The 144,179-nt window shown below is 40.8% G+C and overlaps 6 protein-coding genes across 11 annotated transcripts in view; 2 read left to right on the top strand and 4 right to left on the bottom strand.

The window, feature by feature from the left end:
- LOC5572018 (protein stoned-A) overlaps positions 1 to 4,686 on the bottom strand; it is an 8,625-nt gene extending 3,939 nt beyond the window's left edge. The window contains exon 1 of the mRNA XM_001660077.2: positions 4,548 to 4,686. The gene's annotated coding sequence lies outside the window, so the exon portion shown is untranslated. The remainder of the gene's footprint in view (positions 1 to 4,547) is intronic.
- A 22,647-nt stretch (positions 4,687 to 27,333) lies between these two features.
- LOC5572017 (alpha-(1,3)-fucosyltransferase C) lies at positions 27,334 to 46,579 on the top strand. The gene is made up of 2 exons (XM_001660078.2): positions 27,334 to 28,524; positions 46,089 to 46,579. The coding sequence occupies exons 1-2, from the start codon at positions 27,761 to 27,763 to the stop codon at positions 46,528 to 46,530; spliced, it is 1,206 nt and encodes a 401-aa protein (XP_001660128.1). The 5' UTR covers positions 27,334 to 27,760; the 3' UTR covers positions 46,531 to 46,579.
- On the bottom strand, positions 46,541 to 48,168 carry LOC5572023 (glyoxalase domain-containing protein 4). The gene is made up of 3 exons (XM_001660079.2): positions 47,616 to 48,168; positions 47,399 to 47,448; positions 46,541 to 47,335 (listed from the first exon to the last, which is right to left on the bottom strand). The coding sequence occupies exons 1-3, from the start codon at positions 47,712 to 47,714 to the stop codon at positions 46,618 to 46,620; spliced, it is 867 nt and encodes a 288-aa protein (XP_001660129.1). The 5' UTR covers positions 47,715 to 48,168; the 3' UTR covers positions 46,541 to 46,617.
- A 15,754-nt stretch (positions 48,169 to 63,922) lies between these two features.
- LOC5572024 (probable cytosolic oligopeptidase A) lies at positions 63,923 to 79,496 on the top strand. Its single transcript, XM_001660080.2, has 3 exons — positions 63,923 to 64,238; positions 64,305 to 64,727; positions 77,703 to 79,496. The coding sequence occupies exons 1-3, from the start codon at positions 64,153 to 64,155 to the stop codon at positions 79,402 to 79,404; spliced, it is 2,211 nt and encodes a 736-aa protein (XP_001660130.1). The 5' UTR covers positions 63,923 to 64,152; the 3' UTR covers positions 79,405 to 79,496.
- LOC5572025 (dynein assembly factor 4, axonemal) lies at positions 79,452 to 93,414 on the bottom strand. Of its 2 annotated transcripts, XM_021838833.1 has the most exons (3): positions 92,433 to 93,414; positions 91,837 to 91,882; positions 79,503 to 79,740 (listed from the first exon to the last, which is right to left on the bottom strand). In XM_021838833.1, the coding sequence occupies exons 1-3, from the start codon at positions 93,345 to 93,347 to the stop codon at positions 79,637 to 79,639; spliced, it is 1,065 nt and encodes a 354-aa protein (XP_021694525.1). In that variant the 5' UTR covers positions 93,348 to 93,414; the 3' UTR covers positions 79,503 to 79,636. The 2 variants fall into 2 exon arrangements, with proteins under 2 accessions (XP_001660131.1, XP_021694525.1); XM_001660081.2 differs by lacking the exon at positions 91,837 to 91,882 and having other exon boundaries at positions 79,452 to 79,740; positions 92,433 to 93,412.
- Positions 93,415 to 93,548: 134 nt separating this feature from the next.
- LOC5572026 (solute carrier family 25 member 35) lies at positions 93,549 to 127,893 on the bottom strand. 5 transcript variants are annotated; one of them, XM_021838830.1, is made up of 3 exons: positions 127,779 to 127,893; positions 102,048 to 102,804; positions 93,549 to 93,928 (listed from the first exon to the last, which is right to left on the bottom strand). In XM_021838830.1, exons 2-3 carry the CDS (start codon positions 102,760 to 102,762, stop codon positions 93,738 to 93,740), a joined length of 906 nt encoding a protein of 301 aa, XP_021694522.1. In that variant the 5' UTR covers positions 102,763 to 102,804; positions 127,779 to 127,893; the 3' UTR covers positions 93,549 to 93,737. The 5 variants fall into 5 exon arrangements, with proteins under 5 accessions (XP_021694522.1, XP_001660132.1, XP_021694520.1 ...); XM_001660082.2 differs by lacking the exon at positions 127,779 to 127,893 and adding an exon at positions 103,328 to 103,517; XM_021838828.1 differs by lacking the exon at positions 127,779 to 127,893 and adding an exon at positions 102,960 to 103,189.
- Positions 127,894 to 144,179: the final 16,286 nt, after the last annotated feature.

Raw genomic sequence — 144,179 nt, 5'->3', positions numbered from 1 at the left:
TCGAGAGGATGCAGGGTCCAGCAATAGCGGCTGCAAACGTGCACAGAGGCCAGGCCTTGATACCTATTCACCACCAGCAATTCCCCATGGTGCAACAACCAGTAGCTGTACGGCTGCCTACATTGGAATTGCCAACGTTCAGCGGTGATTATCTCGGTTGGCCAGCGTTTCGTGATGCTTTTGAGGCGCTTATCGACAGAAACACGCAGCTGTCTGACGTTCAGAAGTTGTTATACTTAAAGTCGAGCCTCAAAGAGGAAGCAGCGTGCATGTTGGATGCGATGGACATCACCGATGCCAATTACCGAGTGGCCTGGGATTTGCTGATTGAGAGGTTCGAGAATCGCCGGGTAATCAAGCAGAAACATCTGAAGGCATTGTTCACCACGAAGCAAGTGTCACAAGATTCGCCGAAGGAGTTGCGTCGCTTGTTGACTGAGTGCCAGCGAAACATCAATGCACTGAAGCAACTAGGTGAGCCAACTGATCAATGGAGCACGATTTTGGTGTACCTGATCTCCAGCAAACTCGATGGAACATCACGTCGTGATTGGGAAACCCAAACCCAACAAGAGGAGTCACCAAAATACGAAGACATCGTCAAATTCATCAACGGTAGATGTCACACACTAGAGGCGTTGGCAACGGACAAAGAAGAGCTTCGCAAATCCAGTCGTTTCAAGCCACAGCTATCTCATGCTTCTACGAGTTCTACTGGCTGTAAAATCTGTGAGAGTGGTCAAAACCATCCACTGTGGAATTGCAAGAAGTTCATAGCCATGAGTCCAGAAGCTAGATTCGACGAGGTGAGAAAGTGGAAGCTGTGCTACAACTGTTTCTCGTCCAAGCATGTAGTAAGTAAATGCGAATCCAGAGGTTGTAAGTCCTGCAGCGAAAAGCACAACACCTTACTACATGGACAGCAACATCATCAGCAGGAACATCGGCCATCTAGCCGCGTGTCATCGTCGTCAGAATCTGTCCCTCAGGATCAGCGCATCGTTAATGCGAGTATGGCGAGTCAAGCAAATCACACCATGCAATCATCGAGTGATATTTTGGCTACTGCTATGGTCTGCATCTACGATCGAGCTGGGAGCAAATTACCGTGTCGCGTGCTGTTGGATTCCGGATCACAACCGAATTTCATAACGCAAGCTTTTGCTCGGAAACTTCGGTTGAAGGAATGCAATACATCGATCACCGTCCACGGAGTAAGTGGAGTAGAAGCTCAAGTTGGAAGGCAGGTGACGGCTACTATCGAGTCTCGTGTGAACGGAAAGCAGTTTAACGTTCCACTGCTGGTGATGAACAAGATCACGAATGCGTTACCATCTGACAACATTCAATGCGATAGTTTTTCCACTAGAAGAGAAGAGTTGGCAGATCCGACATTCAGCAGACCAGGAAAAATCGATGTTCTACTGGGAGCCAAGCTTTTCTTCAAGCTTTTACTTCCGGAAAAGATTGAAGTTGGTGACTTCATTCTGTGGAACACTGAGCTAGGCTGGGTAGTTTCCGGAAGCTGCAAGCAGTATTCGCGGGATCACGTGCAATCGAATGTGGTTACTTCGATGACTGATGCTGAGCTGCTGCAACAATTGGAAAAGTCCTGGAAAGTAGAGGAGCTGCAAGTTGAAGTAAATGGTGAGGCCAAATTGGATCCAGCGGAAAAACACTATCTCGAACACGTCAGACGCTTATCAGACGGAAGGTACGAGGTGAAGATCCCATTGTCTCAGCCTTCTTCATTGCTTGGTGATTCTAAGGAACAAGCCCTACGAAGATTCCATGCTTTAGAGCGCAGGCTACATGGAAACGACCAACTTCGAGAAATGTATACAGATTTCATGAGAGAGTACGAATCTTCTGGACACATGAGTGTTGTTCCTGACGGCTTGGAAGAGGTGGGTTTGTTAATAAATTACCTCCCTCATCATGCAATCCTTAAGCCAACGAGTACTACAACTAAGCTAAGGACTGTTTTCGACGCATCCAGCAAAACATCATCAGGTTTTTCACTCAACGATATTATGATGACTGGGCCGAACATCCAAGCAGATCAGTTCTCGCTTTTGTTGGGATTCAGATGTTGGAGATATGTTGTCACAGATGACATTGCCAAGATGTATCGGCAGATTCGAGTAGACCAGCAATCATCGAATTTACAGCGAATACTGTGGAGAGAAACACCATCACAACCACTGAAGGTGTATCAGCTGAACACAGTGACATACGGTACACGCGCTGCTCCATTTCTTGCTGTTCGTACGCTGCATCAGCTAGCCGCAGACGAGAAGGACACCTATCCGAATGCCTGTCGTTCTCATTGCAAACGATTCTACGTGGACGACTTGTTACATGGATCAAACAGCAAACAGGCTTTACTGAAAACGAGAGATGAGTTGCTCGCAGTGCTGCATAAGGGCAGTTTCGAGCTGAGGAAGTGGAGTAGTAATGATCCAGAATTGCTGAAGGATTTACCGGAAGGCTTGGTGGAGAAAGGCACAATGTGTGAGATTGACGACGACGAAATCGTCAAGTCTCTGGGATTGAGCTGGGACACCAGGAATGATCAGTTGACATACCGTATCCATCTAAAACAGTTCCAGGTTTACTCTCAACGTACCATTCTTTCTGCGATTGCATCTCTGTATGATCCCGTGGGATTGATAGCACCGATCATCGTATCAGCTAAAACTTTGATGCAGCAACTTTGGCTCTTAAATGTCTCCTGGGATGACCCACTCCCAGACCATATCGTGCAGAAGTGGCAGCAATTCTATGATAGTCTGCGGCATCTTCAAAATCTTCGAATCGACCGATGGACGTTTGGATGTCTACAGCCAATCGCCGTAGAAATACATGGGTTCTCAGACGCTTCCATGGTCGCATATGGAGCCTGCATTTATGTCAAAACCGTCGACGTTTCTGGAAATGCATACGTTCGTCTGCTGTGTGCCAAATCACGCGTAGCACCATTGAAGAAGGTTACACTGCCACGGTTGGAATTATGCGCAGCAGTTTTATTGTCTGAACTCTTGACAAAGGTTCCAGATTCTGTGGAATTGAGCGTCGACAGCTGTTTTTTGTGGACGGACTCCATGCTAACGCTTCAATGGATTACCGCACCTTCAAACCGCTGGAAACAGTTTGAGGCGAATAGAGTCAAGGGAATTCAGAACTCCACTATTGGATGTCACTGGAGATACATCAGTGGAAAAGACAACCCAGCCGACATAGTATCACGCGGACTTGCAGCAGAAGAACTTATGGAATCAACGCTCTGGTGGAATGGCCCAGCATGGCTTGTGAACCGATCACTTTGGCCTGAACAGCCCGAGCTTCGAAATGAGGATATTCCAGAGGCGCGTAAGGTATGTGGTGTTGTCATAACAGAACCGATATTCTTCGAGAAGTACTCTTCCATGACGAAAATGAAGAATATACACGATCAGTTTCGAAGATATGCCTCCTGCTCGATCCAGACTCACATTGTTGAAGGCGAGCCTTCAAGGCCGGCGGTATGTTTAGAAAGCAGAAGCAATTTGAACGGCATTTCCCTACAAATCACCATCACCCCACATAACACACGGATAGACTGCGCAAAGGGTATAAAGTCCCCCTCACACACGGTTGGCAGCAATAACAACAACAGCAGCAGCATCGCACGTCTGTCAAGCTCTACACTCACTGAGCGCCTTCCAGTGAGTGACCAAGCGCATCGCAGTGAGTGACCGTCGCCAGTCCAGCATACACATGCATCATCAATCATCATCGCCGTCATCGTCGTCATCATTTGCGCCTGGAAACAGCGGAAATGTTCTACGCGTTTCTAGAACATGTGGTGCGGGATATAAATACGCGTGATGTGCGCGGCTGAAAGTCAGTTATATTTTCAAATTCGAAAAGTGAAGTACAAGTGATATAAGTAAAGTGAAAAGTGTAAAGTGTAAGTTTAAAGTAGTGCAATAAAGTGAAGTGTTTTTGAAAGTAACCTTGCCTAGTGTCTTCTTCGCGTGCGGAAAGTGTCGTTTTCGTACAGGGGTAATTGTATTTCCGTTTTATCTCTTCTCTGGAGGGCATCCGATCATTTCGGACTGCTCTTGCAGCATCTATTATTTATCCAATTATAGAAAGCACTATTTTTATACCACAAAAACCACATCCGCTGACAGATTACCCTTTTCACAAGAAAAAAAAAAAGCGATGCGATGACCATTGCGACTGCCAAGATGTAATGAGTAAGCACTTGGAGAATTATCGATTTTTATCGATGGCAAAGCGATTGCAAATTTCTCCGAACGAATAAGCTAGAACTACCCATCAAAGTAGGCAATCAAAAGTTGCGACATCGTCTGCTGTCCATAACCAGCAGGCGATTCTTTCGTGAAAAGGAATCTCCCAAAATCGATTTCCTCCGAAAGGTAGGCAATCATCGCCTATGTGGGATGCTTCGTGGAAATTTTGAAAAACACAATTTTCCCGACGGTGGGCCTCCGTTGGGGTTGGAAATTGTTCGCGTTCGCTGCCCGGTCGCTACTTACGTCTCTTTGCAAAGTCATCAAGGGGTTTCGATGATTTTTGCGGCTGAATTTTCACGGATTTTCACGGAGAGCTAAATCTGCAAGCACCTTACACCCACCGAAAATTTTTCACTTTTGAAGTCGCTCGGCTATGTCGATTGGGGGTGCGAAAATGGGTCCACACGGAAGTTAGGTCGATTTTCGGGATGTCGACTACTGCTGCTTTGTTTTTGGTGGAAAACTCAACTTTTCTGAATGAAACCTAGGAAAAGTTGAAATAAAACTGTGATAAAACGAAGAATTTTACGCCTGTGATTGAATGAAAATGTTGGAATCCTTCGAAAAATGCACGAAACTTGGCCTAGTGTCACCCAAGTGTGACCTAACGGCGAGCACCCTCGATTTGACTATTGATTCGCGTTAGGGCGCATGTGCGACCGCCATGCTTATTGTTGTACGCTCCTGTGAAAGTGCCGAAATATTGCATAACGTGCAAGCACTACCACCAGCAACGTCATCGTGTCCCCTTTCACAGCTGCTTCCTCCGCATTCCTGGTCAAGGCTTGTGTCAGTTGATGTCAGTCAGTGAATGTGCGGAAGAGGAAGCATTCCGGCACGCGACTGCACGATATCGGTGACGTCACAACCACGTAGTAGGCGGTGGGTGGTGCAACAACAGGGCCAACAGATGACACCTGTGCCGAGTAGGGATGCCAATCAGGGAAGTAATTAAAAAGATCCGTTGTGCAAAGGTCATTCATGAATTTTGTAATTTCAATTTTCTTAGACTCAATAATTAACACTTCAGTCGTCGCGCTGTTGTATTTTGTACAACACTGGTGAAAAAATCTCGCTTTTCGATCACAACAGCAGCGTGGAGGTTCTGATGGTGGACAACCACGCGACGACTGGAAGGTTAATGTTTTTTTTCTTATATTTGAAGTCCGAGCTTGGATTTGTTTTACATAGTTGCACTGTTTTTGATTTTTATTTTCATTAACACACAGAGGAATTGCTGTTGATACCAAAATAATTATAGAAAGATTCTGTCCCAGTCCACAGCGGTTTAAAACGTTTTTTTACACTCTTAATTGATAGCTCCCTGGATTGAAGAGATAAAGCCATGACGCACAGTGCTGCGAACGTACGGCACTTGGGGGTAAAAGTCATAACTGGATGTTTTATGCGGTTTTGCCCTACGATGTGTAAGGAAGTAATGAGGTGCAATCAAATCATCTATTAATGCAACATCGAAAGGTAAGCAGGCTTTGAGAAAATGTGAACATGGAAAGAGTCAAACAAACAACCTTTCAGTTATTGCTCTAATTTTGGATCGCACGGACGCCTCTCAATTTACTACAATACACAGTGACGGCCTTTCATACAAAGGTCGGACAAAACCTCAAATACGTCCCAAATCGCTTGATAATGGTAATCTATATACTATCTTGGATGCTCGATATCATCTCGTTGGAAATAACTGTAAAATTAAAAATTCGATTTTATACTGAAATTTGTCAAAATTAAGATCTTTGATCCATTCGAATAAAAAGGCTTTTATTACAAAAAAAATGTTATTATGCAGAAACTTGTGTATAAACCTAAACTAGAGATGCATATTTAAGTTCCTTGTTGTAACTTCAATCAAGTTTTAAACGAGTTACGACACATTATACAGATTTGAATGATAAAGTAGATAAATTATAATCAAAAATGAAAATGGAATTTTCACCTCTAGGGGCAAAGAGGGGCAAGAAAAACTATTGCATGTTAGAAAGTATGGATAATTTGCTACTTCATAGTGAGTGACTCATTTTTTCGAAACACTTCACATAAATCGGACGAAGTTTTGAAAATTTATCAAAATTTTGAAGAAAGATCGCAAAAAACACTTTTTGCTACAAATAACAACTTAATGTGTTAAAATTTGTGTTGTTGTAACCAAGTTTAAGACCTAAGACTACGCTTTCAAATGAAGCCTAATGAGCTTAAATCGGTTGTGATTTCGTTGAGATACAGCTGTTTCAAGTTTGTTATGTGAGCCATAGTTGATAAATTTGAAGCAGTCCAATTTCGCTGACTTTCCCGCACTTACGATGCTGCCAAAAATCGAAAACAAAACAGATCAAGCTCAAATTTTGAAAAATCATCACTAAGTGGTATAGAAGTCTATAGAAAATATTAATAAGTGCTTTTGAGATCATGAATTTTAGAGGTTTTGTCCGGCCATACGCCACTGTGCAATGGCGTAGTTGGTAGATCAAAGGTAAAACAATTGAAATTTTTTATCAAAAATGGGGTTTCTGGTAGACAAAGACAGAAATCCCATGAAATAACTAAAAACAGTAGTCTCCGACGGACATGGGCGGAGATGAAATGACGATTTCTGATGAAAAAGGCAGAAATTCGTAGAAATGAAGGGCTCTGATGGACAAAGATAGAGTACCCAAAACTGGATTCTGACGGAAAACTGGTCTTTTATTAGACAGAATGCGATTACAAGTAAAAATCAATATAAAGATCCTATAATCTTTTTGAGCGGTTGAAAAGAATTTAACCAAGAAATGATTGAAATTACTGTAATCCTGAGATAAAATAGTAGTAGTTTGAGTTTCATGGCCAGCAAGCTAAAGTATATAAAATTATATTAGTATGAAACTAACTAAATAACTGAAAGCATACGCTTCTAGCAGTGAAATAGAAAATATAGAAGCAATCAGTGTTATTTTGATTTTTTCATATCGAATAATCGTCTAGTGCTGACATACTAGGGCTACGTAGTGTGTGAAATCTAGTCACTTTTGGGTGTCAATACAACTAATTTGAACCACGGGTCAAATCGCAGAAACGATTTTGTGTGGTGGGCCATGTTTTAAATGTATTCGTATGAAATCTGACAAAAGTCAGTAAATGAAGCAAATTTATTTTGGAGAAATTGATAAGCAGACTATCCAGAGAAAGTTCTTTTTGAAATCATACAATAATTTTGCAAAGGATATTGTGAACTATCTATCCAATTTTTAGATCCTGTGAGAATAATGCCCAGATGTTTTTGAAAATCATAGTCATAATTCTGCCACCTAGTATAATTCGAAATCCTGCATAGGGTATTATGAGAATAATGACCTGGAATGTCAGTATTTTCAGATAAAGCTTTTTTGCAGAACTCTTGGCCAAAATTAGAAAATAATTCTGTTCAGGCTTTTACAAGAACTGTGCCTAAGATTACTTCAAAATTTCAGCCAAAATCCTACATTGAAATGTTTGGAACGCTGTCCCCGATTTAAATAGAAACCTGCTCATAATTCTCTCAAAATCTTACCTAGGGTTATATTGTAACCTTGTCCAGGATTTTTAAAATTTGCGCATTGAATTTGATGAAAATCCTGACTAGAATCCTACTGAAGGTTCTGTGAGAATCCTGACAATATTATCCCTGAATGTCGTGTCCACAATTCTTTGAAAATCCTGCCCAAGATTTTGTGATGAACAGTCTATTTTCTATAATCCTACCAAAAATTCTGCACAAACCACTCTCAAAAGTGTAAAATATTTATTTTCAGAAGTTTATGAGAATATTAGCATATGTTTCAGTAAAATAATGTTAGTAAATTTTGGAAATTTTTGGAGCCTTTTGGAAATTACTTTTGTTCAAACAGAGTTTATCGAGTAATCTATAGAAAACTGGTTTTCTAGCTCCAGCATTTTCAATTCAAATATCTCATAAAAGTAATCTATGAAATACTTTTCGAGCTTTCGAAACGCACTATTTGACGTAGTGGTGCCGTGTTCTTTATGTGACCATGAAAACCAGTGAATAGAGTTCTAAAGCCCTGTCTCAATTTTAGTACCAAACGCTTAAGTTTAGGGCAGAAACACACGTTTACTCAATTTTTAAATGATTTTCATTGGTTTAAGTACAAAAAACATTTTTTTATGATTTTTGAGATTTTGTCACACCTTTTGGTTTAAACTCAAATGTTGGGTATATTTTGTTTTCCGTGTCCCTTCCGAAATGTCAGATAGGAACAACCCCAGTGTTAAAACTATATGCCCTGTGGCATTTTTGTCGAAAAAGTGAATGTCAAACAAGATCACAAGTGTCAAGGTTATTTATTTATTTTATATTTGGAACCATTTTTAAAATCGAAGTTTAAAAATGTTATAGCCGTTATTTGAGCTGGAAAACTTGCTAAAGTAGTTTGCAATAACATGCTCTTTCGTATTATTAAATAAAAACAAGAATTCATTAAACATTTTAGGACCCAATTCGGAACCGTTAAAACGTCAAATTAGTGAACTCGTACATCGGTTCATTATGGTGAGTTATTGTAGTTTTTCTTGCAAAGCAAACCTGCCTCGATCGTGAATATCCCTTTCGGGACGGACCAGATTTGAGTGATTATTTCAAAATTGACCTTATAAGCTCATCATCTCGTAGAACAAAACTTTATTTATTTTGGCTATTCTATCAATCCATGAACTTCTTAGGGTCAAATTCAGACCAGCACAATTGTGCTGGTCCGCCCCAAAGCGGTCGATGTTCTAAAAAATAAATATATTTTTTTATATTATTAGAAAATTGTTCCAGTCATGCTTTTTGAAAAAATGTTGAACCCGTATTTTTTATTAGGGTGCTCTTTTCGTGGGATAGAGTGACCCAGAAATTCATAAATAATTTGGTTTTTTGTTTTTTTTATGTAATCGTCAAAATATTTATTCAGCGTAAGTGGTTTCCCTAAAAAATGATTGTTTAAAGTGCAAATAATTACCATCAAATTTCTTCTTCTTCTTTCTAATGTTACAGGAGCCTGCTCCTCATAAAGAATTGCACAGTTATCAACTGACAGCTCTCTTTGTCAATCGACAAATTTTACATGTGTATATCGTGTGACAGGTACGATCATACTGTACGCTGAGGGAAGTCGAGAAAATTTCCTTTACGAAAAGATCCTCGACTGACTGGACTCTAACCTACGACTCTCAGCATGGTCTTTCTGAGTATCTGCGCGGTAATCCAGTTTTAGTTTAATAACCATTTTTTTAGCAAAATAAAAGGTGTCCACGATTAAATTGCCACACACAAAATTGATTCGCAAAATTCGAGTTTTCATCCGATTGCCAAATTTTCAGGGATTAAAAAATAACTATTAAACTTCATTTTATCATTTTACTCGTATTTTATTTACAGTCCATACGCAAATGAACGCACCTTGACCTTAACCCCGGCCATAAGATTCTGCACACAGTTTGTACATCAACCGTTTTTTGCATGTAAACCCATACGTTCTTCAGTTCCTCGACTGTCTTCACTACCTTAAGTCGTTTAAGAAGGTGCTGCTTCATAATCACCCAGTACTTCTCGATGGGGCGGAGCTCCGGAGTTTTGGGAGGGTTGAACATTTTCGGCACGAAATTGACCTTATTGTCCGCAAACACGTCCTTGGAGTAGTGGCATGAGGCCAAATCCAGTCAGAAGATTGTTGGGACGTTGTAGGCCTTCAGGAGAGGAAGCAGCCTCTTCTGGAGGCACTCTTTCATGTACACCTGTCCGTTCATCGTGTCCTGGGTCACGAAAGGTGCACTCCGCTTCCCTCACGTGCAGATGGCTTGCCAAACCAGGAATTTCTTCGCAAATTTGGACATCTTCTGAGTGCGGACATGCTCCGGAACGCTGAACTTATCCTTGGTCGTAAAAAACAGGTTGCCGGAGATCTGTTTGAAGTCGGTCTTCACATATGTTTCGTCGTCCATGATGCAGCATTCAACTTTCGTCAGCATGTTGAGGTACAACTTCCTTGCACGGGTTTTGCCGGACTTGTTCTGCTTCTCGTCGCGATTAATGGCCTTTTGTACCTTGAACGTTCGAAGCCCAGCCTTAGTTTTGGCCTTCTGGGCAAAACTTCGGTTTAGGTACATGTTCTTAGTCACATCCCGAACGGAGGCGTTCGGGTTTCGGTTGAAGGCCCCAACTACGCGGTTGTGATTTTTGGTATTGCACGGAATACTTTTTCCTTCACTTCTGGGCTTCCGATCGGTGGTCAATCGTTTCTCGAACCGCTTAATCACTCGCAACACCGTGGAATTCGCGATTCCCAACGTTTTAGCGATGGAACGTTGCGAGAGATCCTTGTTCTCGTGATGAATGCGCAAGATTTTATCACGCACAAGTTGTTCTTTCGACTCCATTTCCGCAAGTGTTGATCACAGGACTTTAAAACTTGCAGGATGTAAATAATGCACTAAATCCACCCAAATTTTCTACCCAACGTTTAAAAAGTTAGAGCAATTTCATAGTGTGGCAATTTCATCGTGGACACCCTTCATGCTAATAATTTGTACAATTAAATGCAAGCAGTTGCCAATGGTCGTCTTTTCTTGAGCTTGTAATGTTGTTGCGGTTTGGATGAGACGCTGAATATACTTGATCCAGTTGAAAGCATATACTGCACTCAGTGTTCCGGTTTCATCGGTATGGTGAAAGTCATCGGCGTATGATCTTTTTCCAATTTTAATCCTCGTCGCCATTTTGTAGAGACGAGACTTGTTTGGTTGGTGGTTTAATAAACAATGATATATTTATTAGAGTTCCTTGTCAAGCTACTAATCATGGACTACTAAGATCCTACAGGTTACCTCTACCTCGCACCATTGATCCCTTCCATCACACTTCTTGCAACGCTACGATGCCGAATCCGCGATCCTTCAGCACGTCGGCGAGTATGCGTGTGCTCCCGATGAAGTTGAGAGATTTACAGTTCCACGTACCGAGCTTCCAATCGCTAGTCCCTTTACGTCGCTGTGGTCTTCGCCGATTGTTCCGGTCCGTATTCTCTCGTTGACGTTCGTGTGCTGAGGTGTTTTTACGGTTGGCTTGCAGGGCCTGACACCAACCCCCTAGATTTCCGGAGAACCATTCCCCCTAAATGTTCGGAGGACCATAGTGCGCAGTTTAGCTTAGAGTCCTTCTCTGGCACTCGGACAATGATCAGCCGCCCCTGACATGGGGAACAGACGCTGTTGTGAGCTACTCCTAACATGGAGCACAGACGCTCCAGGTTTGCAGAAGCAAAAGCAAAAGCCCCCTCCTTCCCTATCAAAGCGGTCTATGAACGACTTTAAGAACTTAACAAAACGCAAATTTTCATAAGACGGGGTTGGTGGTCTAATGGCTATCGCTTCTGCTTTGCAAGCAGAAGGTCGTGGGTTCAATCCCAGGCCCGTCCCTTTCACATATCTTTAACACTCTTCCTAATAACTGTCTTTCTCTATCTCTCTGCGTCAATATGGCACAAACATCATCAGTTCTAGCTATCGCTAGAATTGAAATATATCGACTTAACCGCTTACCACAGTGGTATCCATATGGTCGAATACCTCATCCATTACTAACAAAACACTCCTACTTCCAAGGTAGCTGTGGGAAATGCAGGAGATTCTCCGGTTTTCTAGTAACAACGGCTAACTAATTAACATTCCTTCCTCTCCCCGATGGACATAAGGACGTGGCCAGCGCCGTTATCAGTCGTGAAATATTAAGGGTAGTGTGATTGTACATTGAAGATTGAGAAAAAAAAAGAAGCTAAAACCCAAGCTTCATCTGAGTGGTTCTCTGTGCAACATCACTATCCTGATTGATCACGGAGTAGCAACTACGAAGTGTATGTTCCATTAGTTGATCGTTGATCGTTTTTTTAACAAAACGCAAATTTTCATGCAAAAATATTGATGATATCTATTTTATTTCAAAAGTAATTGAAGTTTTTCTGCTTAAAATCCTTTGTTTTTCAAGGCATTTTATTAGAGTTACAAAAATAACACATCCGTAATATTTTGATATAATATACAATTTTATTTTGTCTTTTGAATGCCGTTAAAAGATATTTTTTATGTTCGCCCCAATCAGAGATATTCACAATCAAAGTAGGCATGTTTTTGAGAGAAAAACAACAATAACTCCTAAACGGAAGGAAATAGCGAGTTTCATAGACTACTTTGATGAGAAATTTGAATTGAAAACTCTAGAGCCAGAAAACCAGTTTTGTTCGGACCACCCTATGTCACCGTAGGAAAAAAGCTCTAAAACGATCAATTTAAGAGATACAAAAAAACTTTTTTTAGCAAAGTTGCTTGAAATTGAATGGTCTACAACTTTGCTGAAGCATGCAATATAATTTCTACAAATAAGAAAGTTAGTTACACAATTTATATTCGCATTTTTTAAAGCTCTAAAAGTGTTTCATAGACTACTTTGATGAGAATTTTATTTTTTTTATTTTAGTATTTTTTAACTTAAAGCTAGTTCAACACTCGTCAGAAGAGGTCATCGAAATGGTGCCTCAAAAAAAGAAGAAGAGGACCCTTAAGGGGTGCCTCTTTCGAGCCCAACCAAGGGGTCTCGCCAAACACAGAGTAACGCTATTGTAGATGACTCACTGGACAGTCGACCTGTCGTTGTTTTACATGTAACACCCACAGACAGTATTGATTTGAAATATCCTAATTGTAAATGCGCACCGCATAATGCGAAACTTCCTTATTTTGAAAAATTTGATAACCTAATTGCTTATAGCCGCCGACTTTGTCGGTGGACATCTACTTAGTCGGACTAAGATGGCTTGTAGTGTTGGGTCATATTTGTCCGTGCAGGTTGATAGCTTTTAGGAACCCTATTTAAGTTGACACGGCGGCCGCATCGTTTCCTAGGGCGCTGCGGATACTTCCCGAAATTCCGAAGGATCTCCGGGCTGATTCGTATTGCGGACATGTACATTAAAGTGCTCGACGGAGTTCTGAACGCCGCAGATTAAACGGGAGATGACTCGTTGATCGTGGAGAAGAGGACAATCGATCCAGTTTTCGGTTGAGAGTTTGATTTTTCGCAGGTGCGGGGAGTAAGACTGAGCCCATTCAGTACCCCATACGTTCTTGAAGGTTTTCGAAATCCATCTTTTCACATCATCGAAAGGAACCGTTTCTTCGAAACGAGGAGAAAAATGGCCGGTCCCGGCTAGGTTATCGGCAGCTACATTTCCGGGTATCCCACAATGTCCGGGAATCCATGCGTAGGTTGTGTTCGGCAGAGCATTCTCCAGCGTCCCCTGAATCCATGGATGTGTGGGCCTTTCAGATTGCATGCAGAAACCACGCTTGCTGAATCTGTAAGGATTAATACTGGTCGGTCGGATGGTATGGTGGCTGCTATGAAAATAGCAGCGGCTTCCGCGAAAAAAACGGAGCATGTAGGAGGAAGACTAAGGCTTAGTGAAATGTTGGAGGCCGAAACTCCCAAACCGACGCCAAGGTTCGATAGTGACCCATCGGTGTAGCGTTTTTCGTGACTGGGATACTTGTTATGTAGCCAATCGAGGACGGTAGCTCTAAGAAACGATGAATAGTCACCTGCGCGAAACTGATTTGCAATTGTGTTGTCTATGTTTGGTTTCCGATGAGTGCCATCAAATGTCTCCATACCAATGAACCTTGGACACTGGGGGGGGGGTCCACGTTGGCGGCCGACTGGAGGATTCTGCACCCTTCAGATAGGATAAAAATCCTGTCGTCTCCGGATGTTTTTTCGGTAATAGCGGCAGCTTTTCTGCAGACAGCCGTGTGAATGAAAAAACGGAAGGGTAGAAGACCTGCTTGACGCAGCTTGAGTCCGCCGGACTTGAGCAACCCTGATATTATGGAACGGAAAAATCAGCCACAGAACTGAGAGTTGGTTGAATACGGCGTTTAAAGAAATCGCTGTAGCTGTCGATAGCTGCTAGCTTTGCGAAATATTCGCCTAGAGCCATTGCTACTGCTGGAGGATCCGAAATACCAGAGCCTTGAATTTGAAGTGTAAGTGGTGTTGCTTTACGCTTTCCACTGAGAGCATTTATCTTGCTCCAGAGGTCAAAGGAAGTTTGTGTTGGATTGATGCTGTCCAAGAAATTCTCCCAGCTGGCACGCTTGGCGTCCGCGATTATCCTTTTGCATTCCATATGTCGCCGTCGATATAGGTTCAGTGCATTCTCCTTGTATGAGTGGCCAAAGGGAATACGCTTGACCGTGCATAGTGCTTTCCTCCTAGATTTGACTGCTTTTCTGGTGTCATCCGTCCACCAGTGTATAGCCTTCCTGCCCGGTCGATTGCTAGTACGAGGTATGGATGATGCCGCGGCATTGTGGATCATTTTGGCCAAATCGGTTAAATTGGTGGGTGCATGATTTCGGGAAAGATAGCGAAAGCTTTGAGTGTATTCGTTCCAGTCGGCCTTCTCGTACATCCATCTAGGCCGACGGGCCAAAGCCGGCGGGGAGGCAAATGAGCCTATTCGAATAGGATGGTGATCACTGCCGTACATATCGGAGTCCACACTCCACTGAAAACGGTTAACGAAGGAGCGACTTACTGCAGCTACGTCGATGGCTGAGGAGGTATGCCCGTTAAAGAAGGTATTTGCACCGTTGTTAAGGACAATAAGGTCATGTTCCTCGAAAATATTTTGTAGGGCGATTCCTCTGGCATCAGAGCGTTCATGTCGCCAACGAAAAGGGTAGGTCCGGGTATCACTTCAAAGATTCGATCAATCCGCACACGCAGGTTGGGTAAGGTTCCGCAGGGGAGATAAACGTTTAAAACGGAAATTCTGATAGGCCCGTTAAGGCGTATTCCGACAACGGGTAGGGCTGAGTCGAGTCTGAGGATCTCAAAAGGGATCGATGTTAATACACCCAGGGCCACTGAGTGTCTCAAGTTACTGCCACGGAGCATAGTCCAACGATATTGGCCACGAAGCGAGCGGTTGAGCGGCTCAACCGATACCCTGCTCACTTCCTGCAGAGCTAAGCACCACGGTGCAGTGTGTCCTTTCCGTAGAAAGGATCTGTCGCCCAGGTTGATGTGCTGAGAATGAGCTGCCGCTGCAACATTGGTGGCCCAGCTGACAGTTTCGGAAGGCCTGGTTGTCAAACCGCTAATGACGGAGGGGGACTTATCACACGGGTTGAAGTGCCCGTGGAGCCCAGAGCGGGAGTCTATCCGCTGGGGCCGGTTGTCCGAGAGGGATGTTTCGGAAAACCCTGACGATGGTATTGAAGAAGCATTCGCTGACAGTGAAGTTTCGACGGGATTTGGGTAGCGTTGCATGTGATGTCTAACAGGGACTCCAGGTACCATGAAGTTGGGCGAGCTGAGAGTACCGGAAAAGCTATTGACGGAGTGGGACTTACCACTCGGGTTGGGGTGCCCGGGGTGAGAAATTGGAATTGAATACTCTAGAGCCAGAAAACCAGTTTTGTTCGGACCACCCTATGTCACTGCAGGAAAAAAGCTAAAAATCGGTCAATTTAAGAGATACAAAAAAACTTTTTTGGCAAAGTTGCTTGAAATTGAATGGTCTATAACTTTGCTGAAGCATGTATAATATAATTTCTACAAATAAGAAAGTTAGTTAGGGATGGTACACAAATTATGTCACGCTAAATTTCAACTTTTTTGACCCCCTCCCCCCCCCCCTTTGTCACGTTTTTTGTATGAGTCCTCCGAAATTTTTGTAAGGCTTGTCACGTTTGGCTTGACCCCCTCCCCCCTCGGTGCGTGACGTAATTTGTGCATGACCCCTTACACAATATCTATGAAAATGTATACACCCTAATTTTAATAACACCAAACAAAGGGCTTAACTAATACAAACAACTTTGTAGAGACCGTTTTAGTCTAATGTTTCATTCTATAGCTCAAAATGCATCTTTCCGCATAAAACTGATTACTGGACCACTGTGCATTGGGAAATATCCGACAGAAATCCGATGGACAATGGCTACTACGGCTTTTTTATGAGTCTGTCCCGCAAATGACATAGAATAGCAATGCCTACTATAGATATGCTTTTAACGACTACTCATTTCAAGCTTTGTGGTGGTTTCGGATGTTTATTTTGTCTCACATGTTAGTAGAGTTATCCATCAAACAGAACAAAGTCAAAGCATGGGTTCTGGGTCCAATAATGATTCTTATTTGTTGTCTCCGCGTCTGGAGGTGTACCAACAAATGACGATATGGGCACGTTTGTGAAGCGCAGTCAACGTGCGTTTGCTTATCGCTGAAAGCTTATCAATTTGAAGCGTTCAGTATGGACGAATGGGTTTATGGTTACCGGCTGGATACCGTAGAGGAGGATGATTGCGCCTTGCTTTGGTTTCAACTCCGTGTGATTTTCATTCAAATGATTTGATGTTCTTCGCTAGGAGGTGTGACAATCGATAAGGTACACCGAGGAATAGTGTAACAAGTTGGTTTTCATGGCTAACTCAATGGTCCCTAGAATCGCTATTGCATTGGTTTTATGTTCTGTAACTTGAACCTCCCTAACTCGATGGTTCCTTCAATATCGAGTTATGAAGAGTTGACTGTGCAATCTCTTTATACCCTCGTTTGCATTCCCTGTAACTTTGGTGATAACATCATTAGGAATTATGCAAGTTTTCAATTTCAGGGATGGAACACAAATTATGTCACGCGAAATTGGGGCTTTTTCGACCCCCTATCCCCTTCGTCGCGCTTTTTTGTATAAGACCTGCGAAAATATAGTAAGACTTGTCCCGGTATACCAGTCCTTTGGGAATGCATTTTCATTTAAAATTTACAAGCTCTTATTTTATCAGATGAGCACAACTGCTGAATTGACCGATTTACATCATCAGCTTAGTCGATTAACATCACCCTGAGACACACCTACTGCCTTAATTGTCACTTTGAAATCTGACATCATCCCCCATTACAAGATGAATCACACATTTGCTTCCAGTACGGTACTCAACAAACCTGGAGTAAAAGCGCTCAATCCGTCCTCCTCTGTAACTTATGTGTGGGAAATTATTGGTTTCATTGTCGCACCAAACCACGCCCCGTTCCCAGTACATACATACAGTCAACTTTCGTTAGCTCGATATTGAAAGGAGCATCGAGTTGTGGAGGTATCGATGTACCTCGAAAACATCATAGGACGACAAGTTTTTGAGATATGGCGGCATCCACCAATTACGTAACGCTCTAGGGGGAGAGGGAGAGTAGGCTCAAGCGTTACGGCTCGTACAAAAATTTAAAAATTTTCATACAAAAAGCGTTACAAAGTGGGGTCCAAAATTTCCAGTTTTAGCGTTACGATTTATTACGTAACGCTAAAACTGGAAATTTAAACATCCTATTGGCTGTTGAAATCTCGCTTAACAATTCTGAAGGGCCTATGATCAATTTGTAAACAAATCGGGTTTTGATACCATTCGATAGCATCTCCCAACACACACAAACTATGCAAACATTGTCAACATTATCATAAAACTTACTGTTATTAACTCGATTTTCAAAACGGCCAATAATCGTTTTTTTTTCCAAATCATTAATTGGCCCTCTGCTTGAAACGGCCAATGATCGGTTCTCGCTCTACCAAGAGGGCCTACAATCGGAATATTTCGCAAACTGTCATTGGCCTTTGCATGGCGAGAGGCCAATGACTCTCTCTTGGTCATTCATTGAAAACTGAAAAGGCCTAGCATAGAGCTTAGTGACATTTGAACACACGTACACGGGGACGGAATTCAACTCAATTTTGGGTTGTTTCATCGCAATTCCCTAGTTGAGCCCAATAACTCAATTTTGACTAAATTTCCAAGGTCCCCACTAGGTAGTTTGGCCTTAATCCCATTAGAAAAATATACTAAATTTTGGGTTGATTTAACGCAAAATTGAGTTCTTTCGACTCAAACATAAGAAAAGTTGCATTTACCCAAATTTGGCTTATTGGGCCAAAGTACCCCCATTGGGTAGATGCAGCTCTCTCTATTTTTGACAACATTCGTGTGGGAGAAAGAGAAAACCGAGAGATTTTGGGTTGAAACTATAATCGATATACTTAATATTGGGTAAAGTAAACTCAAAAATTAGGTAAAAATATTTCTCCGTGTACACTCTGAGAAAAATCTAAACTAAGTAGTTTAAATGTCACACTAAATCCACAGACAAACAGACGTCACACTCTCATCATAGTCCTTTTTAACGATCGATTCAAAAATATGGTAGGTGGCCAATCCACCACCCGCAGCTCTCGCATCGTTTTTGTCCGTGTTTGACGTTTACACACCACCGCCATCTGTTGGCCTGTCGGCCAAACACACCAATTTTAGTATTGGGCGTACATGTCCTCGTGATTATGATTTTGATCGAGATTTGTTCTAAGTGTTACGTCTGTTTGTCTGTGCTAAATCGCTATTTGGCTGGTTGGGCCTAGTATTCGTATACCTGCCGGTAAAACTTACTTAGTATGACTCAAATTTATTAGGGGCAATGTATAGCGTGTTAGTAATGCATTTGGATTATTGTTTTTCGGTAGAATAATATTGATATTGCTTCAGATTGGATTTTACTACTAAAATTACAAACGTATAAGCTTTGCGTTTATTAAATATCAATCATATTTATATTAACACAGATCACATTTTTTTACAATAGGGGTAGGCGGGACAATATACAGGGCAGCCGGTAGGACGGTCGTAGATTTTTGAACATTCGATGATTCGTTATCGATGTGCTTGGTTGCAGGGCTGGTAGCGAATAAAGGTATTAAAAATAGGATTTTTTTCTTGAATTAAGAGATCGATCTGATATCAAAAGAAAAACCAGGGGACCTAAATCGAGACCATAAAAGTATTACAAGATGTTTTTAAAATTTTGGCCAGACATATTTCTATGGATATTTTTTCTTGAATTACGACAAGTATTACTCATGACATTTCGACAAGTATTTTATGGATCAGAACTGATAGCGACTGAATACCTTTAAAATATGAACTTTAGGGACCTTATGCTTAAAAAATAGACCGAACGAGAACCAAAAAAATAACATCCAAGATCTTAGAAAACAAAAACTGTTCAAAAAAGAATCAGCAGATTCAAGTTTTAATAAGTTTTTTGTTAGAAAATCTATCCAGACATGAGATGAAACGGCCTAGGGCTGAAAATCTTCCAAACGTAATTCCACAAATTTTTCACGAAAATCCCTTACAGGAGTTTATGAAGTGATTTTTCAAATAATTTTGCCAGTATTAAGTCCAAGATTTCCGTTCAGGATATATTACTGATAAATCGAAGGTATGGTTATTTTGGAAAATTTTACTGGATTTTCAGTCTAGTTTGGCAATTTAAAAAAAATGTATGTCTTGTTTTTCCAACGTTACGGTTCTTATTGGACCTTTTTTGAGGACTTGAAATTGTATGGTGTTTTTCATCTATATGTTTAAACAATTAATTGTCATTGATGTTATTGAGTTTTCACGGTTATATTACTATCCGGAAAACATTTTCATGTTTTAAGAATCAGAATTCGGTCTACCGTTCCATGCATCAGTGCGAAATTCCGAAGAAAATTACAGAATAAATTCTAAAGAAAATTCAGAAGGAAACTCCGAAAGAACTTGCACAGAAAATTTCGAAGAAGAGGAAATTCCGAAGGAAATTCCAAAGGATATTCAGAAGAAAATTATAAAGGAAACTCCGAAGAAAATTCTGAAGGAAATTTCGATGAACATCACAAAGTAAATTCCGAAGCATATTCCAAATGAAACTACAAAGGAAAATTCGAACGAAATTTCAAAGCAAATTGCGAAGAGAATTACAAGACTTCCAAAGAAAATTCCACAGGGAATGCCAGAAAAAAATTCATAGTTTAATTCCAAATTATATTCTTAACGAAATTCCAAAAGAAGCTCCAAAGATAATTCCTAAGGAAATTTCGAAGGCAACTCCAAACCAACATCCAAAGGAAATTCCGACAGAACTTCAAATAAAAAATAAATCCAAAGGAATTTCCAAAGAATCTTCTCGAAGGAATTTTCCGGAGAAACTCACCGAAAAAAAAATCTCGCACGAACTTCCCAAAAGGAACTTTCTGAAACAACTTCCCGAAGAAAATTCCGGGAGAAATTCCAAAGAAAATTACAATGGAAATTCCGAAGGGAATTCCAGAGAAAATTCCAGATGAAATTCAGAAGGAAGCTCCAAACGAAATTCCGAAAAAAAATTCAAGCTCCAAAACAAATTCTCGAGAAAATTCCGTAGAAAATTCCACAAAAAAATTAAATTTTATATGCAATTTCAAAGGAAGCTTCAAAACTAATTCCAAAGAAAATTCCGAAAAAAAAACTCCAAAGGGAATCTTAAAGAAAATAAAAAAAAAATCCGAAGAAAATTCCAAATAAAATTCCGAAGAAAACTCCACATGGAATTCCGGAAGAAATTTCAAAGAAAATTACAGAGGAAATTCCAAACAAATTCTGAAAAAGATTACAAGCTCCAAAAGAAATTCCCAAGAAAAATCCGAAGGAAATTCCAATGAAAATTCTGAGTAAAATTCCGAAGGAAGCTCCATAGATAATTCCAAAGGAAATTCCGAAAAAAAAGTCCAAAGTGAATTCCGGAAGAAACTCCAAAGGAACTCCAAAGGAATTTCCGAAGAATTCCGAAAATTCCAGATAAAATTCCGATGGAAGCTCCAAACGAAATTCCGAAGAAAATTCCAAAAAAAAATTTCAAGCTCCAGAAGAAATTCCAAAGAAAATTCCGAACTCCACATGAAATTCCGGAAGAAATTCCAAAAGAAAATTCTGAAGGAAATTCCAAGTAAAATTCCGAAGGAAGCTCCAAAGGAAATTCCGAAATAAAGTCCAAAGTGAATCCCGAAGGAAAATATTAAGGAGCTCCAAAAGGAACTCCAAAGAAACTTCTCAAAGTAATTTTCCGAAGAAATTTGCGGAAAGAATTTCTCGTAGGAACTTTCCAAAGGAACTTCTTGATAAGAATTCTCGAAGGAAATTCCGATGAAAATTACAAAGAAAATCCTGAAGGATGTTCCAAAGAAAATTCCAAATGAAATTCCGAAGAAGAAATTTCAAAGGAAACTGCAAAAGTAATCCCAAAGGAAATTCCAAATGAAATTCCGAAGGAAATTCTAATAACAATTCCGAAGACAATTTTAAATATTCCAAATAATTCCGAAGGGAACAAATTCCAAAGAAAAATTCAGATTGAATTCCGAAGAAAATTTCAAAGGAAATTTTGAAACAAATTTCAAGCTCCAACAGATAATTCCTCAAGAAATTTTAAATGTAATACCAAATAAGATTCTAAATGCAAAGAAGAAACTTTTCAAAGGAAGTATCCGAGGGAAATTATCGAAAGAATTTCCCGAAGGAACTTCCGGAAACAATTTCCCGAAGGAAATTCTTGGATAAATTCCAAGGGAAATTCCGAAGAAAATTATAAAAGAAGTCTAGAAGTAAATTCCAAAGAAAATTCAGAAGAAAATTCCAAATGAAATTCCGAAGGAAGCCTCAAAAGAACTTCCAAGGGAAATTCCAAAGAAAATTCCAAAGAAAATTCGAAATGAAGTTCCGAAGGAAGCTTCCGAAGAAACTTCGAACGAAACTCCAAAGGAAATTTAGAAGGAAATACCACAGAAATTCCAAAAGTTCAAAATAAAATTCCGAAGGAAATTTCGGAATAAATTCCGAAGAAAATTCTAAATAATATTAAAAAAAGGTACCTAGCTCCAAAAGAAATTCCACAATAAATTCCGAATGTAATTCTATATGAAGCTTCAAAGATAAGGAAATTCCGAATGAAACTTCCGAAGAAAACTCCAAAGGGAATTCCGAAAGAAACTCTAAATGAAATATTAAAAAAAAATCCGAAGTAGATTCCAAAGGAATTCCAAAAGAATTTCCAAATAAACTTCTCGAAAGAACTTACTGAAAGCATTCCCCGGAAGAACTTTTCATAGGAACTTCCTGAAACAATTTCCCGAAGGAAATTCCACAGGAAATTTCGGGAGAAATTAAAAAAAAGCTCCAAACGAAATTCCAAAGGTAATTAATAAGGAAAGTCCGCAGAAATTACAAAAAATCCAAACGTAATTCCGAAGGAAATGCCACAGGAAATTCCGAAGAAAACTACAAATGTAATTCCGAAAAAAAAAAATCCGAGGAAAATTCTTAAAAAAAATTCCAACCTCCAGATGAAATTCCACAAGAAATTCCAAAGGAAGCTTCAAAGGTAATAATAAGAAAATCTAAAAGAAATTCCGAAAAAAATATCCAAAGGAATTACCAAAAAAAACATCATAAGGAGATTCCTAAGCATTGCGGGGGGGCTTATTTTTCAAAAGTTTTCAAAACCAAAAATTCGTATGCTCTACTGAATTTAAATCACATGGAAAGAGAATCCTCAAAATCTAAGCCAAAAATATTAACATTTAGGGGTGGCGCAGGCGTCTTGAAGGTGAATTTTCAAGTTATAAAAAGTGACCTTCAGTGTAGTAATCATAACTTTGTTGTTTTTCAAGCGATTTTAAAACTTTTAGCATCAATACTTTCAAAATTAAATTTACGAAAACTTTGTAGAACATCAAATTTGTCTAAAGTCAAAAAAAGTTTTAGTTAAAAGTAATTTATTCCAAACTTTTCCTCATTTTACTAAAAAAATCAACTTTGTCCGACCATAACTTCATGATTACTCAACCGATTTCAAATCTTTTTACATGCTTTTGGAGCTATTTTAGTTGGTTTTAAACTGTTCACACAACACGTTTCACTAAAAATATGTCTTGACCAATTTATTCAGCAAAAACTGCACAAAAACATGATTTTTTAACGAAAAATGCCAGATTTTTCAAATTGTTGCCAGTTAAATATTATCTCTAAAGCTGAAACTGGTTTTTCTCATTTGTTAAACCTTTGAGAAGGAGTTTGCAACAATTTTTAAATAATTTTGAAACCAAACTATGTTTGCATATGTTGAAAAATATATGCGCTATTCAACTCGTAATAAAGGATAGATGCTTTCTAAATTTAAGTTTTATAGAAAAAATGCAATTTCTGGCGAAAAAGCTTAAATAATCAAAAGAAATTTGATTTTTTTCATTAAAAATTCATGCTTTTGGATAGTTTTTGGTAAAAAACTTAAGCAAAACCATTTTTTGGAGAAATGTGTTGTATGAACAGTTTGAAAACAACTAAATTTGCTTCAAAAACATGTAAAAAGATTCGGAATCGATTGAGTATTCAAGAAGTTATGGCCCAACTAAGTTGAAATTTTCAGTAAAATGAGTAAAAATTTGTATAAAAGTATTTTAAACTATGACTAGTTTTGATTTTAGACAAATTTGATGTTCTACAGAGTTTTCATAAATTTAATTTTGTAGATAATGATGCTAAAAGATTTGAAATTAGTTGGAAAATAACAAAGTTATGTTTGCTTCACTGAAGGTCATTTTTTATAACTTGAAAATTCACCTTCAAGGCGCTTGCGCCACCTCTAAATGTTAATATTCTTGGCTCAGATTTTGAGGTTTCTCTTTTAATGTGATTTGAATTCAGTAGAGCACACGAATTTTTGGTTTTGGGAACTTTTGAAAAATAAGCCGCACCCTACTAAGCAACTTCTCTAAGGAATTTCCTAAAACAATTTCCCGAAGGAAATTCCGGGAAAAATTCAAAAGGAAATTCCAAACAAAATTACAAAGAAAATTCTGAAGAAAATTCCAAATAAAATTCCGAAGGAAGCTCCGAAAAAAATCCGAATGAAACTCTATAGGAAATTCTGAAGGAAATTCCAAAGAAAATTACAAAAATTCTAATCGAAATTCCGAAGAAAACTCCACAGGAAATTCCAAAGGAAATTTCAAAGAAAATTTTGAAGAAAATTTCAAGGTCCAAAAGAAATTCCCAAGAATATTTCGAATGTAATTCCAAATGAAATTCTAAAGGAAATTCCGAAGGAAGCTCCAGGGGTAAATCCAAAGAAAGGATTGGGGAACATAAAAATGAGTTGAAAAATCTAATTTGTGGAAAAATCGACGGAAAATTTCTAAAGGCAATCCAAATTTTCTTGCTGGTGAGTAATGGAAGAAAATTTCTTCTCTTCGAAGAAATTGTTGGCCGGAATTCACCTACAGGAATAGGATTTTTTTTTTTCATTAATAGGAGAGATTTTTTTCGAGTGATCCCTGTGAAAATTCCTAGTTCGGTATTTCGAATCAGAACTTACTGCAAGGAGAAGGTAAATAGTGACTTTAGAGATCATTTTGGCTAAAAAAGAGATTTTAGAAACCGTCCATTCAAAATGGGGAGTTTTTAGCGATTTGCATCAAAAAAGAGACCAAGTCTTTAAAACGAGATGTGCTACCAGCCCTGCTTTCTGGAGAAGTCCCAAAGGTTGTCCACGGATCTAGCTGGTTCTGTCCCCGGATAGATCTGTCACCATCAAAATGACCGCTTCAAATCCAAGCCGTATTTCCACCTCACGAGAACTGGGAATCTGGTCGATTGAAGCATCCTCACCGAAATTATTCCCGTTGCTACCGTCACTGTCTCTGCGTCTCTATTTCGATGACCTTACTATCGCCAGATCTCGTCAAAGTTGCCATGAGTCCAATCCTCGCCTTTCCCATCATATTCACCTCGACTTCCACCGCCATCAGGTTTAGGGTTACCATATTTGCTCTCACTGCAAAGAGTACATTTTTTAAACTTGGAAAAAGAGTACTAAAGAGTACACCTTGGAGTTCACCTAAAAACTAAAAACGTACTTTTTACTTGTGTGACTGTCTCAATTTCGTTATGTTGATTTTTTTTTGTTTTTTTTTAAGTCGTTGATCGTTTTGAAAACCAAAAGTTGGATTTCGAAAAAAAAATTCTAATTGCGACTTTTTTTCGCCTAAATAATGCAAACGTTTGTCAAATTCATAGTCATAGCCAGTTTTGCCACATTTTAATCACAGTTCAATTTTTCAACGAATCGAGAGCTTTTCTAAATCACTGTCCTATCTGATCCACGATCTGAGAGGATCGATACCCCTTAATATTAGTTTTTTAGATTTAACTCGTATTTAACAAAAAAAAAGTTTGATGGACTGGTTGCTTTAAAAGGTTATTTAATTTGTTCGGCAATTCTTAGTAATATCTGGAAAAGAGTACACTTGAGCCCATTTAGGAAAACGAATAGTACACAATTTTTTAAGGCAAAAAAGAGTACATGTACTCTAAAAAGAGTACGTCTGGTAACCCTAATCAGGTTCTTGCCCCCGGATTCTTGCCTACAATCTCGCTGAAGATTGTATTACCAACCTGGCATCTTGGTGCTTGAAATAATTCCGGTAGCGCCTAAAACAGAAAAAAAACAAACAGCTGAAGTCCATATCTCTTGAAAAGTCAATGATGCGGGTGGAAATAATGAAGAATGACTTACCTTTTCGTTACGCAAATCACTCAGGATCCAAGGATATGGTTTTATCGGATTTTCAGCAGAAATCACAAAGATTTCCGGTCACAAATAAAATATAATTTCATCGCGACAAAACCGACAGCGCGAAATAAACTGTTATGGCGGAATCACGGGTGAAGATACACACTGGTCAAATTAGTCGTGCATCAAACATGCCTAGTTTAAATAGTTATGTTGAGAATGTATAACTTCAAAACAAGGCATAGTGTAAACGTAACGAATGCCAAAATATATTAGCATTTAAACTATCGATGTTTTCATTATATTTTGAGTGTAGACTAGCACACGCTCGTCATACACAGTTTTTTATGTTTTCCTCAAAGAAACTTGCACACGCTTTCCAGACTCATCAAAATGCATATGGAAATATAACCCAATTTGAAAAATTTACACCCGGTTTCTGGGTGTTTTTCGAGACTGAGTGCATATTGTTTTCCTCTAAGGTTCACAACTACATCTACACTAGGGCACCCATACCATTGGGCGTGATAACCACTATTGGGCCAAGCACGCTAATAAAATTCTATTTTCTCCAATAAAAATGCCCATGCCTTGTTGAAAATCAAAATGGGCCAAGCATTTAAACTCATAATTTTTCCACATTTTTGTCAGTTTCCAGAATAAAATCGATTATTAGCGTGTAGTAATAGTAAATTGTCACTCAACTAGCAAGAAATCACATTGATTGATTTGAATACTGAGAAATAAGAATTGAAAATGTGGTGAATAATATTCAAATCGAATTTTCTCAGAGTCAACGATCTGAGGATTGGCCCTTTTGAATTGTTACGCGAGAAATGCTGAATTTGTAGATTTCAACCATCTTGCATGCAAGTTCACCAACTTGTATGGCAATTGATTTGCCAGATCAAGCACACAGTATTCAAACTTTATGTGTTTGGGAATATTTATCAATAAACTTAATTATATTTTCGATGCAAAAAATCATTTTTGATTAATTGTAAAAGTCTCGCAGAACTTATGATCTCGACCTAAAAGCCATTGGTAACCATGTGTGTAGCTCGTTGTTTCTGAGAATTTGATTGAAGTTACACGTTATTTAACAACGCTATGGTGAAGAAAGGATCATTCTCTGCCTGCCTGTGGTGTTGGTTATGATGCTTATTCATTCAAATGCTCATAAACAACGAGCTACACACATGGTTACCAATGGCTTTTAGGAAGAGATCAGAAGTTATGCGAGAAGTATTGTATTTTGCCATATACAGTCAACTATCCATAACCATCCTTTAAGGTAGCAGTGGAAACCTACTTTTGCTATAGTTCTCTAACTCGATGTCGAGATACAAAATATCGAGTAAGGGAAAGTTGACTGTAAAAGAAACGAGCATTCCATCGAGTTTGGTTTCCCCTAACAGATACAGAATATCGAGTAAGGGAGACTTGACTGTATCTCAAGTATGGGCATTACTATCGACACCTCGCACAACCGATTCGGCATGGATAAAGAGGCACCTGACGATGGCGATTTATGCGCTTGCGGCTCAGTACCGAGCTGGGTTCTTCTAGTATCAGCAGCACAAACACCTTCCATCGCATCGTGTCGCCGAGTCGGGAAAAGGAAGCGTGATTCATTGGATTTATCAGTTTGCTGCCAGTTGGTGCCTTCAGGTGATGGGTTCTCCTACGTCCAATCTGGACTCGGTAGTGAAATTGTGTAACTAAGATAAGGCGCACTTCAAATCGAGCCGGGATGTGATTGACGCGAAAACTGTTTCAAACGCCTCACATGTGATTCAAATATGCACCGCATTCAGCGACTTCTAGTAGGCGATGTGCAATCTCGTTAACATCAATGTGATACGGTCAAGTGTCTCCTTATCGGAGAAATAGCATATCAAAGAGTGCCTTGTTTTTGTAAACCGACGATTCGTGCCTCGCAAAGCCAACCATGATTAGGAAAATGAAACGCCACCGCCTGCTGCTCTATCTATCGTTCGTCGCGTTTTGTTTGCTAATTGCTGGCAGCTTTTTGATTCACACCCAGTGTCTTAAGCCTTCGGTTAGCTACTACAAAATCTTGGAAGATCATATTCGCGATCGCCGGGTGGAAGACCGTTCTAAATACATTCTATTATACACAAATTTCTTCGACGTGAAAAACTGGAAACTGTCGGCGGAAACCGTTGGGCCGGACTACTTTCGATCGCTTCAGTGTCCCGTAACGGATTGTGTTCTGACCAACAACCGAGAACTTCTGTCCACCATAACTGACTATGACGCGCTAGTGTTCCACATTGCCGAGCCCTGGGCCTACTCATTGTTCGAAAAGGTCCCAAAGCTGCGATCGCCGCATCAAATCTACGTTGCCGCAAACATGGAATCTCCTGCCCATACAAAACATCTGCTAGGAGGCGATCGGGACTTTTTCAACTGGACCATGACCTACCGGCTGGACTCGGATGTGGTTTGGAACTACAACAACTTCGTTGATGCAGAAACCGAAGTCGTGGTGGGTCCAAGCGAGCGACCTCAGTGGCGAAACGACCACGAGGAGTATTACAACGAAACGGTCCTCGAATTGGTGTTGGAAAAAACTAAAATGGGAGTTCAGTTCGTATCGCACTGTGGAACCATTTCCAAACGGGACGACTTGGTCCGGGAGATTCAGAAGCTGACGGACGTGGACATATACGGCAAATGCGGAAACATGGAGTGAGTACAAAACAGCCAAATTCCTATTCCATCAAAGTTAATCGATAGGATCAACACTGTGATTCCGTCGTAGCGTGAGGGCTTTATTCATTATTCATTCATCACCCGCGGAGCCTTAATTTAACTAATGATTGTAAGGCACATTTCCGTGCCATTCGGTTCGATTACCGTTCCGTGGCATGTTCGTGATTCAGGGGGCACTCATTGGTGCAGACAGGAGGTTATCCAAACGCGATAAAGATCAATTGCGCTGCACGAAGTTGCACTTTCACCGTTTGGGGTGGGACATTTCGAGAAATGGACATTGTGGTGAAAATAGGAAATTACCGACAGATCTTTGGCGCCAAATGAAATTACAACGTGTACAGTATCGCACATATAAAATGCACCAAAGCCGTTTTTCCATACAAAATGATCAACTTCAGAGAGCTATATCTCCGCCGCTTCTCAACCGATTCTTTGCATTTTTCTGTGACAAACTACAAATTATCTCAATTTTCGAAAACTATTGAAAAAGCTGTGTGAAAATTATTGATTCAAAAGTTACAGATAGGTTGAATTTTGACATAAAAAATGCACCAAGTCACAAACAGATGTAGCAGAAAAACTAAGCGTCGAACCAAGACACCAACTTAAGCGCATTTGTTCATTGAGTGATAAGGACCAAATGCGCTGAAGACACCAAAAGGATACGACGCATAGCTTGTCTGATGTCTTGGTGCATTTTTTATGTCAAAATTCAACCTATCTGTAACTTTTGAACCAATATTTTTTACACAAATTTTGCAATATTTATCGAAAATTGAGGTAATTTGTAGTTCGTCACAGAAAAAATGAAAAGAATCGGATGAGAAACGGCGGAGATATAGCTCTCTGAAGTTGACCATTTTGTAGAGGAAAACGGCTTTGGTGCTTTTTATATGTCCGATACTGTAGATAGACGTTTGGTGCGTTCCACGTTGCTAATTGTAATTCTTACTCCTTCTTAAAAACATCAGCTGCAGGGAAGAAAAGATGGAGAAAATATCCAATAATTTCCTAATCACAGTTGTGATAGCTCCCCGAATTGATTAGCAGTATTATCCTACATCCATTATCCAGTTCTTACCCTTAGTCTGGCAAAAACCTTCTTATAAATAAAAGACGATTTGTATGAAGTAGACGAATTTAGATTCATTTCTAAGGTGTACGAAGTTTGATAGACACGGTACTGTCCTTGGAACCACCCACAATTTTTGTAAAACTGATGAAAATTTATTTTTTCCTTGCCTCTATCGGGAGATACCCCTATCGGACTCTTAATCAGGTTGGAAAAAATCTTGAAATTCACTCTACAATAGCCATGTACCTACAACAAATCACAGTCAGCGAAGCCAGTGCACTATGGTCCAGACAGCAGTTTTACGCGGAAAGATGCATTTTGATCTTTAGAATGAAACATTAGACGAAAACGGTCTTCTACAAAGTTGTTTGTATTAGTTAAACCCTTTGTTTGGTGTTATTGAAAATTAGGGTGGACCACATTTTCATAGAAATTGTGTAACTAACTTTCTTATTTGTATAGATTATACCCAGACAACCAGAAGTCGCATAGCAGTATTCAAACAAAGTCGTTTATTTGTACAAACTGCATCACTCCCGCACTACATGGTGGATGAAATCGTTCGATCGATGAGTTTCCTCGCATAAAACGCTATTTTATGAGTTCATATGTACATTCCGTTTCGTCCCGTATACTTTTACAAAGTAAGTCGGGTCAATCCGTAGCAGCTGTGAAATAAACTTTGTTATCATAAATTAAGTCGCATAAGAGTACATACTAATTCGCAAGAAAATCTGCATACTCTCATTGCATGTTGTGTTTCATCATATAAAATATGAACGTATATCGCCTCCACTTTTGCACATATAAGGCACTTTCGCGACATCTTATGCGTGAAACTTTGCACATATAAGCGTCGCATAACGCAAAAGGTGATTAGGTTATACGTACATTCTGGTTGTCTGGTAAATTGTACATGCAAAGTTGTGGACCATTCAATTTCAAGCAACTTTGCCAAAAAGTTTTTTGTAGGCATGTTTTTGTGAGAAAAACAACAATAACTCCCAATCGGAACGAGATAGCGGGTTTCTTTACTCACCAAATTACGCATTTTTCAAAGCTCTAAAAGTGTTTCATAGACTACTTTGATGAGATATTTGAATTGAAAACGCTAGAACCAGAAAACCAGTTTTGTTCGGACCACCCTATGTCACCGTAGGAAAAAAGCTCTAAATCGATCAATTTAAGATATAAAAAAAATTTTTTTTTTGGCGAAGTTGCTTGAAATTGAATGGTCTACAACTTTGCTGAAGCTTGTATAATATAATTTCTACAAATGAGAAATTTAGTTACACAATTTCTATGAAAATGTGGTCCACCTTAATTTTCAATAACACCAAACAAAGGGCTTAACTAATACAAACAACTTTGTAGAAGACCGTTTTGGTCTAATGTTTAATTATAAAGCTCAAAATGCATCTTTGCGCATAAAACTAATTCCTGGACCATAGTGCACTGTGCAGTGAAACCCACGCCCATCGCTGCTGTAGGCAAAAAGCCTTGAATATAGCGAAATACCCGTTGCTAAGGGCAACCCAAAATTACTGTAGAATTTCTATTTCCCGCTTCATTTCCTGCATTCAGTGCCTTCAGTGATACTAATGATTTAGAAAGTTCATGCACCCAACATAGGCTACTTGATAAAATCCACGTTTTTAAACTACTGTACTAGGAAGAGGCACGTGATTTTCGCGAAACTCAAGCCTACTACATTCACTGACACATTACCATTCCCAGCACTGCTCTTAAAGCAAAGTAGGCCGTCTTTGAAATTTATACTGGACATCGATGATTGTGGCTAATTCGTCTAACGATTGCTAATTAAAGAAAATCACTTGGTTTTGCTCTGACATAGTTGAAAAAGTATCAGCATACATTCTGCAAGTAATCGCAAGTAGTGATACTTTTCTGAATCAATATCACTTATGATGACTGAGTTTTATCAGTTGCCAAATCAACATGGCTTTCAAAACGAATGATGGGCTACTTAGCCTTAATCCTTCAATATGATTGCTTCTATGCGAACCATGTTATCGTTTTCGTAAGACATCTTCAAATTATTAGGATTTTTTATGCATGTTTTGTGCATTCCCTGAAAGATTGAAGATGAGATAATTGATGGCTTCCATAAAAGTGTTTTGACCTGGTGATACTGATTGTGGATTACAAGCAACATTTTTATTGCATTTCGGATGTAATATAATATACATGACAAGATTCATGGTGAATTGTTGAGCAATCTTCCCTCTAAATCCTCGTTTTCTAAACTTGTTTTTCGTGATCCTCCACGTCTCATCAGCTCGCTTCTCATAGTACAGAGGGAGCGACGTGCTGACAGACCGGGAGGTCGCGAATGATAGGTTTGGAAAAAGATTTTTCTAGTTCTTGTTCTAGTTCTAGTTTCATTGCGACTGTCTTATTTGGTGGTTGTAACAGAACTGGGTAATTTTATGCCATGAGCACGTGCCATGAATGCTTTTGATCTGTTGTTACTGTGCGCCGTGTGTTGGTGCTGTCTCGCTCTCTCTCTCTCTCACGGACAACTTGAAAACAGGGCGCACAGTAAAAGTCAAACGTTTTATAGCATGCATAGGCTCATGCCAGGTTCATGGCTTAGTAGGATTCAAATATTCTGTCGTACCTTCTCCGATGTTACAACATCTCCCTTTTTAAGGGCGTACGGCGCAAGCCAAGCTGGGAGCCGGTTCTGTTGGTTCTTGAGAATTTTCTCAAGAATCTCCGAATCGTCCGTCAATTCTGTCGTAGTTGTTGTTTGAGAGGGACTTTAACCCGAAGGTCATTCATCCCTAGGGTCCGTCATTTCATCTTTGTGTCCTCTCTCTGGAATAGCTGGACTCGGTTCGGTGTCTGCAATCAACGCGGGAGTTGGAAACGGCTCACGTGCTTCTTCCGATTGATTCACCGCAACTTGAAGCTATCCGGGAATCCATTCGGTTGCCTTACGGCTATGGACCTGAGCGTAGACCAGAAGTCTTCGGGATCTGCTTCTCGTTGACCCGGATTGGACTCGGAGAGCATGGCTTCAACAGATCCAGAGTTGTTCGCAGCGATCACTCTAGAAATAGATTTGCAAGTGTCTTACCATCAGGAGCGCTTCTTTTTGGTGTTGATGTCGCAATCGTACAGCAGCATCGTTAGCGCCAAGCGCTGGATACGATTTGCTGTGTAGGCGGGTGTGCTATGCTGAGTTTGAATTATAAATAGTAGGCTTTGACTCTCAATGAAACGAAAGGGCAGAATAAATTGTGACTCTGGAAGTGTAAGACGTGTTTGGTGAAATTGTATGTTAATGTGAATAATCCGAAACATAAATTAGTACAGAATCATTACTTTTCATTAATTCTGTATTTGGAATACCACATCTGGCGACGAGCTTGTGAAACGTACCCTCTGCATTTAGTAGGTAAGAAAAAATAAATAAAAATAAAATACTTACAACAAACATCCACGTGTGTCTTTTGCAAGGTGAGCGCACGTGGGGCAGGCAAAAGCCGTTGCAAAACGCAAAAAAAAGTGACCATTTCCGCTGCCGTAGAGCAGGGACAGGCAACAGCCGCTGTATTGAGCAGAAACCGATCATTTCCGCTGCCATAGAGCAGGGTCAGGCACCGAGCCGCTTCGAGAAAACAAGGCGTGTAGCCGCTGCGTTTGGGCAGAAAAAAGGCGAGAAGCCGCTACCGGGAGTAGAAATAGGCATTGGCCGCTACAAATTTGCAGAAATTATAAAAAGCTAAAAAAAAACGAACCCTAGGGCTTGTTGTACAGTCGCTATGGTAACGAGGTCAAATTGAAAATTTCAAATATTTTTAGCTAACGTTCCAGCGCCTACTGTTCGCGTAAGATGGAAAATTGGAACATCAATCCATTTAAATTCAATCACCTTCCAGACACGCAAATTCGAAAGGAATGGTTGCGTTGGAAGAGAAATTTCGAAGTAATCATTGCAGCAAGTGAAGAGAAAAATGCAACCAAATTAAAGAATATAGTATTAGCGAAGGGTGGGCTGGAACTACAGGACTTGTTTTACTCGATTGATGGCGCGGACGTGGAAGAAGATGCTGAAAAGGAGATTGACCCATTCAAAACGGCTATTGGTAAATTGGATGAACATTTTAACCAAAACAACACGATTCGTATGAAAGGAGCGAATTTTGTAAAATGGTTCCAGCAATAACATCTGATGGAACACGTGAGCATTTGACGAAGTTTTTAATGAGGTGCAACGAACAAGCGAATAAATGTGACTTCGGTAAAACAGAAGCGGAAAGTCGGGAGTTGCGCGTAATCGATAAAATCATCTACCACGCTCCGGTAGAATTGAGGGAAAAACTACTGCATGAGGAAACACTCACACTCGCACAAGTATCCCGAATGGTGAATTCTTTCGAATCAATTAAACAGCAAGTTCAAGCAATTGCTGGCAACGGTATTGGCGAGGCACCGGTATCCCAACCATCAGATCAGGACAAGGTTAACCGCATATTTGGAAGTGGTAAACCAACAAGTGGTGCTTGTTACCGATGTGAACAAAAAACCCATTACGGAAACGACCAGCAATGCCCAGCTCGGAATAAGCAATGCGAACAATGTCGTAAGTTTGGTCATTTTGCTCGAGTATGCCGCTCGATGCCGAAACGTAAGTATGATGATCATATTCCATACTCCGCTCGTAAGAAGGCAAAAACCGATAATGTGCGAGCGATAAAGTGTTCAGAAAACGAAAACAGCTCAAGCTTCATTTGCAACATTGGAGACGGCGTCGAATTTCTATGGGTTGACGTCGGGGGTGTTCTGATCAAAATGTTGATTGATTCTGGCATCAATCAGAATATTATCGATGATTGTACCTGGCGAAACATGTGCCGAACGTGGTTCTACGAACATACGGCCGACGAACGTGGTTCTACGAACATGCGACGCCTTTGAATGTAGTACATGTTCTTGAGACGACATTTACGATTGGGAATGGAAATAACCAGCGACAGGAAACAGCTATTTTCTATGTCATCGATGGAGGTTCCCAGCCATTACTGGGAAAAGATACAGCAAAGCGTCTTGGGGTATTAAAAATTGGTTTCCAGGAGCCGAACATGTCAGTGAACGCCATTGTCCCGGCTGGAAAAATACCTTTTCCAAAGATGAGGAACGTACAGCTGAGTATTCCGATCAATAAAAATGTTACTCCAATAGCCCAACGAGTCAGACGTCCGCCAATGGCGCTTCTCAGCCGGATTGAAGAGAAGCTGAATCAATTACTGATGGCGGATATCATCGAACCTGTATCGGGAGCAGCACCATGGGTTTCGCCATTGGTAACCATTGTCAAGGACAACGGAGATCTTCGTCTGTGTGTGGATATGCGACGTGCGAATCAGGCTATCTTAAGAGAACCTCATATGATGCCGACATTTGAAAGCTTCCTCCCACGTTTGAAGTCCGCCAAATACTTCAGTCGTCTGAACATCAAAGATGCATTTCATCAGGTAAGACAGTAGCCTGAAAATATATTTTTTTATTAAATTGTCTATTTTTTCTAAACATGCATTATCGAAATATAGATTGAATTAGATGAATCAAGTCGGTATATTTCGACCTTTATTTGCCATAAAGGTCTGTATAGATACAAAAGGCTGATGTTTGGCCTTTCTTGTGCACCAGAAATGTTTCAAAAAACAATGGAACAAATCTTAGCTGGATGTGAAAACGTTATTAATTATATCGACGACATTTTCATCTTCGGAGAAACCGAAGAAGAACATAATACTGCTTTGGCTAAAGTTCTCTCTGTGCTGAAAGAAAACAATATCATGTTGAATCAGGATAAATGCATCTTCAAGGCACAACAGCTTGATTTCCTTGGACATGTTATCTCAGCTAATGGAGTACGACCAACTGAACAGAAAATTCAAGCGTTACAAAAATTCCGTGAACCTCGCACTTCGGACGAAGTAAGAAGTTTTCTTGGATTAGTAACTTACGTTGGGAAATTTATTCCTGATATGGCAACAATTACCGCGCCGTTACGAGAATTAATCTGTGGTGCTAACCCATTCAAATGGACAGATGAACATCAAAGAAGTTTTGAAAAATTGAAACAATTGATTTCGAATGCAAACACTCTTGCCTTTTTCAATAATTCTCTCCGCACCAGGGTTGTAGCCGATGCCTCCCCAGTCGCATTGGGTGCGGTTCTGCTACAATTTTCAGATAGTACTGACAATTGCCCCCGTATAATCAGTTATGCTAGCAAGAGTTTAACTACTACTGAAAAACGTTATTGCCAAACTGAGAAAGAGGCACTAGCATTGGTATGGGCAGTCGAAAAATTCTCTGAATATTTGATTGGTAGAGAGTTTGAATTGGAAACTGACCATAAACCACTTGAAGTGATTTTCAGCCCATCATCAACACCCTGTGCCAGAATCGAACGCTGGGTCTTGCGATTACAATCGTTTAGATTTACAGTAAAATATCGTAAAGGAAGCGGAAACATAGCAGATTCTTTGTCCAGATTAGTTTGTTCGGACAACGCAAATGATTTCGAGAAGGATAGTCATTTCATGGTTTTGGCGATACAAGAATCTGTGGCAGTAGACATTTGTGAAATCGAGGAAGCATCGCGTGATGATCCAGAAATTGCTACCGTGAAAGAGTGCCTTCGAGGAGGGCAATGGAAAAATCCTCTGACCAAACCGTATGAACCTTTTCAAAATGAATTAGGATTTATCGGTGACACCATGATCCGGGGCAACAAATTAGTGGTTCCAAAGAAACTACGCGAACGAATGCTGCAACTTGCACACGAAGGTCATCCAGGAGAATCCGTGATGAAGCGAAGACTGCGAGATAGGGCGTGGTGGCCTTCTATGGATCGAGAAACGAAGGAGCATTGTACATCATGCGAAGGTTGTCAATTGGTAAGTTTTCCAAGTCGACCAGAGCCAATGAATAGAAGAGAGCTGCCTACCAAGCCGTGGATTGATGTTGCCATTGATTTTATGGGTCCTCTTCCTTCTGGTGAGTACCTACTAGTAGTTATAGATTACTTTAGTAGATACAAAGAAGTTGAAATAATGAATCGCATAACTGCCTCTGAAACTGTTGAGCGACTTGGCAAGATTTTTACACGTCTCGGTTATCCTAGAACCATTACACTTGACAATGCCAAGCAGTTTATTGGCAAAGAATTCGAGAATTATTGTAAGATCCATGGAATTACTCTTAACCATACTGCCCCGTACTGGCCGCAGGAAAATGGTTTAGTTGAACGACAAAACCGGTCGCTATTGAAACGATTGCAAATCAGTCACGGCCTTGGCAGAGATTGGAAAAGGGATCTGAAAGATTATCTAATAATGTACTACACAACACCACACTCCACAACGGGGAAAACACCAACAGAATTGTGTTACGGAAGAACAATCAGATCCAAATTACCAGCAATCCAGGACATAGAATCAATTCCACCTGCATCCGACTTCCGTGACCAAGATTTTTTGAGCATGACGTCATGCGAAACATTCCGATATTGACGAAGGGGATACGGTACTGATGAAGCACCTTATGCCTAAAAATAAACTTTCAACAGTTTTCAACAAAACAAAGTATACAGTAGTTGATCGTTCAGGTCCCAGAGCAACCGTTGAAGATACAGATACCGGAGCGATGTATGAAAGAAACGTCGCGCATCTTAAAAAGATCAATGATGATACTAGAGTTGCGACAGAACAGCGTTGCGATGAAACTGTGGTCGATGATAGATCTATCAATGAAGAGGACAACTTTGCTGGATTTCCTATTGAGGATGAAGAAGTGCCAAACCATGGTTTCATTGATGATGGCGAACGTCAACGCAGAGGACGGAAAGTTCCTGAGAAATACAAAGATTTTGTAATGTAAATAGTTTAATAATTCGTATAAAAAGGGAGATGTGCTATGCTGAGTTTGAATTATAAATAGTAGGCTTTGACTCTCAATGAAACGAAAGAGCAGAATAAATTGTGACTCTGGAAGTGTAAGACGTGTTTGGTGAATTTGTATGTTAATGTGAATAATCCGAAACATAAGTTAGTACAGAATCATTACTTTTCATTAATTCTGTATTTGGAATACCACAGGCGGGCATTCCTTTCTTGCCGCTGAAAATCTTGAGAAGAGGCTTATGGTCGGTCTGCAGCACGAATTTGCGATCGAAAAACATCTTGTGGAAACGGGTAACTGCAAACACCGCGCTTCCTTCTCAATTCGACCATAATTTTGTTCCTCAGGTGTGAGTGGCCTCGAAGTGTGAACGATAGCTTTAACAGAGCCATCGGAGCAGCGATGCAGGATGACGGCGCCCAAACTGTTTTTGGAAGCGTTTCCTGCACCGATGATTTCCTTGCTGGAGTCGAAGTGTATCACCAAGAGGTTGGAGACCAGGATGGACTTAAACCAATTGAACGACCTTTGACAATCGGGAGACGATTTCCAAACAGCATCCTTCTTCAGTAGACGGTCGAGTGGCGCACGGAACTCTATCATATGGCCAACGAACCGACCGTAGTAGTCGGTGGCACCTAGATACGAACGGGGCTGCGACACATTCTCAACATCTCGAAGATAGCGCTAGTTCTGGATCTGGATCTGGGTGGAGGCCATCTTTGTCGACGATATGGCTCACAAACTTTATTTGGGGAAGAGAGAAATGGTGGAAACCATACTCACAAATCCGCTGGACAACACCGTTCAGTCTGCAGTCGTGCTCCTCTTGAGTCTTTCTAGCGATTAGAATGTCGTCCAGATACAGCTCGACACCTGTAATGCCAGCAATCATGCTGTCGATGATCCGCTGGAATGCTCCAGATGCAGATTTGATGCCGGGCGGCAGTCGATCGCACTGGAACAGACCCTTGTGAGTATTGATGGTGACTAGTTTCCGAGATGTTTCTGCAACTTCGACCAGAAGGTAGCCATCGGATAGATCTATGAAGGAAAAGAAGCGGCAGTCGGCTAGTTCGATGAAGATGTCGATCGGGTGTGGCACTGGAACACTTCTGGAAACTTGGCTTGAAGTTTCTGTCTCGTTAAATATTTCCTTCATGTAAGACGGTGCATTTTCTCAGTTGTATTTGTGGGTGGTACCTGGGAGGGAGAAACCGATACGAAATTTATGTACGTCAAGATGAGCCGAGATTCTGCTGTCACGAACTGTCACTGTGAGCCCAGATCTAAAACAATGGACAAACATGATAAAAGCGCGTAATCGATCAAAACATATGTTTGCATTATATCAAATGTGACAAAAAATCGATTGAAAAGCTAGTCATGCTTATTCAAAAGTAATGTCACAATAGCACCTTTTATTCTGATTGAATATAAAGAACGATCGAAGGAACACAATAAAAGAAAACTAGCGATTTTCATCAAGTCTGCCTTGATTGTCGTTGGCAAGCTGGAGTTTTCTTGCAGTTCGAAATAACTTTGTGTCATATTTCGTGTGTAGTATCGGTGCCTCCCTCCCAGGGTGGTACCATTCTACATGAAGGATTGCTACTTATAGGCGAAGATCACCAAATTTCGAACAAGCACTAGTTTTCTAGCCGTTCATAAGATGTTTGTATACTTTGTATGAAAATTCGCGATCGAAAATGGATCATTAAAATAATCAAAACGACCGCTATGAAAAGGGTAGATAGCGCCACCGTAGCCTTGTGTGTTTGACAGAACAGCAATGCTGTCACAATGTTAAATCCCATATACAGTGGCGCCTTTGTTTTGATGCGGTGAGCACTGGCAAAAACTATCTTCAATGATCCATTAGTCCTTTTCCCCTTCTTCTTCTTCTTGGCATTAACGTCCTCACTGGGACAGAACCTGCTTCTTAGCTTAGTGTTCTTATGAGCACTTCCACAATTATTAACTGAGTGATTTCTTTGCCAAAGTTGCCATTTTCGCATTTGTATATCGTGTGGCAGGTACGATGATACTCTATGCCCAGGGAAGTCAAGGAAATTTCTATTACGAAAAAATCCTGGACCGACCGGGAATCGAACCCAGACACCTTCAGCATGGCTTTGCTTTGTAGCCGCGAACTCTAACCACACGGCTAAGGAAGGCCCCATATCAGCGCCATGTTAGCTGTAGGGTAACCAATATATTTTGGACCTCTATATATTTTGGAACCCCTGGGCCATTTTCCTGCAAATTTTCCAGTTTAAATCAAAAGACCAATGCAATCCGCATGCCATTTGGAAAGATAGGACCATTCCTCACTTGTATCAAGCATTTGTGCATGGAAAATGTGTTTATTTTATCTGAAATTAATTTAATTTAATCGGTTCATCCATGCAACCGTCACAACACGTTACACACAGAAATTGAAGACGTCAGAAATTTTTCAAATGTAAACAAAAACATTTTTCTAATTTCTCAACTAAAAGCGTAGAATTTCTTCACTTTTCCATTGTCAATCGATTGATTAGACTATGGGCAAGCACATTATACAACCAGTGCCCTGGACTTTGTCGCCAAACGATAAAAAAATGCCGGGGGTCCAAAATATATACTTTGAGGGTCCAAAATGTATTGGTGTGTCCAAAATAATGAAAAACAGTGCTTCACAATTCAGTTATTTTTGACGTGTTTTGGATCCTACATGATCGTATGGGCATTTTTATCTCGTAGAGGTAGTTTTTCTCTACATTTTGGTATGTTCTTTGACTTGGTTACGCTGTGCAATTAATATACCATTTCCGTCAGATCTAACCCCCAGTTTTTGTATTTTCCTTCGAAAGACAATCATTTTTAATGAATATAAACGCTTTCAGATTTTGTTTATATGCACTCTTGATTTTCTTACAAATTTTTGAAAACATGGATACTCACCACATTTTGAAAAATAATTCGAGATGCGGCACAGTTTGTTCAACCCTATGGGTATCAGCGTGGTGATTTTGCAACAGCTTTCGATTCCACCCCTGCATTGGGATGCTTGTTTACATTCGGAAACGTCAAATCAGGTGCGCGCTCAAACTGACCGTGATCCCGGTCAGGGCGCCCCAAACAGGAGTGCCAACGAAACTAATTTGAAATTACTCAAACAAACGTTTTTGAACCAGGTTTGGAACTTGCGCATCCCGTTCTGAATCACGGTTTCAACCCCAACCTAATTCTGGTCTTCCTTTAGGAAACTATATTTTCCTCCACAGATTCAAAATTCAAAACCACCCCCTCACAACAAATCTCTCATCCACCCAACAGTTACGGTACCTCTAGTTCTATTAAAGGCTATTTTTTACTATTCATGCCGACAAATGCCTAAATCTATCTGTTGGCTGTTGATCCGGAGGATTTCCGCCTTGAGACAGCAACAGCCGCGCAAGGAAATTTTGAGCGGATGTTGCTGCCTCTAGGCGGGAATCTTCCGGCTTATTCAATCCTCGTCGGTACAAAACATAGAGATCAGGCATCTGTCGACTATAATCCTTGCGTTACAGAACCGTGTAGTGTTCGCCGGGTGCGGTCATAGTGGAGAAGGTGATTTCCGCGGTGATTACGGAGACTTCAGGAACCGTGAAGGAAGGAGGGAGCGAAGCCAGCGGAGCCCATTATGATGAATGGAAACATAAACAAAAATCATCTGATCATACCAGCTGATTTTAAATTCACCACAACGTGGTGGCAAAACCATAGGGGAAAAAGGGGTCTGCATTTTTTCGAGGTGAAACAAATTGTAGGGGACCGAGGGGTGAACTAACGTGCCGCAAGTTTTTCATTGTTTTCTAATAGTTAAAGGCTCCAAAACATATCGGTTCCTTAGGAAAGTTTGTTCAGTAAATTGACAGAAAGCATATAAGCCAATAAAAAAATTCACGGAAATGGTCTATTAAATTGGACAAAAATGTAAAATCACTTCCTTAGAGGGTCCAAAATACGACCGTTACCCTATTTCCTATTCACATGGGGCAGCATGCTTATTGTTGAAGTACAATCGATCATAGCAACCTTCTGATATTGAATGTAAGAGATCCTGAAAATAAATTTATTCATTCCTTTGTCAACCACCAACCAGTAAAGGTGTCTTTCATTTTCACTCTGCTAAAAGGTTTTGGGCCCAGAACAACCCAAACCAATAAGATTCTCGAAGCCAGTTAAAATCCGGTAAGATGGGAGACGACGAAAAGTTCCTCAAGATCAAGCCTTTCGACGGTACGGGTTTCAACAATTGGAGGTTCCGAATGTTGGCATTCCTGGAGCAGTTGGAAATCGCGCACTGTGTCGAGAAGGCAGCGGAGGAGGAAGACTTCTGGAAAATCCCGGAAACGGATACGGCGGCTGTCAAGAAGGGGAAGGAGGAAATCTGGAACGGGCTGCATGAGGTTTTCGAGCGGAAGAGCTTGACGAATCGTTTCATGTTGAAGCGCAAACTGTTGGAGATGAAGCACGATGAGCGTTCGAGTCTGGAATCCCACTTTCTTCGCTTCGATCAGTTGATTCGGGAGCTGAAGTCAACCGGTGCGAAAATGGACGAGGAAGACATTGTGTGCCACCTGATGCCCACTATGCCGGTTTCGTACGAGTTGGTGAACACGGCAATGGAGGCGGTTTCAGAGAAGCTAACCCAGAAATTCGTGAAAGGGAAGTATTTGGACGTTGAATCGAAGCGAAAGGGAAGAAACTCGTCGGCCAATCAAGAATCGGACAACGTTGCGTTTGCTGGTTAGTCCGGAGGAAAGTGCCGTCTGAAATGCTTCGGCTGTGGCAAATTCGGCCACAAGCGAGCCGATTGTCCTGAATCTGAACTGCGTCAAGAGCAGGGTCGGAACCACGAGAAGAAGAAATCTACGAAGGTCAGTGCTGCTGCAAAAACTGTACCGTTTGTTGCCGGGTCCGGGTCAGCTTCGGATGAGAATTCGCGGAGCTGGTAGCTGGATAGCGGTGCTTCAGACCACATGGCGAATCAACGAGAACTGTTCCAAAATCTGGAGGTGCTTGAAGAGCCCGTCTGGATCGCGACAGCGAAGAAAGGTGTCAACCTGGTCGCTAGGCAACGTGGAGAAATCAACGTGTACTCAACTGTCGATGGTAAGCACATCCATGTGCGTATGGAAAACGTTCTTTTCGTTCCAGAGCTGACGCTGAATCTGATATCCCTGCGTCGGCTGGAAAGTTCGGGAAAGAAAGTGATTTTCCACAAAGGCAAGGTAGTCGTTGAAGATGCAGATCAAGATGTCGTAGCAACCGGCAAGCAAGTTGGTGTGCTATATGCGATGGACTTCCAGTACCTAGCAACGCCAAACAGTGCTATGGTAACAGGAAAGGTAACCAAGGAACTGGACTTGTGGCATCAACGCTATGGTCACCTTGGCAACGGAAACCTGATGAAGCTTATCAACCGAAAAATGGTGGATGGACTCGATCTGGGAAGCAGCGTGAATCCTGGATGTTCGGAGTCGATGGTTTGCGAACCATGTCTTGCTGGCAAACAAACTCGAGAATCGTTCGTCAGCCGTGAGGGAAAGCTGACAACCCGTCCGTTGGAGCTGGTGCATAGCGACGTCTGTGGTCCCATCTCGCCTGTGTTGTGGATGGCATGCAATATTTCATCACCTTCACGGACGACTTCATCCACTTAACGGTCGTCTTCCTGATGAAGTCGAAGGATGAAGCGCTGGAGTGTCTGAAGACGTACGAGGCTATGGCAACGGCACATTTCCAAACTAGGATGTCTCGTCTTCGCTGCGACAACGGTGGCGAATACAGTAGCAAGCAAATGAAGATGTTCTGTCGGCAACGAGGTATCCAGTTGGAGATGACGGTTCCGTACACATCGGAACAGAATGGGCTGAGCGAACGGATGAATCGAACCATCGTCGAGAAGGTATGGGCAATGCTGGCTGGAAGCAATGTTACGAAGCGCCTGTGGGGCGAAGCAGTATATTCAGCGGCGTACCTAATCAACCGCAGTCCGACTGTTGCTGTGGATGGTCATCGCACTCCCTATGAAGTCTGGAATGGAAGAAAGGCAAACGTGAGTAACCTTCGAATTTTTGGTGCAAAATGTTTCGTCCATGTCCCGAAGCAGAAGCGGAAGAAGTTGGATATGAAATCCGAAAAGGCGACCTTCGTGGGCTACGCACCGAATGGATACCGTGTTTGGAACGGAAAGAAGGTATTTGTGGCTCGAGACATCGTGTTCAACGAAGGCAAGACTAGCAACAGTCAATCGGACGACAGCAAGAATGGCGAAGATGAAGAGCTGATTGTGAACCAAGATCCAATCGACGGTGAGGAAGGAAATCAAGATTTGCCTGAGATCAACGATGAGCACGAAGCTACCGACAATGAAGAACTGAATGAAGCGTTGCTTGATGAAGCTGCTGGCGGTAATCCTGATGAAAACAAGGTACGTAGAAGCGGTAGAATTCGTGCATCTCCTATCTGGCACAAAGACTACAATATTTCGGCGTTCGCTTTGAGTGCCGAGGAGTACGTGGACAACATTCCAAGCGACATAGCGGAGTTGAAGAAGCGTGACGAATGGCCGCTGTGGAAGGAGGCAATCGCAGCTGAACTAGCATCCCTGGAGAAGAACCGTACGTGGAGCTTGACGGAGCTGCCTGCTGGGCGTCGACCTGTAGGCAATAAATGGGTATTCACTATTAAGCAAGACGGTGAAGGCAAGATCGACAGATACAAAGCCCGACTTGTTGCGAAGGGCTTCACGCAGACGAAGGGCTTCGACTATTCGGAAACGTATTCCCCTGTGGCGAAGATGACGACGTTGAGTATTCTGTTGGCACTGGTGAACCAGCGAGACCTGCACGTGCATCAAATGGACGTGAAGACCGCGTTCCTGAACGGCGAACTGACTGAGGAAATTTATATGCGGCAACCATCAGACTTTGAGGCGGGAAACGATCTGGTCTGCAAGCTCAACAAGGCGATTTATGGACTGAAGCAGGCATCCCGGAGCTGGAATATGAGGTTCCACACGTTCATTACGAGCATCGGATTCCAACGAAGTCAGCATGATCAGTGTCTTTACCATTGGTCGAAGGGAGAGGCAGTCGTTTACCTCGTTATATACGTAGACGACATCCTGATTGCTGGGAATTCGATTCTAGCGATCAAACATTTGAAGCAAAAGCTGTCAAGAAAGTTCGAGATGAAGGACCTGAACGAGGTGCGGTGCTTTCTTGGACTGAATATCAACCGAAACAGAGCCGACGGCGTTATGACGATCGACCAGAAGCTGTACGTGATGAAGATTCTGCAGCGTTTTGGGATGGAGGATTGTAGGCCGTCTGCTATTCCCATGGACCCTCATCTGAAGCTGCTCAAGTGTGAAGATCCGACGCGGTTCACGACGAAGCCTTACAAGGAGTTAATTGGGTGCTTGATGTACCTGATGATCACATCGAGGCTTGATATCTGCGCGGCGGTAAGCTATTTTGCGAGTTTCCAATGTTGTGCCACTGAAGAACACTGGGCTCACCTAAAGTGGATTTTGAAGTACCTGCGAGCTACAGTAGACTACAACTTGGTTTTCCGGAGGTCGATGGAGTCGGAAACACTTTCCGTATATGCCGATGCGGACTGGGGTAATAATCTGGACGACCGGCGCTCCGTCTCGGGGTACGTGGTGAAGCTGCATGGAGCAACGATCTCGTGGGCAACCAGAAAGCAGACATCGGTGGCGTTGTCGACGACTGAGGCGGAGTTCATGGCTCTTTGCCAAGCCAGCTACGAAGCGATGTGGGTGGTGAACCTCTTGAAGATGCTTGATGTGGAAGTTGCCTTACCGGTGACTATCTATGAGGACAACCAGCCATGCATTTCCATCTGTAAAGAACCGAGAAAGCATAGAAGGATGAAGCATATCGATATCCAGTACTTTTTCCTGCGAGACCTGATCCAAGAGAAGAAGATCAAATTACAGTATCAGCCAACCGAGCACCAACTAGCGGATCTGATGACGAAAGGCCTTCCTGCCCCGAGATTCAGTAAACTGCGAACGATGCTGGCAGGTCCGTCACACTCGGGCTCAGATTGTGTACCACTTCTAGTACTGCATTTCGTCCCTCGGTAGTACAAAAGGTACCCAAGTTTGACAGATCGCAGTACACTTTTCACGGCATTCTAGATTACCTTATGAGCCATAAAATTTTGGGAAACTGCAAGGGATATGGAGGTCTTTAATGAGGCGGGATGTTGAAGTACAATGGATCATAGCAACCTTCTGATATTGAATGTAAGAGATCCTGAAAATAAATTTATTCATTCCTTTGTCAACCACCAACCAGTAAAGGTGTCTTTTATTTTCACTCTGCTAAAACTTATTACGAGAATTGACATCGTTTAAGCATATGGCAGCCAAATCTACAAAAATTTCATTAGCATAGGTTCATATCCTCCAAATAATGCAACAACCATTGACGTCCCTTCATTCTACTTTCAGATGCCCACGAGGATCGCCCCGTTGCACGCAGATGCTAACAATCGACTATCGGTTTTACTTTGCGTTCGAAAACTCACTCTGCCGCGATTACATCACCGAAAAGGTGTACGGCGTAATGGACGCAAGCTGGATCGTCCCGGTCGTTTTCGGTGGAGCGGACTATACCCGCTTCCTTCCTCCACATTCGTATATCGATGCGCAACAGTTTAACACTGTGGGCAAGTTGGTAGAGTACTTGAGTTTCTTGGCACAGAACCCGAAGGAATATGTGAAGTACTTTTGGTGGAAGGAACACTACCGAATCACGGGGAGTCAACCATTTTGCGACTTGTGCCGCAAGTTGCACGACATTGGCACTCGGGAGAGGATGCAGTACTACAAGGACATCAAAGCGTGGTGGTTCGACGGAGCCTGTCATGTGGATGCTAAAATAAAGTTCTAAGAAGCTGAACTATTTATATGAATAATAAAATACTTTTAATATCAGCTTATAAGTTCGTATAACAAATGTAAGTAAGGTTTAAGTCACTCATTGGTCCTGGAATGGATCTTTCTTGATGTACTTGTCCAACTGCCCGTTGCTCGCTGGGTCCACTTGGGACAACTGGGAGAAGCCTTCCTCATCGACGAAGCAAATCTCATGTCCGTCCGGATCCGCCAGAATGATAACGCGGACCGTAGCTTTTCCAGGTGTGTCCAACGAAATCAATGGCGTCAGGATGGTGTTGTTGCTGGCCTTGATGACCTCATCGATCTTCGGTTGGACGTCGAATGGAACAGCAAAAGCGATTCTTCCGTAAGCTTTGGCACGATCCAGCGGACCATCGATCTTGTTCAGTTCTAGTACGAAGCCATTCTCTTTGTAGGTCAACTGGGCTGACTTATCACTTTTGGCGAGTTGTTTCATTTCCAGCGTTCCGTGCCAGTACTTAATCGATCGCTCCAGATCGGTGACATTCAAAGAGACTTTCTTCACCGGATCTTCGGTCGGGTCTTGCTTCTCGTTAACTACAAAGAACTTATACCCATCCGGGGACACCAGAACGAAGTGGTCATTCTCCTTGACCATGGGATAGTTGCTTTTGGTAGCTCGATCAACCACATCCGAAGATTTGATAGTAATGCCACCGAAATCGTTCCCAAGGGTGTACTCCTTGACCCCGTAATTGTAGGTCAACTCGATGACAAAGTGGGTCGCCTCCGGTCCATAACCGATCATGGTTTTACTCCAGCGATTATCATAAGGGCTGAAATGATGAAATGATTGAAAAATGATGAACCTTGGCGAATTACAGAGCAGTATTCATTACCCATTACATGCAGCGTCACAGCCCTGAGTGAATTCCTCATGACGAAGCACCTGAAGTGTAGGAGAAAAAACTGTTAATTACTTTGAGCTACTTCTCACCGGCGTTCCGCAACGATTCCAACAGGTGGATGACCTTGAACATTGCTAGAAATTGTTCAGCACAGCCAGCGAAACGCATTTAGAATGAAGCAAAAATGTGATTAGTCATCCGATCTCACCTGCATGCCGAGAATGTCCCGGAAAAAGTGGGCATTTTTGGCACGATTGCCGATTTTGAAGACGTAGTGAAGAGCTCGGGCGGAAATCATCTTGGCCATCAAGTTTTCTATTGCACACTATTTATTTTTCAATCGGACGGAAAATGTCGCTCAGGAGATAGCGATAAAATTAAAACTATGAGGAAAGATAACGATTCACTTCAGACACTATCTACAGAATATCGTTGTGTTATCGACAGACAACGAAACACTGAGCGATAATAAACTCCCAGACGAGATAACAGGACCGATGCACACAAAATGACACAATGCACCGGTTTCGATGCACAAAAATGCATCCTCTGTCTTGTCGACGGAAGAAAATGAAAACAAACCACAAGGGATCCGCACATTCACACTCTAAAATTTTAATTACTAAAACAACAATTTAATTTTCAAATATATTGCTGGGAATGATGATCATGATTTCTCTATTGTATGTAACAATTCAATAATAATTATTAATTAATTATTAATCAAATTCTATTGCTTTCCTCTGACTATCAAATCTTTTAAACACCTTATCAAAATCTTTTTTGCTTGATGAACGGTCAGTGCCATTCAAACGCCCCTCGAAGAAATAAATATCACAGTTGATCAGCACAATGGGTTGAAACTCTCGAAAGATGGAAATAATCTGAGACGAGACTCGCGAAGACCACGGTGTACTAAAATTAAGAAGGTGATATATTCCGAAAACTGACAGCTACTTGACGACGTCATTCCTATCCACCTCGAACAAATTTTCGAAAAAAATGATCTAGTGGTCCGGAAGGTATATGGTACGATAGGAGTGACGTCACATGTTTACAATGAAACTTGATATTTACATCAGTAAAGAGACTGCCTTGTTAATTTTTATGCCGTGGCGAAGACGGTCTTCTTTTTCTAGGATTGCTGAGTTTTTTCTTATTCCACTTTGTGTTTATACCAATTATGCGCATGCTGTTCAAATCCTCACATGAACCTCTCAGCAAAATATGATTGAGTTTGCAACACATCGAATCATAAATAGCCGTTTGAGTGAAATTTCATGCCAGCAAACGTAGCAGACATTTGAAATAATTAATCTTCTGCTTAGATTTATCATCAACTTTGGAAAAAACTGCTCCGCCGACTGAGGGTTTTAATAACAGTTTACTTTGAACACAATACTTTCCACTTTTTCAGCCATAAAAACGGTGGGCTGCATTTGACGTTTCGTGAGAGGGGAATCTGGGCTGCATATGACGTTGATATTTTTCCTCTTCGCGAGTCTCTCTCAGGAAATAATAAAACAACATTTTTCAGTGCACTGTATCACTGTAAACTTGACATTACCCTATAAGGTGTAAAAAATACCCACTTTTTTCTGATATATGAAGCTGTCAAAAATAGGGGCATTTCAAAATTTTGCATAATGGGTAAATTTTGCCCATTCGTAACTTCCAATGGTTTACTCTTTAATGAGTGAAGAAAATCTTATGTCTTTATCTTTCAGTGCGACCGAAGTTGTATCCTGATCGCAGGTTATTGAGCAGTATCTTGCAGGTTAGTGATAAATCGATATTTATTACCCATCTCGTTCTTAATTAAAGAAATATTGATATTCTTACAGAATGAGTCGGCTAAACAAAAAATCCGGTGTGATATGGCATCATGATTCGTCATTGCGGCCTGAAGCGAGACGCCACACAGAAACAGCGACCATGTCCGAGAGCTAATTATGTGAAAGGGAGCATGCTCTCAAGATATAGAACATTAATTTAACAAAATTTCAATAAACTGCTAAACAAAACGCCCATTTATTTGTCTGCACATTATTCATTACTATTTATTAATTTCATATAATATTCAAATCATAAAAAAGAGTAAAATTTACTCTAATTCCAAACAAAATTCATTTAAAATAGAGGGTAAAAATCACTCGTTGACTTGACGTACAAGCGGTTTACTCTTTAATGAGTAAAGGCCCTTTACTCTTTTTATGAGTTAAACTAGTTTCTCTCAAAGAGGGCTTTTTTACCCTTTAAAGGGTACTTTGGTCTTACAGTGTAAACTCTTCTTCCTTAAGGGCCCATTCACAAATTTCCAGGCTATCGACATGCATGGAGACACCATCTTCTATGGTGACAGAGGGCTCGATTGGCTTGTCAGATAGATCGGGCCCGGGACATCCTGTCTACTGCAAATCGCTACAGTTGATATAGGGCATGTCCATTGTCTGCAAATTTCATAACGCTAGAGGGGGTGGGTGGGAGTCCTAGCGATGTTACGGCTCATACAAATTTGAATAACATTCATACAAAAAGCGTTACAAGGGGGTGGGTGGGTGCCCAAAATGGTCAATTTCAGCGTTATGAAATAAATGAATGAACCCTAATTTGCTGCTAAAAAGGAATCGCCAAAGAAATCTCTCGCCGATTCCTTGCACAAATTTTCTACAGCGACTCCCGTTTGAACTGACATTTCTTTTCAGCTGAGTACTACATGGTACTACGATCGGAAAAAACACTTCCTTGATCGGTACCTTGCAGGAATTTCCTATGCATAAAGAGAGGCCTATTATTATTATTTATCTTTATTAGAGTGGCTTTTCGCCCTTGGCAAGTTCACCACTTAGCCAAGAAAGGCCTAGAAATTGTTGGGCAAAATCGGACAATAATCAGGTATAAAACGAGATTTACAACGGAACGTTTTTATTTGTAGCGATTCGATTTGCACAAGAGTCAATTGAATGAACGAGAATGAAAAAAAGGAAACGGAAATACAAAAGAATGTCAAAAGCAAAGTACATGGGTCGTTCTCTCTTGATGTTGTCGTCGTGTGACACTCTAGCGGCAGGTGGTGGAAATTCTAACACTCCTCCTCACCAAGTGCCGCTACCTTCCCTGTAGATAATCCAAGCAATCGGGATAGCTGCTTTACCTTCGTCGTTCCTAGTGGCTTCGTCAGTAGGTCTGCCGCCATTGTTTCGGTGGAGCAGTACTCAAGCCTGATTAGTTTCTGGTCACACTGCTCACGAACGTATCTTCGTCTCTATATGTTTTGACCTGCGACTGACTCGGTCCGACTGCACAAACTGTATGCATCCCTGATTATCCTATTTGATGCATGTTGGCCCAACGACAGTTTCACCCATATCCTTAAGCAATCTTCTCAACCATACCGCTTCTTGGGTGGCTTCTCCGAGAGCCACGTATTCAGATTCCATTGAACTGAGGGTAACACAATGTTGAAGCCTGCTACCCCAAGAAATTGCTCCTCCAGCGTATAGAAAGGCGAACCCGGTAGTCGATCGACGAGTCATGACGTCGCCCGCCCAGTCGGCGTCCGAAAACCCGATCAAGCCTGCATCGCTGTTGTACTCTAAACGAGCGCCTTTGGTTGAGATCAAATAGCGAAGAACCCTTTTGGCAGCGTTCCAATCATTTTCCGTAGGTGCACAGACTTTTCGACCGAGGATAGAAGCGCTCACGGCAACGTCCGGTCGAGCACACACTGCTACGTATAATAAGGCACCCACGAGACTCCGATACGCTGAATTGTTGCAAAATGGAGCACTGTTATCAACCGTAGAAACAAATCCAGTATCCATGGGGCTCTTAGCGGCCTTGGCAGCTTGTAGTCCGTACCTTCTAGCGATTTTGTCAATGTAGCCCTCCAAACAAACACTGTACTTCCCATCATGTCGTTGGATTTCCAGTCCCAAAAAGTAGCTCGGCTCTCCCAAGTCTGTGATGTCGAACTCTTTCTTCAGTGCTCTGGTCACCTTGTCGATTTCAGATGCACTCCGGCATGCAACGAGGATGTCGTCAACATAAATCAACAAATAGATTGGCGATCCATCGACGACCTTGGAATAGAGGCATTGATCTGTCTCGCTTTGCTTGAAGCCCAGTTGCTGCAACACGGTGTGCAGACGCTGGTTCCAGCATCTGGCCGATTGTTTAAGACCATAAATACTACGGCGCAGTCTGCAGACGAGTCGTTCTTTACCCTTCACGATGAAACCGGGCGGCTGTTTCATGAACAGCTCCTCGTTCAGGTTACCATAAAGGTAAGCAGTCTTCACATCTAAGTGGCGCAAAGTAAGATTGCGTTGAGACGCCACAGCTAGTAATGTGCGAAGCGTTGTCTGTTTGATGACAGGGGCAAAGGTTTCCTCAAAATCTTCCCCGTACCTTTGAGTATACCCTTTTATATCCTGCAAATAAAGAATAAAATAATATGTTAATCAGTCCACAGTTCGGGAAGTCTCTCTTCTGCGCCTACGGTAGCCAGTATTTATAGCTCAGAAATTCTGTAGGTACGAACAAGTAAAAGGTACCAGAGTCATAAGAAATATCACTTGAGATAGGTAGACATGACAGTCCTTTCCCCTTTAGAAACTTTCTATCAACTCTTTAAAATGCCGCCTTCACGTTACAACAACGAACAATCGAAAATATACCCAACAAATTCCACAGCTGTAACTTCAAAGTATTTATTTCATGACTACAACAAGACATTAAAATCATTGGATTCATACTGCTTTGCTCAACATTACATTTGACAACTTCGTCAACACTAAAGAACAATTTCGTTCATCTCAATATAGCAATCGCTTCACAAAAGAACAACTATGTTCACAATATTCGACAATTTCGTCAGCTCTGAAGAACAATTTAGTTCAACTCAAATTGGTAATTTCACCACACTCAAATGAATAAAATTGGCAAACTCGCCACCTCAAAGAAAAACGATAATCGCCAACACACATTTCCATGATCCTCGTCGCCACTTTTATATCCTGCAAATAAAGAATAAAATAATATGTTAATCAGTCCACAGTTCGGGAAGTCTCTCTTCTGCGCCTACGGTAGCCAGTATTTATAGCTCAGAAATTCTGTAGGTACGAACAAGTAAAAGGTACCAGAGTCATAAGAAATATCACTTGAGATAGGTAGACATGACATACCCCTGAGCTACTAAACGCGCTTTATGTTTGACAATCTCATTCGAGGCGCCACGCTTGATTTTATAAATCCATCGACAACCTAACGCTTTACGGCCTGCTGGCAGTTCAGTCAATTCCCATGTGCCATTCCTGTTGTGGGATTCAATCTCCTCCTTCATGGCAGCGCGCCATTCAGCCTCGTCGGGTCCAGATAAGGCTTCCTGCAAGCTCTGTGGTTCTTCCTCGGATTCGGTCTGAGCACTAAATATCTCTTCCAGCAGCCGTTGTGCAGGAACGCCTTTGTTGATACGCGACGAACGACGAAGTGTTCCAATCTGTTCCAACTCAACAACACGACGATCTTCTGAAACCTGGGAAGCATTGCTGTCATCTGATTCTTCTTCGGCTTCTTCCATCCGTACTTCCTCTTCAGCATCTTCGTCTTCATACACTGGCAGCTGCAGCAGATGGCTTGCTCTCGTGGTCGTAACTCCACTCGTACTCGCTTCGACATCCCCACGAACTCCAGACTGCTGAAGGAATTTAGCATCCCTACTCACAGTAATGCGATTCGTCGTAAGGTCAAGGAAACGGTAAGCCTTACGCCCTTCAGCATAACCCACAAACACCATTTTCGTCGCTTTGGGATCCAGCTTACGCCTTTTCACATCCGGTACGTGAACTTACGCTTCGGTTCCAAACACACGTAGAAAGGAGTAGTTTGGTTTCTTCCCCCACCATCGTTCGTACGGTGTAACGTCAATCGCAGTAGTCGGCAGTATATTCAAAAGCAAGTTGGCAGTTGTCACAGCTTCTCCCCAATATTGTTTTACCAAACCGGCCTCCGACAAAAGACACCGCATCATTTCCTGCAAAGTGCGATTCTTTCGTTCCGCTGTGCCGTTTTGTTGGGGACTATACGGTGCCGTTTGTTCCAATAAGATTCCGTTATCAGCCAGAAATTTCCTCAATGGAGCACTGGAGTATTCTCCTCCTCCATCCGAACGGATAACCTTCGGCAGCCGGCCGAACTGATTCTGCAGCATCCTCGAGTACTCAACGATTTTCTCAGCGGCCTCCGATTTGTTCATCAACAAGTAAATGACACAATACCGGCTGTAATCATCCACCATCGTCATCAGGTAGCGGTTTCCACGAGGCGTTGCCACTTCCAAAGGTCCACATAAGTCGGTATGGACCAGATCACCAACCGCACTCGAAATAGACGCAGACTTCTTGGGAAACGGCGCACGGGCCATTTTGCTTTCGCAGCACACCCCACATTCGGATTTCACAGTGCACTTTTCTAATTTCAGCCCGGTTCCCAAGTCATCACGGACGATCTTCTCAATCGCTTGTACATCTCGATGACCGAGGCGACGATGCCATACATGGATACAATCCTGTTTATGGCCCACAGTCGCCGAAAATGCTTTCTGGACTGACGACTTCAAGCGATACAAATTGCCACACCTTTCAGCACGAAGCAGAATCTTGCCATCTTTCTGGATGTCACAGCCCGTCTTGGTAAACGACACGGAACAACCCTCATCGGTTAGTTTACTTACCGATAGTAGGTTTCCAGTCAACGCCGGTACATGGTAGACCTGCTTGACTGACACAGGCACATCCTTACCATTTCCACCCAACGAACGGAATCTGCTAGAGCCAACACCCACTGCAGCGATCTTGTTACCATCAGCCAGGCCAACAGTCGTATTCACTTTGATGACGTTTTCCAGCAGCGTTGCATCGCTGGTCATATGCGATGTGGCGCCTGAATCAAGACACCGTACCACATCACCAGATTCGCCACCGAGTTTCCCCGTGGCCAGACACACTTCATCCGCTTCGTCTTCTTCAACAACAATATTTGCCTTCTGATTGCTCACACTGCCTTTTTCTTTATTCTTCCGGTCATACTCTAGCTTTCTGCACTCCCTTCGAAAGTGGCCTTCTTTGCCACAATAGTGGCACACTTTTTCCTTCTTCTTCTTTTCATTTTTCTTCACACTCACTTCCGTCTTCAGTGCTTTTTCACTTCCAACACCAGCACTTTCACCGGATTTTTTAAGCCGCTTCCTCCACTCATCGAGTAATTTCCCCTTCACGAATTCCAGCTGCAAGTCAGCCTCCGGCCGACTTTCCAAAGCCGTGATGAGGCCATCGTAGGATTCGTTCAGGCTTGACAGGATGATAGCAACTAGCCAGTAGTCCTTCAACGGATCCCCCATGTTCGACAACCTGTTTGCCAGCTGCGTGATTTGCGACAGGTGATCCGCCATGTTTCCGTCGTCCGGCAAATGCATTCGGAAAAGCTTCCGCAAAACATGTATTTTTGTGGCTAGTGAAGACCGAGCATGATAATTTTTCAGCGAGAGCCACATCTCGCGAGCCGACGCGGCATGCAGGACATGACACGTTTGGCTATCGTCGATTGATAGGCCAATCAAAGCACGGGCCTTCCCGTCCTTGTGTATCCAACTAGCAGTTGGAACTTGCGGCATTTGCTCATCGATCACATTTTTCACTCCTTCTCTGATAAGCAAGAGCTCCATGCGGAACTTCCAGAGCTCGTAGTTAAAATCGTTCAATTTTTCTACGCCCAAGCTCATGTTCGCCGCCATTTTGCTCTACAAGCGAAAAAACGCAATGTTCACACGCCGAAAACTTTTTCCACCGCGAAACCTACTTTTAATTCGTTTTTCATACCACACTGTCTGCGATCCACATTATTCGCGCACTCGCGTCACGGGGCCCATGACCTGTTGGGCAAAATCGGACAATAATCAGGTATAAAACGAGATTTACAACGGAACGTTTTTATTTGTAGCGATTCGATTTGCACAAGAGTCAAGTGAATGAACGAGAATGAAAAAAAGGAAACGGAAATACAAAAGAATGTCAAAAGCAAAGTACATGGGTCGTTCTCTCTTGATGTTGTCGTCGTGTGACACTCTAGCGGCAGGTGGTGGAAATTCTAACAGAAATTACTTGTCAGCAGTGGCGCGGGAAGTGGGTAGGACAGGTAGGACATGTACTACGCACAAAATCATCTGGGTAGGACAGTTAAATGATTGTCCAACCCCCGATTTAACAAAAAAAAAACACAAGATCAGCAGAAAGCTTGGAGAATAAATTAAACTATTTATCATCTGCTCAATATACATACAAATTCGATCAATGTTGTTATGAAGCCTAAAAAACACAATAAGGTTTTTCATGGTATTCATATTCATAGTAAAGCGGGAAATGGTTTGTGCATCACCCCACAATTTCTGGCTCGTTAGTAGAACGATTGAGATAATCTATAGTGAAAACTCTGGAAACTAACTGTGATAATTGCTACAAGCAACTTCTTTGACCATTAGAAAAAAAAAACAAATTGAGCCATCCTCAATGACATTTCTGAATGAATCAATGGATGGTTTCTCAAAATCTCGAAAACTTATTCTAACAGACTCAAGTCAAAAAAGTATACAAACTTACTTTACCGATTCTACGTGTTTAGCAGACGAAATTCTACAAGTTGCGCTCTGAACCAACTTGATTTTTCATTTTTAAAACGTTTAATTTCCGGATTTACAAAACGACGAAAGTAAGATTCTCAACTTTCGCAACCTAACCACTACTTTCGCCGCCCCGCTGTATGGAGAGACAAAGTGACTTAACCACGAATCAAAACAAAACACTACTTGAGCCGATTTTACACTGGTAGAAAAACGTCGAAAGTAACTGAATAAATCGGCTTATCATTTTGTAATATTTTTTTTTGTGGGAAATAACAGGAACTCCCTAGTTTTTGAACGCGAGCTTAATGTATGCAAAATTTAAGCGATGTACACGGCGAAAAAAATTTAAAAAGTTGATTAATTTTAAAACAGTTTTCAAAGACAGGTTGTGATTCTTCTGAATTAATTTTCTCAAAACCATATGAAAGTTACTTACGTCGATTTGAAAAAGTAATCGAGAAATATCTACGGCTCACTCTTGGACAAATTGCCGTGAGCATCATCAATAAGTTAATTCTTGAAAAATGATTTGGAAAAAATTCCCAGTGATTTATTGTGGCATCATTTATTAAAATATTCAGAGCAAATTATGACGTTTTTCTGAGAGGTTTTGTGTTGCAGATTTGTTTAAGAAATTCTAACAAAATATTTGATGGAGTTTCTACGCGATGAATCATTTTTCAAGCATCTTCAGTTTCCCAGGATTTTTATTTATTATTAGCCAGGCACTTTGATGCAATGGAATAAAAACTACACAAATTCACAGAATTTTGTTTTCCACCCTATTGTTGTCTAGAAATAGTTGAGAAAATTAAAACATTGGTGTATTTTTGTCAAATTTGTTTAATATTGCTGTGTGCGTTTGAAATGCAAATATCAAATGCGGGAACACCAAATGCGGTAAGATTTTCAACAAGGAAGGCGAAGTCAAAATTTGATTTTCTTTGCTAGGTTGGCGGTGATATGCATCATGGTTGCTAAGTATCCTTTGGTTACTTTGTGTTACCGCATTTGAAACTCAGTTTGCCTGGATTTGCGCAAACGCAAACAGCAATAAAATTGATTTGAAAAGGATAAAAATATGAAGGATATTCATATTTTCAATATGAATGATTTAAAAAGTTGATCCAATTGATGATCCCAAAGGCAGAACTGGTAATAGGTTTCTTTTAATAGACATGGTTTTAATGCGTCTCTAAAAAGTCTCTATTTTTATTGGAAGGTCTATTAATTATCTATTTTAACCAAAATAGTCACTAAAGTCTCCCTTTTTCCCTTATTCTGCTTGCATTGAATCCTGATGCAAAGATATACAGACTATAAAGAAATCTTCAGAAAATTTAACGGGTTCAACAGACTCATCAAGAATTTCATCTCAGAATCCCCAAGGAAAAGCTTCATTTTGGTTTTATTTAGAATACGTTCAGAGTCTCCTGCAGGGATCTCTCTCCAGAAATTTATCTAGAGTTTTTTCTTCCAATTCTTCCAGAAATTCTGTCAGCATTTTTTCAAAGGATGCTTAAATGATTTTTTCCAGAATTTGCCCCCGGAAATCCTTGGAAACTCCAAAGCTACTCCCTCCAGCAACTTTCTCAGGTATAAGGGCAAGTCGCCTAATGTTGAACGGCTAAAAACGTCGCCTATTGTTGAACAGCCCGTGTATTCCTTATGGCGTGTTCAACAATGGGTTACATACATGCCCTGATTCGCTACTCGCCACACCGTAACGCACATGCAATAGTGTCTATGCACGAAAAATCGCTAAAAGGTAACGCGAAAAATATGTGTATGGCGAAATGCATCTAACGATCTATTTCTCAAAATTGAGAACTTTTTCCGAAAAAATATTTGGTACCGGTTACACGTAATGATAATGACTATTACGCCTACCAAATATTTTTTTGATTGATGCTTTCATTTACGAGAAATTTGAAGTTAGATGCCTTTCCCAATACAAAATTAAACGAGAAAACTTCTGCTGATCAACTGTGGACAAGAGCGAAGTAGGTAATCCATTAGCGAGCATTTGAACCGTTCAACAATTGGCGATTTACCCTATTGGAAAAAAAAAAATTGCCTGAGTGTGTGAGCCGATACGTATACGTGTTGGCCGTTGGATGTGTGCGGATTGCTGAAAACGGGACTCTCAGTCATCATCCGCGCGGCTGCAAACAGTTGACTTTGTAAGTTGACCGTTGGTAAAATGCGGAGTTTTCCAGGATTTTTTCCATCGAAATGCTGAAAGATGGTTGCAAATACGAAATTTGACTCCGCTTTTCTATTCGAATGGTAAAATATATAAAAAAACTTACAAATAATGTTTTTTTTTTATATTTTAATAATCAAAAGAAAAATGAAAGTGAATTCCGCATTCCGAGCGTTCCGTCGATGAGCGATATGCACTCATTTATTTTTTACCAGCTCTTGCTCAAAAATGAATATAGCCTATTTGCACAGAAACTTTTCCTCAAATTTGGTGAATTCCCCAATTTCAAAAATTTGTAAGAAGTACGTATAAAAAATATCTGAAAGCGTCAATAATCATTAAAAATAATAGCCTATCGAAGAAAAATATAAAAAATGGGGGTAAGGTCTGACGGAAATGATCTATTCACTGTATGGTATATGAGGTTTTTACAATATAATGTATCGTAACAATACAAATTTTGGTATTTTCTCATACATTACTTTGAGAACAACAATAAGATATATTGTTTTTTATTGGTAGCAGATTACCGTAAAATATATTGTTTTTCTATTGTTTTGAATGGCAATTTGTGTATTGTTCTTCAATACACAAACAATTCAAGAAAATGCATTTTTATTGGTGGTGAAAAGAATAAAATTTGTATATTTTATGGATTATTTCCAACTTACCGGATATTTTTGCCCGCAGTAGCAAACGAGTTTCATTTCCTATAAAACGGTATAGTTCCTCAACTTTGTAGCATTCTTCCTTAGCAAAATCACAATTTAAATCATTTTTTTACAAAACCTATTATTTTTACTTTTTTACTATTTTTCACTCACTGTTTTTACTCTGGTGGGCAGTGCGTCAAGAAAGCCCGAGCAGTCGTCAGTTATTCTCCCTCTCGGATCGCGCGCCTATTTTCTCTGAGTGCTTTTATATAGCCGAGCAAACGAGTGAAACTGAATGTCAAGGATGACGGATCAATTGGTGAGCTGGTTCCATGCTGCTATTTCTAATCTATAAAATATGTATGACTGCACATTTAATCGTTACAACGGTGGGATTTAAATAAGATTTATCAACAAACTATGAATGGCTCGTCACTGTGAGTGTCGCCATAAACTCTGATTCATAAATTGTTTATGTTTAACATTTTTTTTTTCAAAACTCCCCTTTCTTTTTACCTTTATTTTTGTAATTAAAAAAAAAACTATGAATGGTTCGACACTACCCCGCATACTCGTGAACCATGTCTGTACTGTTTCCCGTATTATTCACAACCGTTTGCGACAATACCGTAACAATTTCATATAACATGGAAATTAACAATAAGCTCACCCTACCTGAAACGGGTTTGACCGTTTTGCAAATAGTAATTGGGTAAATTACAATGTGGGGAATGGGCGGTTAAGTTATGTAACCATAAAAAATCGCCGATTTTCTCGAACAAAATTTGTCGTTTACAGTCTGCCAAATGATTGTTATACTATCCATGGTTTCGTTCAATAAACTGTAAAGGAAACAATTTAGGTACAGTATAACAATAAACAAAAATAAAATTAAATAGTGTATTGGAAATTGTTGATTTATGGTGTTTTATGTTTGATTTAACCTGCCTATACCGAACAGTGCTGTTGTATTTATACCATAACTCATGAAAACAATAATTTAAGAAGAAATTGAATAAGGAACAGCGCGACAAGAAAGTACGTATTAAAAAACATATTTTGGAAAAGATAAACGAACCTCTTGTCTCACTGTTTTCCTTCCAGAATAAATCCACAAAAGCAGTGTTTGAGTCTATGTTTTAATTGTATTTATTTATTTTTTTCACATAAGAATACTTACTTTGATTAGTAAATCAATCGAACTTGGTCAAGTTTATACTTAAGTTGTGTATCTATGCATATTTTCATTATTTGATCGAAGAAAATGACTGCATTTATTCCGTCAGTCTTCACATCATACTGCGCTTTCCGATGGCACCGCAAGTCCATAACCGTAACATCCGTAGCCAGTATAGGTACTATTTTTAGAAGGCGTTGGAACAGATGCTGCTAAAAGAATATGAATAAGAAAAATAAGAAAATTTTCTTTGCCTTCAATAGACCAATGCACGAGTTCACTAATTTGACGTTTGAGCGGTGCCGAATTCACTCGTTGCCATGGTCACGTAAATAACACGGCACCGCTCAAACGTCACATAATGAACTCGTGCATCGGTCCATAAGAAACACTTACCTCAAATTGCATTCATAATTAGTAACAGCTGGCAGTCTTTCATACGGAAGAACTTCTACTGGTTTCCTTTCTGATGAACAAAATTCATCTGCAATTACATCCTGCATTCGACGGTCCCATGGTCAGGTTGCGTTCCGAATGGTAACCAATCTGCTCGTATCCTCGTTGTTCATTTCCAGCAAAGTAGCTAATTTGCTGATACTCCATTTAACTCAATCACTTCTTCCTTGACTACTCGAAAGCTGGAAAAAATCCTACTGTTTGACTGGGGATTTCGGTAGAGCCGTAGACTTTCAGCAGGGTAACTTCAGCGCGGAAGAATTGTCGACAGCTTACAGACGCAATGGACCAGACTCTGTCCCGAATGTTTTTGGCCGACGCGACGGAACGGAAGCAAAAGTTTTGGCCAGATTACTCCACTTACGAGCAACAAAACAAACTTGACTACTTGCACCCTTAAATAAATTATCGCAGTAATATTGTACGTTCACACAGTGACAGAAAAAAAAATCAACTCGTTTATATCGTACAAAACACATGCAAATTTTAATCTTTTAACTTTTCTGCGTCAAATAGGTACTAAGAGCCGAAGGAAGAATTAAACAATAATTAGTATTGATATCTGTTGATGGAACCCAGAAAATCCTTGTGTGAATTTTTATATGCGTGTCCAGCAAAATAATGAAATTGTTGCATCGACTCAAACAAACTCAGACACTAAGGGTTCATTCCCCTCCCTCCCCCACGTAACAGCTTTTGTATGGAAAATTTTAAATTTGTGTATGGACCGTAACACTATGCTAGACCCCCTCCCTCCCCCTGTTGCGTTACGTAATATTTGAACGATCCCTTAATGCGTGGAACTGTTTGACGAACTGTTAAAAAACGATAAATTATTGTTACATGTACAAGTGTAAGTGTGTCAGCAAACTTAAACAGGTAACCCATTTCAGAAAAGGTTACGTTATATGCCCACAGTTTCTCCCGAATTTCATCCTTATATTGTTCAACAATATCGGATCAATATCAAAGAATGTTACTGTTTGATATAATTTGATCAAACCATTCTTTATAGTCTGAAACTTTTGTTTTCATATTGTTCGACAGAATAGCAACTGATTGTGGTACATTCACATTAAAGGCCCAAACGTAATGAAAGCGGAACGGTAACGGAAAGCGGAATCGGTTCGCCAGCATGAATCGCACCATCTCGATTGACCCATCAACGAATGAAAGTGAACCAACACTAAGTCGACAAGAATGTTGTAGTTCATGCTGGCGAACCGGTTCCGCTTTCCGTTGCCGTTCCGCTACCATTGCGTTTGGGCCAAATGTTCCAAATTTGTCAAATCTGAAACATTTGATGATTTTTATTATCACTGCGACGGTATATCGAGATTTTCGGATAAACGCATTCCGTGGATTTATCTAGCAGAGCACAATAAATTATGCACACTGAAGAAGAATATGGCCAATCCCAGCCGAACTTTTAGTTGATTCTTTGTGCATTTTCACTGTCTTTGGTCAATCACGGAATTGCAACCATTGATATGTGTAGTCAGTCTAAGCTAAGCTAATTATTCTGCGGATTCTATAGCCTATCATAAATCTAACCCCGTACACTAAACAGAATTTATTATGTATCCGTTAGGAATCAAGACCAATGTTTATTTAAATTATTGTTTTTTCGGGCCCCGTGCGTCGCAGCTAATATGTGAATAGGGCTCATTCATTTATTTCATAACGCCGAAAATGGCCATTTTTGACACCCACCCACCCCCTCGTAATGCATTTTGTATGAATATTTACAAATTTTGTATGAGCTGTAACATCATGAGGACACCCACCCACCCCCTTAAGCGTTATGAAATTTGTGAATAAGCCCATAGTGCGCTGTGTTCATAAAAGTCGTAAGAATGCAGTGCCGCACTTAAAAATTGATTTCAAAATGCGGCGAGTTGAGGCACGTCGCGAATCTTACTGGTGCGATCCGGTTTGGTGGCGGTGCGACATTAATTAAATTATGTTTTGAATTTTTTAGAATCATTTGAAAATTGACTTCCTATGCTTCGCCATGTAAAGAAATCGGAGCTTCACGCATACACTCAGGCAAAAATACTATGAATATTCATTGTTTTCCCTTATGTTTATTTGCCACAAGAAATCGGTAAGTATTTCATTGATTCACCTTATGAATTTATCTGAATCCTGCGAATGTGATGTCTTGCTCATTTCATAGAACAGCCTTATGAACATTGATATGATAATTTAAGAATTTCTTCTTTTAGTAGTATAAACTGCATTACTTTTCATAACACTAATTATTATGTCTTTATTCGTTTTCATACCTCGTTGACAATACATTCCATTCTTGAATATTTCAATTCTTTCATTTTCCTAATATTAGGTAATTGATTACCTAACGTGTAGAAATCGAATTTCCACCTACTTTCTCGTGTTGCTACTCGATTTACAATAATGATATGCATATTATGAAGTGAAGTTTGCATATCGAGCTGTAACGCGGCGAAGAATGTAAATTCGATTTTTAAACGTTGGTTAAGCCATTTTTCTGAGGCAAAATAGATATTAACTGGATTTAACCATTACTATCTTTTTATTAATCTGTTCTTTTGTTGTTTTCGATTTTCACAATCCTCCATTGCCGTACTTCCTTCCCCATAACTAGATTTATAAAAAAGTTGACTGCAGTATGTGGGATGTCAACGATGGCGGTGATTTCATGCTGCTCTATAGTCGAATGACGGTTTTGTCTGAAATTTTATCTGAAAATTCAATTCCGTATTAATTACAAATTATCCGAAAAATTACCAACTTATTACCTTTGAAGATCCGCAATCAGCGTGCAGTTTTGTTTCCATTTGCAAATTTTCATAATAATAACATTATGAGTTTTTCACACTAGTGACAGCTATGTACTTCATAAGGTGGCCCAATGAAATTGATATACCTTAATGAGGTATAACATGCTTCGCAATTATGGTTTTCATTGAACTAATATGAAATCCATAATGGCCTTATGAAAGATGGTATCACTAAGGAAATGACTAATGACAACAATGGAAATCATAAGGCGCGCAATGAAATTTGAGAACGTTCATTACAATTAACTATCTTATGAATTATGATTATCATTTCAACGGTATGAAATCCATATTAGCCTTCTGAAAAGGGTTTTTATAGATTTTTCAACGCTTCATAAGGGAAAATTTATGAAATTCGTTAATTTATTTGCCTGAGTGTAGGGCCAACTGTGGTATAACTGTCTTCGTCATCGTAAAACGGTCTGTGTACAGCATTCACCTTAACACGTCTGGTCAACTGTGGGTCAAAAATGCATTTGGCGAGAAATGCTTCTTGAGCACCCCTACCCAAAGTGCATCCCATCTGTCATCCGTCAGTCAGTGTGCAGAAGAACCACGAAAAGTTGTTACGAGACCGGGTCCGGAGGAGCAGAAAACACGAGAAAAGCAGCGAACGGGACGTTTTTTGGGTGCGCAATAAGAACCGGATTCGAACTTCTTGCGTGTCGGAGATGAGAATCGACTGAACTCCCCCGGAAGAGTACAAACACAAACCAACAGTAGTACACCCTTATATTTGCTCCGGTTCACGATGGCTGTTTCGTTCTGCGGCAAGCGGATTCTGTTGACACGGTCCAACCTGCTGGCCAACCAAAAGCGCCATGGATACATTGTACTGTGAGTATGAGGATAGGTGGGGATCCGGGTGTTGGAAGACATTACGATGTTCCCCTGCTATTTCAGAGTTCCGGAGATTGGCGAGGATTTGACGGAACGGAATCCTCTGGTCAAGTCGGAGAATGGATTGCCGGAATTCAACAGCGTAACGATCGAGAAGTGCGTCGGAGCGATTGGCCAGCAGGCGATTGCCGTGGAGAAAGGGGTCAAGGCGCTGGAAGCCAAGATTGAAGCGGAAGGAGCCGGGGCTTTGGACGTGATAAAGGATGTCATTTTGCCGCTGGAATCGGTTGGGGCTCCACTGGAGACGACTTGGGGAGTGGCCAAAACGTTGTACTTGGGAAACAGCTCGAAGATGCCGACCAAGAGCTACCTGACGATTCACGAGAGGGCTCGCGGAGCGAGGCGGTGCAAGTTCAACAGTTTGCCTATTAATGGGGCTTTGAAGCAGGCCATCGGCAGTCAGAAGTTTCCACAGGAGGAAAGCAGGTAGGTTGGAAATGGGGTCATTCTAGGGGCAGCCCCGTTCGGTATCAAGCTCGTGACTAGTCTCAATTCTCATGGTCCTTTTTGAGAGACATGACCTCTATTCAATGCAAGTCTAAAAAGTCATTTTTTTTCATGAAAGGTCTTTAGAGTCTTTGTTTTGATCAAAATGGTCTATTAAGTCTCTTTCATTTCTTATTCTGCTAAGAATTTCAATGCAAAATTTTGGGACCCTAACGAAAAGCGGAAACACGAAAGGCGGAATCAAAAAACATAGTATAGCATAGACCAGCCCTGCGCAACCTTTTTGAACCACGGGCCAAAACACAGAAATAATTTTGTGTCACGGGCCACATTTTCAAACGCACAAATATTCGAATGAAATTTGACAAAAGTTATCAAATGAAATTCATAAAATCTGACAAAAATCTGAGAATGAAGTAAATTTCATTTTGAGTAATCGAAAAACAGATAATTAATACTTGTTTTAATTATGAATCGTGGTTTACGGCCAACCAGCCGAGTGGAAGTTTAACAACTACCGAAAAGCTAAACATTACATATAATTTGCAATTGGATTAGATGGACAAATTGATGTGAAGATTTGCGAAAAAGTTACACGTCTTCTCAGTGAGAATCGAACTCACGACTCCCCGATCTCTAGTTGGGGCGCGTTAACCACTACGCCATGAGAGGACTCATGAACGCAGAAGTTAACCTGAATTCGATTTCAGCTCAATAATCACGTGGTCCTCTTTCGCAAAGTGCACCTCTTTCGGAAGAATTAGATGCCCATCCAAACACAACGCTTTCTATATATATCCAATGCCTAGCCCGAGAGCGCATTGTTTTTTAGGTATAGGAATAGCACACTACACTAGCCAGCAACTGCAAATTCTTCCGAAAGAGGTGCACTTTGCGAAAGAGGACCACGTGATTATTGAGCTGAAATCGAATTCAGGTTAACTTCTGCGTTCATGAGTCCTCTCATGGCGTAGTGGTTAACGCGCCCCAACTAGAGATCGGGGAGTCGTGAGTTCGATTCTCACTGAGAAGACGTGTAACTTTTTCGCAAATCTTCACATCAATTTGTCCATCTAATCCAATTGCAAATTATATGTAATGTTTAGCTTTTCGGTAGTAGATAATTAATGCTTAGCATTCTGTAGGATATTGCGAGAGTTCCTTTCAAAATTAAACAATATTCTAGTTCACAATATTTTAAAGAAACTAAAATTTTGGATCTTGTTTTTCCACAGGATTTTATAAAAATCATACTTCGAATTGTTGATATTTTTCCTCTTCGCGAATCTCTATCAGGTAAAAAGTTCAAAAAAAAGATCCTGCTCAAAATTGTCAAAATTATAAATTTGCTTAAGTTTTTGACAAAAAGTTACAAAGCGTTATATTGTAATCTAGCCCAGAATTTTAGAAAATTTTGTGTTGAATTTGTTGAAAATCCTGTCTAAAAGTCCTTGGAATCCTTGTGAAAATTCTGTGATAATCTTGACAACGTTTTCCATCAAAGTCGTGTCCAGAATTCTTATTAAAATCCTATTCAAGGTTTAGTAAACAACCCGTATTGTTTATAATACTGTCAAGGATTCTGCGTGAATTACGCCCAGGTATTGGTTAAATTTATTCTCAGGATTCTGTGAGAATATTAGCCTTTGACTCAGTGAAATTATGTATGAAAATTTAGCCTTTTGTCCATAAGTTTTGTTCAGGCTACATATTTTTTATGTCAAAGATAATCATGGTAAAACATTGTTGAAACACCCAGAATATGAGATTTAGAATTTTGATCATGCATAAAATTAAATATATAAGAAGATTAAAAAAAACAAAACAATTTAAAAAAGTAGCTAGCTAAAATATTAGATTGAAACTCAATTGAAAATTAAATAGTCCTGGTATGTTCTAACTTTGGATTGGTAGAATAGTCAACGGGCCAAATATGAGGAAAATCTTCGAACCCTCCGCGGGCCGCACAAAATGAGGTCGCGGGCCGGATGCGGCCCGCGGGCCGTACGTTGGGCAGCCCTGCCATAGACTGACTGTACTTGTCAATGGTTGCTACTCCGTGATTGATCGGAACTGGTAAGAATTGCACTACGATCCAAATGAATAAGGGATGGGAGTTTCCGCTTACTCTCGAAGTGCAATTTTAGCAGATCTAATATTATTGATCAATAACGGCGCCGGCCAAGTCCTTACAGTCAGTTGGGATGGGGAAGGAATGTTAGGGTGTAATGATTGCTGCTTCTAGAGACCGATAATACCTCTGCATCTCCACAATCACCAAGGGAAGGGTGTTTATTAGTGAGGGAGGAAAAGATCTGGGAGTCACCTCTGGTCGATGATGCGATCCATGGACAAGGGGGAAATATACGACTTATATTTAAAGCTGGTTTTGTATTTTTGTTTAGAGAATTTTTTGGTAGAAGCTTTAAAAAATACGTAAACATCTATAATGTCGAGCATTCCAAAAGATGTCCTTATTAATAACGAAAACTGATAATTACATGTATATATTTTAAATTATATGAAACAGGAATAATGCCGACACTTGTAGTGACGAACTATACATAGTTTGTTTGAAAATTACATATGAGTATTACTGTGTATTTTGTCTCGAGATGGTAGAAGTTTTGACAAATACGTCAACATTCACAATGTCGAACAATTCAAAAGATAATTTTTAATAATGTCAAAAAGAGAAAAATATATGTATATTGAAATTGTATTAGAAAAAAGCATATAGTGACGAATCATACAAGGTCTGTTTTAATATTACTCAAAAGTTACGCTTTCAAGAAAAAAATGTGTTATCACAAGCATGAAACGAACTCACCAGTTGGTAATCCATCCTCGACTAAACACAAAACTGACACTGACAGCAAAACTTCTTGGCGTCCCGAACACAAACCGTCTTGGAAGGCACAAGTTCCCAAATAAGCCATTTTATGAGACGTTTCGAATCATATGGTTTCCGTTTGTTTACCAGCTTTGAAAGTTTCTGGCGGGCCGATTTATTTACGTTTCTTCTAGCGCTACATTTGGAAGGAGCATTTTCAATAATGGCGCTGGTGGCAATGCAACAAAGTTTTTAATGTTCGCATGTAAAATTTAAATCAGTAGGCAGGGAAGATATTTTTCATCTACGTTACCTGTAATACATGTACACGGGGAAGTCATCGGCAACAAAAATGTGACCAGCGCCATTCAGATATCATGCTAGTTTTTTGAACAACAACAATGAGCGGCCCGCCAGAAAACGTCATTCGAACGTCTCATGGCTTATACCCAGCAAGATGCTCCAAAACAGGAAAAAAAATCTTCGGTGACGAAACCACGCGCGAAACCTTGAGCGAAACCTATCTGACGATGCAAAATCGAACCGTCCTGCTTGGGCTTCACGAAGAACTCAATCGGAAACACGAAAGGCGGAATCACAAAAGGCTGAAACTCAAAAGGCAGACGTTTTTAGAAGTGTAACGAAAGGCGGAAAATAACATAAGGCATAATTTTAAAAGGCGGAATCAGTGAAAAACTCTATTCAAGGTGAAACATCTCGAAATCCAAAGATGGCCGTCACAATGGCCGACTTGTGCCCCTACTCACGTTTTCAAAGGCACAAAACTGGAGAAATAGTTGGCAAACGTTTCTGATCTTCTTATTTTAAGCTTTCTGCTAGTGCACAAAGCCAAAATAAAAAGTACCTACATTGTTGTTGGATGCTTTCTTCACGAGATTTGTGCCTTTGAAGTTTCAGTGCAATCTTAGAAATTGATTCCAAACTGTGTCACCTTAAGACTCAGATGCATATTTATATCAAAGTTTATTTATTAACGTTCAACGCTCCGTCATCGTAATCATCGTCATCATCAATCGGTTAAAAATGAATTCCTGCACACCCAAAAGAAAATGCCACGATAGCACCTTTTAATTTGATCGAATATAAAGTACTGGAACACGCACCTCTTTAAGGCCCAAACGCAATAATAGCGGAACGGTAACGGAAAGCGGAACCGGTTCGCCAGCATGAACTATATCATCCTTGTCGTCTCAGTGTTGGTTCACTTTCATTTGTTGACAGCTCACTCGAGATAGTGTGATTCATGCTGGCGAACCAGTTCCGCTTTCCGTTGCCATTCCGCCATCATTCGTGTGAAGTATCTGTGCCTCCCTCCCAGAGTAGCAGTATTACTTGTCGTAATGTCACGAGGAATTTCCAAAATAAGTCGTAGAAACATTCTTAGAGAAATGCCCAATCTGATTCTCTGAAAAATCAAAAAAATATTTCTCCAAATTCCTGTTAGGTTTCGCTTTGTTTTCTTGATACCTGTTTGGCCTCTTTTTGGATCCCGTTGGGCCTTTTTTATAGCTAGTGCGTTGAGTGCGTTCTCTAGTATTGTATTGTATGCTATCGACCAATTCATTCCGACGCGTTCTCGTAAAGCCCCAATCAACCCACCGTGGACTAATAATCATCTAAAACAGCTGAAAAGGTTGAAAAGATCAACTCTGCGAAAGTATACGAGATTCAAAACCCAACGTTGTAAAAAGAACTATCACGCTGCAAATTGTCGCTACAAACGCTTGAATAAGAAGCTGTTCTATTCGCACCAAATGAAAGTTCAACAAAATCTACGTCAAAATCCTAAATCGTTCTGGAACTATGTCAACGAGCAACGGAAGGAATCCGGTCTACCCACGGTCATGTTTAAGGGTAATATTGAACGCTCCACTACCGATGGTATTTGTGATCTTTTTTTAAACCAGTTTTCAAGCGTTTTCACCACGGAAATTTTGGACGAATCACAAGTTTTCTTAGCCGCTGAAAATGTACCCGTTCATTCACCAGTAAGTGATCACCCATTCATCGAAGCCGAAGCAATTAACAAAATTTGCTCCTCTTTGAAAGCATCAACTAGCTGCGGTCCAGACGGTATTCCTGCGATGGTTCTGAAAAAATGCTCTGCCAATCTTTCGATGCCATTATCGTGTCTCTTCAACTTATCACTTCAGGTTGGTAAATTCCCAGATGGTTGGAAGAAGTCGTATGTCTTCCCGGTTTTTAAAAAAGGAAACAAACGTGATGTCAGCAACTATCGTGGTATTGCAGCTCTGTGTGCCATTTCGAAATTGTTCGAGAAAGTGGTTTACGACTTTTTACTCCACAATCGTCAAAATTTTATTTCGGAGCATCAACATGGGTTCATGCCGAAACGCTCGACGAACACCAGCTTGCTTACCTACACGACTTTTATTGCACAAGCACTTCAAGAAGGCAAACAAGTAGACTCGATATACCATGACCCCACAGTTATGGATCAAATAGTGTGGAGTCCAACCTATAAAATTCAATAAAACGACATGGAAAACGTTATATTATAATTTAAAAACACGAATTGAATAGTTACAAGTTGGAACTTCGGTTAGTAAACTGTTTTGAGTGCAATATTTACATAGGATTGCAAAAAAAAAATAAAAATTGTATCAATTTCTGAAAACCATATTATGGATCAATTTTCATATTATGGATCAAATTGGACATATTACGGATCAGTGCGCAAAATCAAGAGATTTTCAACTCAATGCATCTGTATTGCATGATTTGGCGAAAGTTAGCAATGTGTCACATATTACTGCAAAAATAGCAGTGTTAGAGCTGGAAACAAGGGCAAAATGCCATTATTTTTGGGATACTGTGTTGTAATAACTGAGACATGGACTGTTTTGGCTCCACACCAAGTTTTCCACCCATTTTTGTCTGCTAAAAAATGAAATTTACAAACCTTGATGTTTTATTAGTTTTATCCTTAGTGCTATTGTCTGAAAATGTCGAATCCAATGCTTAAAATAACAGAAATCTACATATTTTGGAAGTGATCCATAACTGTGGTAAACAATCATTACCTGGTCCATATTATGGATCACTAGTTAGAAGTGCTAATATTCAGTATTTAGAATCAACAATCAAGAAAATTGTTTTCCAAAGATAAATTCATACTAAATCGAAGCGGACGAGCATGTTTTATACTATAACATTTGAATTTTACCACCTGTGGGAGCTTATCAATGCTGACGGCACTTCTTACAGCAAACGACCATACAATGATAGCTGTGTGATACCAACTGAACATTTGCCAAAAACACCGTTATTTAGCGGTTGAATGTTGTGCTTAACATTACAAATAGTAGAAGACAAATAGTATAACATGGGAAAAATATGTTTTACGTCAACGTTTATGTTTTAAGCGAGTTATCCGATGTTGAAGGCCAAAGTGATCCGTCACTGTGGGTGATCCGTAACTGTGTGGGCATGGTATACGGATTTTTCGGCGGCCTTCGATAAAATCAATCACCAGATAACCATCGCCAAATTTGAACGTCTTGGATTTGCTGATTCTTTTCTTTGCTGGTTGAAATCTTATATCAGCGGCCGTGAAATGGCTATTAAAGTCGGTGATTCCATTTCACCCTACTTCCATGTAACTTCGGGGGTGCCACAAGGTAGCCACTTAGGGCCACTGATATTTTTAGTGTACTTAAACGATGTACATTTTACACTCAGGTCATTGAAGCTTTCTTTCGCCGATGATTTCAAATTGTTTTACGTTGTGAATGATGTCTGCGATGCTCAATTCCTGCAGTCCCAACTTGATGTGTTCACTGTTTGGTGTGAAAAGAATCGCATGGATCTCAACGCCGCTAAATGCTCTGTGATATCGTTCTCTCGGAAACGCTCTACATTATTATTTAACTATAAAGTTGGTACTACTGTTCTCAAAAGAGAACATGTGGTTAAGGATTTAGGTGTGTTAATGGACTCAAGATTAACTTTCAAGGAGCATGTTGCCTTCGTTACCTCCAAAGCCTCGAAAATACTTGGTTTCATATTCCGTGTAGCAAAACATTTCAAAAACATTCAGGGCCGATTTCTTCACCTTCGCTTAAGCCGTAAACCACGTCTACCCATACGATTAAACCAGGTTTAAGACCTAAGCGGTGGTGAAGAAACCGCTTATCAATGTTTAAAATCTTTATACTGTTCATTAGTGAGGTCAGTTTTAGAATACTCATCAGTTGTTTGGGCTCCTTATTATCAGAATAGTATCATGCGTATCGAATCAATCCAACACAAGTTTGTACGGTTTAGCTTGCGTCATCTACCATGGAACAATCCACTGAATTTGCCCAGTTACGAACAGCGTTGCAATCTTATTGGTCTAGAGTTACTGAGCGTACGCCGTGAAATCTCAAAAGCACTATTCATTTCTGATCTTTTACAAACACAAATTGATTGTCCACATTTGTTATCGCTTCTTAATCTTAATATACCTTACCGCCCTCTTCGCTCTAGTGCATTTCTTTATATTCGTGGTGCTCGCACTAATTATGGGCACCACGAACCTTTCACCAGCATGTGTCGTTCTTTTAATCGTTGTTTTCATGATTTTGATTTTCATCTCTCTCGCCGCATTCTTCGTAATAGATTTAGTAGTATTCTCTCCAGTCCAACTTAACATATTTCATCAGATGAATTTTGTAGCCGTACATTAGTTTTACTATAGAAATAAGAATAATTTATATTACTAGTATTAAGCAAAAATTGTATCATTTGGAGTGTTACTTTCTGTTGGTACTAAAAGATGAGGAGGTTTTGCGCCCATTTGAGGAAGAGTTATCTTAGCTCAACTCAAGTGGGCTTTTCCCTGCTCCAAAAAAGAAATAAAGAAATAAAGCTAGCTAGAGGTCTCTCAAGCTTCTATTTTCATGACACTCAGGCACTATCATCCCTGATATTTGTTGATACATATTCGAATTTGTGACAAAAGGTAAAAAAAAACCGACAGTCGAGAGACAAATGGTCGGTGTCCAGACAGACCAGACTAGATGATATTATTACGTTCTAAATAAATGTTTAGAACTCCAATAATTCTGAATTTTCTGATTCAGTAGTATCATCGGATAGATAAGTTCCATTACATATTACAGAAAATAATGCAAATATTTTGATATTTCGAATACATGGGGTACGTTTTTCTGAAACCATTGAAAAACACTTGGCTCAGTCTGTCTGATTACCAACCAAATGGACGAAGCCTTGTCAAGTCTGTAGCCTTGAGGTTACGCTTTCGCTTCATAAGCGGAAGGTCATGGATTCGATTCCCAGCCCCTCCATAAAAAACCCGTCCAGCCACCAGAAGACGCCTCACGGAGGACTGTGCTTTGGGGAGCACATCCATCCTCCGTCAGTATCAGATGGTGACTGAGACAAACTGATCCTCTTCGCAGGCAGCTAGCCTCACTAACAGCAGAGCTCTCTCCTACCTGCTTGGTGTGAGAGTAGAAGAGTAGGAGAGAGTGAAAGAAGATGTAAAATATAGATAAGTTAAAAATAGATCTGTATCGGTAAAGAAGCTACAGATCAACTGATTCCGGCACAGTAGTGGCCACAAGCACAGAGTGCCTTAAAAAAAAATCTTCAAAATGAGCGTTCTGTGAAATTTTCAGCTTTTTCGGAGTTAATTTAAAGATGGCCCATAAAGAACGTAGGTTCATATGGGAATTACTATGGAGAAATTTTGAAAAATGTTCTAAACACGTTAATACTGTAATGTAAGTTTTGTTTATCCCATAGTGACATTAATGAAGGATATTGCTACAGAAACTAATTACTAATCCCATCTGAGCTTATTTTGTTTGGGATTTTTAAAGGTGTTTGCAGGGCTATACTGCCGTGAATCGCAAGTCAGTCCCATCTGTAAAAAGTAGGCGGGAAGGGCCATAAGTCGTGGAATTGCAATGGTCCCGACAGAAGTAAGATGTGCAGAAAATGCGGCGCTGAAGGCCATAGGGCAAGCGATTGTAAGCAAATCGCTAAGTGCCTAATATGTGTCGACAGAGCAGACAACGGACACTTAACGGGCGGACCCAAATGTCCGGGCACAAGCGGAGTATCAAAGCAGCCAAAACGGAAGTAACACAGTTAAATTTAAACCACTGTGATGCAGCCCAGCAGCTGCTTTGGCAGTCAGTCTCGGAAACCAAGACTGACGTGGTGTTATTATCGGACCCATACCGCATACCAGCCAACAACGGGAACTGGGTGGCGGATAGGTCTCAACAGCTAGCAGCTATAGGGACGACAGGACGATACCCAATCCAAGAAGTAGTCTCTAGCTCAAATGACGGTTTTGCGATAGCAAAAATCAACGGCGTGTTCTATTGCAGTTGTTACGCGCCCCCAAGGTGGTCGATTGAGGAATTTTCCCACATGGTTGACAGGATGATGGCCGAACTAGCTAATCGGCAGCCAGTAGTGATAGCTGGCGACTTTAATGCATGGGCAGTGGAGTGGGGTAGCCGCTGCACCAATCAAAGAGGCCAGCTATTGTTGGAATCCCTGGCCGCATTAAATGTAGAGCTGGCAAATGTGGGTACAGTGAGTACCTTCCGCAGAAATGGTGCAGAATCGATCATCGACGTGACGTTTTGTAGTCCTAACCTTTTAGGTACCATGAACTGGCGCGTTGATGACGGTTATACTCATAGCGATCATCAATCGATTCGCTATAGTATAATACCAGGCGGGCAGAAGGCAGCGCGATGTAACTCGACCCAAGCCCGAGGATGGAAAACAGCGCGCTTCGACGGCGAAGTATTCACTGAAGCCCTGAGGCGCGAACGAAACACTCTGGACCTAAACGGTGAAGAGCTAGTTGCTATGATATCACGAGCGTGTGATGCTTCCATGCCGAGAAAAGCCCCTCCTAGAGAGAACAGGCCGCCAGTGTATTGGTGGTGCGAATCAATTGCAAATCTTCGAGCAATCTGCCTTCGGGCTAGACGAAGAATGCAACGCGCATGCACAGAAGCACAAAGAGAGGAACGCGGTGCAGCATTCAGAGAGGCAAAGTTGGCTCTCAAAAAGGAAATCAAGAGTCGAAAACGGGCATGCTTTGAAAGTCTATGCGAGAGTGCCAATTCTAGTCCATGGGGTGACGCCTACAGAGTGGTAATGGCTAAGACCAAAGGAGCCATAGCGCCCCAAGAGAAATCGCCCGAGTTGCTGCGATCGATAATCGATGTACTCTTCCCGCACCATCCCATAAGCCCATGGCCCCCAGCGCCGTATGCGGCAGATGAAGGAGAAGAAGTGGCGAGAGTGACGAACGAAGAGCTGGCAGAAGTCGTGAAATCATTCGCGTCAAACAAGGCACCGGGACCCGATGGTATCCCGAATGTTGCCTTAAAAGCGGCAGTGAACACGGATCCGGACATGTTCAGAACCACGATGCAACGCTGCATTGATCAAGGAATCTTCCCGGATGTATGGAAGCGACAGAAATTGGTGCTACTACCAAAGGCGGGGAAACCACCAGGTGACCCGTCGGCGTATAGACCTATCTGTCTACTAGATACGACGGGCAAGTTATTGGAGAGGTTGATTCTCAACAGACTAGTACCGTATACGGAGAGTGCGGACGGCCTGTCCAACAACCAGTTTGGATTCAGAAAAGGTAAATCTACTCTGGACGCCATCCAGTCGGTCGTTCAAACAGCTGAGGTGGCAATCGAGCATAAAAGGAGCGGCATCCGTTACTGCGCGGTTGTCACTCTGGATGTGAAGAATGCGTTCAACAGCGCAAGCTGGGAAGCAATAGCACATGCGCTTCACCGCCTCAAGGTACCGGTGCAGTTGTGTAAGCTTCTAGAAAGCTATTTTGATGGTAGGATTCTACTGTATGACACAGAGGAGGGGCAGAAAAGCGTTCGAATTACCGCGGGAGTACCTCAAGGTTCAATCCTGGGCCCGCTGTTATGGAATGCGATGTACGATGACGTACTGAGGCTGCCCCTTCCGACGGGTGTTAAGATTGTTGGCTTCGCCGACGATATCACCCTAGTGGTCTATGGTGAATCGATGGAGGAAGTAGAGTTGACAGCAGCGCACTCTATTTCCCTGGTTGAGGAATGGATGAAGTCTAGGAAACTAGGACTGGCCCGTCACAAGACTGAGGTGGTGGTGGTCAACAACCGCAAGTCCGAGCAACGGGCGCTTATCTCGGTAGGTGACTGCACCATAGAGTCCAAGCGATCCCTTAGGCATCTTGGGGTAATGATCGATGACAAGCTGAGCTTCGCTAGCCACGTTGAATATGCCTGTAAAAGGGCATCTACGGCTATAGCGGCGCTTTCGAGGATGATGTCTAACAGCTCTGCTGTAATTGCCAGCAAACGCAAGCTGCTGGCAAGCGTGGCGCTATCCATACTAAGGTATGGAGGACCAATCTGGTCAAAAGCGCTTAGAACGAACAGAAACCTAAAGCGGTTGGAAAGCACGTACAGGATAATGTGCTTAAGAGTAGCAAGTGCATACCGGACGGTATCTAAAGAGGCCGTGTGCATCATAGCCGGGATGACGCCCATCGGGCTCATCATCAAGGAAGATGTTCAATGCTTCAACCAAAGGGGTACCAGAGGAGTCCGCGACACGTGTAAAGAGGAAACGCTCAGAAGCTGGCAGCAGGAATGGGATAACTCCACTAAGGGTAGATGGACCCATCGACTAATACCAAATGTGTCAGATTGGTATGGTAGAAGCCATGGGGAAGTGAACTTCCACCTGACGCAGTTTCTGTCAGGACATGGTTGCTATAGACAGTACCTGCATAGGTTCGGGCACTCAGAATCTCCTGCGTGCCCCAATTGTGCTGGTGTAGAGGAAACAGCGGAGCATGTCGTGTTCGATTGCCCCCGTTTCATTGTTGTGAGAGGTCGCATGCTCACTACATGCGGAGGGGACACGTCCCCCGACAATATTATAGAGAGAATGTGTGCGGATGCCGAGTGCTGGAATGCAGTAACTACGGCTGTCACTCACATTATGTTAGAATTGCAGCGTCTATGGCGCGCCGACCAAGAGTTGGCTGCAGAGGATTAGCCCTGCCGAGGCTGGTCCCTTGTAACATTGTTTAAGTCGGCTAGGAGAAGTAGTTTGCCTAGGCTACTTCTGCTACACGTGTTGTGCTATATGCACTGGTCCCTTCCCGAAGAAATACCGTAAGGTGGTTCCGGGGAGATGAGGGTCTGAGTCCAAGGGTCATGTCGATGCACTGTTCACCACTTGAGCAATTCTAAATGAATTGCTCATGCACAGTGCATAGGCTGGTTTTAGCGGGTCGTCGTTGGTGCGTCATCCCCGCATTCCCTGAGTTATCTTCTCAGGGGATCTGTTTGCAGATTTCCCCCTTGTAAAAAACAAAAAAAAAAAAACAAAAAAAAAAGGCATTGAGAAACTAGGCTGTGAAGTTCAGAAACTCGTTTTCTATACGAATATTCAAAAAATTCTTGAAGATTTAAACATGTTTCAATCTCAATGAAACATTCACAAATTGCTTTTCACCCCGATACCTTTCTGCGAAAAATTTAAAAATGATCAAAATATGGTTCATTTTTGAGTTGCATGGTGTGAAAATCTGTAGTGGGACTGATATGCGATTACTTTTCGTTATGGGACAATCCGACTTGGTGCTTTTTCCTAATTTTACCGAACAAAATGTGTTGTCTCGTTAGTGCAGCAGAAAGATCATATGTTGAAAACTGATATCAACTCAATTTTGACAAAAATGCAGATGGGACTGACTTGCGATTCACGGCAGTATAATCCCATAAGGAGCTAAATAATAGCAAACCATCTAATGAATATCACCTCTCTTATCCGTCGGGGTGAATTGCTCTTTACAGCAAATTTCTTTATTATGGTTTGAAGAATGAGTTTTGAAATGTTATACTTGTGCAGTATTAACTTGTTCGGAACATTTTTCAAAGTTTCCCCATAGTGATTTCTATATAAATCTACATCGTCTTAAGTTCACCTTAAAATCACCACATAGATAGCTGAAAATTTCACAGAACACTAATTCTCAAAAAGACGAAAAATTGATATATGATTTTTGATTTCAGATTGATCAACAAGTATCTGCTGGAGTCAAAATTGAATGGAATCGAAGTGGAAGGCTCAGGCAAACAAGAGCTGAAGGAAGTGCTCGAAAAGCTGACACAGGAGCGATCCAAGTTCCACGGCAAGCGGGAAGTGGCAGTGAAGAAATTTTCGCAACTCATCAAAGACCCGGCTCTGATGCAGGAGTTCCCGCCGACGCTGCTCCAGGCGCTGGCCGTTGATCAGTCCCAGGTCATCAAGGGACCTTGGAAAGTGACGTTGCAGCCGTATGTGGTTCAAAAGTTTCTGGAATATTGTCCGGATCGAACCCATCGGTGGAATTTGTGGCAAGCAGATACTCGAAAGTGTTCAAACCACACGGACAAGGCCCTGGAGAACAGTACGCATCTGGAGCAGATTCGGGCCCTGAGGAAACGCCAGGCCAAATTGCTCGGGTACGAAAGCTTTGCGCACATGTCGATGGAGACGAAGATGGTCGGGTCGATTGACACGCTGAGAAGCACAATGGGCGAGTTGCTTCAGTATGCGAGACCTGCCTTGGAGGATGAGATGGCTTCTTTGGAAGAATTCGCCGTTGATCACGGGTTCAAAGCCAAACTGGACGTGTACGATGTCCCGTACTGGAAGAGAAAGCAGATGGCCGAGTGCCATGATTTTGACAAGGAAGCACTGAGAGAGTACTTCCCGATGCCTAAGGTTCTGAATGGTCTTTTCAAATTGGCCGAGTCGCTGTTTGACATCAAGATCGTGGAAAGAACCGGAGTGGACACGTGGCATGAGGACGTGAAATTCTTCGACATCTTTAATTCCAGCAAAGGAACTGAACCGATAGCCGGATTTTACACGGATTTGTACTCACGAGAAGAAGAGAAGATCTCCGTGGCAGGCAACTCCGGGTGGATGGTTGGAATCGTGAACAAGAGCATTGTTGCTGGAGATAATCCGCTGGCAGCATTGATCTGCAATTTCCCAGCACCTTTGTACGGAAAGCCTTCATTGTTATCGCTGGACGATGTGAATATTCTGTTCCACAAGTTTGGCCACGCGCTGCAGCATTTGCTGACCGAGATGCGGTACAGCGAACTTGCCGGTCTTTCCAACGTCGAATGGGACGCCGTTGAGGTTTCGGGACATGTCCTGACTCACCTTCTGTACGATCCGGACGTCATTCGCTCGATCAGTTCGCATTACGGCACGGAACAACCGCTTCCGGACGAGTGCATAATGGCCATTCAGAAGAACCAGAAGCATCTGGCCGGATACAGCCTTTGTCGCGAACTGTACTTCTCCAATCTTGACCTGGACCTGCATCTTACATCCGACTATTGGTTGGACGTTGTCAAGAACCTGTACCCGCAGTTCCACACCTTCCCGTTGGACAAAAAGGACGCCCATCCGTGCTCGATGACGACCATTTTCTCCGGTGACTGGGGAGCAGCCTATTTCAGCCGACTGTGGTCTCGGATGGTCGCTGCGGACGTCTACAGTGCCTTCGTGGAAGCCAAATCAAAGGGACAGCAATCCGAAGCCGGTCGGAGATTCCGCGAAACGTTCCTGGCCCTGGGCGGAGGATGTCACCCCTCGGAAGTGTTCCGTCAGTTCCGTGGCCGTGATCCATCCCCCAAGGCGCTGCTCCAAAATCTGGGCATCTACAAACCAGTGCATTCAACCGGTGGCAATCCGTCGGCTAGCGGAAGCGAATGAGCAAAATAGTAGGAAGCGTAGGTTGTTAAAACTTTTAAAACTGAGTGTTATTGAATGAAACAGTCAATATAAGATTTATTGTACAATTCGAACCGCTGGCTAGTCTGAATCCGTATCACATTCTTCTAGTTTTCGTTGCACCATTTCCACCTCTCGGCGAAGACCATCGTTTTGGGGATCCAGCTTGCAGGCAGCGATCAGCTCATCACATCCCTGTCGGAGAAAGCCCAGCTTAACCAGGGCAGCGCCTCTCCTCGCCAGACATGCGACTCGAGCTTTCCTGTTCGATTCCACGGGTGGGTCCAGGAGATTCAGCGCTGTAGAACAGTCCTCTGCCTAAAATTAGATAGATGATTAATGCTTAACTCGTTAATTTCAGAGCTGCTAGCAGGTTTCACTTTAGAGGCATGGCCGTATATCGTGTGGTAGGTACGATGATACTCTATGCCCTGGGAAGTCGAGAACATTTCCAATCCGAAAAGATCCTCGACCGGTGGGATTCGAACCCACGACCCTCAGCTTGGTCTTGCTGAATAGCTGCGCGTTTACCGCTACGGCTATCTGGGCCCAGGTATCTCTCTCCCAGAAATTTGCTAGAAAGTTTTGGAAGTATGTTTAGAGTTATGTTGCGGAATGTGCTTCAGGAATCCGGGAAGTAATTTCCACAGGGATTACTCTAAACATTTTTTCAGATGCTAGGGTGCCGGTGCCATTAGTAGACTACCTAAGCTATAAAAAATCATAACAAAATAACGAAAAGCCTTAACAGAGATCTTTTGGCGTCAACAGAAAGATTTCAACCTCTACTATATGGGAAAAATATAAAAAGAGTGATAAAACTAATTTTTTCAACATAAAATCGCTTGAGCCACTATTGGTACACGTGTTCCAGTAGTTGTGCTAGTGCTCCAGTAGTAGACGTTCGGGAATGATACAAGGAATTTTAAACAAAATGGTAAATTTTTACATAGGTTTAACATTTTTCCCTCGGAATAGCAATTAATATCTTTCGAATGAAGCATAAAGATCATCTCTAGGACTTTTCTTCATTTTTATACATCCATTTTAAAAACTGCTTCGATCCTTTGATCCACTACTGGAACACGACGGCAACTACTGGTGCAAGGGAGCAATTTTTTTTGCATAAACTTAATTATTTATTTGACTTTTTGATAAAATAAAGAGGTGAAATTTGGCAAATCGATTAAATTAGAGACGATCTATCCACCAAAAATATCACATGTCGTTTTTTCTAAAAATGTTGGTTTTATTCCATAGTCCAATCTACTGGTACATTACAATCATTGGTACGGGTGCCGGTATTTAGGAATTTCCTACTGAAATTTTTCCACCAATGCTCAAACCGATATCTTTAGTTAACTTAGCAGATTTTTCCAAGAAAAATATCAAAGCCTTATGCTTATTCAAGTACCGGGAAAATTTTTTGATTTCACTTGCATCATTAAATGTTACGCTTGGAAAAGTAGATGAAAAAACTACAAAGACGCTGTTCCTCAGAAAAAAGCTCAACGAGATAGTTTCGGTGGTTGAAGACCGAGAATCAAAACTAGCTTGCGTGAGAAATAGTGTTTTTGTAAAAATGGTCAGAACTGTTCTGTGTGAGTGAATATAAAATGAATACATGGGTGGACTGTATCTATAAAAGAGACATATTTTTGATTTGGGCGTAACATCATCCAGGGGCCTTGAAATGGCTTCATTTCTAAACATCACTCTTTGACATCTTCACCATTCAAAGAAAGCAAACAAATCTTCTTGACCGCTCGCTTCGTCGTTCCGCCCTTCGTCCTCAACGTTACTACACGCGTGTGGCGATCAGTACCCGGATGTATATCGATAATCCGCCCAAAATGCCATTGAAGAGGTGCAAGATTGTCGTCAACAATCAACACTGTGAGGTGTACACAGAGCTGAACACGTTTAATGTCCTTCCCCTCACATGCAACACTAGCAGAACCATACATTGCAAATGTATGCGTGTGTTGCGTTCGTAAAGTGGCTGTGTTTGCCATGACGGTGAGTGTATGGACCAGAGCTGCCAGATGATTTGATAGAAAATCTGTATCCACTACGTTAAAAAATCTGTGTTCTATGCAAAAAAAACCTGTGTCCATACAAAAATTGCTGAAAGAAAATCTATGTTCCATACAAATTGAATCTGTGTCAAAATAAAAAAATCTGTGTAATACAGATAAATCTGTACATATGGCAGCCCTGGTATGGACCGATGCTTGGTGTTGACTCGCCAGTACTGCATTAGTTTCTTGGTGAGGTAAGTCGTGTCACCTTGGTACCGTCCGGCCAGCGTTCCAAGTGATTCTTCCGCAGAGAATACGTATGGCTGCGAATTAATGAACGAGAGTTGTACAATATTTACATTGGCGATCCTGCCAGGAGCTCATCGTTGTTGTTGTTATTTTCCTGATCAAAAAGAGAGGGAAAGAATCACTTGGAATTGCTTCTAAAACAGAACCGCAGTTCCCAAAATCAATTTAAAGGTGCGAAGAGGGGCAATCAACCGAAGTGGCGTATCGAAAAAAAAACATGTGGTGTATAATGGTGAGTACTGAAAACTGTCAAATAGGGTGTGTAATGAAAACCACCCAGAGTATGGAAATGTAATGAAAACCTTCCAAGAAAATGACGAGTAATGAAAACCGTCAAATAGGGTGTGTAATGAAAACCTCCCGAGATATGGAAGTGTAATGAAAAGCTTCCAAGAAAATGGCGAGTAAAGAAAACCGGTGAGGATGTATAATAAAAACCGTCAAATGGGTAATGAAAATCACCCGAGATATGTAAGTGTAATGAAAAACTTCCAATGCAATGGCGTGTAATGAAAAACTCCGAAGACGTGCAATGAAACCCGTCAAAATAAGATGCGTAATGAAAATCACCCAACATATGAAAGCATAATGATAACATTCCAAGAAAGTGGCGTGTCGACACAACCACCAAGAACCGTCTTAGAAAAATAGCGTGTCGGAGCAACTGTGTGAAGCCAGTGCATAATAAATGCTAATAAGTAAACGTGCCGTGATAACAGCCAATAATGGAATCTGTGGTGTGTTAAGACAACCACCCAGTAGTTGTATTTGCTAAAATGGAACTTGTAGCGTATTGTTTCCCAACCTTGATAACCACTGAAAAACGTCTTGCTGTAAGGTGCTCGTTTCAGCGAACATTTCACATAGATAGTAGTCTGCAGATCCCCTGTTGGTAACGTAGTTCTAGAATATGTGAAGAACAATGGAAAGTATATCCGTTATCTGAAGAAAAGGTTTGCGGGAAAATGATCATATCTGGTGGATTCAGTAAGGATAATAAATGCCTAAGGACAAAGTCAATCAACGATGATTCATTTGGCATCAAAACAGATAAAGATACAGAATGAGACATGATCGACATCTGGTGGCGGGTATGATCACTGATCAGAGAATCAAACATAGGCATATTTGATTGAAACTTGGACATATGATGGCGAGTATGAAAACCAAGAAAAAAGAGTTCAGAATCACGAAAAAGTGTCACTCGCAGAAATACATCAAGATATCTCGCTGATGCATAAAACAAGAAACAAAATGATAAACAAATGAAAAGCTTAATCATATACGACGAATTAATGCAATATCTTTAATTGCCAGAATCTAGCACTATTAGCGTATAAGCCATATACTCGAAAATCAGGAACAAGTTTAGGGCAAACTGACTAAAAAATGGGTACCAAAACGATGTGAGGTAGCGCCAAAATGCGAGGGAAGAGAGGATTAAACTGCCAAAAAAGTAAACAACACACGCATGGTGTGAAAAATGCTTATAATTTTGGTCAAAAAACATGTTTTCACTACCAAATGAAATAAATTGTGATTTTGGGCTTATGTAACACTGCCTACATAATTCTGTGGATGAAGGTATTGACTGTTTAACGAGAAACTTGCGACGATCGACGCGCCACCATAATCCATGTAACGGAGGGTGTTAGAACTAACTTGGAGGTGATGATTTCGCAATTTTGAGGTTAAAATCACCTCCAAACACTAGCGATTTTGCGGTGGGATGTTGACGTTTGATCACGAATACTTGGAACATGATGATTTATTTTTGGCCGACGCCAGAGATGGGGTGCGACTCAAATCTCTTTCGGTGCTACACGCGCTGCTGCGAGATAGCACCCAAAATTCGAAAGAGACGTGCAGGAGTATTTTTCTCTGGACTGCACCCTGGCTGTGCTGACACGCAATGTGCTTTGGGATGCACGGTATCGAGTTGTCTTATTTTCACTCTTTGCGTTTCGTACACGCGTAAACAAATTCACTTGAATTCATTTCATTATATGTGACTGTCACAACTCTTAAACACGTTGAACATAATTCGTCACCACCTTATGTTTCTGACTTTACCAAATATGTCAAGATCCACAACAATAAGTTTTTGCAAAGCACTTATGGACCAATGCACGAGTTCATTAATTTGTCGTTTGAGCGGTGCCGAATTCACTCGTTGCCATTGTCACGTAAATAACACGGCACCGCTCAAACGTCAAATAGTGATCTCGTGCATCGGTCCATTAAGCTTTTCCGCTTTCAAAGCATACTTTGTTGAAATTATTCTAGAGTGGATTTTGTGCTTTCACGAAAGAGACTGAAAGAGTAGAGATTGTGCTTTGCTTTGTCTCGCACAAAAACAAATTGTCTCCTGCGCCTTGCTTTGAGTTTACTCGCAAAGAATGGGAGACGCACAATCAATTTCTGAGTGGCATGCATGTTTTTGGCACTGCACTGAGTTTTCAGACATTCCCTGGCCGACGCACATAACATTGTGCTCTGCCTTGTTGGGTGGCTCGAGTGGGTGGCAACATTATGTTTACGTGCTCAATGAACTTTCACCTTAAGGTAAAAAATAGCCAAAAACACTAATTTGACTTGAGGCACCTCCTAATCTTCTCTAAATTGAATGAAAATTTGTCTGATTGTTTGTTTTAGTATTGCAATTAGGACCAGGGGGTGACCATTGGCGTAAATAGGGAGGGGCCAGGGGGGGCCTGGCCCCCCCCAAATCATGGACTTGGACCCCCCGAAAAAAAATGGAGAATAAATGACAATATAGTTTTCATGCACTTAACCGTGTTAAATGAATTTTGAATATAAATTTCCGGGTGATCATTGTTTGACAGGCAAAAGCAATATGTTATTTTTAAATGTCACATTGTGCCAAACTATTACCTTTTTGCCCTTTCCCGATATTAAAATTCATCGAAGCATATTTTAGAATTAGCAGAACTAGCTTGATCTACTTGTAGTGGTATTATTAATTAGAAAACCAAAGTCTCTTCATATTTTTGAACAAGCTGCGATATTTTGTGAACGTTGTTACTGGGAACAAATCGTTGTTACTGGGAAATGTTTGTGTATGAGAGTTATGGTAAAGTTTTACAAAAACAAGTTCTCAAAAAAAAAAAAAAACATTGGTGCAGCAAGCGAACTTTATTTTGTATACATTTTTCGTGAACTTTAAATGTTTCATATTCAAATTCATGAGTCATTCGATAAATTTGTCTCCGAGACGTCGGAACAGATATCAACCGCTGAATGAACATAGAAATCCCTCTACGTATAGTAAGATAGTGGCGGATTCGTACAATAAACAACATCGAACCGTGTAAAGTCGTAGATGCCGCAACATTTGTTTTAATTTTTTCAATGTTAAATTGACACAAATTTTTGAAGTTTTTAAATTGAAAAGATAATGAGCCTATTTACTAGTTGTTTTTGTAGAACAAACCTAAGGTCTTGTTCATACTGAAGATTGTTTTTAGACACGCTTTTAATTTTTCTATATGTGTTTATAATATGTATTTTTTTTTTCAATTATTTTTAATAATTTTTCTTACGCAACATTTTTTGGCGTCTTACGTTGATTACATCAATTCTTTTCATTGTCTTTGTTAACGAGGTTTTTAACCTTGGGCTAGTTCATCTCGAGACCAACAGCTGTACTTCCCTTCCAAATGAAGTTGCCACTATAACTTTTCCAAGAAACTTTAGTATTTAAGGTTTTAAACTCTAACAAAATAGTTATTATTCAATCCTTTGTTCAAATTTTGGTTTCGTGAGGTTTAGAGAAATGAATCGTTCACTACAGAAATGCTGAGCAATAATAATCCATATTTTCAAACTAACAAGCGTTTTAATTTTTTTCAGAGGCTTAGTTTTTTTAAGTGTCGGCTTCAAGAGGTTTGAATTTGACATTGATCTTGAACTTTAATTGAACTGATAAATTTATATCTCTATCTTGTATTATAACTTTGCAAAAAATCTAGTTCAAATCGAATTGAAAAGGTAAATCCTGATTATAGTCTGCTTTGAAATACTTGTATTCTATTCGAGATCTATAAGATTGTGTTGAATACGTCATCTTGAAAATATAAAACGAAAAAATGGATACGTTTACTATTTTTCCATAAAAGTGACATATGGTATCTAAGAAAGTTGATCAATCGGTTTTGAACGATTTTTCGGTTTTGATCTACCTCTGTATGAAAGTGCTCCACTATAATCGGTTCACAAATATTATCGAAACAAGCATTGTTAAGCTATCTAAATCCTTTACGACTTTTATCTCTCATGAGAAGGGGCCGTGGCCCCCCTCAAGTCTGATGGCTATTTACGCCCATGGGGGTGACTGGGTAATATGGAATATTACGGTACATATTGTATGCCAATCTCAGAGTGAATCAATCATTTTTATTATATTAACAAGCATATTTCGGTCTAATTCAATAAATTCTCGCATACTCTGAGATAACGCCCTAAAAGCCATTGGTAGCCACGTGTGTAGCTCGTTGTTTCTGAGCAAATGAAAGAATAAGCATCCAAACCAACATCACGGGTAGGTAAATAATGATTCTTTCTTCCACATAGCATTGTTAAATAACATGAAAATCCATTCAAATGCTCAGAAACAGCGAGCGATACACATGGTTACCAATGGCTTTTAGGGCGAGATCAGAAGTTATGCGAGAATTGGGTTATTTAGTGTTGATAAATGTATAGTTTTTTATAACTTAATCGAAAGAACACATTTTTATAAATATAAGGGCATTTTTTTAAATTATCGGACAGGTTTGGGCCGGAGGTTCTCCGATTTGCATGAAATTTTCACCAGAGATGGAGCTAGTGGATACATGATCAAAAGTGAAATTCAAAAAAATTATAGTGGCCTATTTTCCCGGAAAACTCTTGATGAATTTTCACGATTTCTCTATATACCTCAAACTTTGAAAATTCATATCTCCTGAACTATGTATCGTAGAACAAAAGTTCTTTAGTGAAATCGAAAGGAAATTATCTAAATATAAAAAGAAAAACATTTCTTGAGAAATTTTTCACTATGGAGAAAATTGTCGGAAAAATAGCGAAAAAACTATCGTCTGTATCATGAAAAAATTTCAAAAAAATATTTTTTGTTTCATTAATCCATACTCTAACTTTCGTCCATAGACGCCAAAGTGGTATCTTTTACCGTTTGGGCGACAGAACTGAAAAACCGATGACCACCCGCACGCTTCCCATAGAAAAATGTGTTCTATTGTGGGCCTCATAACCGTGCGCTAACGGCGGCAGTAATTTACACGCATTGCAAGTGTAACGCAGTAAACCATCCTTTCCTTTCCACTCAGAAGAAGCTTTTCGTCAATCGGACCACTCTCCATTGGTCAGTTGGGTGTTTTGTGTGCCCTTCATCAACAACTTTATTTAGTATTAAAGCTAACAGCCTCTATGAAAGCCGCACGGGAAGTTCTTGTTACAATCAATCATTATGTTAGCGTTTGAAGGATCAACTATATGCTTGGCAACTATATGATACTGAGGGTCAAGCATGGGAAACACCTACAAAGTTATTGCCGTTTTTTTACCAACCCGAACGTTTCAATTTCCAGTGCCCATTCTTTTTCTTCGGCGAGCACTAAGCGAAACAAAAAACGGCATCTAATCAGTCGAATGCAATACCAAAATTCGGACAAAGGACAAACATTTGAAAAGGGTCCAAGAGGTCTTGAGCTTTTTTCAGAAACGTTGCTGTTGAGCCCATTTTAGCCCGCCCACGCAAACTTACCCCACTATCAGAAGGATTGGTGTTAGCTCTTCCTGATAGTGGTATTGGTGAGCGTGATCGAGTTGAATTGGGTTCAACAGCGGCTTGCAAAGCCAATGTTCACCAATGTCGATGTGCCCTTTTGAAATGTTTGTCCAGGAATGATTGTTTACATTCTGATTCCGTTCGAATGGCATTCGGGTTTGAGTGCTAATGAGCGTTCACTGACTGGCAGTCCACACCACGGAATGATTCAGTGAGTAGGAATCCTCTCAGTCAGTTCAATTTATTCGGCGAATGGATGCTAAGTGCATTAACTCGTGCCTCGCAGATACAAGTGTATTGGTATTTGCTTCTCTTCGCGTTCCTTCCGATTGTCGTTTTTACACAATCAATCGGTTTCGACGCTTCCATGCTACACTCCGCCTAGGACGGTTCAGCTATCACTGAATGTTCGCTAGCAGCAGATTGTTTGCTATTTTTCATCGGTGGCGTTCGGGTGAGTGAGTGAATTTTTCCATGCTTGCTGAGGGTCAGTTCCTATTACCGTTTTGATTCATATTACGGACACTTAAGGCCTCAGTGAAGTATAACCCAGCAGAGAGCATACAAAATAAACCATACTGTATGATTCTTTAGCGTTATCAAGCGTTGGAAGCCCTTAACTTTCGAATGGTGGGTAAAGAATTCGCTTCCGCAACTTGAATAATTTTTAATAAATCAAAATGTGTGGCCTTTTCATGATTCTTATTCCGAACGCTTCCTCACTTTTGCCTCATATTCCGCCTCATATTCCTCACATGATAATCATAAATGGAACAGTCAAATCATAAATTAAAATCGTCAAACCACTAAAGAGACATCTAAGGTAGTTGGGCATTATAAATTTTCAAAGATATTTATGGAAAATGCTAACTAAAACGAGCCTTGAAATCGAGAACTTTTAAACGGCAAAAATTGAAACATTTCGTGTGAAATGTTTCCCATACAAAGTAGAGTGTCCAGAATTTGAAGCTGTCCGTAATATGAATCAAAACGATTCCTATATTATTGAATGTTAGGATCGTTTTCAATTAAAGACCGTTGGTCTCAATAGTAAAGGTTACGAATAAAGGACATACAAAACACCCAACAGACCAAAAGAGAGTGGTCCGATTGACGAAAAGCTTCTTCTGAGTGGAAAGGAAAGGATGGTTTACTGCGTTACACTTACAATACGTGTAAATTACTGCCGCCGTTAGCGCACGGTTATGAGGCCCACAATAGAACACATTTTTCTATGGGAAGCGTGCGGGTGGTCATCGGTTTTTCAGTTCTGTCGCCTAAACGGTAAAAGATACCACTTTGGCGTCTATGGACGAAAGTTAGAGTATGGATTGATGAAACAAAAAATATTTTTTTGAAAATTTTTCATGATACAGACGATAGTTTTTTCGCTATTTTTCCGACGATTTTCCCCATGGTGAAAAATTTTCCAAGAAATGTTTTTCTTTTTATATTTTTAATAGGTTGCTGAGAAAATTTCCTTTCGATTTCACTAAAGAACTTTTGTTCTACAATGCATAGTTCAGGAGATATGAATTTTCAAAGTTTGAGGTATATAGAAAAATCGTGAAAATTCATCAAGGGTTTTCCGGGAAAATAGGCCACCATATTTTTTTTGAATTTCACTTTTGGTCATGTATCCACGAGCTCCATCTCTGGTGAAAATTTCATGTAAATCGGAGATCCTTCGGCCCAAATTGTCCGATAATAAAAAAAAATCCCCATAACATAATTGGATTGAGCCATAATATCTTATTTTTGATTATATTAATGATTGAAAAAGATTATGACCCGTGAACTCAATGACATTTCAATATGCGAATGTAAAGCTTGAGTTGTTCTCGATTCCAGCGAAACACGCTCTAACATGAAATGTTATACTAATACTAGTACGTTGCGATAATATCACGAAAAAAATATCAGATAGCCGTGGCAGTGATCGCGCAGCTATTCAGCAAGACCAAGCTGAGGGTCGTGGGTTCGAATCCCACCGGTCGAGGATCGAGTTTGGAAATTTTCTGGACTTCTCAGTGCATAGAGTATACAGTACTGAACCGATTTTGTCAGCCCCTTATTTTGTCTGCCCCCGTTTTTGTCTACCCCGATTTTGTCAGCTTTTTGACCCGATTTTGTCAGCCTATTTTAAATACATCAAAAAATTGTCTTTGTAATGTTGTACCACGTTTGCATCAATACTGATGATGATGCATAACTCTATAAGCTCTTGAAAGTATCCCTTCAAAATTACATTTTGATGATTCTATTCTTAACGGAATTGGCCTAAGGCTCATAAAAAAATCGTTCAATAGTTTCAAAATTCCTCTCAAAACTGTCTTAGAGATTCCTTAAGACAATCCTCTAATTTCACTTCTGATTTTTTTTGCGAAATTGCTAAGATTATTGATTGATTCTTACAAGCATCATGTCACGAGATTTTTCAATAATTCGACCTGGAACTTCACTAAGATCTTTTTCAAGCATTTAATCGTCCCATAGGCATAAACATAATATCAGATATTTATTCAGGACTTTATCGAATTTAATCTATGTATACCACTAAAAACACAATATCATACGGAAAAAAAAGTTTCTAAAAATATTACTTTTTGGTTTTCATACAGTAAGAATTTTTTTACAACAATTTCAGGTCAAATTTTTGATGAAAATCCAGTAAAACTTCTAAAATATTTCTTTAAAAATCTTCAAAGCCCTTCTGGATGAATTTCAAAATGTGTTTAGGAAAATTTATTTAGCAACCTCCAGTTGAAATATTCTATGAATTATACTTAAAGAAATTCCAAGAAGAGCTTCGAGGCAATTACTGAAGCTATATCGAAGGAATTTCTACAAAAAAAAAATTCTATAGGAATTTTCAAATGTTTGTTCCTGTGTCCTAAGAAAAGTTCTTAGATGATTCAATGGTCATATAGAAGTAGGATTTAGATTGATTCCGGTTGTCTTACTGGCTAAGGCAAAATTACCGATCAAAGTGATAAACAAGTTGTCTCCATGCAAATACCGTAACCAAGGAAATTTAAAAAAAAACTTGTTTACGGGTATAAAAGGAAGCAAGCAGCAAGGGCCAAGATCAATTTTGTACGAGTGGAAGAGAAATCCGGACGCGTTGCAAAATCTGTCGATGACGATGAAAAGGGGAAAAAGGAAGATCTACGAATTCATGTCGCCAAGTGGTCCTTTCGCTGAGAAAATTTTCAAATACTGTACACTGGTTTCCGGGAAATAAAGGCGTTTTGAAATCACAATTTTTTAGGTTGAATGACTGCATGGATAAGGACAAATGAAAATACTTGCCGCTCACATCCCAGACCTAAGCAATTGAAAATTGTGTTGTGGAAAAACATCTGGTGGTCACGAAGCTATTTCCTGCAAAATTAGTTAATTTAGTCAATGGCAAAAGTAAGTAACGAAATGCTATCTTTCCAGACAAAATGCTTATGTTTTGGTACCTGTATCCCAACTCCTGGTAGTTCGAATTGACTGTAATTTGAATGCCGATTTACAAATGACCTGAAGTTTTATCTATAGCGAATTCCTTACATTACATTGCAGTCATTTACCAAAGAGTTCCAGAGGGTTGATCAAAGACAAAAGCAGCCGATAGATTTTTTACCGAATTCAAAAACGGTATATTTGAGTAATTGATTTGTTCAACAAAGTCGTTCACATTCAGAAGTTACGTAAATTTACAGAACATACCACTTGGGCACTTCTATGAACTACTTTTTTTCTCAGACGAATCGTCTGAAACTTTGCCATAAGAAGCACTTTGATACGACGCATATTGTAGCCAAATGTGAGCTCAGTAGCTTCCAAAAAATCCACTGCTTAAGTGAATCTAAAGTGCCAAGAATAGGATCCGGCTCCTCACCGTTAGTAATCAAGTTAAAAAATCTCTCAGTTCCTTACTTTTGTCTTTGAACAAACCTCTGAAACTCTTCAAAAATGACTGCAATGTGATAAATTCACTAAAAGTAAAACCGGTTATTTGTAGTTCGTCATTCTTATCTCATGGCAATTCGAACTAAACTGAGACGCAGTGCCTCAAAGTTGCTAATTTTGTATGAAAAAACAGGATACCTGCTGTTGTCTTTGACCGGATTTAATATAAGTTCATTCATTATGAAAAAGTAAATGCAATAAACTACATGTTTTTTTTATTAAAGTCTGAACACAACAGATAAATAAACATTTAAATAAAATAAAAATATAAATAAAATGTATTTTTAACTTATTGGCTGTTTTATTTCTTACCTCTTGCTACATTACTTGTCCTTCTTGAAACAAACTCTGGAATGTGCTGAAAATTTGAAGAACAAAGGCCATAATTAACGTAAACAATTAACGTTGATCGTTGACGTTAAATCAACGCTAAACGTTAACGTTGATAAACGGCTCCGAAAAATTAACGCAAAATTCGTTGATCGTTACAATTAACGTCAACGAATCAACGAAACGAGGTAGGTCGTAAACGTGGTTCATACGCAAATATTAACACGTTTTAATTCAAAAAAACAGAAATAAAAAATATGTCCCGATTTTGTCAGGTTCCCTATTTTGTCAGCCTGAAATTCATCGAGGGGCTGACAAAATCGGGTCCCTACTGTATTCGTACCTGCCACACGATATACACATGCAGAAGTGGTCATTGGCATAGTAAGCTCTCAATTAATAACTATGGAAGTGCTCATAAGAGAGAAGCAGGCTCTATCCCAATGAGGACGTAATGCCATAAAGAAGAAGAAGAAGAAGAAGGTACCCACGCCATCAAAGTTACCCGCATTATCAAAGTTTTACGATACTACATATTCTTAAGACACTCGCTACCAGCCCTGTCTTAATCAACTTACGCATCGCTGGTAGTTCTCCATGGCAAAATGGGCGGCCGATCGGTTCAAATATAGGGAGTAGTATTCCTTTGTCAGTTTAATCCCCGTCGAATAGGCGGAAATCGCTCCCAAGTAGTTCCCCTGCTGAAAGAACGAGTCCCCTTTCTGTTTTAGCCACTCCGGATTGCGCTCTTCGGGCCTCAAATCCTCATCTACAAAACCGGTAGCTTTCTTCGCTGCCGCTTGTTTCATAATCCAATCGCGCTCGTCCTGTTCCATGGATTCGCGCTTCGGAGTCACGAAATTCCGTTTCGTAAACGACACCTCCACAGTTGCGCTCTGTCGAATTTGCGGAATTTCTTCCACTATCTTCGTTGGTCGAATCGGTACCGGTTTTTTGAACTCTTTCGGGCGAGGCGTGTCCTTTTTTGGAACAGTCTTCGTCTGTTTTTCCTTTTCCATCCGCTCCAGTTCCTTTCGTTTGCTTTCCGCCAACAAATCTTCAACCGCTTTTCTCTCGCTTCCTTCCCTTTCGATCTGTTTGCTGATTTCATCTCTCTTCTTCTGATCCTTTTCGATCGCCCGCTGTTTCGCCTTCTCCTCCAACTTCTTCTGATGCTCGCTCAAAAACGTCTCCTTCAGATGCAATCTCTCACCACGATCCGCTCGCACCTCCAAACAATCCCACTCCACCCCTTCATCCTTCTTCCTCAACGTGAAGACCACCTCATTTTCCAGAATCGCACAACGACTCTCCTCTTCTACGATGGCGTCCGCCAAAAGCACCTCCCAGTAGTAAGGTGCCTTGTTGATCTTGAGCAACCGCTCGCTAGTGAACAACTCCTCGTGACGCAGATGATTGTCCGCGAAGGGCACCTGAATCGTCACCCAGTCCGCGTCCTGACTCCAGGAATAATCCTTCAAAATCACTGGCATCGTTTAGCGTTGCCTTTTATCCTATTTTGACACCAGAACGAGGACAATATCAAATAACGATCAAACCATCCGAACCTCGCGGTAACCAAGGAAACTATCGCGCAAGCGCGTGCTTCGTCGAAGCGCACGTGCTCGTGCCGCTGTAACAAAATCAAGTACTAAAGTGAAAATAACAATCAGCTATGTCGGCTGATAGGAACATGGGCAGCATATACATTGCGATTCTTTATTTCGTTTGCTCAACAGGCTTCATCTTATCGTGTTAAGTTATGTTGTTCGATTCGATTGCATCCTTATCTAATTAGTTAACAAAATTACAGCTAAGAAAAAAATAAAATATCATTTTACAGCACCGTGCAGAGCTACCACAGCTAATATCCACAGTCGCGCTCAGTAGTAGAGATCCTTCCAGCTCTTGAACTGGTCCCAGAACGTAAGGTTGAGGATCGTGTGCGGAGCGATGCGCCAGTAGTTCGGAACGAAGCCCTTGTAGAGGCCGTGGAGGCCTTCGGCGCGAAGGGTTTTGCTGAAGCAGTCCCAAACGCTTCGGTAGAGAAGGCCTCGTCCGTTGGCGTCCACACCTGGGATGAGAAATAATATGATGGAAATGTTATTTGTAAAGATTTGATGGGTATATAATAGAGTGGTTCAAAAATTCGTTTTTGCTCCACACCGCTCATTTGATTCTAGATCAAATTCTGAGTGTCCTCCCAAATTTTGAGCTCATTTGGATGAAAACTGAGACTGCACAAGCCCTTTAAGGCGCAAGACAAAATGACACAAAAGTCAGAAATGAAAAAGCCATTTTCTGCTTTTAAACCAACAAATTGATGAAAATAAAAACACACAGCCTTTTTATTTGGCAAATAAAAGAGCTGTGTGTTTTTATTTTCTTCGATTTGCATATTTGAAAAACTGCTTTTTCAGTTTTGACTTTTGCACCATTTTTACTTGGGCCTTAAAGTTTATATGGGAATTACTATGAGAAAAGCAACCAATTCATTCAATCGGTCATAGTGTTTGCCCATGTGCTCTTGGGGATTAGAGCTATGTTGATAATGTGAGATACATTCATCAGCTACAACTTTGCCGAAGACCGTTTTCAAATCGGACGCCTCAGTAATTAGTTATTGATTTATACTCAGTCACAAGTTCTTCAGCAGTGCTCATTTAAGTTCTGAACAGGCAACATTGCTGCACCTGGCGCGAAACATAGCACGCACAAATCGTGGCTACTATGTTTTACTGTATATATCCAGTGATGCCTGAAGAACAGCCCAATAATTATAGCCAAAGTTTTACAACTCATTCAAAAATCAATAACTAATTACTGGGGCGTCCGATTTGAAAACGGTCTTCGGCAAAGTTGTAGCTGATTATTGTATCTCACAGTATCAACATAGTTCTAATCCCCAAGAGCACATGGGCAAACACTATGACCAATGGAATGAAATTCTTGCTTTTCCCATAGTAATTCCCATATAAACTTTAAAGGGCTTGTGCAGTCTCAGTTTTCATCCAAATGAGCTCAAATTTTGGGAGGACACTCAGGATTTGATCTAGAATCGAATGGGCGGTGTGGAGCAAAATCGATTTTTTGAACCACTCTAGTATATAAATCTAACATTTTAACAATTAATAATATTCTTCGGCAACATATGAGCGTGCATTTCCAAAAATTAAAACAACGGAAAATTGAGGATCTCATAAAAAGTGATCAAATTTCGACGGCCACACAAATTTTAATATATTTTTTTTAAAATTGGGAATATTTAAATTTTGAGACCCGTATTTTAATAAAATAAAACAAAGTTAAACATTGGTTTAGTATTTACAATTGAAGCTTGATCGTCATCAAATGTGGGATTATTAATCAGTAAACTCTTTTTATGTATCCCGCATAACGCCTGACCAAAATAAAACTATTTCTACTCTCTAGTTCAGCGGCTTTCATATCGTGCTCCGCGGAGCACTGCTCCACGACAGTTTTTAAAATTTGTGCGGATGTCTTGAAATATCTCTATTGCGGCGCTTATATTAAATCCACATCCAGCGGCGGCGGTAACGCGCAGAAGATATGCGCGCAATTCAAACGCAACGTCAAAATTCAAGTAGGCTTGGATTTTTTCGTCCTTCAAGAACACAAATGTTTCAAATTTGCTAAATCTGAAACATTTGGTGATTTTCATTACCACTGCGACGGTATATCGACATTTTCAGATAATCGCATTACGTGGATTTATCTTGCAGAGCACAATATATCATGCAACAAGACACGATAAATAGAAATTGATAAACGTGGATTTCAACTGTTTTCTGTCTGTCTGGTTTATGCCATCATTCTGAACCTCGGATGATATTGGCCGATTAAAAGTTCCCATGAACTGTCCGGAATTTATATCAAAGTGTTCAGAAAATAAAGCTAAAGTGTGGGAGCGTCCGGAATATGAATAATGTAAAGGCCACACTTTTCTATTTATTTAAAAATAATAAAAAAAATATTTAATCATTGTTCATAATTAAAGTGTTTTCAAAGCTTGAAAACGCTAAGGAATCATACAGAATGATTTTTTTACATGCTTTTTGATGAGATATATTTCGCTTAGACCTGAAGTATCTGTAATATCAATCAAGACAGTAACTAAGATTCTACCCCATTACCCCGAATGCCATTATCTCGAATTAGGCACCCGGATACTATTTTTCCGAATTTACAATTACATGACATGATGAGATAATATAAAAAATCGGGGTAATGTCATTCGCGGTTATGGGTCGTTCGGTTATTTGGAATTCGGAGTAAAGGGGTAGAATCATTGTAAGATTTTTTTATGCGTTCCTTCTCCAATTTGATCGGGAATAATTTTAAAAATTAACTGTTAACTTTCTTGGGATTCTGCCATGAAAAACTCTATAAAATTCTTCAAAGATTCATTTAAACATATTTTTTAAAACTTTCGCTAGAAATCGTTGATGACATACAATCTGCAACTAATTTAGATGTTTGTTCAGAGATTTTAAAGAGAATTCCTCAAAGAACTCTTTTAGAACTTTTTCCAGAAATATTACTATTTTTCTTCCCGGAAATTACACAGTTTTTCCATCAAATCAGGACTTTCACTTATATCATTCTCAAACATTGCCTTAGGGATGGTACACAAATTATGTCATGCTAAATTTCAACTCCTCCCGCCTCTGTGTCCCGATTTTTGTATGAGCCCTCCGAAAAAAAAAAATTGTAAGGCTTTTTACCCTTGGATGGGTATTTGTGGATGACCCCTTAAGGCCGGTTTGCTACTGACAAGAAAAGGAATCGCCTATCTCGATGCGTGGAAAATTTCTCCCAAGAAATGGTCAAGAAAATCACTTTTTTCTGATCGCAGTACGCAGTTGAAGAGAAATGTCACTTCAAAGGGGGCTCTCTGTAGGAAATTTCTTGACCCTTTCAGTCAAGGAATTTCTTTACTTTTCTTGAGCGAAACAGCATACTTAGCTTTAGACAGGGATTCCTCGAGAAATTACTTCATGGATTGCTTCAGTAATTTGTCTTAGGTAGTTTTTACATATTTTTCCAGAAATTTCTCTAGGAATACTTATTGGGCTTCTTCAAGGAAGTTACACATTTGAAAATTAATTCTATTTTCGGAATTACCCTATATATATTCCAAGCATAGCTTCTTGAATTCACCAGGAATTAAATAAGATATTACATAAAAAATCCTATTAGTTCTGCAAGAAGTTCGCCAAGCAATTCTCTGGCATTCCATCAGAGATTATCCCAAGATATCGACCTGGAAATTCACCCTAGAGTTATTCTAAGAACTTATTCAACACTTTAGTAGTCGAGCTGTTTGTTTCGTCCAACACTGGTTAAAAAAACTCGCCCGGCAACAGAGTGGGGGTTGAAAAGCAGGTTCTTGAAATACTCTCATAGAGATTAAGAAAATTGCCAAGAATTCAACTAGATTCAAAGTTGAATTCAATCCAAAGAATACAACCAGATTTGTGTTTTGATTTCCTCCAGAAATTTATGCTGCAATTCTCATAGAAACTACTTTATTTTTTTCTCAATATTACCTCAAATAATCGAATAGGAATTCTTCCAACGATACATTAGGCATTATTTTTGAGTTTTTTTCAGGACTACCACCTATGCTTCCGTTGAATTTTGTTTTATTTTTCAACGAAAACCTGAAAAACATCAACAATTCATCTGCAGAATCCATAAAAAACCCTTAAATTTTACTTCTTGTGCAAGCGATATTTTAAGAAAAAAAAATCTTAGACAACTCCTCAGAATAGCTCCGGAAAAAAAAGTTGAAGTATATTGAAAGAAATTCATGAAGAAAATGCTGGAAAAAAATTTCAGGAATTCTCGGGGATATTTATGTAAAAGTCTCTGAGCGCAATTTTTTATTATTCTCTTAAAAGCTTTCAAAGGAATTCTAAGAAGACCTTCTGAGAAAATAATTGATGAATAATAGTTTCAGTTTCTAAAGAAATCCGCGGTGAAACTCATATGTACAACTTTGTAGTAATTTTGGGAATCTTAGATTCTTGGAATATTTTTGGTGTTAATTTTTAAAAAATCCTTGAAAGTATTAAAAGTAGAATTTGTGGAAGAAATATCAAAAGATTTTTTACGGTTTTTTTTAAAGAACATTTGGAGAATAAATAAATATACTATAAGAACATTTTAAGTGATTTTGGATGTACTTCATTAAGAATCTATGAAAAATTTCCTAAGGGATCAGTTAAAATGATTGATGGAATTAATGGAAAACGTATGGCAGAGTGCCTGAAAAGTTACCAGCAGAAATATTTTCACCATATCTTTAGAAAAAAGTCAGATGAAATTTGGAAGCACTTCTTGAAATAACATTAAATTATTTTCTCATAAAAAATTTCGGTACTTCCAAAACAATTCTTAGAGCAACTTCAAGTGTATATATTGTAGAAGAAGCAAGAGGAATTATTCGACGGAATCTGTTAAGAAATTGGAATAATAGCTATTTATAATTCAGTGTGATACAAATGCAATCATTTTTTTGTTGAGAGGTTCATGTGAGGGTTTGAACGGCTTGCGCATGATTGGTATAAACACAAAGTGGAATAAGAAAAAAAGACTCTCGTCTCAGATTATATCAATCCAAGCAATACTTAGAATTTACATGAGTACAAATTTTGAGAACAAAGCAATCGATCTTGCTATAAACTTTATCGAATTTTTATTTAAGAAAGTGTTGCATTTGAACGCGTTAAGTTTGAGTTCCAGTTCAAATTTTTGAACGAGAGATCAATTAGGCTTGAACATTGATCAGTACAAATATTTGAACTCAGAAGAACTAAAAAGTGAACGCGAAAGGAAAATTGTTTTCTTGGCAAAAACAAATTTAAAACCAGAAAGATTTACTGAAGCTGTCAAGGGACGTTTAAGGTTCCATACATTGTGCGTGATTTGAATTCAATATTCGTTTAAAGAAGTGTTTTTTTAGTTTTGTGCTTCACAGTGCATTTCAAAGTGAGCAGCGTCAGAATCGTGCAGGAGAGTTCAATGTTTGCTGCGTTCACGTGCAAAATTAGAACGCGTTCAGTTCGAAATGCATCACTGATATAAGACAACTGTTTTGTTCGCTAGAATAGTGCTCCTGAAAATTTGAAGGCAGTTTTGATTCATCTTCATCTTAGGAAATTTAGAACTTTATTGAGGATGGCGAAACACAGATTACAAGAGGTAGACAATAATCTGAGGTACCGTAAAACGGGGTAACATTGATCGGAATGACCTTCCTCGCAAGATGTTGGAATCCACTTTTTTCTTTTTTATTCTCTTTTTTATATGGTTGAGTTTATAAAAATTAAAAGTTTTTGCGACAAATAAGCTTCGTTCATGAGTAAATTTTTCAACTTTTCGAAACCCTTATTAAAGAAATTTTCTCTGATTATGGATGACACCGCCAAAAACTTCATATGAGTTCTGCAAATGATGTTAGCGATAAAAAATATGTATTTTTCAAACCGGTATCACTAAAGGCGATCCAGTTGTCATATTTTTTATGAGAATGGTCAATTCATCAAAATTAACGAATTATTATAAATAAAGCCAATTTTCCAACAAAATTGCCTATCTTCAGGCGTTTGAGTGAAATTTAGGCACCGTGATATGAAATTAGAAAATATTTCACAAGTTTTATTATGACTATGAATATTTCCGTACGTGTTGAGCTTGTGGCTTAAGTTACTGCGATTCCATTCCGTTGTATGCTACATAAGCCATTTTACGAGACGTTCGAATGACGTTTTCCGGCGGGCCGCTCATTGTTATTGTTAAAAAAACTAGCATCACATGTGAATGCCGCTGGTAACTTTTTTGTTGGTTGTGATATTCTCGTCTCTTTTTAAGTAACATTTTTGTTGGCTATGATATTCCCGTCTCTTTTTAAGCATTATTCTACCCAGTGTTTCCATGTTTTGTGTTACCAGTAGATGAAATAAATTGCTCCCTCCTGCTGATTTGATTGAGCATGGAAAAATTGAAAAGTTGGCTAAAGCGCCATTGTTGAATGAGCTCTTTCTAAATGTAACGCTAGAAGAAACGTAAATAAATGGGCCCGCCAGCAAGTTTGTTTTGAAATAAACGGAGAACATATAATTCGAACAGTCTCATAAAATGGCTTATTGATATACGATCTGTCAGTTTATGCAACTTGGCAAGATCTTAGATTATTCTATTTACGACATGTTTTTTTTTGTCAATAAAGATTGTCGATAATGAATCGTAGTGATGTACCAGTTATGGACATAATGGTTCCCAGATGTACGATTATGTGAGTTTTACTGCACATTGTTATACACTATACTGCACATTGTTGTTCACTAAGGCCATCCTTAACCCCTCTACCGACATACCGCAAAGTTCAAATTCAAATCGTTATAACTTTTTGGTTTTTCTATATTTTTGCACCATTTTCTCACAAGTTCTCAAAAAACTCTTCTAGTTTTAGGATCTGTTTCGATATTAATCATTGGTCATCTTGTTTTGAAGATATTCTAAAATTCCTTGGGGGACCGACCCGTAATCAGAACCTAGCGTTAATTTCTCAGGCTACAGAATTTTAATCGTATTCGGATATTCACTTCTCGGAACAATATATTAATGAGAGTATGTTGTGAAAAAATGAAGCAATTTGATGCAGCCGTCTTTAAGCAATGAGCATTTAGGTTTCTGGAACCACGCAGGCCAAATGAAGATCAGAAAAACTTCAAAAAACATCATATCGTAATGTTCAGATATCTCCAAGAATTCCTAGTTGATTTGTATGATTTTTTCAGAATATCTCCTTATTACCTGGCAAAAAAATAGCCCACATTTTATTTTTTTGATCAATTAGCCAAAAACAAAATGGCCGCCAAAGATATTTCATATGGAAAATGTCGGTCCCCCAAGGAACTTGTGAAAAAATGGTGCAAAAATATTGAAAAATAAAAAAGTTTTAAAGTTTCGAGGTCTTCTTTCTAGTAAGTACAGTATTCCATCATGTGAACATCGTTATTTCAACTCCCCATAGTTTTTGGGGCCTTTTGAGTGGTTAGAGTCCACGGCTACAAAGCAAAGCCATGCTGAAGGTGTCTGGGTTCGAATCCCGGTCGATCCAGGATCTTTTCGTAATGTAAATTTCCATGACTTCCCTGGGTATAGATTATAAACGTACTTGCCACACGATATACGAATGCGAAAATGGCAACTTTGGCAAAGAAAACTCTCAGTTAATAACTGTGGAATTGCTCATAGGCCCACTTAGCTGGGAAGCAGGCTCTGTTCCAGTGAGGACGTTAATGCCAAGAAGAAGAAGATATGCTAAAGATTGGAATTCAAAAGTTGACTGGAAGAAAACTTTTTGACTAACTTCTTACTTTCGTCATCTGCAAACGCAAACGTCGCTTTATCCGTCCAATCAATGAGTTTTATGAATGATTATATGGATGAATTAACGTAAACACCAGGTCACTGTTATAGCAGTCTGGGTTTAACCAGGTCCGTCCCACTCGGGCTCAGATTGGTTACCACTTCTAGTACTGCATTTGGTCCCTCGGTAGTGCAAAAGGTACCCAAGTTCGACAGATCGCAGTACACTTTTCACGGCGTTCTAGATTACCTCATGAGCCATAACATTTTGGGTAACTGAGTAGAAGCATTAACCTAAGAATGCTAATGTCGCTGCTGTTCGTGTTACCAACATCTAGTTTGCCACAAATTGACAGCGTGAGTACCGGGCCTCAAAGTGTCAGATTAATTTCAAGAACCAAAACAACGATTTAGTATTGAACAAACAATGAAAAACCACAATTTAAGGTAATAATAATTAAAATTAGTTTTGTGACAACAACGCCACTAGCGTTCTACTACTAATGTTTCTATTGGTAACTGCAAGGGACATGGAGGTCTTTAATTGGTCTTTAATTAAACCGGGTGTTTCTTCGGGAAAGTTGGTATATGTGCTCATGTTCATATTTTTACTTCTAATAGTTTAAATATTTCAGAACATATAAGCACTGTTCTCTTATCCAACCAGTGTTTCGTTAGGTAAAAAATGCATTTCAATGAAAAAATGCTAAACAACTATGCAAATATGGTCAGCGTATTATTATAACATATAATAAATTGAAATGTCCAAAAACATTTCGAAAAATATGAATTACCTTGATTAAACAGCCTGGTTGCGATCACATCGAACGGCGACATAAAAACGCAGCAAAAGAACCCGCTGAACATGCTGGCGGCGAACGCCGTAAACGCCACCGATTGCTGGAAGAACTCAAACTGCACAAAGAAATCCTTAAAACTGGAGAAGGTCGCAAGCTGCGCCGACGATCCCACGGCTGTGCGCGTCACAATTCCCGGATATCCCCGCCAGAGGCCTTTGATGCCATAGGTCCTGTAGATCCCCGCCAAGGCATCCATCGTTCCGGTGTGATTGTGCTGAAACCCGACGGCATACTTCCCGTGCGAAGTGGCCTGAATCTGCGTCTTGATCATGTACAGCGGGCAGGCCACCGTCGCTCCAACCACTCCACTGATCCCACCCCAGAATATCGAGTACATCAACGTGCCGAACTTGCTACTTCCTCGAGTCCACTCATAATTCTCTGCTGTTTGGTAGATCCCTAACCGGATGCTATTCATCGTGAACTGAAAAGCTAGCGCCGACACAAGCCCCTTCTGCAGTCCGGAGATGCCTTCCGCTTTGAGGATCGATTCTATCGACTTGAAGATCGATCGGTATGGATTGCGTTGCGTTTCCGATGCGGCATCAATCAGCTCGCCCTGCAACTGCTGCCGGGTTTTGATGACGTCGAACGGATTGCTGAACAGTCCGGCACAGGTCGCGGCACAGCCACCCAGCAGGAAATCCATCCCAATCGATGACGACTGCTCCGGTGGACGATCGATCGAGCGCTGTAATTCGATAAAGTCGCATCAGCCGAATTATGTAATTTTTCGCGTGAGAGAAAAAACGGATATTAAATCTTGATGGGGCGTTTCATGAGCCGGTTAGAGTGGCAAGATTGAAGCACGTGACGATAAAACTAGATGCTCATTCTCACACGTACGGATGCACGTTTCGGGATGAATTCTGAATGGGCCACACAGAGAACAAGCACCTTCTAAGCCAGAGCGCACCTATCTGATGTACGTTCTGGTGCTCCCTCTATCACAACACTAGTCACTATGAAAAACGATACCAAAGTCTATTTTTGCATTTGCATCATCTTCTGCTTAGCGAAATTACCGAGTGCAAGTGCATCATTTCAGTTGAATTAAGCGTTTTAGCAGTGGATGCCAAGAAATTTTCGTTTTCGGTTTGGTCGGTTGTTTCTACACAAACGAAACGATCATGTAATGTGGCTGGCGATCGTTTCTGAGAAAGTGACGAGCAAAACAGTTCGCGGTGAGAAATCATGTTTTCGATTAAACTTACCATTTTGATTGAGTTAATGATTGTAATTTAGTACTTATTGGACGGATGGCACTACATTGTGCTCAGAGTACCAGTTTTAGTGGACATTTTCAAGTCCATCGTATCCAATTGACGAAAAACATGACTTTGATGAAAATTCTACTGCTTATGCTTTCCTCTGTCTTTATCTTTTCTAAACAAATTCGCACACCATCAATGCGAGAAGACAGCTGACAAAGGAAAACCATGGAAAAACGAGCATGCGCATTTTCGATTACTTTTTTAAATGAAAGCTCGCAGAAAGTTTTCCCTGTTGCAAAAGCTTCTTTGCCAAACACACGACTAGGGTGGATATGAAAATATTTTAATTAATTAGATTCTGTATCGGTTCGAGTGTAGTTTTCATGTCGTTCGAATATTGTTTCTACTACATGTTTGATAACTCGATTAGTAGTACGTAGCCAAATTAGTAGTCTGCTTTTCTTAGCCTAGTGGTAAAGTCCGCGACTACAAAGCAAAGCCATGCAAAAAGTGTCTGAGTTCGATTCCCGGTTGGTCCATGATGTTTTTGTAATGGAAATTTCCTTGACTTTAGCAGCGTTCCATTCCATGGCCCATCGGTTATTCAATAAACCGATGGAAAAAGAAGATTTTGTGGCAGAACGGCCCCCGGGCCCCCACATTTTAGGAGCCCCCACAAATCTCGACAAAAATATTTATAGTTAAATTTTCACGAATAACTAGATGCTCGTATTACTGTGTGTATTTTTTATGATTTTTTCTAGGAATCTCGTGAGAATTTGGGTATTTTTCCAAAGATTCAGAGATAATTCCGCAGATTAAGTTATTATTTTCTGTGGAATTCCTCCAAGAATTTTGTTTCGGATATCTCAAGAATGTAATCTGAATTGTTACAAGGATAAAAATAATAATTACCCAAGAAATTTCTCCAAAGATTTTATTAGATATTTTTCAAGGAAGGGTTAAATCCTCCATGATTCTATCAGGTAATCGATTTCCTTAGTAGCTGTGTGGTACTGAAAGAACATTGTCATAGATCTTGTCTTCCAACCCTGTTATGATGGCTGACAAACAAAAGCCTGTTGAAAGATATCCGAGAATGTAGCAGCGGATTGAACATCAAACGATCTAGTAGGCATGGCACAACTTTGACGCCTCACTCCTATAGTAACGTCAGAATGGAATGAAAGGTTTTTCGTGGGGCTCCCGCTTGCCAACATCGATTCTGAGCTTCACATTTGGCGATCCTGCCAGGAGTTTCAAATAATATTTCGTGTTCCTGGAGTGCCTGGATTCGTTAACAAGCAGGATTGTCCACTAGAAAATTTGTTTGTGTCGAGTGCTTCTTAAACCGCGTGTGAAAATATGAGAGTGATTGTGGAGTGAAGTTTGAGTCTGATAAAAAATGCATATATCTGTAAGTAAACAGCAATGTGTTATTTTTCTATGAACAAGAGAAAACTGATTGAAGAGGAAATATGACATGAATATGTATTAGCCGCTTCACTACTCGTTGAAGCATCAATGTTTCTCTCTGTACTTGTTGTTGTTCTTATTGAACACCAGCGTCACCTCAACTATTTGAGTTGCGCGATGCAGGCTTTGAAGTGAATATTTTGTTTTGCTTTTGAATTCAAACAGATTACTTCAATGAAATTATTTGAATGTAAAAAAAATGGAGAAAGTGTTTCATCTGTTTCATCCGATTCAAAGATTATGTTATTTCGAGCTGATTCATCTAAGTTATGAAGTGCGCATTCTGCTTTTATCAAGGACCTATTTTCTGCATAAGTTGAACGGAAGAAGAATAACGTTAGGAACTGAACTATTTGTTTGCAAAAGTCAGTTGAACATATCCGTGCAAAATGTATAATAATATGTATAATATGTATAATTTGTATAATAATGCAAAAGAGAAGTGAAGTGTTAAAGTTCTATTAGTGGTTTTCTTGAATGTTAATCATTTTGTATAACTTACCATTTAGTTATATCAATCGTACAAAAAAATCGCCCGTAACATTTATCAACTCTGCAAATTTCTATATAAACAATAATAAAATTTCGCTTTGTTTGTATGTGATCATTTTATCGTTTCTTCTGTGATAATACGCACATTTCTATATTTTATCTCTCCTGCTTTCAAATGAAAATAAAATAGTTTTAATCAAGTGAAAAATGAATGTTAGTGTGTGCAAATTTTCCTAGCCATGGGCGATTTTGAATTGATGCTCCAAAAGTAGATTTTTCGTTCCAATTAATCGATTTTTTTATGTTGGCACTACATGAAATCCTAATTCAAGGGATTTGGTCTTAATTTGAGCCGTTGTTCTTGTAAATTTGCTTACGATTGGAAAAATCGAATCAATTCAAAAAAATGGATACAAAGGATTCGATTGAATAAACGAAACGATTCGACGTATCGAATTTGAATCGATTCAGTATTATCGATGTTTTGGTCAAATTTGCCCAATAGTGCACATGATTGTTTTCTTTCCTATTTGCTTCAGTACATTGTGTATCCAGTAATGTTTACGAGTTAGGTGTGAAGCATACTGAATCGGTATTTTTTTTTGTGAATTTTGTGTCGATAATCGGTGAGATCCAAACTATTCAAATCAATTCATTATTATTTCTAAATAAATGTCATGTTAAAAACATGTATGAATGCAAAAAAAAGTCCTTTACGCGACTGGTAGTTGCAAAGGAAAAAATGTCCTTAACACAACTGGTGTTTGCAATGCAAAAAAAATGTCCTTAACGTGACAGGTGGTTGTAATAAAAATAAATATTCTTGCTGCGATTTGACTTTGCAATAAAAAAAAAATGTCCCTAAAAGCGACCATATAAAATAATGTCTAACGCGACAAATGGTTGCAAAATATGTCCTTAACGCGACTGTTGGTCGCAAACTTGTTCCTATCAATCAATGTTATTGATATTGCTAGCGCGACTGGTGGTCGCATATTTGTTCTAAGCAATGGTGGTGTACACTTGCCTCCGCGACTGGTGGTCGCATGGTTGTTTTTATGAAGTGCTATTGATGTTGTTAACTCGACTGGTGGTCGTATACTTGTTCTTAGCAAGTATTATTGATGTTGTAAGCTCGACTGGTGGTCGTATATTTGTTCTAAGCAATGGTGGTGTACACTTGCTACCTTGACTGGTGGTCGCATACTTGTTCTTAGTAACTGCTATTAATGTTGTTAACTCGACTGGTGGTCGTATACTTGTTCCTATCAAGTATTATTGATATTTTAAGCTCGACTAGTGGCCGTATATTTGCTCTAAGCAATGGTGGTGTACACTTGCTATCGCGACTAGTGGTCACAAATTGGTTCCTAATAAAAGTGATGCTCACATGCATGCGCGACTAGCGGTCGAAAATGTATCTATAGAATAATATATGTAAGCCCAATGATGTCTAGTAACTTAGTAGATCAAGGTATGGTATATCAAAACAAGTAACAACAGCCAAACAAGTCTTCGAGTGAGTATCTCCGTGAAAGTACGGTGGTTTGAATGTACAACAAGATGAGAGTCAAACGCTGATGCTACTCTGTTCAACATGTATATGTCAGTTTATTAATAGCAATATTTTGTCCAAAATTAGTTCGTCTTAGCGATGTCATTGTATAGAATTAGCTTGCCGTTTCTAATGAATGGAAAGACATTCAACCGATCAATAAGTTCAACATCGTATCCTACAGCGGAAAAATGTTTCCAAGTCGCATGTACAAGTGAACAGTTGAGATATGAGACAGGACACAGCGGGGAAGTTCTTAGCGATGTGAAAGATATATCCTGAATTCCTAAAAGCTTTCGTGATGACGAAAACGATGTGAAAACTCATCACTTAAAACTTTTTTTTTCCTGAGAAGAGGGAGGATGTGTGGTACTGAATGAACATTGTCATAGATCTTGTCTTCCAACCCTGTTATGATGGCTGACAATCAAAAGCCTGTTGAAAGATATCCGAGAATGTAGCAGCGGATTGAACATCAAACGATCTAGTAGGCATGGCACAACTTTGACGCCTCACTCCTATAGTAACGTCAGAATGGAATAAAAGGTTTTTCGTGGGGCTCCCGCTTGCCAACATCGATTCTGAGCTTCACAGTAGCAATTGTAGAGTTTGGTTGGAGGATTAGTAACAAAAAAATACCTGGGAGAACTCCTAATATAGTCTTTGAAAAAATAAACTCGGGGTAATCCCTGAGGAAATAACTCGAGATAAATCGTTGCAGTGCTCAAGGTTTTCTTAGAGAAAGTCCTAAGCATCCTTTGAAAAATCGCTGAAAGAAATAAAAACTAGAGGGATCCCAGTATGAATCCCTGAAAGTATTTCAGATGAAATCTCTGGAAAAATCACTGGAAAATTTCTTGAAGTTTTTCCATGAGACATGTTAGATGAAATTCTTACAGAACCGGCTGGAAACCTGCATTAAAGTTCTTGTTTTTTTTTTTTTTTTTATCTGGAGCCACTGCAATCCTAATGAGAGGAAAAGAGACTCTAGAGAGCATTTTGATTCAAATAGAGATCTTAGAGATCTTATATCAACATTGAAGACTATTCAGAGACTTTCATTAAAATAGAGAGCTTCCCAACAAACAATTTATTCTGCTGAAATATATTTAAGAATGGTTTGTTCAACTCTTATTCCGTGAAAATGTTTGTTGGGAAGTCTTTAGAAAAATACTTGCTACCAGCCCTATAGCAATTTCTTCAACACTGAACTGTTAAATAAATCTGTTTGTTCAACAAATTGAATATTAAACAAAAATTAAATAAGCATAATTTTAATTAAGGTACCTATAAGAAGAGAATCGTCAAACGAATTTTGTTGTTGACATTTACATAGATTGACATTGATATTGGCAAATAACATTGAATTTGACCTGTTAACATACAAAAACCACTAAGATGTATTTAATACGAAAAAAACATTACCAACATGATTTTAAATGCCAGATTCGTTTACGTTCATAGGGGGTTCGAAGTATTTTTTAACGTAATAAAATAGGGGCCCAAATAGCCGTAGCGGTAAACGCGCAGCTATTCAGCAAGACCAAGCTGAGGGTCGTGGATTCGAATCCCACCGGTCGAGGACCTTTTCGGGTTGGAAATTTTCTCAACTTCCCAGGGCATAGAGTATCTTCGTATCTGCCACACGATATACGCATGCAAAAATGGTCATTGGCATAGTAAGCTCTCAGTGAATAACTGTGGAAGTGCTCATAAGAACACTAAGCTGAGAAGCTGGCTCTGTCCCAGTGGGGACGTAACGCCAGAAAAGAAGAAGAACGTAATAAAAAAGGTTGACTCTGGTAAAGGGCCCCCACAGATAATGACCCCATTTGTAAATCCGGCCCTGCACCTCCCGTATTGTGTCCACCGTCGACCTTCCTTTCCGGAATTTAAACTGCCTTTCTGATAGTATGTTCTCGCTTTCTGTGCAGTTCATCACCCTGTGGACTGACTGGCCCTTGAGTTTACCGAGTGTATCTAGAAAACATATATGCATGTATGATCCTGGATCCCCAGGCGGTTTTCCTGGCTTCGGCAACAGCGCCCGTTTATGATTTTTTTCAATTACCCTTCGTCCTGACATTTCTGCATGATCTTCCTTAACATATCCGGGTACGCAAAGACCGCTGTTCTAAGTGCCTCATTGGGGATTCCTACCAGATCGATGGCCTTGTTCAGCTTCAACGCTTTTACCGCTGCTATGAGCTCATCGTTGAAGTTCTATCAGAAGCTCAACGCATACCGCAACGGCTTCTTTCCGCGATGCGAGATGTGTAGGGATAAGAATGGGAGCATTTTGGCGGACGAGCGTGAGGTGATTGAAAGTTGGAAGCAGCACTTCGACTAACATTTGAATGGCCCTGAGAGCACAGGCAATGAAGGTCAGGATAACGGAGGAAATGCCTGCTGGTAAGGATGGTATCGGAGTTGAACTCATAAAGATGGGCCCGGAGAGGCTGGCCATTTGTCTGCACCGACTGATAGGCCCAATTTGAAAAACAGAACAGGTACCGGAGGAGTGGAAGGAAGGGGTAATATGCCTCATCTACAAGAAAGGCGATAAGCTAGATTGTAAGAAATTTCGAGCGATCACCATTCTAAATGCCGCCTACAAAGTGTTATCCCAGATCATATTCCGTCGTCTGTCACCTTGGTAAGCGAGTTCGTAGGAAATTATCATGCCAGCTTCGTTGACGGCTGATCGACAACAGACCAGATCTTTACGGTACGGCAAATCCTCCAATAATGGCGTGAATACCAGGTCCCAACGCATCACCTTTTCATCGATTTCAAGGCGGCGTACGATAGTATCGACCGCGAAGAGCTATGGAAAAGCATGGATGAGAACAGCTTTCCCGGGAAGCTCACGAGAATGATAAGAGCGACGATGGAAGGTGTACAAAATTGTGTGAAGGTGTCAGGCGAACATTCCAGTTCGTTTGGTCCCGCCAAAGACTACGACAAGATGATGGACTTTCGTGTCTGTTGTTCAATATTGCGCTAGAAGGTGTTATGCGGAAAGCCGGGTTCAACAGCCGGGGTACGATTTTTACGAGATCCAGTCAATTTGTTTGCTTCGCGGATTATATGGACATTGTCGGCCGAACATTTGAAAAGGTAGCAGACCTGTACGCGCCTGGAACGCGAGGCAGCAAAAGTAGGACTGGTGGTGAATGCGACCAAGACAAAGTACATGTTAGCTGGTGGGGCTTAGCGCGACAGAGCTCGCCTAGGTGGCAGTTTTACTATAGACGGGGATACGTTCGAGGTGGTCGACGAGTTCGTCTACCTTGGATCCTTGCTGACGGCTGAGAATAACGTTAGCCGTGAAATATGGAGGCGCATCATCAGTGGAAGTCGGGCCTATTATGGCCTCCACAAGAAGCTGCGGTCAAAAAAGATTTACGCCCGCACCAAATGCACCATGTACGAAACGCTAATAAGGCCGGTAGTTTTCTACGGGCATGAAACGTGGACGATGCTTGAGGAGAACTTGCAAGCACTTGGAGTCTTCGAACGTTGGGTGCTTAGGAAGATCTTTGACGGTGGATGAACCACGAGCTCGCCTAACTCTACGGCGAACCCAGTATCCAGAAAGCGGCCAAAGCTGGAAGGATACGATAGGCAGAGCATGTTGCAGGAGTGCCGGACAACAACCCTGCAAATATAGTGTTTGCTTCGAATCCGATCGGAACAAGTAGGCGTGGGCACAGCGAGCGGACCAGGTGGATTGAAAAGGTGCACTAGGACCTGAAGAACGTTGGACGCATTCGAGGATGGAGAGAAGCGGCCATGAATCGAGTGAATTCGCGATATATTGCTGGCGAGGTTTTATCAAGTTAATTGATGCAGAACTAAAGAAAAAACAAACAACTTTGAAATGATAAATGTTTATCACTGTATGCTGACTATTGATTCTTTTTTCCATTTTCAGCACGCAATTCTTAATCGTTGATGCATATATTCACGAATTTTACTCCTCTGATCAATTTGTCCCTCCGTTTACAGTAATTAAGAACGAGTGTAAATTATTTCAAGCAAACATCGAACGATCGAAATTCGGAATATCAAAAGTCATTTACTATACGGTATTAACTTTTCTCGGCAAGCAATCGCATTTTAATGTACCAGAAGCGCCCCACAAAGGCTGAAAGAGCCGAACAACCGATGATAGTAACTGTGTCTATGACCCAGGAAACGGAATGGAAAATAGCTTCTAAGTGCCTGTTTATTAATACATGAGTGCGAATCCCAAAATACTGCTCCGCTCGGCTCCTTTGGGTCAATTCTAGTGCCATCGAAACGATTTTCCTCTCCAGTTCGTCGCCCGGTGTGTGTATGAGGGACAAATTGCGGTCCCCTCTTCGGGCCCGGAAAATCCCTAACTCAAACATTTCCCCCCGGTCAAACAACGTCGACGAGACGAGATTGAATTTCCTTCCGTGAAAGAGGCACTTCGGGTGTGTTTAATTAAAGAAGGAATAGCTCCTCTAGTGCGGCCGGTTGGTACATAGTGGCCATCCTCCCGGCTATCATGCTGCCCATCGGAAAAGTTCGGTCGGCAAACGCAAAAAGATGAAATATATCACTCAACGGTCATTAAGATAAACACTTGACTGTTTTCGAGCGGGAAAACTGCGAATGGTGGCGATGATGATCGGTGCGGTTTAGCCATAATTTTCCGTATCATTTCCCAAACAGAGCGAGTCTCTCTGCGTAGGGGAGATTGAAGCGTGGCGAGGGTCAGGGGCACGTCTTTCTTTCCCAGGTTTAAAGGTGGCCCTCGTCCCGTTATTGGCAGCCCCGGGGGGAGCAACATTTCGCGACCAATGAAGACGATCTGAACGAAGCAAGCCGCGACTGTTGCTTTGCTCTGTTCTTATTCGCCTCTTGTTCGATACTTCAGTCGAAAATTGCTCAAAAGTCAAGGAATTATTAATAAGCGAACTTTATTTATAGTTGCGGGGAGCAGCCGCGGTTTTCCTTGGGCGCTTCTCGCTTTCACTCGCTCTGACACACATCTCGAGAGATATCTAGTAGGCGATTGGCTTCTGGTTGGTCGTTTTTTGGAAAAGTCGATGCTACTGTGATCGGACGCGCGCACACATTCGATCTAGGCGGCCGTTTCTAATAAATAATCGGGGGAACATTTAAATTAATTTGAAATTGTCTCATTCTCGGGCGGAGATTTTGGGATTGCAACCTATATTAGATTTTTCATCATGATGCGGTAGTCACAACAGTTGCCAGATCTTTCAGCACATAGAGTATAGACGGTTTAACACGGGGTTTGATCATGTGATGGATGGAAGGCAGTTTTATGCTCTATTAACGAACAGCGTGGAAGCATTTCAAATCATGATTGGCACTCGCTGTGGATTTTCGGTATATTCGGTTGTGCTAATTTTCTTCGGATCCCTCGAATGGAACTTTTCCGAATTGCCCAGTTCTTTGGAAAAGGTACTGGAAGAATAACATCTTTAATATTGCAAGAAACAATGATTATTTCGAGCAAATAAGAATGTTGAGCATTCTATTCATTTTTGTGTGTCTTTATCAGGCTTAAATATGTTCAAAGTCAGGTCTTCCAATTATTACTTGGGACTTAGGCATATGGCATTCTACAGGCGGTAGTGCCATTTACACTGATTTAATTGAATGAGCTGCAGATCCAACAACGCAAATCGACATATTGGCTTATTGATACACGAAATAGCTGAAAATATCGTTCAAATTGCTTCAAAATTGATGAAATACTACCAAAACTTTATAAACTTTTCTCACTTGTACCAATAGTTGTGGTAAAGTGTTCCTATAATAGAGGATCCCATAAGAAAACAACGAATACCACAACTTAAGCAACACAAATTAAAAATTTTCCTCAACTAAAGGAACAGTGTACCAATAGTGGAGGTATTATTTTTCACTGACATGCCGATGGTTACTGCGATGAAATCAATTTTCTCATAAAGTAAATGGTTGCTACTTCCCATTACAACAATAATATGTACATTTATTGCGTTACTTGAGTTTTGAGGGATTAAATGAAGTTGAACCGTACATAGTACCTCTACTAGTGGAACATTTACCCTACCTGTTTTAGTAAAGGGTTTCTGAGTCAGGTCGTGTATCAATGAATCCAACTTTCTTTTTCGTCAACGTTTAACCAACGAATTGCTATAATTTTTACTCCAACTCAGCAGTATATGCTTGAATTGGGTCTCGGACAATATTAGCTATTTGAGCTTATTCAGTTATTATCGAAATGTCATCATAAAATTATTGAACATATAAAAACAAAATCTACAGCTTTGTAACAATTTACCGAACACATTTCAACCAACGAACCGTCACAGAATCAATACTTTGCCAATCACATGGGTCATTCATTAGATTCATCGACATTTAAATTGCCTCGCAATTAATCACTCGGAGAGACGAGTTCCACCCAACGAGCATACAGAGCAGTGCGCAATCAAAACAGGTCAATTATAACATTCCACGCGGTCTCCAATTCAAATTAATATTATCGATTAATCCTTAATTAAATACTTTCCACACAGGTGTGTGCATCACGGTTTGCCTTCAATCACGTATCGTCGTCCCCGGAATTGGCACATTCGCCCGCCGTGTTTCTTCATTTGGTCGGAATGACGCATTTTGGGCTGCACATGTGTGCAGTGCACCCATGTGCTCTACGTTGACCAAGTGTCTCCCGAGTAGGTTTTCAATTTGATCTGTACAGCATGAGAGAGAATAAAAAAAACATTTCTCCACTTCAGCTGGCTGAAGTGAAATTGAGGGCAGTGACGAAAATCGAAGCTGGCCATGAATTGGCGGAAAGGCGGTAACTGGATGGGGCGTAACACATGGGCGTAGCCAAAAAGGTTCTCCAGGAGGGGTAGGGGTTCAAACGACTTTAATTGTTAATCAATTTCACAAAAAAAAAAACATTTTTGACATCTTCCGCATTTTATTCTTGTCTGTTTATTCCAAACCTTTGCATGAGACGTAACACAATTATGGACGTAAACCGTCAATATTTTATTACAAGTAGACGGTCCGGGTTTTTTTGTCTTGGCCAGTTAGTGATTTCCAGTCTACCTGAAGATATTCCTGGGAAAAAAAATCAGTTGAGCGTGGACATGAGCATGATTGACCGCCCGCTGTTACTATTCCATTATTGCAAGAACAGCTGTACTTACGCAGAGAGCCAAGAGACGCTATTCAGGATCAGTGGCATCTTCAATGCAATTGCTTTAAAGAAGCCGTTGAGTCCTCTCACTCTCACAAGGAAACATTGGAAGTTTGGATATGATAATGATTTGTTTGCTTACAGGATTCTTCTTGATAAACGATATAAGATTCGGATTTCGTCACTCGCCCCACAGGAGAAAACAACAGAATCAACGTTTGGGTATGAATATAATTATGAAATTTACGCTGATCTTGTTATTCACGTATGAATAACATGAAAATTGAAAAATTTTACGAGAGAAGTAACGGGGACAACCACTCCAACTGTTTCTAGGAAATTTAACAAAGAAGGTTTTTAATGATTTCTCCAGGAATTATGGTTTAACAGCTTTTTCTGGTACTCCTCAACAGAGATCTTCATGTATTTCATAGCCTTATTTCTTTCATGAATCAATTAACTTTTTGTTTTTAAAAATATGATTTAACACTAAACTTTTGTCTTGAGGTATCATAATTGCTTCATGAATTTTCCCATGAAGTCCTCGAAATTTCTCAGGAGTTTTTTCAGGAATTGCTGCCAGATTATCTTCGGAATACCTGATAGTAATTGTTGAAGCTATTTTTAATGAAATCCAAGGAAAACTTTTTGAAAAATATTCTTCTCTAGGGCTATTGGACAATATTTTGAAAAAAAACGGCACAATAATATGAAATTATTGTAAGTATGTCTTGAGGAACAAATTAATTAGACGAATATTAAGAACTTTTGAAATAAAAGTTATTTCAAGCCATTTTTTTTTAAAATTTACTCACTCAAAGTTTGATACCGTAATCCGGGGTAGCATTAATCAGGGGGGTAACATTGATCGCACTGGCCCTCCTTGTAAAAAGTTGTGAATTCGAACTTTATCGAGGAAATATTTTCAATGCATGAATGTTGATTTTTTTCCTTCTATTCATGAACTAATGAACATTAAGGTTTTTGGGAAAATTGAGCTGTGTTCATGTGTATATTTTTCAACTTTTGGGAACAATGATTTCAATGATTATGGATGACACAATCAAAAAATTATATCTCACATAAGTTCTGAAAACGGTATGAGTAAGAGAAATGCGATTGTTACTAAAAATGGCATCGCCGAAAACGTTTCTGTTGTCGAAAATTTAATAAATATGTTCGGTTCAGCATAATTCTTAAAATATTATAAAGCGTACAGAATTTCCTTTAGACGAATTCAACAATTCAAGGCATGTTTAATTTTAAAATAACTCGAAAAATAAATAACTTGTAAGTGTTAGGCCTTCAAATTCGGTTTCAGGGATCATGATCAAGAGGATCAGGGAACAAGCTGGAAGGGTACGATGGGCGGGACACGTTGTGAGAATGCCGGACAACAATTCCGCAAAAATGGTGTTCACCTCAAATCCGGCCGGTACAAGACGAAGGGGAGCGCAACGAGCTAGGTGGTTTGACCAAGTGGAGCAGGATCTTGGAAGTGTGGGGCGATCGAGAAACTGGAGGTTAGCAGCCATGGACCGAGTTAATTGGCGTAACATTGTGGCTCAGGTCATGTCTTTAAGGACGTAGAGCCAGCAAAAGTAAAGTAAAGTAAGGATCATGATTTTAGTTTATTTCTTGATACACAACACATTGTAAATACACTCCTACACTTCATATGCTGAACTACACTTTTATAATAAAATAAACTGAATTAAATATACTTGACCCGCACACCGCATCCAGTGTGCAACACAATGCGCAAAGCTGCAACATGCCTAGCTGTTAAAGCGAAGCATAATAACATAACAAAAGTCAGATGAATTCCGCTCTCCATCGTGTTCGAACCCAACGTTCCCGTTTTCGTTTGTTGTGGTGTCCGAACGTACCAAACGCGAGTTTAATTTCCCTTCCGTATAGTGCCGTGTGATTAGTGCGTTTTCCACAGCCATATTGAGCTGGAAATTGAAAGAAACAGAGTTTGCTGCGCTGGGAAGTATCCCACTAACTAATAGGGAAGAAGAGTGGTTAAGTGCTAAACACATTTTTTAAACATGCTTTAAACTTTCGGAAAACAAAATACAGTATATAGACACGAGCAATGGGTGTCAGTACAAGTTTTAAAAATATAAATTTTGCAACATATGCATTTTCAAATGAAATTTTTAAGAAACACTTAAAAAAATGATCAATGTTACCCCGGACTACGATACCTAATTATGGTTGAGAGTCACAAATATAAATTAATGAGTCAAAAATTATTTCACAACAATAAGTATTCATAATATCAGGACATATGTGATAAAAGAGGTTTTACATTAAGATATGACCACTTGGTGAAAAGAGATACTACAAGGCTATATTACCCAATAAAAGGATGCGCTTTCAATTGAATCTCATTATCTACAAAAATCGTAAACATCAGATTTCTTGATAACAGTGCCAGATTCTATAAACGAACTCCTGATTCATCCATGAAAGGTGACAGCTTACGGATTAAGCTGGTCTTTTTCAGCCGCACATGTTGATTTGTACGCTCATCCCTTGTACTTAAAAGAGTCGCCACTTCATCCGAGTATATTTCGCGTTGTCCATCAAAATATGGTGGCTTCAGTGTTACTTAGCTCTTCTTACGTAAGCGATTTTTCCATACGTTGCTTTTTGTTCAACCTGTACGAGGACATCTTTGGACAATGCTTTCGAAAGATTGCGTCTGCTGCAGCCGGGTACTCTTTGGCATATTCTTCCACATTTCTGTTATTTACAAATTGTGCTGAACACGGTAAGCTTCGAATGTAGTGACGTCCATTGAAAAGACATCTGGGGATCCTCACGCTAGATCAAGCGCTGCGCATGTCGGTCTTCTGGTCGTATTTAAATCTGGTGGAACATTTCCTTTAGATCGAGCAGAGCAACACGCTTTTCTCGGAAGGCAAAGAGCGCATATTATACCTGGTAGCGTGTTTAAAACATCGGGCCCTTTCATGAGCATCGTGTTAAGAGAGATTCCATCCACTTTTGCGGCCGCATCACAGAAAAATCGGATCTTGGCTTCTTGGGGTTGATCATCACTCCTAACGGTAAATACCACGTACGCCTTGGCTCCGCTTCCTCAAGCTTTTTTCTGGTCACTTTGTTGATGTATCCCTTCTGCTGATTCTCGTACATTTGTATCCGAACATTCTCTCCGATGACTGTTTCGTTCTGCATGCTCCTCTCTAAATACTACAGTTGCGGAACTGCCATGTGGCAGCTGTCAAACTTCCAGAGAAGTTCCGTCTCAAATCACTGATGCAGTTTTTGGATTTTGATCCGAATAAGCCGATCGAATCACAGAGAGTGTAACAGTTCGTTAACCATGAAAGTTCGTGGCACATCGCAATCGGAGAGCCCTATGAATATAAACACTCACTCTCTCGTTTGGTAAGTGGCGCGAGAGCGTTCAAGAGCAGCAACTCTCACAGACTAAATACAACAGTATCGAGCCATTCGGGTGATTTATGTTTTCCATAAAATTGGTAATAGCTTTCATATTTTCTGGTAATGCAGCCATTAACAACCTAGTTTTAATCGAGTGAATCATCAAACACTCCTTTGGTTGCTAACATAGCACAGAAAATGGAAAATATTCGCCTCTGTTTCTTGATCAGAATGAGAGTATGTCAGCGAATGTTAAAAGTGGTTACACGCAGTGATCGGTACCAGTGGGTGGTTTGTGTCTGTCTTCTTTTCGTGCATGACTCGTTATCTTCCACGAACGATAAATGTCATGCGTATTGTATGAATGCAGGTGGATAAATGAGATTAAAGTCCACCTAATTGGGATTTGGCGATAATCGGTTAGCCCGGCTGTCAATCCCGTAACATAAATGTTGAGGTAGCATGCGCATTATCGTTGCCAGAGACGATACGAGGTTGCGCGTTATCGTAATCGTCGATCGGCAGACCCTTGAGGTATGGAAATGCGTATCGTAACGATTGCCGTATTGGTAGTTACAGCTTTCTTACATTGCGAACATCGAACAGGGAATGTTTGGCTGAACATGAGCGCCCCGCAATTTCTCAAACGATTCGTTGAGAATTTGCTTCAGTTAACTTCACGTTTGCGGTTCACGGAAGGCACAACGGTTGATTTTCTCCTACAACCATTGGCGTAAATACGGGGGGGCTAGGGGGGCCCCCCTAGAAAAAAATAACTCTCATGCTAAGTATGCACCTTAGTTAAGGGATTTTTTCGATCAGAAGGGTCAAGCCCCCCCTAGATTTGAGTTCAAGTTACGCTAATGCCTACAACGTCAAGTTGCATCATCACTTCTTAATCCACCAATGCTTTCTACGATCCGTCGTCTAAAAAGGCGTATACAGTCACGGAACGGTTGTTCTCGTGTAGTGTCACTGAGATTATCCGAAACAGCGCCATTTTCGCGCTGAAATTGTGATTGGTAGCGACTTTTGATCCACACGTCTTCGCTTCAGATGGTTCATGCGCGGAATTGCTTCGTTCTATCTTGACGCCTGGTGCTATTGGGTTGTTGTCCTGTTTGCTTTTCTTGCTATCATCCCTGTTTCTGCTCTGAATACAGCAACAGATGATGGCGCAATTGGCGCCCAGATAGGTCACATTGCTTGCGAATTTTACACGGTCTTCTTCCATGTGCTCCCAGACAAAACCGACACAAGATGAACTGCTGTATTAGCTTCCATCGCTCATCTACGGTTTTCTTGCTGGACTCTAAACAATCCTCAACTCGGATCTTGCAGATCAGACAAGCTGTTTTTGATGAGTGCGGTACATCTACAATCGTTTCCGTTTTCGTCGCACCCTCTGCAGCGTGGGCACCACAGAAGTTCTTATCTTTGTCGCTCTTCTCTTCGGTTGTGCGCTGCTGTCTTGGATCGTGCTGGAGAGTGACGTCAGTAGCATATACTGGCAGAACGAGCGAATATTAACTTCTCCACAAGGTTGCTTATACAGCTACCAATCCAGTTTCATGTGTGCTGGAGGCTTCTTTACCAACTCGAAATAACATCGGGCTGTTGAGATGCGATTCGTATCTTGCAACTTCTAAATGATCGCTGAGGTCGCAGGAACTCGTCGAAGCTTCTGCAGAAGGGCATGGATAAGCTGCTCTGGTCTGCCATAGAGTGTATCCAATGTAGCGAGAACATGTGGAACACTTGACGGTAATAGCAGTCGGCTCTGACACCTCTACAACATGCCAAGTTTTCAGCGTCTATGAAGCCGCACGCTTGGGTAGAGTTGTGGTAAGCGCTTATGAATAGCGGCCAATCCTCCGAATCACCAGTTAAAATTGGCAGCTTATTGGTCATCACATGTCTGGCGAGTATTGACGCATTTGGATCTCTCGCCGACTCCCATTGTACAAACGGTGGTTTCACCGGGGCATTTCGTTGTCCTTCCCTTGATTGAGCAGGTATCGATGGTCCTGGATCTAGATGTTACTAGTTGGTCGCTGTCGGTAGGTGCATTTTTCGGAACCTGTACCATTGAGGGTACCATTGTCGAATTAAAAGCTCTCCATTGTCCTCCTCCTCTTCTGCGTTTCCTCCAACTGTAGCTGCAGCTGTTAGAGTAAAGTTCTTCTATTGCAACTCCGCTTCCTTCTGCTTGCGCTCTTGTTCTCGGGACCGGTGCGGATGGTTTCTGGCACTTTGGACAATTGAACACCTGGTCTGTCTCTGCGGTGCGTTGACGCTCACGCATTCGTAATGCAACCAGCAACTGACCATTAGTGAGGGACAAAATTTAGATTCTCGCTCCAGTCCACTTTTTGGATTGCATTTAGGTCCCATAACAACTGTGCAAAATTTCAGCTCGATCGGAGAAACTATACTTTAGCGCCAGCCGTTCAAAGTTTGTATGGGATTTACTATGGGAAAACATACTTTTGAAAACAAAAATTGCCAGAGGTCGCCCATTGACCTCTATAAAAATTCTGAACACAGATCTCGATAGGTATTTTTACGATATAGAAAATTGCGGAAGACCGCGAAACAATCCGACACTTGTGAAAAAAGTTATTCAATGAAAAACTATTGGCAAGGCGACGTTGATTAATACGTAAAGGAATAACAATAATAATAAAATCGGGCAAAATTTCCGAATAGTCTATGCTTCATAACTTATTTCACAAGCATCGGATTGCTTTGCGGTCTTCGGCACTGTTGTTCATCGTAAAAATACCTATCAAGATCTGTATTCAGATTTTTTATAGAGGTCAATGGGCGACCTCTGGAGATTTTTCTTCGCTAAAGTAAGTTTTCCCATAGTAAATCCTATACAAACTTTGAACGGCTGGCGCTAAAATATAGTTCATCCGATCGAGCTGAAATTTTGCACAGTTGTTATGGGACCTAAATGCAATCCAAAATGTGGACTGGAGCGAGAATCTAATTTTTTTATATAACCGTGTCCCAGGCTACTGACCATCCGAACGATATCGATCGCCTTACAATCCTGGCAGTGGTTCTTCGCACTTCGAGTGCTTCTCACACTCTTCGTACTTTTCAGCCTCTTGGTGGTTTTCGACATGGTGATATCGATACGATGAGATCCTGAGCGATCTTTTAGATTTGTTGGGCGGTGGGGTTTCCAAGCTCTTTTAACCCCTCTACCGGCAGCTTCATTTTTTACCCCAAAAAGAATATTCAAATCACGATATCTTTTTTGTTTCTTGGTATTTTCGCGCCATTTTTTCGCAAGTTCTCAAAAAACTCTTCTAGTTTAAGAATCCATGTCGATATTTATCATTGGTGATCTAGTTTTGAAGATATTCCAATGTTCCTTGGGGGACCGACATTCTCCATACAAAATGTCTTTGGCGGCCATTTTGTTTTTGGTCAATTAATCAAAAAAATAAAATGAAATGTGGGCTATATATTTCTAGGTAAGGAGCTACTCTGAAAAAATCATGCAAATCGGTTCAGTATTCTTGGAGAAATCTGAAAATTACTAGATTAGGTTTTTTGAAGTTTTCAAGATCTTCATTTGGCCAGCGTGGTACCAGAAACATAAATGCTCATTACTCAAAGACGGCTGCACCAAATTACTTCATTTTTTCACAACATACTCTCATTAATGTATTTTTCCAAGGAGTGAATATCCGAATGCGATAAAAATTCTGTAGTCTTAGATATTCACGTGGATTATGGCTACGCGTCGGTCCCCCAAGAAATTTTGGAATATCTCCGGTTCCAGATGCCCAATAATCAATATTGACACATATTCTAAAACTAGAATATTTTTTCGAGAGCTTGTGAAAAACTGATGCAAAAATACCAAGAAACAAAAAAGTTATCGCGGTTTGAATATTTTTTTTTGGGGTAAAAAATGAAGCTGCCGGTAGAGGGGTTAAGCAAACAGAGTTTTGCGTTTACTTGCGTGTGTTTTTATTAATATATAATTTTTATAAGAGGAATGTCCTACTTACATCGTTTTCTTGCTACTCTCCTAATTTCCCAACAATCGAAATCATTTCATACTCCTCAAATTTAGCTTAAAAGGCTAAAACTCATATTTAAATTTAGTATAAAGAGTATATTTAATGTTTTAATAGACCATTTCCGTGAAAAAATTTTATTGGCTTATATGCTTTCTGTCAATTTACTGAACAAATTTTACTAAGAAACCGATATGTTTTGGAGCCTTTAACTGTAAGAAAACAATGAAAAACTTGCGGCACGTTAGTGCACCCCTCGGTCCCCTACAATTTGTTTCACCTCGAAAAAATGCAGACCCCTTTTTCCCCTATGGTTTTGCCACCACGTTGTGGTGAATTTACGATCAGCTGGCATGACCCTAGGACAGGACGTGACAGCTCAACTAAGACTGCCCTGTTGTTTTTCAGTCGATAACCTTGACGATACAGAAGCCAGTGCAACCAGAATTCTTTTAAAGCAAACCTTGTGAACAAATTCAAACATCAAGGTTCATGATTTTGTAGTTTCTTATACGTTTCATTCATTCAGTGCAATAGAGGATGCAGGCTTATTAAACAATCAGGTTTATATTAAAAAACGGCGATATTTTTTGAGAAAATTGAAACAATTTCCATTACATTGCTTTGAAGTAAGTATTTTTAATTCATTTTACCATTGTAGAAGCACATAAGGTAAACCTAAAATGGAATATAAATGAATTTGAAGCAAAATGATTTCATAAAAAAATTGAATATTTTTATTAAAACTCTAATTTATGAACTAGCAACACGGCCAGGCTAGCAACAAAGTGCCCTATTGCAATCCAACTCAACGATGTAAAAGTAGGCCTTTGCCAAAACGACCAATGAGAAGTGGTCTTTTTTGACAGGCAATTGGTTTCGTTTTTGCACTCTGACCTGACTTGTCTTGTCTTAGGCATGACCAGATGATTTTTGTTTATGTTTTCATTCATCATAATGGGCTGCGTTGCGGTTTCGCTCCCTCCTTCCTTCACGGCTCCTGAAGTCTCCGTAATCACCGCGGAAACCACCTTCACCGCTTCGGCCGGTTATGGCCGCACCCGGCGAACACTACACGGTTCTGTAACGCAAGGATTGTAGTCGACAGATGCCTGATCTCTCTGCTTTGTGCCGACGAGGGTTGAAGGGATTGAATATGCCGGAAGATTCCCGCCTAGAGGCAGCAACAGCCGCTCAAAATTTTCTTGCGCGGCTGTTGCTGCCTTAAGGCGGAAATCTTCCGGATCAACAGCCAACAGATAGATTAAGGTATTTGTCGGCATGAATAGTAAAAAATAGCCTCGAATAGAACTAGCGGTACCGTAACTGCTGGGTGGATGAGAGATTTGTTGTTAGGGGGTGGTTTTGAATTTTGTATCTGTGGAGGAAAATATATTTTCCTAAAGGAAGACTTGAATCGGGTTGGAGTTGGAACTGTGATTCAGAACGGGTTGCGCCAGTTCCAACCTGGTTTAAAAACGTTTGTATGCGTAGTTTCGGTGGCGCTCCTGTTTGGGGCGCCCTGACCGGGATCACGGTCAGTTTGAGCGCGAACCTGATTTGACGTTTGCAAATGTAAACAAGCATCCCAATGCAGGGGTGGAATCGAAAAACTGTTGCAAAATCACCACGCTGATACCCATAGGGTTGAACAAACTGTGCCGCATCTCGAATTATTTTTCAAAATGTGGTGAGTATCCATGTTTTCAAAAATTTGTAAGAAAACCGGGAGTGCATATAAACAATATCTGAAAGCGTTAATGTTCATTAAAAATGATTGTCTTTCGAAGAAAAATACAAAAACTGTGGGTTAGATCTGACGAAATGGTCTATTCAGTCTAGCTACAATTTTTTTAACCACAAACTATTTCTTGAGCTCAAATAAAGAATTGAGGACAATTGTTCTCTGGCTGTTTATGAAAACAAACTGCAATGTTTGAAAATTCCAGCATATTCATCGCAAACTATCATTTTGCTGCATGTATATTCAGTTTTTATGAATGCGTTGATAAATTTATTACTGACATTTTTTTCCCGAGTGTAATATCGATATTGATGAGTATTGTGCCCGGCTCATGTTTATCACTGGTATCCATCCATCATTAGTTATATCTATTTAAACAACGTGATTTATCTTGTTTGTTTAATCATCTATGATCTTTTTACGAAAACTACAGTTGAATAGCATTTTAATAGGGAAAAGCATAAAGATACTTGCTTTAGCATGATTTTAAGCAAGTTTCTTTTTGATTTTCCCCATTAAAATGCTATTCAACTGTTGTACAGAATTTATCTTTTTTATGCATATTATAACACAATAGTAATGTGTTGAATAAACCTATCAGAGATTAATTAGCTCGAACATGTTTTTTTTTCTGAAAGTTTTCCTACATAAAACGACAAAAAATGTACAACTTTGTGATCTTTCGTCATGAAATATTACGATTTTAGACCTTGCAATCTGGCAACCAGCGAAGATCCAGATAAAATTTGAAATGAATTTGTAAGGTTTTGTAAATAATTTTTAAGGTTCTCTATGTAAGACATAAGCGATCCAGACTTTTCCAGACAAATTTTCAAAATCTTCCAGATTTTTGAAAAATTGACTTTGCATCCCTGCTGACAACACTGCTTTCCTTCTGTTAGAAAGGTAATATCAATCAGTTTCAACAGGGAACTGTCATGACTTTTTGACGTTGGATAACGTCTTACGGCAACATACTGGAACTGGGGTACAATTTCGAAAAACGAAAATCGCTCGCGTCACGAAAAGTGGTCAGATTTTGATTGTTAATAACATACTAACGCCCGGATAGATTTCTGAGATTCTTGCACCAATCGATAGGAATTCTACGAATCGACTCCAATAATGAAAACTATTGATTTTCATGACTAAACTATTGATAAATGGACAAATATCGAGGCATGTCTTATTTTCCATAGAAAAGCACATTTTTCTTGCTGTTATAAGGTTTTGTCGTTTTGAAGTTTACATAAGGTAAAAAGGTGTAATATGCCCCCCCTTAAGGAAAAACTGCTCTATCGCAGTAGCAAATGCATCACTTCTAAAGTTTTCTATGTCAATGTGTTGCTTACTTAGTTGGCCATGCTCTGCACGCAACTTTCTCTTTCCAGGTTGCTTCAAAAAAGTGTACACGATGTTTTTTTGTGAACGGTCCCAATGTTTACGTTTCAAAACAACCCGGGCAATATGCCCCTCCCATAGAAAAAAGGTCCACAGCGTTGTAGAAATGTTTCCAAGGAGAATTCCACCACCTGCTAATCTTAAAAGGGTCCATTAGCAGTCGTCTTCCGGTAAAAGTTTTTGTATTTAGTACAATAGTAAAGAATGGGCTTCATCCCCCCTGAGGCTTGCTTATCAAAAGCAAAATTTTAAACCAAAAACCTGATTTTCGATGTTTTTAGAATTTCTATTGATTGTTTATACTTTTCAAAGAACATATATGCGCAACATCATTTGTTCGCGAATATTTTAGATATGTGATCATATTTACGTGTGAAAGAACTCTCGATCCCGTGAAAATGAAGAGGGGCGTATTGTCCCGATGGGGCGTATTACGCCAAGTTACCCTATACCGGGTGAAATTGATCATTTTGGATGCCTCGCTGCTTAGCATTTTTTGCTCCCTCGCAAAGAGGCAAAGGCAGCATGCTGCACTTTAGTATGTCATCGAATTCTGATGATGTTAAGGAGTATTATCAAGCCTGTCCATAATACGTCAAAATGGACATGCAACAAATAGTGTGAAAATTGATTAGATTTTTAGCGGTACAAATCTTTCATACGTTCGAGACGGTTTCAAACCAGGAAATAAAAGAAGTTAACGTTATCCAACGTCAACTTGGCGGTCGTAACTCGAAAACAACCTCTTACTTTTTGAGCTATCATAAGCATTAAAAAAACGAAAACATGAGAGCAGTTTTATTTAATATGCAACCTTGCGTAAATTGATAAGATGAAAAGCCTCATTGGCCACATATGCAATTAAATCTGTATTGCTTATTTTGATGGAATAATTTTCGACTCATTAATTTACATTCGTGGCCCTCAACCATAACTAGGTATCAGATTTTTTCAGCTTCATTTATACTTACCTGTACCATTATGAGAAGCATGCAAGAAACATCTAGGAATATCTATTAACTTCATGGATAGAATGATTCTTAGAGAAATTTCTAAGGCAACATCTTAAAAAACTCTTAGCATATTCTTGGAATAATCTTCCAGTAGTTCTTAAGGAATCCAAGATAGAATACTGGAAATAATGCAGATAGTATTTATTTTTGAATTCCTGCCTAGAGAATATGCTTGTAGGTGTTCCTAGTGAGTATCTGGTGGAATCCTTAAAAGATTCCTGTAGGGATATTTCGAAAATTTTGAATTTGAATTCCTGAAAGTATGGAATGTATTTTACATTTAGAATTTCTGCAGGAATTTCTTTCAGGAATCCTAGTAAAAACTCAGAACGTGTTCAAGTAATCCCCACATTCTCTCCTTAAGAAATTTCTCAGAGTGCAAGTAAAAGATTGCCCGTATGTTCCATTGGTGGTATTCTTAGACGAATACGCGGAAAAATCCCCAAAAAAACTTTTGCTATGTTCCAAAGAAAGTTTTGCAAAAGTCACTGAATTGATTCTCAAAATAAGTTTCTCATGTTTCGGAAGAAAATGTATTACTAAATGATTTTTTGAACTATCAAAAGAATGCTTGCAAAGTTTTCTGATATGCAGTGCCCGATCGATTTTGGCACGGTTCGGATTTAGCAACAAAACCTTTCGTTTTTGGCAACACGGAAACGCCTTTATAAACAATGAATCATGGGTCAGTCACCAATCATGTTAATCTCAATGTTTCTATGGGTCTTTTGAGGCTTACCATGTTTAAAATAGTTAAATATTAATTCGTGGTCATTATTACGGTGATAAACGTCTTAATAAAATTAATCGTTATTGCACGGTTCGATTTAGGCAACAAATTTTTGTCATGTTGCCAAAATTGGACGGGCACTGTCAAATCTCCCTAACTTGATATTGAAGGGAGTTGGGGAACTACCGAGATACAAGTATACTTGCATAGCAAACTGAAACAGATAGCAATGAGTTTGACAGGTATCGATTTACAGATGGATCAAAGTATATCAGTGATAAATTGAAGGGACTGCGCGTTTCATCGAGTTAGGGGAAATATCGAGATACGGAGTATTGAGTGGTAGAGGTTGTTTTACTGTAATGCATATAGGAATGTCTATTCTAAATAATCTGGAATTCTGAGGACATGTAGGAATGTATATTCCTGGAATAAACATTCCTCCAAATGAAATCATTTGGGGGATTCTTAGACACCTTCCAACGCTTCTGAATGGATTTATTTTTTAATAAAAAGTAGTAATTGGTAAAATCCATTGCAGAATTAAGGTAAATTTAAGCATTATTTTTTTGCAGAATCGTTGCACGATCCGTTGCGGATTCTTGACACAATTTTTGATGATGCATTCTAATGACCACTGGCATGAGTTTGGATTTAATGCATTTTTTATTAGTATTAATGCTGGATTTTTTTTAGAAAATTAAAATATATGTTAACTTTTGTAGCTTTTTTGGCCCCTACGCCCATGGTGCCGCATCAATCGCAGTAAACTGCCGTCGCGCGCTCTCCAAAGATCGAGATTTTCACCGCCAAATGATGGAACGGGTTTTATGACGAGACATTTTAATTTCTCGCGCGCCTGCTTTGACGTATATACGCACCAGAAGAGTTTTCCTCCACGAGCAATAAAAAATATATCACATCTGTGCAGGTGTCGAATGGAGACGCATGGTGTTTTATGGAGCCGCTTTCAAACGGGAGGATGGTCGGTCACGGAAGCAAAGCAGAAGCCGAACGCCAAACGATCATAAAGTGGCATCCCTCCCACTTGTAGAATGGCAGCAACAGCAGCGTCAACAAAAAACAAATTGAGGAACTCTCATACTGACTGCGGAGCAGATCTGTCACGAGAACGAGAAGCACGCGTTTAGCGTCACATGTTTTCTCGGGAGGAGCAAAAAAAGTAAGACCAACTAAAAGACAGGGAAAAGAAAGTAGCGATTTCACGGTCGTCATGTTAGCTGGTGATATAGCTGTTTTTGCCGAGTTTCTCAAACTGGGAGATTGATTATAGTCGGAGGCTCCGGTTTAGCCGAGGACAGAAAGCAACAGTAGCAGGGTGAGAGTAGAGTGGGAGATATTTCAAAAGAAAATTTACTCACTTTTTGCGCCTACTACGATTCGTCAGAGTCGTAAAAAGTTCATCGCCTGCCTCGTCCCCGGGAGAAATGAGTTATGATGGTAGATTTGAGTGAGAGTCACCGTATTATTAAGAAGTTTATAATCATCCTCGGTTACGGTTGCCTGTATTAATAACAGAGCGCGGTACGACAGGTTTGCTTTTCAAATGGAGATGCCATGTCATTTTAATATTTCACACCTCAAAACATGTGAAATGCTAGATACTAGAACAGGTGATTTCAAAGATTCGTTTTTACGATCGGCGATGACGCCAATTCGAAACTATAATAGCTCTCGCCCGCCGCTAATTGGCCTTGGTCATTAAAAGGTGCAGGAAAGCGGAAAATTATCTCACTGGTTGGCATCGAATCGCTTGCGCACACAATGCCTCCTATGAATTGTGTTTTTGATTTAGATGACAAACGCGTGCAGCCTGCCGAGGAAATAATAAGAGACACAGGGGGAAATGTCGCAATCTGACATTTGTTGAATTTAATGATCGTTATTATGAGTTGAAGATCATCCCAGCGATGGGGGATGGGGCGCATCGAGCTTGTATACAATTAGCAGCATCAGTGGCGCAACCAAGGGGGGGTTTTGGGGGTCAAAACCCCCCCCCCCCCCAGAGCCGAAAAATTATATGGCTTGCCAAGTACATTTTTTAAATTTAATCACTACACATCATACAACTACAGAGCAGTAACTTAGTTTGATTCGTATTAACACTGGGAATGTTAGTGGTTTTCACAGTTATATTATTCTAAGTTGTGTTTATTTGAATTATTGAACTCTACAGGAAGTTTGATAATAACAAAATCATCTGTGAATTATTACTACAATAAGCTGATAAATAACAAAATTCTCTAGCCTGTTTTGAAAACAAACTGATCAGAAGGTCGGTTCCAAAGGCACGTTCCCCACAATTCTTCCCCACCATTGCCTCAGCATTGTGCCAAATTTGGTAACCTTCAGAGCATACGAATTCTTTGATTTGAAGAAATAGGGTAATTCGCCAATTGTTGAACGGTCAAAATGCTCGCTAATTGTTGAACACGCCATAAGGAATACACGGGCTGTTCAACAATAGGCGACGTTTTTAGCCGTTCAACATTAGGCGAATTGCCCTATCTGTATTTAGCTGGCAGTGGAAGCATTTGGCACCTTTGAAAATTTCGACAATTATTAGATTTTGTTAGTGTGGATAATGAATATTTTTGTTTATTTTTTCAATAAATCGCGAAAATAGGGTGTTAAAAACTTTTGGATTAATGTGACTCGGATTTGTCCATAAGAAATATGGATGCATTAGCGTCCTACTCAATATCAAATCAATCGGATTACAAAATCATCCAAAACAAAGTTTGTAATTCCTAAATCATTTTACTATGCAAAAACATAAAACTTACTTAAATGCTTCAACTCGATTTTTTATATCAAAAATATCTTCTCAAAAAGTATTTTAGAATTTGCAAAACCCCCCCTAGAACCAAATCCTGGTTGCGCTACTGAGCAGCATTATTATTAAGCACTACGACAGTGAACATTGAGCTATACGAGAAAATTCTGAGGCGTGGTCAGTTGTTCCGAATTTGGCGGATTTAGGCAGGAGATCTTGAACTCCAATAGAGGAATCAAGGTTTCCTTCCAAATCGAAAAGAAAGGAGACTGTCGCGTTTTGCCGGAGACTCTTGAAGATCGGGAACTTTTTTTCCCACATCTTGGAGAGAAGCAAATGTTTTACTTATGACGACAAAACTGAACGTTTGTTCAAAGTCGTCTTGAAAGGTCTCTCAAGTGACTTTAAGTCACCTGAAGAGATAACAAATGGAATAAATAATAAGAAATTTTGATGTAATCTCTGGAGGATCTTCTAATGGAATCTCTGACGGGATCCTTTTTGGAACTCCTGATAAAATCCCTGGAGGTATATTATCCTGGCGGAACTCCTTAAAAATTATCAGAAAAAATCCTGATGGAATTCCTTGAAGAAACCCTGATATAATCCAGGTGCAGTCTTCCCTGAGAAATTCCAGGTGCAGTCTTCGAATGAACTCTTGATGGAATCCCTAGTGAAACATCTGAAAGAAGCCTGTAGGAATTCCATGTGGAATCTCTGGAGAAATTCTTTATGAAATTCCTACAGAAACTATCGATAGAATTGAATGAATGAATGAATTTTCTTTATTAAAAAGACTTTCAGATCGATAGAATTTCTGGAGGAACGCCAAGTGGAATATCTAAGGGAACTTTTAATGAAATCCCTGAAGGAATTCCTGATGAAATCCCCACAAAAACTTCTGATGTAATCTCCAGAAGAACTCCTGATGCGATCCCTAGAAGAACTTCTGTTATAACTCCTGAGGGTGTTCAAGGTGGAATCTCTGAAGAAACTTCTGATCTAATCACTAGAGAAATAAATCTCTATAGAAACACCTGTTGAAATTTCTGAAGAAATTGATGTTAAGATTCCTTAAGGAATTGGAATCCCCAAAAGAAATCCTGATACATTTCCTTGAGGAACTTCTGATATAAGCTCTGGAGGAATTCCAGGTGAAATCTATGAAGAAACCTCTGATGGAAACTCTAGAGTAACTTCTAATGAAATCCCTGGGGGAATTTCTGATAAAATTCCTGATTGGAACCCTACATAGAATCCTTAGAGCAACTCCTTATGATATTCCTAGACATAATCCTGATGGAATTCCCCGAGGAACTCCTGATGTAATCTCCGGAGGAACTCCTGATAGAATATCTGAAGGGATTCTATGTGAAATCCCTGAAGAAACTCTTGATGGAATTCCTGGAAGAATTCCTAAAGATATTATTGAAGGAGCTCCAAATAGAATCATTCGAGGAACTCCTGATGATGTCCCTTGAAGAGCTCCTGATGGAATCCCTTTAGAAACTCCTGATAAAATATCTGGATGAATTCCTGATATAACTCCTGATAGAATCCCTAGAGGAATTCCTTATGATATGTCTAGAAGAAATCCTGATAGAATTCCTGGACTCCTGAAATAATCTCTAGATGAACTCCTGATGGAATCTATGAAGTAACTTTTGATGGAATCTCTGATGGAACTCCTGATGGTTTCCTAAGAAGAACTTTGATGGAAGCCCTAAATGCACTCCTAATAGAATCCCTAAAGGAACTCCTGATGAAATCATTGGATGGGGATCCCTATAGGAGAACTGAAGGAACTCCTGATGGAATCATTGGAGTGAATCCCTATAGGAACTCCTGATGAAATCCCTGGAAGAATTCCTGTTTAGATTCCTGATAGTACTCCTGATAAAATACTCAAAGCAACTCCGAGTCTCTGGGAGTGTTCTAGGTGAAATCTTTGAAGGATTTCTTGATAGAATCTCTGGAGGAACTCTTGATAAAATCTCCAAGAGAACTCTAATGGAAGCCCTGAAGGCACTATTGATAGAATCCCTGTAGTAACTCCTGATGGAATCCTTGCGGGAATTCCTAAAGATATTATTAAAGGAACTCCGAATGCAATCATTGGTGGAACCTCTGATGGAATCCGTAGAAGAACTCCTGATAGAATCCCTGCAGGAATTACCTGTGGAATCGCTGATGGAACTCCTGGCGGAATCCATGGAGAAACTTCTTATTGAACTGCTAGAGGAACCCCTGATGGAATTTCCAGAGGAATCCAGGTGGAATCCCTGAATGAAATACAGATGGAATCCCCAGAGAAACTTCCGATGGAATCCCTAGTGAAACTTCCGATACAATCTACAGGGGAATTTACGATAGAATCTACAAAGGAACTTCCAATGGAATCCCTAGAAGAAAAACTCCTAATGGTAACTCTGAAGAAATTCCTGATGTAATTCTACTTGGAACTCATCATACTGATGAAATTCTTGGAGGAAATTTTGATGAGGTTCCTGGTGGAATCTCTGAAGAAATTCCTGGTGTAATCTTTACAGTAACTTCTGATGGAAACTCTCCTGATAGAATCCCTAGAAGAACTTTGAAAGAAATCCAATTAGCTGGATGGTTTCCTGGTGAAATTCCTGGTGGATTGCTTGTAGGAATTCCTAGTACAACCCCTGAAGGAATTCCGTATTGAACTTTTGATGAAATCACCGGTAGAACTGCTGGTGCATTTGCTACAGAAATAGGTTAAAGATTTTAGACAAAACGCCATATACACTAAAACCTCAATTTACGAAGTCGTTTTTACGCTACCTCAATTTAAGTTACTTTTTTTACGAAGTAAACTCAATTTACGTCACTTTTTTACGCAGTGCGTAAATTGAGTTTGGACAATTATGTGGGAAATTATTGACCTCCACTTTATATAAAGGAGCGGCCAAAACTACCAAAACACTTTTTGGAGATTTTTATGGTTTTTATCATTTTAAAATATACCTCATGTATTATATTATTATGATTCTTAATTGAAATTTAACTAAAATTTTAATTTCTTTGACTTCTATGACGTCAAACTGACTGAAGTCAAAAAATTTAAAAATGTAACAATAAAATAAGGTAAAAAATTCATATTTAAGGAATGCAATATTTTCCCAAAGTTACGCACTATCTGAAAACTTATGGTTCAACACTTTTATCGAGCATGAGGATGGAAAAAAAATATTTGGTTGAAGCTTTTATACTATTCAATATTACACTTTAGTAATTTTGATGATTTTGAAGATAAAAAACAACTCTTGTTGCGTCATGTCGCCGCTATTTCGAATATTGCACTTTAAAAAACATCCTTAGATCTTACAAAAAACGTTTAAATTTTTTGCAGAAATTTGCTGATTTGCAAGTTAGAGCTATTTGAATAATTCAATATTTTCATACATTTTGACGATATTTTTCATACAAAGTTGGTATAAAATATGTTCAACCACTCTTCATAAATATTTTGATCAAACTCGTTAAAATACAAACAAATTTTGTGCTTTCAGTCAAATTTGATTGCATTTTAATTAAAAAAAATTAAAAAAATAAGTTACGTAGTATGTGAATAACCCCTTCTGAAACAATAAAAAAGCCAAATAACATATTCAGATTACATACTTCATCGATTGAGGCGATAAAACTAGTTTTGGCCAAACTTCGTTTTTTTTTCGACCATTGTGCTCCGGTTGGGGAAAACCGTTGAAAACCCATGTAATATAGGTATTTTCGGAACGGGTACGAAGAGGGGATAACGAAAATCGAAGTCCGACGCCCTTTGAAATCCCAGATTGCGACCTCTGGTTTGGAAAAATCGTTGGAAACTCATTAAATATAGGTATTTTCGGTATGGGAAAAACAGGGGTTCTGACGAAAATCGAAGTCAGCAATACAACACTTAGTTTGCTAATATGGATAGTAAGAGTCCTTTGCAATATTGAAGAACTTCTATTGGACATCCGCACAAGTTATTACAACACACCGTTAGCTCACATGAATGGTTAGGGGCCTGTGGAGTATTTGAAAACTAACCTTCAATCTCTTATTACGGTCGTAGATCCCAAGGCCTATATTCAATGGAGTCCTTGGAGGACCTAGGACACCCGCATAAATTATTACAATACATCGTTTACTCACATGAATGGTTAAGGGCCTGTGGAGTATTTGAAAACTAACATTCAATCTCTTATTACGCTCGTGGATCCCAAGGCCTATATTTCATGGAGTCCATGGAAGACCTTAGACATCCTCACAAATTATTACAATACACCATTTACTCACATGAATGGTTAGGGGCCTATGGAGTATTTGAAAACTAACCTTCAATCTCTTATTACGGTCGTAGATCCCAAGGCCTATATTCAATGGAGTCCTTGGAGGACCTAGGACACCCGCATAAATTATTACAATACATCGTTTACTCACATGAATGGTTAAGGGCCTGTGGAGTATTTGAAAACTAACATTCAATCTCTTATTACGCTCGTGGATCCCAAGGCCTATATTTCATGGAGTCCATGGAAGACCTTAGACATCCTCACAAATTATTACAATACACCATTTACTCACATGAATGATGTATTTGGAAACTAACCTCTAATCTCTTATTACGGTCGTAGATCCCATCCCATTAATGGAGTCCTTGGAGGACCTAGGACATCGGCACAAATTATAAAAATACTCATTTTACTACAGGTTGGACTCGATTATCCGGGATTCGATTATCCGGAATTTTAGACTCGATTATCCGGAATTTGTTTCTTGATGTTCTTGTTTTTAGATTCTTATGTATAAATCTGAGATAATTTGGTATTGCAATATACAATATGAATGGTTTTGCAGTTTTGAACGTATTTAAGAAAAAGGGGGTTTGAAAAAGTGTTTTTTTGTGTATGATGGTCAATTTTTTTTTCTTGTAGAGATAATATTTGAGTTCTTTTATCGAAGATTTAATTTTTTTAGTGATTCGATTATCCGGAGTGAAAAAAAAATCGATACTCCGGATAATCGAGTCCGACTTGTACTACGATAACGGTCTGTGCCATATCAAAAACACATCAAAGGATCACTAAATATGCCAGTACATTGCAGGTATATATTCCAGGAAGTTTTTGGATAAACTGGGACTTCTGTTGTTCTCACTTAGTTACCAAAACTTGGATCTGACTATACACACGCTTCTTAAAAAATATAACAATCTTCTAGGGTCCAGTATTGTTAGATATTCTTCTACATAGAAATGATAAATTGATCTCCTTTAACTGATGTAGAATCATATGCCCAAACTCCTGAGAGTTCTTGGAAGACCTTAACTTGCACACATTCTAGCCAGATTAAGAACCCAATGTATTAATAATATGTTAATGATACTAAAAGAGCATATTTTTTTCAAAATAATATTAATTAATTTAATACAGACTCCAAACGGCAACACCTCGTTTTACGCACTGATTCAATTTACGCACCAACTCAATTTACGCACCCCCGATCTAGTTCGTAAATTGAGGTTACAGTGTATAGAAACAACTCAAAAGCGCACATTTACTAGATCACTCGACGCTGTGTAAATTCGCTTATTTTGGCTTGCCACCCATCTGCATTGGCAGTTCATGGGACGCCGAGGCTTCAATTTTTCATTCTGACGCCGATGTTCGTGCAACATCCCTACAGACGGTACGATCAATTCGTCAAACATTTGGCTCCGCCCACCGGTGGTTTGAGCAAAATCAAACTCGTTTGATCTTGACCGACAGATTTGCCAACCGTCAAATCGGTTTCACAAACTGTCAAATTGGTTCGTCAAGCAGCATCACACAGGGTCAAACATAGTACCAATATGAGCACCACCCTGAAAGAGGAGTCAATGTTCGCCAAACCGTTTGACCGTCTGTGGGCTGCATCAAAGCCGAGATTTCGATTAAGTTCCGGAACAAACTCGGCAGTTCCAGCTGACCAAGTAGTCAACAGTGGTACGCATCACCGCCAACAATAAGTCATCAGATGAGCAACGACCAATGCGTATCGCCGCCTACGAATTCCTGACTAGCGATGGGAATGCCTATAGGTTAGTGGTTCGGTAAGTCAACCGTGCTCTACTTCTACCGTTACCTTTGTCCCACAATTACATATTGTGAGCTGATCAAACAAATAAATCACCCCCTTCGAACACCGGATCGTGCTTGCTTCCTCCCATTCTGCAATTTGTTCCGGCTCATATGAGTACACAACAAGCCCATCCCACTCCCCCTCACACAGTTTCCTCTCGATTGTCTCCAATCATGTTGCCGATGGTTTCCACATCTGTACCTGTTATCGCAGCTGGTCCGCTGCCAACGATGTTACTCGGCGGCAGCTTTCCGGTGAACCCAGCCCACAACAACTCGCCACCAGACAAATCGTGTCCAGGGAGCTTCCTACTTTCTCCAGTGATCCTATCACGTGGCCGTTGTTCCTGAGCTGTTTCCAAAATACTACCGATATGTGCGGTTACTCCGACGGGGAAAATCTAATGCGGTTCAGAGCTATATGATGCAACCATCGTCCGTACCGTTGATTATCGTTGTTTGGTCGTCCAGAACAAATCATCAATTCGATTCTCACCAAGGTACGGTCAACGCAGACTCCCAAGCCGGGACACCTGGAAATTTGCAGCCATCTCCAAGCTGTGGGTCTGCACAATCATCTTTCGAATCCGTTGTATCTTCAGGAGTTAGTATACAAGCTTCCAGCTACTTTTAAGCTCAACGTCGACCTTACCACGTTTGGCTGCTACATGGACCCAATCGTTTAGGCAGCTAGTAATGTGATCTTTGTCAACTATGTTTACGGACATGGTGACAAGTAAAAGAAATCAAAAGTGAAGGAGTAAAAGTACATCAACACGCTCGCTGTAGAGGAGAAAAGGGTGGAGAACGTTTGCAGCGGCGATCGTGAGTGTTCAAGGTCTTCCAGTACAATGGCAACCCGTTAAAGCAGAGAAGGGCCCAAGGGTAGCCCGCTCGCTGCCAAAACTAGATTTGATGGACGGTCTATGGAATTTCCGTAGCGGAAAATGAGCAGTCAACTAATCAGCTATTCCACATCTCGGGTCGATCTCCCGATCAAGAGCTGAAGGAGTTTTTTTTTGCGCTGAAGAATGTGGGGCCTGAGTTTTCTACGACGGAATATGATGAAGACCGACGTGCGAAGCAGATCCTCGAAAGTACCACTGTACGTACAGAGTCGGGCAGGTTCTAGACAGGCTTGCTGTGGAAATACGACAATGTGGAGTTCCCGGACAGCAGACCCATGGCGGAAAAGCGATTCCGCTACCTTGGACGTCGTCTAGCTTCGAAGCCGGTACTGTATGACGAAGTAAAAACCCGGATCAATCAGTACCAACTCAAAGGATACGCGAATAAAGCGAGTCCTCAGGAGCTAGCCAGTTTCAACCCAAAGCGGACCTGGTTTCTACCGTTGAATATCGGACCCCACGAAGCCGAACAAAGTACGATTGGCATGGGATGCGGCTGCCAAGGTTCAAGGTCAGTTGTTCAATTCCGTCCTTCTCGCCAGTACAGATCTTCTCGCTCGGCTGCCGGCATTATTAAGTTCGTTTCGGCAGTTCGAGGTGGCCATCAGTGCAGATATATGCGAGATGTTCCATCAGATTACGATTAGACCAGAGAACCGGTCGATACAGTTGTTCCTTTGGAGGGATGATCCGTTCAAACCTTTCAAAGCCTTCGTGATGGATGTAGCCACGTTCGGCTCCACCTGTTCGCCATATGTGGCCCAGTATGTGAAAAATAGGAATTCCATGGAGTGTGCCGAACAGTTACCACGAACAGCCGAAGCGATCACAAAGCATAATTATGTTGATGATTCCCTATGCAGCGTCCACACGGAGGATGAAGCAGTGGAACTGCCTCGTGCACTCGAAGGCTGGAATCATCATTCGCAATTGGCTTTCGAGTTTAACCAATGTTCGTTCTCAAACGAGTCGGGAAACAGCAAGCAGAATCGCCGAAGAAACTTTTGGTCGATAGGTCGACCGCTTACGAACGTGTCCTGGGCATGATCTGGAAGCCAGAACATGATGTGTTCGTCTTTCAATATGTGTTCCGAGAAGAACTTTAAGTGCTGCTACAGGATGACTCGATTCCGACGAAGAGGGAAGTTTTGCGTGTCGTAATGAGTGTTTTGGACACGATCGTACTAGTAGCTGTTTTTGTCGTCCACGGAAAGAAGCTCATGCAGTACATCTGACGCTCTGGGCTTGGATGGGACGAGCGTATACCAGCAACACTGCTTGAGCAATGGAAGCGATGGATCAAGTTGTTGCAGCAGCTGGATCATATCAAAAACCCGCGATGCTCTTTTCTGGCTACTCTCCTGTAGACTACCGTGCCGTGGAGCTGCGCATTTTTATTGATGCAAACGAAGAAGCCTTTGCTGCAGTAGCGTACATCCACATCGTCGAAGGATCCCGAGTTCGATGTTTCCTGGTCTTAGCGAAGACAACAGTTGCGCCTTTGAAGTTGCTGTTCATACCAAGGCTGGAGCTATCGGCAGCTGTTCTCGGCGCAAGGTTATCGAAGTCCGTAGCCGAGAATCACACAATTCCAATTAGCCGAAAAGTCTTCTCAAACAATTCGTCCACCTTCCTTTCTTGGTTGCGGTCGGATCCCAGAAAATATCGTCAGTTCGTCGCATTCAGGCTAACAGGAATTCTACTAATGGGAACGTCTAGTCCGAGCTGTAGCGTATGTGCACAGGTTTATCGACAATCTGCGATGCAAGAAGCAACCATCAGGTAAACGGGAATGGCTGAGTCGGGATGAGCTGCTCAAGTCGTAAGCATCCATCGTCAAGCTTATCCAACAAGATGCTTTCGATGACGAACTCGTCATTCTCAATGTTAACCAAGACTTTCCAGTTGGAGAACAAAAGAGAATTTAGAAGACCAGCAAGATAATTAAGCTTTCTCCCTTCCTGGACTCGCAAGGTGTTATCCGGATGAATGGAAGGACTGAAGGCATTCAGCAGGTCTCGTTCGACTTCAAGTTTCCCGTCATTGTTCCCAAAGGACACGAGGGGACGAAACTTCTCGTTAATTGGTACCATCGGCTGTACAAGAATTTCAATGCTGAAACGGTGGTCAAAGAGATGCGTCAAAGGTTTCACGTTTCGGAGATGAGAGCCTTGAAGCAAGCCGGAAAGCATTGTCAGTGTTGCAAGGTATATAAGGCAGTACCGGCGATCTCGAGAATGGTTCCACTGCCTGAAGCAAGGCCTCTATCACACGTTCGGCCGTTCACCTACATTGGCTGGAGTTTAAAACGGAGGTGGTGCTGGTCAGCAACTGCAAGGTGGTTCAGCAGTTGGAGATCAACGTCGGAGGACACGAGATCCCATCGAAACGCTCTCTAAAGCACCTTGGAGTAATGGTCGACGACAGGCTAAATTTCAACAGCCACGTAGACTATACCTGCAAAAAGGCAGCGAAAGCTGCTAACACTGTAGTTAGGATCATACCCAACATTGGAGGACCAAGAAGCAGTACGAGGCGTCTTCTGGTGACCGTATCATCGTCCATACTGAGATACGGAGTCCCGGCCTGGGCTGCAGCATTGTCTCCACATTGTCCGGCCTGTCCAAATATCGAGGAGACACCGGAGCATGTTATATTCGACTGCCCTCGATACAGGGATATACGAAGCGAGATGATGCCAGAAACCCCAAGCGTCCTAAATCCGGACAACATCGTGCAGAGCATGTGCCAGCACTTGGAATGCGGTGAACAGGGGAATTACGGCGCTTATGTCGTTGCTGCAAAGGAGATAGCGTAAAGACCAGAGAACTCCGGGTCGCGATCGGAGTAGGCTAGATCCTCCGTCGGGGACTAGACCGAGTAAAGCGGGTGTAGCGTAGTATCGGCAATAAATCGTCGAGGCGCCTACAAACCCGAAGTCATCCTCCAACCGAAACTGCAGAACCGACCCTGGCACTTGACCGACCAACGTCGTGTCGGAGTAGGTTAAGTGCACCGCCGGGGTCTAGCTGAGTAATTCGCGAAACAGGTAAATGATTGTCGTGGCGCCTGTGAACCAGGAGTTTCCCTCCACCAGAAACGCGGGACCGACCTCGGCATATGCCCGGAGCATCGGTTCGGCAGATCTTCCGCCACAGGGGAAATCTTCGTCGGAGTAGGATAGATCCACCGCCGGGGACTACTCTGAGTAGTACGTAGCGTATTACCGGCTTGAGTCGTCGGAGCGCAAATGAACCGGAAGCCGTCCTCCAACCGGGATCGCTGGACCGACTTCGGCACTCCACCGGCCAGTATCGAAGCATGAAGAAGCGCGTAGCCGGAGTAGGATAGCTCCACCGTCTAGCAACAACAGGATAGGATAGCAACAACCGCCTCAGTTTTGTGGTGAGCCAATTCCAGTTTCCTGGAGCTCATCCATTCCTCCACAATAGCGATCGAGTGGGCTGCAGTCAATTCCACTTCTTCGATCGATTCACCGTAGACCTCCAGCGTAATATCTTCGCAAAGCCAACGATGACCACACCCGCCGGGAATTTTAATCTCAACACCTCGTCGTACATGACATTCCATAACACCGGACCCAGGATGGAACCTTGCGGGACTCCTGAGGTTATGTGAAAGCACTTCCGACCCACCTCTGTGACATAGACTAATACCCGATTCTGGAAGCAACTTCCGAGAATCTTGTACAGGTACTCGGGTATCCCCAGAAACAGGAGCGCATCAGCAATAGCCGCCCAACTGGCACTATTAAATGCGTTCATTACATCCAGAGTCACTACTGCGCAGTAGCGAATACTCCTCCTCTTACGTTGGAGTGCTATCTCAGCGGTTTTCTTAACCGTCAGAATAGCGTCTACGGTGGACCTCCCTTTCCGGAAGCCGAACTGGTTGCTTGAGAGATCATTTACACCCTCAGTGTACCTCAACAGTCTGTTGAGGATGATCTTCTCGAGAACCTTCCCCGCCGTGTCAATCAAGCATATTGGTCTATACGCCGACGGGTCACCGGGTGGTTTTCCCGCCTTTGGCAATAGTACCAGGCTTTGCCTCTTCCACACATCTGGAAATACTCCCTCGTCCAGGCATATCTGCATAACAGATCTGAACATCCCGGGAGCCTCCAAGATTGCGACTTTGAGGTCCAGGTTTGGAACTCCGTCCGGACCTGATGCCTTCCCCATGCTGAGGGATTTTGCAATCTCTATAAGTTCTTCATCGGTTACCCTATCCTCATCGCCAGCCCCAATCCCCGGCTGTCCTACGAAAGGAGGCCATGGGCTAGGGTTGTGGCGCGGAAAGGACCCCTCGATGATCCCCTCCAGTATCTCTGGAGATTGCTCTGTAGGAGCCATTGCACCTCTTGTCTTCGCCATAACGATTTTGTAGGCATCACCCCACGGATTCGCGTTCGAACTCTGACAGAGTCCCTCAAAGCAGGCCTTTTTGCTTGCCGTTATCTCGGACTTCAGCGCGACTTTGGCAGCGGGAACACCGCCCGTCGTTCTTCACGCTCCTGCTCGGTACGTGCTCGCTGCATCCGCCTCCTGGCCCGTAGGCCGGCACGGCGCAGGTTCGCAATTGCTTGAGTCCACCAGTACATCGGTGATCTCCCATTCCTAGGATGGACTTTCCTAGGCATGGTCGCATCGCATACACGCGAAAGCACTGCTACCAGTTCGTCCCCGCTTAGGCTGAGTAGGTTACGCTCACGGCGGAGCGGCTCTCTAAGTACTTCGTCATTGAAGTACGATGTCTTCCACCTACGAGGGCTTGGCCTTGACCTAGCCGCTTCCTTAACCCGCTACCTGCTGTTGTTGTAGTCGATATTGTTGCGAACCGCCAGGTGGTTGCTGTGAGTGTAGGCATTGTCTACCCTCCAGTTCGAACTACTCGTTAGGCCAGGACTACAAAAAGTAACGTCGATAATCGACTCCGCTCCGTTTCGGCTGAAGGTACTTTTGGTACCAACATTAGCCAGATCGACATCTAGCACGGCCAGTGCCTCTAGCAGGATTTGACCTCGCTGGTTCGTGATACGGCTACCCCATTCCACGGCCCAGGCATTGAAGTCACCCGCTATTACTACTGGCCTTCGCCCTGTCAGCACGGTCGTCATACAGTCCAGCATCTGCATGAACCGCTCGGTCGACCAACTCGGAGGCGCATAGCAGCTACAGAAGAGGACCCCGTTTACCTTGGCGATCACGAAGCCCTCGTAGGTAGTAGACACCAACTCCAGAGTCACTGACTGCGTTAGAGCCCTCACCTCGACACCATCGCCAAGGACCTCTTCCGCCAAACTTTTGTAAGCGGCGCCCTTGCGCTCCTTGTCGCGCTTAAGCTCGAGGATCATTTCACCTGTACGAGTGCGTCTGATACTGCGTACGTCGGCTCCTAGATCTGCGAGCTTCGCGTCACTGCGCATCGTCTTCAGGACTTCCGAGTACTTGGACTCTTCCGTCCTAATGATGATCGCATCACCCTTTTCGCGCTTGGCACCTACCCTCCTACTTTTCTTAGGCCTGGTATCCCTGCGCTCCTGCACTGCCTGCTTCTTTTTCTTCTTCTTTCTCTCTACGGTAGTCCAGGGGGCGTCCCCTCCCTGATTCTCCCTAACCTGTGGTGATTGAGGACCTCTCAAAGGTCGCAACCCCCTGTTCCCATCACTCCGTGAGGGGCCAGCCTTTTCGGGCCCACCCTTCTCGGCTTTCCGGGACGCCTGGCTAGGGTCCGATTTTCCGGCACTTCTGCCGACTTTCGGGGTTAATATTCGCCTGGCCTTGCGAGCACCGCCGGGTAGCTCCTCCCCTGACGGCTGCATCGCACGCTTCTGCGATTGCTTGTTGAAATCATTCGCTTCCGCACTTTTGGGGCTACCCGCGAAAACGAAGGGCTCCGTCTGGGTAGACTTCGGCACCTTCAATTCCACGGGTTCTGCCGCTGCCACAGTCGCCATGGGTTCAGCATGGTTCTGCTTGGCCGCCAACATCAACTTACGAAGTCTGAACAGGGCCTGCTTGCTGTCCTTGCTGATGTTAGACTTCGAGGACGCAAAGTCAATGATGGCGTCAAGCTGCTGTGCAGCCACTTCCATCGCAGAGAGCCCATCTCTACTTTTATTGATGGCCCTCATCAACCACGCTCTATCCATAACCTCACCCGATGCGTTAGCCGGGGATGAAATATGGTTTCCAGCACTGGCACTACGCGCACTGCTGCCTCCTCCTGCTTCCGCTCTCCTCAACGGAGACCTAGCTAACCTACTTCTTGCGAAGGGGTTCGCTTCCCTACTACTGCTACTATCTGCACTACTACTGCTATTTTGATTTGAAATTGTACTCATTTTGGATCTCACGAGTAGCACGGGAAAAAAGGTCCACCACGCCAGAGCCCTGCATTAACGCGGTAAGGGACAAATTACTGTGAGGGGTGCCCAGGTGCCCCACAGGCTCCGTTAATGACCGAACATCTTTTTCACCCCTCGACCATTCATTCCTCAGCACGGTTTTTCGCTTGACACCTTGAATTGGGGTTACCCAGCTAGAGTCTGAGATTGACGAAGCGCATGAGCACAGCCTTCACCCGATGAAGTTGCCTGATGTCCTGCAAGATGGCGGTTAGGCGATTCATCGCACGGAAGGGGACTTCGAAGGAAATATTCAGCGATAGGGGCACCAACTTTGTGGGGGCTAGGCGGAACTTAAATGAGGAGTCACAGCGGATAACCACCTATCTCGCAAGTACATTCACCATCAACAATCCCCATTTGTGCTTGAATGCACCCTACACGCCCCATATGGGAGGGTCTTGAGAACGCATGGTCCGGTCGGTGAACATCGCACTGGCCTCGTGTTTTTCGTCGTGCAAGGCCACTTACGTACCTGCCGATTGATTCCGAGGAGCAGGAAGCACTCTCCCCAAACTGCTTCTTAATGCTGAGCACCAGCGCAGTCAACCAGCCGGCTAGAGAGCCGATCGAAAAACGAGCAACAACACGCTGTAACTGGGACTTGTGCAAAGTTCTGTTGGACAAGCTCTGTCCGCATTGGGTCAAGGAGTACCTCCCAACGATCACCAAGCACACGAAATGGTTTAAGGGTCACAAGCCTGTGCAAATTGGAGATCTAGTGGTTGTGGTGGAGGATCGTATCTGGAACGGATGGCTGAGAGGACGAGTTCTTCGTGTGTTTCCCGAACGTCAATGTCGCGTACAAAATGTGGAAGTCTTGACAGCCAGTGCAGGAGTGCTGGGTCGTTCGGCACTACAAAATGTTCTATCACTTTAAAATGTCATGCGGTGTCGGAGCCGGATTGCAAAATTACCCATCTATATAAATTTAAGAAGGACAAGACCAGCAGGTAAAACGAGTTGTGTACTTCTCCAACTTCAATTTCCCGACAATAAAAGATAATTGCGGATGAAAAAAAGGTAAAGCACAGCAATTAGAAATGATGATTATTTTCCCGAGTGGAAAGCTATAACCCAGCATTGTGTGCGGAGTTAACAGTAATAAAGTAAACGATCCGGCAGAGGAGGATGCGCGAGGCACAGGCGCTCTGAATCAGCCAGAGCATATCTACCGTTGCCTACCGCACAGCAAAACAATCTCAATTTCACGTACAAAACAACAACTCCTTCCGCAGCAAGCAGTGAAAACACTTTGCAAAGATACCTCCAGACAACGCAAGTATCCTTTACTATATCGCCTACTTGGGATGTTGAGGCAGTAGGCCGGTGGTGAGTGGCGCGCCTCCAGTTCAAACACGAGAACATGTCCCCGACACTCTTTTGCAACTCGCGGAAGTCAGTCAATTCAACACGATCAACTCACGGTGGAAGAGAAGCGCGCTGCAGTTTTGCGGAGCGAGTCCACTCCGGAAAAGCAACACAGTAACTCAGCTGATTTTCCGAAAGATGCT

Source organism: Aedes aegypti, chromosome 1, assembly GCF_002204515.2.
Source record: "Aedes aegypti strain LVP_AGWG chromosome 1, AaegL5.0 Primary Assembly, whole genome shotgun sequence".
NCBI lineage: Eukaryota > Metazoa > Arthropoda > Insecta > Diptera > Culicidae > Aedes > Aedes aegypti.
Note: the sequence above shows the minus strand (reverse complement) of the source record. Positions and strands in the feature narration are given on the sequence as shown.

What these genes read in the sequence shown, in the direction of transcription:
- LOC5572017 (XM_001660078.2), top strand. Translation starts at nt 27,761, where the DNA reads ATGATTAGGAAAATGAAACGCCACCGCCTGCTGCTCTATCTATCGTTC. An exon ending in GGCAAATGCGGAAACATGGA is followed by an intron (nt 28,525 to 46,088) that starts GTGAGTACAAAA and finishes TTCTACTTTCAG; the next exon opens with ATGCCCACGAGGATCGCCCC.
- LOC5572023 (XM_001660079.2), bottom strand. Translation starts at nt 47,714, where the DNA reads ATGGCCAAGATGATTTCCGCCCGAGCTCTTCACTACGTCTTCAAAATC. An exon ending in GGGACATTCTCGGCATGCAG is followed by an intron (nt 47,449 to 47,615) that starts GTGAGATCGGAT and finishes CCTACACTTCAG; the next exon opens with GTGCTTCGTCATGAGGAATT. An exon ending in TGTGACGCTGCATGTAATGG is followed by an intron (nt 47,336 to 47,398) that starts GTAATGAATACT and finishes TCATCATTTCAG; the next exon opens with CCCTTATGATAATCGCTGGA.
- LOC5572024 (XM_001660080.2), top strand. Translation starts at nt 64,153, where the DNA reads ATGGCTGTTTCGTTCTGCGGCAAGCGGATTCTGTTGACACGGTCCAAC. An exon ending in CGCCATGGATACATTGTACT is followed by an intron (nt 64,239 to 64,304) that starts GTGAGTATGAGG and finishes CTGCTATTTCAG; the next exon opens with AGTTCCGGAGATTGGCGAGG. An exon ending in TTTCCACAGGAGGAAAGCAG is followed by an intron (nt 64,728 to 77,702) that starts GTAGGTTGGAAA and finishes TTTTGATTTCAG; the next exon opens with ATTGATCAACAAGTATCTGC.
- LOC5572025 (XM_001660081.2), bottom strand. Translation starts at nt 93,347, where the DNA reads ATGCCAGTGATTTTGAAGGATTATTCCTGGAGTCAGGACGCGGACTGG. An exon ending in TGGAGAACTACCAGCGATGC is followed by an intron (nt 79,741 to 92,432) that starts GTAAGTTGATTA and finishes ATCTAATTTTAG; the next exon opens with GCAGAGGACTGTTCTACAGC.
- LOC5572026 (XM_001660082.2), bottom strand. An exon ending in AACCAGGCTGTTTAATCAAG is followed by an intron (nt 93,929 to 102,047) that starts GTAATTCATATT and finishes TTCTCATCCCAG; the next exon opens with GTGTGGACGCCAACGGACGA.